Genomic DNA, 138,391 nt, shown 5'->3' on the forward strand with positions numbered 1-138,391 from the left:
CCGGCGATTTCCCCACACTGTCGCTCTCAGGGCTTAGAGCTGTGGCTGCTCCTCACCTTCCCTTGCGAGCGCTTTCACAGCCAAGCGCACACGGGGCTCCGGGCTTGCCCGGCTCCTAATACTGCCCACCCTCTGTCTCACGATCGGCAGAGCCCTGCTCCAGCACTGCAAACATCCGGCGCTTTCTCCCGCACCCAAGGGGCCAGCACTGAAAGCTCATGCTGCTCCTCGCCTTCCCGTGCCAGCGCTTTCGCAGCACCAAGGCCTTAGAATTACGGGCTGGGAGAAATTGCCGGACGTGTGCACTTTGGGAGCTGGTCTCTGCCGAGAGTGAGGGGGAGCTTGAGAAAGTGTATTGGCAAGTGCCGGGAGGCAAGACAAGGGCAGATCCTCGGTGCGTGTTTAGCTGTGAAAGCGCTGGCAAAGCGAAGGTGAGGGCCAGCAACAGCACTAAGCCCTTAGACCTATTGTGCGGAGAAATCGCTGGCCTCTTGCGCTTCGGCAGCTGCTCTCTGCCGAGAGTGAGAGGGAGCTCGAGAACGCGTATTCGAAGGGCCTGGAGGAAAGGCGAGTGCGGTTCACCACTGTGCGCTACGCTGCGAAAGCGCTGGCAAGGCAAGGTGGGGAGCGGCAGGAACTTTCAGTGCTGGCGCTGTTGCCGTGGGAGAAATCGCCGGACGTTCGCAGTGTCGGAGCAGGGCTCTGCCGATCGCGCACAGCGGCGCTCCGTCCTTGCTTGACTCTGAACCCTGCCGACACTCGCTCTCGCTCTCACCATCGGCAGAGCCCGCCTCCGACACTGCAAACGTCCGGCGATTTCTCCCACGGCAAAGGTACCAGCGCGGAAAGCTCTCGCTCCTCCTCACCTTCCCTTGCCAGCGCTTTCGCAGCGTAGCGCACAACGGTGACCTGCGCTTGCCTTCCCTCCGCGCACTCTGAATACACGCAGTCTCGGGCTCGCTCTGGGCACGGAGGAGCTCCCCAAGCGCAAACGTCAGGCGATTTCTCCCACACGGTAGCTCTCAGGGCTTAGAGCTGTGGCTGCTCCTCACCTTCCCTTGCGAGCGCTTTCACAGCCAAACGCACCCTGGGGATCTGCCCTTGCCTAGCCTCCCAGCGCTCCCGATACACACGCATTGTCAAGCTCTCGCTCACTCTCGGCAGAGAGACGTTCCCCAAGTGCAAACGTCCGGCGATTTCCCCACACTGTCGCTCTCAGGGCTTAGAGCTGTGGCTGCTCCTCACCTTCCCTTGCGAGCGCTTTCACAGCCAAGCGCACACGGGGCTCCGGGCTTGCCCGGCTCCTAATACTGCCCACCCTCTGTCTCACGATCGGCAGAGCCCTGCTCCAGCACTGCAAACATCCGGCGCTTTCTCCCGCACCCAAGGGGCCAGCACTGAAAGCTCATGCTGCTCCTCGCCTTCCCGTGCCAGCGCTTTCGCAGCACCAAGGCCTTAGAATTACGGGCTGGGAGAAATTGCCGGACGTGTGCACTTTGGGAGCTGGTCTCTGCCGAGAGTGAGGGGGAGCTTGAGAAAGTGTATTGGCAAGTGCCGGGAGGCAAGACAAGGGCAGATCCTCGGTGCGTGTTTAGCTGTGAAAGCGCTGGCAAAGCGAAGGTGAGGGCCAGCAACAGCACTAAGCCCTTAGACCTATTGTGCGGAGAAATCGCTGGCCTCTTGCGCTTCGGGAGCTGCTCTCTGCCGAGAGTGAGAGGGAGCTCGAGAACGCGTATTCGAAGGGCCTGGAGGAAAGGCGAGTGCGGTTCACCACTGTGCGCTACGCTGCGAAAGCGCTGGCAAGGCAAGGTGGGGAGCGGCAGGAACTTTCAGTGCTGGCGCTGTTGCCGTGGGAGAAATCGCCGGACGTTCGCAGTGTCGGAGCAGGGCTCTGCCGATCGCGCACAGCGGCGCTCCGTCCTTGCTTGACTCTGAACCCTGCCGACACTCGCTCTCGCTCTCACCATCGGCAGAGCCCGCCTCCGACACTGCAAACGTCCGGCGATTTCTCCCACGGCAAAGGTACCAGCGCGGAAAGCTCTCGCTCCTCCTCACCTTCCCTTGCCAGCGCTTTCGCAGCGTAGCGCACAACGGTGACCTGCGCTTGCCTTCCCTCCGCGCACTCTGAATACACGCAGTCTCGGGCTCGCTCTGGGCACGGAGGAGCTCCCCAAGCGCAAACGTCAGGCGATTTCTCCCACACGGTAGCTCTCAGGGCTTAGAGCTGTGGCTGCTCCTCACCTTCCCTTGCGAGCGCTTTCACAGCCAAACGCACCCTGGGGATCTGCCCTTGCCTAGCCTCCCAGCGCTCCCGATACACACGCATTGTCAAGCTCTCGCTCACTCTCGGCAGAGAGACGTTCCCCAAGTGCAAACGTCCGGCGATTTCCCCACACTGTCGCTCTCAGGGCTTAGAGCTGTGGCTGCTCCTCACCTTCCCTTGCGAGCGCTTTCACAGCCAAGCGCACACGGGGCTCCGGGCTTGCCCGGCTCCTAATACTGCCCACCCTCTGTCTCACGATCGGCAGAGCCCTGCTCCAGCACTGCAAACATCCGGCGCTTTCTCCCGCACCCAAGGGGCCAGCACTGAAAGCTCATGCTGCTCCTCGCCTTCCCGTGCCAGCGCTTTCGCAGCACCAAGGCCTTAGAATTACGGGCTGGGAGAAATTGCCGGACGTGTGCACTTTGGGAGCTGGTCTCTGCCGAGAGTGAGGGGGAGCTTGAGAAAGTGTATTGGCAAGTGCCGGGAGGCAAGACAAGGGCAGATCCTCGGTGCGTGTTTAGCTGTGAAAGCGCTGGCAAAGCGAAGGTGAGGGCCAGCAACAGCACTAAGCCCTTAGACCTATTGTGCGGAGAAATCGCTGGCCTCTTGCGCTTCGGGAGCTGCTCTCTGCCGAGAGTGAGAGGGAGCTCGAGAACGCGTATTCGAAGGGCCTGGAGGAAAGGCGAGTGCGGTTCACCACTGTGCGCTACGCTGCGAAAGCGCTGGCAAGGCAAGGTGGGGAGCGGCAGGAACTTTCAGTGCTGGCGCTGTTGCCGTGGGAGAAATCGCCGGACGTTCGCAGTGTCGGAGCAGGGCTCTGCCGATCGCGCACAGCGGCGCTCCGTCCTTGCTTGACTCTGAACCCTGCCGACACTCGCTCTCGCTCTCACCATCGGCAGAGCCCGCCTCCGACACTGCAAACGTCCGGCGATTTCTCCCACGGCAAAGGTACCAGCGCGGAAAGCTCTCGCTCCTCCTCACCTTCCCTTGCCAGCGCTTTCGCAGCGTAGCGCACAACGGTGACCTGCGCTTGCCTTCCCTCCGCGCACTCTGAATACACGCAGTCTCGGGCTCGCTCTGGGCACGGAGGAGCTCCCCAAGCGCAAACGTCAGGCGATTTCTCCCACACGGTAGCTCTCAGGGCTTAGAGCTGTGGCTGCTCCTCACCTTCCCTTGCGAGCGCTTTCACAGCCAAACGCACCCTGGGGATCTGCCCTTGCCTAGCCTCCCAGCGCTCCCGATACACACGCATTGTCAAGCTCTCGCTCACTCTCGGCAGAGAGACGTTCCCCAAGTGCAAACGTCCGGCGATTTCCCCACACTGTCGCTCTCAGGGCTTAGAGCTGTGGCTGCTCCTCACCTTCCCTTGCGAGCGCTTTCACAGCCAAGCGCACACGGGGCTCCGGGCTTGCCCGGCTCCTAATACTGCCCACCCTCTGTCTCACGATCGGCAGAGCCCTGCTCCAGCACTGCAAACATCCGGCGCTTTCTCCCGCACCCAAGGGGCCAGCACTGAAAGCTCATGCTGCTCCTCGCCTTCCCGTGCCAGCGCTTTCGCAGCACCAAGGCCTTAGAATTACGGGCTGGGAGAAATTGCCGGACGTGTGCACTTTGGGAGCTGGTCTCTGCCGAGAGTGAGGGGGAGCTTGAGAAAGTGTATTGGCAAGTGCCGGGAGGCAAGACAAGGGCAGATCCTCGGTGCGTGTTTAGCTGTGAAAGCGCTGGCAAAGCGAAGGTGAGGGCCAGCAACAGCACTAAGCCCTTAGACCTATTGTGCGGAGAAATCGCTGGCCTCTTGCGCTTCGGCAGCTGCTCTCTGCCGAGAGTGAGAGGGAGCTCGAGAACGCGTATTCGAAGGGCCTGGAGGAAAGGCGAGTGCGGTTCACCACTGTGCGCTACGCTGCGAAAGCGCTGGCAAGGCAAGGTGGGGAGCGGCAGGAACTTTCAGTGCTGGCGCTGTTGCCGTGGGAGAAATCGCCGGACGTTCGCAGTGTCGGAGCAGGGCTCTGCCGATCGCGCACAGCGGCGCTCCGTCCTTGCTTGACTCTGAACCCTGCCGACACTCGCTCTCGCTCTCACCATCGGCAGAGCCCGCCTCCGACACTGCAAACGTCCGGCGATTTCTCCCACGGCAAAGGTACCAGCGCGGAAAGCTCTCGCTCCTCCTCACCTTCCCTTGCCAGCGCTTTCGCAGCGTAGCGCACAACGGTGACCTGCGCTTGCCTTCCCTCCGCGCACTCTGAATACACGCAGTCTCGGGCTCGCTCTGGGCACGGAGGAGCTCCCCAAGCGCAAACGTCAGGCGATTTCTCCCACACGGTAGCTCTCAGGGCTTAGAGCTGTGGCTGCTCCTCACCTTCCCTTGCGAGCGCTTTCACAGCCAAACGCACCCTGGGGATCTGCCCTTGCCTAGCCTCCCAGCGCTCCCGATACACACGCATTGTCAAGCTCTCGCTCACTCTCGGCAGAGAGACGTTCCCCAAGTGCAAACGTCCGGCGATTTCCCCACACTGTCGCTCTCAGGGCTTAGAGCTGTGGCTGCTCCTCACCTTCCCTTGCGAGCGCTTTCACAGCCAAGCGCACACGGGGCTCCGGGCTTGCCCGGCTCCTAATACTGCCCACCCTCTGTCTCACGATCGGCAGAGCCCTGCTCCAGCACTGCAAACATCCGGCGCTTTCTCCCGCACCCAAGGGGCCAGCACTGAAAGCTCATGCTGCTCCTCGCCTTCCCGTGCCAGCGCTTTCGCAGCACCAAGGCCTTAGAATTACGGGCTGGGAGAAATTGCCGGACGTGTGCACTTTGGGAGCTGGTCTCTGCCGAGAGTGAGGGGGAGCTTGAGAAAGTGTATTGGCAAGTGCCGGGAGGCAAGACAAGGGCAGATCCTCGGTGCGTGTTTAGCTGTGAAAGCGCTGGCAAAGCGAAGGTGAGGGCCAGCAACAGCACTAAGCCCTTAGACCTATTGTGCGGAGAAATCGCTGGCCTCTTGCGCTTCGGGAGCTGCTCTCTGCCGAGAGTGAGAGGGAGCTCGAGAACGCGTATTCGAAGGGCCTGGAGGAAAGGCGAGTGCGGTTCACCACTGTGCGCTACGCTGCGAAAGCGCTGGCAAGGCAAGGTGGGGAGCGGCAGGAACTTTCAGTGCTGGCGCTGTTGCCGTGGGAGAAATCGCCGGACGTTCGCAGTGTCGGAGCAGGGCTCTGCCGATCGCGCACAGCGGCGCTCCGTCCTTGCTTGACTCTGAACCCTGCCGACACTCGCTCTCGCTCTCACCATCGGCAGAGCCCGCCTCCGACACTGCAAACGTCCGGCGATTTCTCCCACGGCAAAGGTACCAGCGCGGAAAGCTCTCGCTCCTCCTCACCTTCCCTTGCCAGCGCTTTCGCAGCGTAGCGCACAACGGTGACCTGCGCTTGCCTTCCCTCCGCGCACTCTGAATACACGCAGTCTCGGGCTCGCTCTGGGCACGGAGGAGCTCCCCAAGCGCAAACGTCAGGCGATTTCTCCCACACGGTAGCTCTCAGGGCTTAGAGCTGTGGCTGCTCCTCACCTTCCCTTGCGAGCGCTTTCACAGCCAAACGCACCCTGGGGATCTGCCCTTGCCTAGCCTCCCAGCGCTCCCGATACACACGCATTGTCAAGCTCTCGCTCACTCTCGGCAGAGAGACGTTCCCCAAGTGCAAACGTCCGGCGATTTCCCCACACTGTCGCTCTCAGGGCTTAGAGCTGTGGCTGCTCCTCACCTTCCCTTGCGAGCGCTTTCACAGCCAAGCGCACACGGGGCTCCGGGCTTGCCCGGCTCCTAATACTGCCCACCCTCTGTCTCACGATCGGCAGAGCCCTGCTCCAGCACTGCAAACATCCGGCGCTTTCTCCCGCACCCAAGGGGCCAGCACTGAAAGCTCATGCTGCTCCTCGCCTTCCCGTGCCAGCGCTTTCGCAGCACCAAGGCCTTAGAATTACGGGCTGGGAGAAATTGCCGGACGTGTGCACTTTGGGAGCTGGTCTCTGCCGAGAGTGAGGGGGAGCTTGAGAAAGTGTATTGGCAAGTGCCGGGAGGCAAGACAAGGGCAGATCCTCGGTGCGTGTTTAGCTGTGAAAGCGCTGGCAAAGCGAAGGTGAGGGCCAGCAACAGCACTAAGCCCTTAGACCTATTGTGCGGAGAAATCGCTGGCCTCTTGCGCTTCGGCAGCTGCTCTCTGCCGAGAGTGAGAGGGAGCTCGAGAACGCGTATTCGAAGGGCCTGGAGGAAAGGCGAGTGCGGTTCACCACTGTGCGCTACGCTGCGAAAGCGCTGGCAAGGCAAGGTGGGGAGCGGCAGGAACTTTCAGTGCTGGCGCTGTTGCCGTGGGAGAAATCGCCGGACGTTCGCAGTGTCGGAGCAGGGCTCTGCCGATCGCGCACAGCGGCGCTCCGTCCTTGCTTGACTCTGAACCCTGCCGACACTCGCTCTCGCTCTCACCATCGGCAGAGCCCGCCTCCGACACTGCAAACGTCCGGCGATTTCTCCCACGGCAAAGGTACCAGCGCGGAAAGCTCTCGCTCCTCCTCACCTTCCCTTGCCAGCGCTTTCGCAGCGTAGCGCACAACGGTGACCTGCGCTTGCCTTCCCTCCGCGCACTCTGAATACACGCAGTCTCGGGCTCGCTCTGGGCACGGAGGAGCTCCCCAAGCGCAAACGTCAGGCGATTTCTCCCACACGGTAGCTCTCAGGGCTTAGAGCTGTGGCTGCTCCTCACCTTCCCTTGCGAGCGCTTTCACAGCCAAACGCACCCTGGGGATCTGCCCTTGCCTAGCCTCCCAGCGCTCCCGATACACACGCATTGTCAAGCTCTCGCTCACTCTCGGCAGAGAGACGTTCCCCAAGTGCAAACGTCCGGCGATTTCCCCACACTGTCGCTCTCAGGGCTTAGAGCTGTGGCTGCTCCTCACCTTCCCTTGCGAGCGCTTTCACAGCCAAGCGCACACGGGGCTCCGGGCTTGCCCGGCTCCTAATACTGCCCACCCTCTGTCTCACGATCGGCAGAGCCCTGCTCCAGCACTGCAAACATCCGGCGCTTTCTCCCGCACCCAAGGGGCCAGCACTGAAAGCTCATGCTGCTCCTCGCCTTCCCGTGCCAGCGCTTTCGCAGCACCAAGGCCTTAGAATTACGGGCTGGGAGAAATTGCCGGACGTGTGCACTTTGGGAGCTGGTCTCTGCCGAGAGTGAGGGGGAGCTTGAGAAAGTGTATTGGCAAGTGCCGGGAGGCAAGACAAGGGCAGATCCTCGGTGCGTGTTTAGCTGTGAAAGCGCTGGCAAAGCGAAGGTGAGGGCCAGCAACAGCACTAAGCCCTTAGACCTATTGTGCGGAGAAATCGCTGGCCTCTTGCGCTTCGGGAGCTGCTCTCTGCCGAGAGTGAGAGGGAGCTCGAGAACGCGTATTCGAAGGGCCTGGAGGAAAGGCGAGTGCGGTTCACCACTGTGCGCTACGCTGCGAAAGCGCTGGCAAGGCAAGGTGGGGAGCGGCAGGAACTTTCAGTGCTGGCGCTGTTGCCGTGGGAGAAATCGCCGGACGTTCGCAGTGTCGGAGCAGGGCTCTGCCGATCGCGCACAGCGGCGCTCCGTCCTTGCTTGACTCTGAACCCTGCCGACACTCGCTCTCGCTCTCACCATCGGCAGAGCCCGCCTCCGACACTGCAAACGTCCGGCGATTTCTCCCACGGCAAAGGTACCAGCGCGGAAAGCTCTCGCTCCTCCTCACCTTCCCTTGCCAGCGCTTTCGCAGCGTAGCGCACAACGGTGACCTGCGCTTGCCTTCCCTCCGCGCACTCTGAATACACGCAGTCTCGGGCTCGCTCTGGGCACGGAGGAGCTCCCCAAGCGCAAACGTCAGGCGATTTCTCCCACACGGTAGCTCTCAGGGCTTAGAGCTGTGGCTGCTCCTCACCTTCCCTTGCGAGCGCTTTCACAGCCAAACGCACCCTGGGGATCTGCCCTTGCCTAGCCTCCCAGCGCTCCCGATACACACGCATTGTCAAGCTCTCGCTCACTCTCGGCAGAGAGACGTTCCCCAAGTGCAAACGTCCGGCGATTTCCCCACACTGTCGCTCTCAGGGCTTAGAGCTGTGGCTGCTCCTCACCTTCCCTTGCGAGCGCTTTCACAGCCAAGCGCACACGGGGCTCCGGGCTTGCCCGGCTCCTAATACTGCCCACCCTCTGTCTCACGATCGGCAGAGCCCTGCTCCAGCACTGCAAACATCCGGCGCTTTCTCCCGCACCCAAGGGGCCAGCACTGAAAGCTCATGCTGCTCCTCGCCTTCCCGTGCCAGCGCTTTCGCAGCACCAAGGCCTTAGAATTACGGGCTGGGAGAAATTGCCGGACGTGTGCACTTTGGGAGCTGGTCTCTGCCGAGAGTGAGGGGGAGCTTGAGAAAGTGTATTGGCAAGTGCCGGGAGGCAAGACAAGGGCAGATCCTCGGTGCGTGTTTAGCTGTGAAAGCGCTGGCAAAGCGAAGGTGAGGGCCAGCAACAGCACTAAGCCCTTAGACCTATTGTGCGGAGAAATCGCTGGCCTCTTGCGCTTCGGGAGCTGCTCTCTGCCGAGAGTGAGAGGGAGCTCGAGAACGCGTATTCGAAGGGCCTGGAGGAAAGGCGAGTGCGGTTCACCACTGTGCGCTACGCTGCGAAAGCGCTGGCAAGGCAAGGTGGGGAGCGGCAGGAACTTTCAGTGCTGGCGCTGTTGCCGTGGGAGAAATCGCCGGACGTTCGCAGTGTCGGAGCAGGGCTCTGCCGATCGCGCACAGCGGCGCTCCGTCCTTGCTTGACTCTGAACCCTGCCGACACTCGCTCTCGCTCTCACCATCGGCAGAGCCCGCCTCCGACACTGCAAACGTCCGGCGATTTCTCCCACGGCAAAGGTACCAGCGCGGAAAGCTCTCGCTCCTCCTCACCTTCCCTTGCCAGCGCTTTCGCAGCGTAGCGCACAACGGTGACCTGCGCTTGCCTTCCCTCCGCGCACTCTGAATACACGCAGTCTCGGGCTCGCTCTGGGCACGGAGGAGCTCCCCAAGCGCAAACGTCAGGCGATTTCTCCCACACGGTAGCTCTCAGGGCTTAGAGCTGTGGCTGCTCCTCACCTTCCCTTGCGAGCGCTTTCACAGCCAAACGCACCCTGGGGATCTGCCCTTGCCTAGCCTCCCAGCGCTCCCGATACACACGCATTGTCAAGCTCTCGCTCACTCTCGGCAGAGAGACGTTCCCCAAGTGCAAACGTCCGGCGATTTCCCCACACTGTCGCTCTCAGGGCTTAGAGCTGTGGCTGCTCCTCACCTTCCCTTGCGAGCGCTTTCACAGCCAAGCGCACACGGGGCTCCGGGCTTGCCCGGCTCCTAATACTGCCCACCCTCTGTCTCACGATCGGCAGAGCCCTGCTCCAGCACTGCAAACATCCGGCGCTTTCTCCCGCACCCAAGGGGCCAGCACTGAAAGCTCATGCTGCTCCTCGCCTTCCCGTGCCAGCGCTTTCGCAGCACCAAGGCCTTAGAATTACGGGCTGGGAGAAATTGCCGGACGTGTGCACTTTGGGAGCTGGTCTCTGCCGAGAGTGAGGGGGAGCTTGAGAAAGTGTATTGGCAAGTGCCGGGAGGCAAGACAAGGGCAGATCCTCGGTGCGTGTTTAGCTGTGAAAGCGCTGGCAAAGCGAAGGTGAGGGCCAGCAACAGCACTAAGCCCTTAGACCTATTGTGCGGAGAAATCGCTGGCCTCTTGCGCTTCGGGAGCTGCTCTCTGCCGAGAGTGAGAGGGAGCTCGAGAACGCGTATTCGAAGGGCCTGGAGGAAAGGCGAGTGCGGTTCACCACTGTGCGCTACGCTGCGAAAGCGCTGGCAAGGCAAGGTGGGGAGCGGCAGGAACTTTCAGTGCTGGCGCTGTTGCCGTGGGAGAAATCGCCGGACGTTCGCAGTGTCGGAGCAGGGCTCTGCCGATCGCGCACAGCGGCGCTCCGTCCTTGCTTGACTCTGAACCCTGCCGACACTCGCTCTCGCTCTCACCATCGGCAGAGCCCGCCTCCGACACTGCAAACGTCCGGCGATTTCTCCCACGGCAAAGGTACCAGCGCGGAAAGCTCTCGCTCCTCCTCACCTTCCCTTGCCAGCGCTTTCGCAGCGTAGCGCACAACGGTGACCTGCGCTTGCCTTCCCTCCGCGCACTCTGAATACACGCAGTCTCGGGCTCGCTCTGGGCACGGAGGAGCTCCCCAAGCGCAAACGTCAGGCGATTTCTCCCACACGGTAGCTCTCAGGGCTTAGAGCTGTGGCTGCTCCTCACCTTCCCTTGCGAGCGCTTTCACAGCCAAACGCACCCTGGGGATCTGCCCTTGCCTAGCCTCCCAGCGCTCCCGATACACACGCATTGTCAAGCTCTCGCTCACTCTCGGCAGAGAGACGTTCCCCAAGTGCAAACGTCAGGCGATTTCCCCACACTGTCGCTCTCAGGGCTTAGAGCTGTGGCTGCTCCTCACCTTCCCTTGCGAGCGCTTTCACAGCCAAGCGCACACGGGGCTCCGGGCTTGCCCGGCTCCTAATACTGCCCACCCTCTGTCTCACGATCGGCAGAGCCCTGCTCCAGCACTGCAAACATCCGGCGCTTTCTCCCGCACCCAAGGGGCCAGCACTGAAAGCTCATGCTGCTCCTCGCCTTCCCGTGCCAGCGCTTTCGCAGCACCAAGGCCTTAGAATTACGGGCTGGGAGAAATTGCCGGACGTGTGCACTTTGGGAGCTGGTCTCTGCCGAGAGTGAGGGGGAGCTTGAGAAAGTGTATTGGCAAGTGCCGGGAGGCAAGACAAGGGCAGATCCTCGGTGCGTGTTTAGCTGTGAAAGCGCTGGCAAAGCGAAGGTGAGGGCCAGCAACAGCACTAAGCCCTTAGACCTATTGTGCGGAGAAATCGCTGGCCTCTTGCGCTTCGGGAGCTGCTCTCTGCCGAGAGTGAGAGGGAGCTCGAGAACGCGTATTCGAAGGGCCTGGAGGAAAGGCGAGTGCGGTTCACCACTGTGCGCTACGCTGCGAAAGCGCTGGCAAGGCAAGGTGGGGAGCGGCAGGAACTTTCAGTGCTGGCGCTGTTGCCGTGGGAGAAATCGCCGGACGTTCGCAGTGTCGGAGCAGGGCTCTGCCGATCGCGCACAGCGGCGCTCCGTCCTTGCTTGACTCTGAACCCTGCCGACACTCGCTCTCGCTCTCACCATCGGCAGAGCCCGCCTCCGACACTGCAAACGTCCGGCGATTTCTCCCACGGCAAAGGTACCAGCGCGGAAAGCTCTCGCTCCTCCTCACCTTCCCTTGCCAGCGCTTTCGCAGCGTAGCGCACAACGGTGACCTGCGCTTGCCTTCCCTCCGCGCACTCTGAATACACGCAGTCTCGGGCTCGCTCTGGGCACGGAGGAGCTCCCCAAGCGCAAACGTCAGGCGATTTCTCCCACACGGTAGCTCTCAGGGCTTAGAGCTGTGGCTGCTCCTCACCTTCCCTTGCGAGCGCTTTCACAGCCAAACGCACCCTGGGGATCTGCCCTTGCCTAGCCTCCCAGCGCTCCCGATACACACGCATTGTCAAGCTCTCGCTCACTCTCGGCAGAGAGACGTTCCCCAAGTGCAAACGTCCGGCGATTTCCCCACACTGTCGCTCTCAGGGCTTAGAGCTGTGGCTGCTCCTCACCTTCCCTTGCGAGCGCTTTCACAGCCAAGCGCACACGGGGCTCCGGGCTTGCCCGGCTCCTAATACTGCCCACCCTCTGTCTCACGATCGGCAGAGCCCTGCTCCAGCACTGCAAACATCCGGCGCTTTCTCCCGCACCCAAGGGGCCAGCACTGAAAGCTCATGCTGCTCCTCGCCTTCCCGTGCCAGCGCTTTCGCAGCACCAAGGCCTTAGAATTACGGGCTGGGAGAAATTGCCGGACGTGTGCACTTTGGGAGCTGGTCTCTGCCGAGAGTGAGGGGGAGCTTGAGAAAGTGTATTGGCAAGTGCCGGGAGGCAAGACAAGGGCAGATCCTCGGTGCGTGTTTAGCTGTGAAAGCGCTGGCAAAGCGAAGGTGAGGGCCAGCAACAGCACTAAGCCCTTAGACCTATTGTGCGGAGAAATCGCTGGCCTCTTGCGCTTCGGGAGCTGCTCTCTGCCGAGAGTGAGAGGGAGCTCGAGAACGCGTATTCGAAGGGCCTGGAGGAAAGGCGAGTGCGGTTCACCACTGTGCGCTACGCTGCGAAAGCGCTGGCAAGGCAAGGTGGGGAGCGGCAGGAACTTTCAGTGCTGGCGCTGTTGCCGTGGGAGAAATCGCCGGACGTTCGCAGTGTCGGAGCAGGGCTCTGCCGATCGCGCACAGCGGCGCTCCGTCCTTGCTTGACTCTGAACCCTGCCGACACTCGCTCTCGCTCTCACCATCGGCAGAGCCCGCCTCCGACACTGCAAACGTCCGGCGATTTCTCCCACGGCAAAGGTACCAGCGCGGAAAGCTCTCGCTCCTCCTCACCTTCCCTTGCCAGCGCTTTCGCAGCGTAGCGCACAACGGTGACCTGCGCTTGCCTTCCCTCCGCGCACTCTGAATACACGCAGTCTCGGGCTCGCTCTGGGCACGGAGGAGCTCCCCAAGCGCAAACGTCAGGCGATTTCTCCCACACGGTAGCTCTCAGGGCTTAGAGCTGTGGCTGCTCCTCACCTTCCCTTGCGAGCGCTTTCACAGCCAAACGCACCCTGGGGATCTGCCCTTGCCTAGCCTCCCAGCGCTCCCGATACACACGCATTGTCAAGCTCTCGCTCACTCTCGGCAGAGAGACGTTCCCCAAGTGCAAACGTCCGGCGATTTCCCCACACTGTCGCTCTCAGGGCTTAGAGCTGTGGCTGCTCCTCACCTTCCCTTGCGAGCGCTTTCACAGCCAAGCGCACACGGGGCTCCGGGCTTGCCCGGCTCCTAATACTGCCCACCCTCTGTCTCACGATCGGCAGAGCCCTGCTCCAGCACTGCAAACATCCGGCGCTTTCTCCCGCACCCAAGGGGCCAGCACTGAAAGCTCATGCTGCTCCTCGCCTTCCCGTGCCAGCGCTTTCGCAGCACCAAGGCCTTAGAATTACGGGCTGGGAGAAATTGCCGGACGTGTGCACTTTGGGAGCTGGTCTCTGCCGAGAGTGAGGGGGAGCTTGAGAAAGTGTATTGGCAAGTGCCGGGAGGCAAGACAAGGGCAGATCCTCGGTGCGTGTTTAGCTGTGAAAGCGCTGGCAAAGCGAAGGTGAGGGCCAGCAACAGCACTAAGCCCTTAGACCTATTGTGCGGAGAAATCGCTGGCCTCTTGCGCTTCGGGAGCTGCTCTCTGCCGAGAGTGAGAGGGAGCTCGAGAACGCGTATTCGAAGGGCCTGGAGGAAAGGCGAGTGCGGTTCACCACTGTGCGCTACGCTGCGAAAGCGCTGGCAAGGCAAGGTGGGGAGCGGCAGGAACTTTCAGTGCTGGCGCTGTTGCCGTGGGAGAAATCGCCGGACGTTCGCAGTGTCGGAGCAGGGCTCTGCCGATCGCGCACAGCGGCGCTCCGTCCTTGCTTGACTCTGAACCCTGCCGACACTCGCTCTCGCTCTCACCATCGGCAGAGCCCGCCTCCGACACTGCAAACGTCCGGCGATTTCTCCCACGGCAAAGGTACCAGCGCGGAAAGCTCTCGCTCCTCCTCACCTTCCCTTGCCAGCGCTTTCGCAGCGTAGCGCACAACGGTGACCTGCGCTTGCCTTCCCTCCGCGCACTCTGAATACACGCAGTCTCGGGCTCGCTCTGGGCACGGAGGAGCTCCCCAAGCGCAAACGTCAGGCGATTTCTCCCACACGGTAGCTCTCAGGGCTTAGAGCTGTGGCTGCTCCTCACCTTCCCTTGCGAGCGCTTTCACAGCCAAACGCACCCTGGGGATCTGCCCTTGCCTAGCCTCCCAGCGCTCCCGATACACACGCATTGTCAAGCTCTCGCTCACTCTCGGCAGAGAGACGTTCCCCAAGTGCAAACGTCCGGCGATTTCCCCACACTGTCGCTCTCAGGGCTTAGAGCTGTGGCTGCTCCTCACCTTCCCTTGCGAGCGCTTTCACAGCCAAGCGCACACGGGGCTCCGGGCTTGCCCGGCTCCTAATACTGCCCACCCTCTGTCTCACGATCGGCAGAGCCCTGCTCCAGCACTGCAAACATCCGGCGCTTTCTCCCGCACCCAAGGGGCCAGCACTGAAAGCTCATGCTGCTCCTCGCCTTCCCGTGCCAGCGCTTTCGCAGCACCAAGGCCTTAGAATTACGGGCTGGGAGAAATTGCCGGACGTGTGCACTTTGGGAGCTGGTCTCTGCCGAGAGTGAGGGGGAGCTTGAGAAAGTGTATTGGCAAGTGCCGGGAGGCAAGACAAGGGCAGATCCTCGGTGCGTGTTTAGCTGTGAAAGCGCTGGCAAAGCGAAGGTGAGGGCCAGCAACAGCACTAAGCCCTTAGACCTATTGTGCGGAGAAATCGCTGGCCTCTTGCGCTTCGGGAGCTGCTCTCTGCCGAGAGTGAGAGGGAGCTCGAGAACGCGTATTCGAAGGGCCTGGAGGAAAGGCGAGTGCGGTTCACCACTGTGCGCTACGCTGCGAAAGCGCTGGCAAGGCAAGGTGGGGAGCGGCAGGAACTTTCAGTGCTGGCGCTGTTGCCGTGGGAGAAATCGCCGGACGTTCGCAGTGTCGGAGCAGGGCTCTGCCGATCGCGCACAGCGGCGCTCCGTCCTTGCTTGACTCTGAACCCTGCCGACACTCGCTCTCGCTCTCACCATCGGCAGAGCCCGCCTCCGACACTGCAAACGTCCGGCGATTTCTCCCACGGCAAAGGTACCAGCGCGGAAAGCTCTCGCTCCTCCTCACCTTCCCTTGCCAGCGCTTTCGCAGCGTAGCGCACAACGGTGACCTGCGCTTGCCTTCCCTCCGCGCACTCTGAATACACGCAGTCTCGGGCTCGCTCTGGGCACGGAGGAGCTCCCCAAGCGCAAACGTCAGGCGATTTCTCCCACACGGTAGCTCTCAGGGCTTAGAGCTGTGGCTGCTCCTCACCTTCCCTTGCGAGCGCTTTCACAGCCAAACGCACCCTGGGGATCTGCCCTTGCCTAGCCTCCCAGCGCTCCCGATACACACGCATTGTCAAGCTCTCGCTCACTCTCGGCAGAGAGACGTTCCCCAAGTGCAAACGTCAGGCGATTTCCCCACACTGTCGCTCTCAGGGCTTAGAGCTGTGGCTGCTCCTCACCTTCCCTTGCGAGCGCTTTCACAGCCAAGCGCACACGGGGCTCCGGGCTTGCCCGGCTCCTAATACTGCCCACCCTCTGTCTCACGATCGGCAGAGCCCTGCTCCAGCACTGCAAACATCCGGCGCTTTCTCCCGCACCCAAGGGGCCAGCACTGAAAGCTCATGCTGCTCCTCGCCTTCCCGTGCCAGCGCTTTCGCAGCACCAAGGCCTTAGAATTACGGGCTGGGAGAAATTGCCGGACGTGTGCACTTTGGGAGCTGGTCTCTGCCGAGAGTGAGGGGGAGCTTGAGAAAGTGTATTGGCAAGTGCCGGGAGGCAAGACAAGGGCAGATCCTCGGTGCGTGTTTAGCTGTGAAAGCGCTGGCAAAGCGAAGGTGAGGGCCAGCAACAGCACTAAGCCCTTAGACCTATTGTGCGGAGAAATCGCTGGCCTCTTGCGCTTCGGGAGCTGCTCTCTGCCGAGAGTGAGAGGGAGCTCGAGAACGCGTATTCGAAGGGCCTGGAGGAAAGGCGAGTGCGGTTCACCACTGTGCGCTACGCTGCGAAAGCGCTGGCAAGGCAAGGTGGGGAGCGGCAGGAACTTTCAGTGCTGGCGCTGTTGCCGTGGGAGAAATCGCCGGACGTTCGCAGTGTCGGAGCAGGGCTCTGCCGATCGCGCACAGCGGCGCTCCGTCCTTGCTTGACTCTGAACCCTGCCGACACTCGCTCTCGCTCTCACCATCGGCAGAGCCCGCCTCCGACACTGCAAACGTCCGGCGATTTCTCCCACGGCAAAGGTACCAGCGCGGAAAGCTCTCGCTCCTCCTCACCTTCCCTTGCCAGCGCTTTCGCAGCGTAGCGCACAACGGTGACCTGCGCTTGCCTTCCCTCCGCGCACTCTGAATACACGCAGTCTCGGGCTCGCTCTGGGCACGGAGGAGCTCCCCAAGCGCAAACGTCAGGCGATTTCTCCCACACGGTAGCTCTCAGGGCTTAGAGCTGTGGCTGCTCCTCACCTTCCCTTGCGAGCGCTTTCACAGCCAAACGCACCCTGGGGATCTGCCCTTGCCTAGCCTCCCAGCGCTCCCGATACACACGCATTGTCAAGCTCTCGCTCACTCTCGGCAGAGAGACGTTCCCCAAGTGCAAACGTCCGGCGATTTCCCCACACTGTCGCTCTCAGGGCTTAGAGCTGTGGCTGCTCCTCACCTTCCCTTGCGAGCGCTTTCACAGCCAAGCGCACACGGGGCTCCGGGCTTGCCCGGCTCCTAATACTGCCCACCCTCTGTCTCACGATCGGCAGAGCCCTGCTCCAGCACTGCAAACATCCGGCGCTTTCTCCCGCACCCAAGGGGCCAGCACTGAAAGCTCATGCTGCTCCTCGCCTTCCCGTGCCAGCGCTTTCGCAGCACCAAGGCCTTAGAATTACGGGCTGGGAGAAATTGCCGGACGTGTGCACTTTGGGAGCTGGTCTCTGCCGAGAGTGAGGGGGAGCTTGAGAAAGTGTATTGGCAAGTGCCGGGAGGCAAGACAAGGGCAGATCCTCGGTGCGTGTTTAGCTGTGAAAGCGCTGGCAAAGCGAAGGTGAGGGCCAGCAACAGCACTAAGCCCTTAGACCTATTGTGCGGAGAAATCGCTGGCCTCTTGCGCTTCGGCAGCTGCTCTCTGCCGAGAGTGAGAGGGAGCTCGAGAACGCGTATTCGAAGGGCCTGGAGGAAAGGCGAGTGCGGTTCACCACTGTGCGCTACGCTGCGAAAGCGCTGGCAAGGCAAGGTGGGGAGCGGCAGGAACTTTCAGTGCTGGCGCTGTTGCCGTGGGAGAAATCGCCGGACGTTCGCAGTGTCGGAGCAGGGCTCTGCCGATCGCGCACAGCGGCGCTCCGTCCTTGCTTGACTCTGAACCCTGCCGACACTCGCTCTCGCTCTCACCATCGGCAGAGCCCGCCTCCGACACTGCAAACGTCCGGCGATTTCTCCCACGGCAAAGGTACCAGCGCGGAAAGCTCTCGCTCCTCCTCACCTTCCCTTGCCAGCGCTTTCGCAGCGTAGCGCACAACGGTGACCTGCGCTTGCCTTCCCTCCGCGCACTCTGAATACACGCAGTCTCGGGCTCGCTCTGGGCACGGAGGAGCTCCCCAAGCGCAAACGTCAGGCGATTTCTCCCACACGGTAGCTCTCAGGGCTTAGAGCTGTGGCTGCTCCTCACCTTCCCTTGCGAGCGCTTTCACAGCCAAACGCACCCTGGGGATCTGCCCTTGCCTAGCCTCCCAGCGCTCCCGATACACACGCATTGTCAAGCTCTCGCTCACTCTCGGCAGAGAGACGTTCCCCAAGTGCAAACGTCCGGCGATTTCCCCACACTGTCGCTCTCAGGGCTTAGAGCTGTGGCTGCTCCTCACCTTCCCTTGCGAGCGCTTTCACAGCCAAGCGCACACGGGGCTCCGGGCTTGCCCGGCTCCTAATACTGCCCACCCTCTGTCTCACGATCGGCAGAGCCCTGCTCCAGCACTGCAAACATCCGGCGCTTTCTCCCGCACCCAAGGGGCCAGCACTGAAAGCTCATGCTGCTCCTCGCCTTCCCGTGCCAGCGCTTTCGCAGCACCAAGGCCTTAGAATTACGGGCTGGGAGAAATTGCCGGACGTGTGCACTTTGGGAGCTGGTCTCTGCCGAGAGTGAGGGGGAGCTTGAGAAAGTGTATTGGCAAGTGCCGGGAGGCAAGACAAGGGCAGATCCTCGGTGCGTGTTTAGCTGTGAAAGCGCTGGCAAAGCGAAGGTGAGGGCCAGCAACAGCACTAAGCCCTTAGACCTATTGTGCGGAGAAATCGCTGGCCTCTTGCGCTTCGGGAGCTGCTCTCTGCCGAGAGTGAGAGGGAGCTCGAGAACGCGTATTCGAAGGGCCTGGAGGAAAGGCGAGTGCGGTTCACCACTGTGCGCTACGCTGCGAAAGCGCTGGCAAGGCAAGGTGGGGAGCGGCAGGAACTTTCAGTGCTGGCGCTGTTGCCGTGGGAGAAATCGCCGGACGTTCGCAGTGTCGGAGCAGGGCTCTGCCGATCGCGCACAGCGGCGCTCCGTCCTTGCTTGACTCTGAACCCTGCCGACACTCGCTCTCGCTCTCACCATCGGCAGAGCCCGCCTCCGACACTGCAAACGTCCGGCGATTTCTCCCACGGCAAAGGTACCAGCGCGGAAAGCTCTCGCTCCTCCTCACCTTCCCTTGCCAGCGCTTTCGCAGCGTAGCGCACAACGGTGACCTGCGCTTGCCTTCCCTCCGCGCACTCTGAATACACGCAGTCTCGGGCTCGCTCTGGGCACGGAGGAGCTCCCCAAGCGCAAACGTCAGGCGATTTCTCCCACACGGTAGCTCTCAGGGCTTAGAGCTGTGGCTGCTCCTCACCTTCCCTTGCGAGCGCTTTCACAGCCAAACGCACCCTGGGGATCTGCCCTTGCCTAGCCTCCCAGCGCTCCCGATACACACGCATTGTCAAGCTCTCGCTCACTCTCGGCAGAGAGACGTTCCCCAAGTGCAAACGTCCGGCGATTTCCCCACACTGTCGCTCTCAGGGCTTAGAGCTGTGGCTGCTCCTCACCTTCCCTTGCGAGCGCTTTCACAGCCAAGCGCACACGGGGCTCCGGGCTTGCCCGGCTCCTAATACTGCCCACCCTCTGTCTCACGATCGGCAGAGCCCTGCTCCAGCACTGCAAACATCCGGCGCTTTCTCCCGCACCCAAGGGGCCAGCACTGAAAGCTCATGCTGCTCCTCGCCTTCCCGTGCCAGCGCTTTCGCAGCACCAAGGCCTTAGAATTACGGGCTGGGAGAAATTGCCGGACGTGTGCACTTTGGGAGCTGGTCTCTGCCGAGAGTGAGGGGGAGCTTGAGAAAGTGTATTGGCAAGTGCCGGGAGGCAAGACAAGGGCAGATCCTCGGTGCGTGTTTAGCTGTGAAAGCGCTGGCAAAGCGAAGGTGAGGGCCAGCAACAGCACTAAGCCCTTAGACCTATTGTGCGGAGAAATCGCTGGCCTCTTGCGCTTCGGGAGCTGCTCTCTGCCGAGAGTGAGAGGGAGCTCGAGAACGCGTATTCGAAGGGCCTGGAGGAAAGGCGAGTGCGGTTCACCACTGTGCGCTACGCTGCGAAAGCGCTGGCAAGGCAAGGTGGGGAGCGGCAGGAACTTTCAGTGCTGGCGCTGTTGCCGTGGGAGAAATCGCCGGACGTTCGCAGTGTCGGAGCAGGGCTCTGCCGATCGCGCACAGCGGCGCTCCGTCCTTGCTTGACTCTGAACCCTGCCGACACTCGCTCTCGCTCTCACCATCGGCAGAGCCCGCCTCCGACACTGCAAACGTCCGGCGATTTCTCCCACGGCAAAGGTACCAGCGCGGAAAGCTCTCGCTCCTCCTCACCTTCCCTTGCCAGCGCTTTCGCAGCGTAGCGCACAACGGTGACCTGCGCTTGCCTTCCCTCCGCGCACTCTGAATACACGCAGTCTCGGGCTCGCTCTGGGCACGGAGGAGCTCCCCAAGCGCAAACGTCAGGCGATTTCTCCCACACGGTAGCTCTCAGGGCTTAGAGCTGTGGCTGCTCCTCACCTTCCCTTGCGAGCGCTTTCACAGCCAAACGCACCCTGGGGATCTGCCCTTGCCTAGCCTCCCAGCGCTCCCGATACACACGCATTGTCAAGCTCTCGCTCACTCTCGGCAGAGAGACGTTCCCCAAGTGCAAACGTCCGGCGATTTCCCCACACTGTCGCTCTCAGGGCTTAGAGCTGTGGCTGCTCCTCACCTTCCCTTGCGAGCGCTTTCACAGCCAAGCGCACACGGGGCTCCGGGCTTGCCCGGCTCCTAATACTGCCCACCCTCTGTCTCACGATCGGCAGAGCCCTGCTCCAGCACTGCAAACATCCGGCGCTTTCTCCCGCACCCAAGGGGCCAGCACTGAAAGCTCATGCTGCTCCTCGCCTTCCCGTGCCAGCGCTTTCGCAGCACCAAGGCCTTAGAATTACGGGCTGGGAGAAATTGCCGGACGTGTGCACTTTGGGAGCTGGTCTCTGCCGAGAGTGAGGGGGAGCTTGAGAAAGTGTATTGGCAAGTGCCGGGAGGCAAGACAAGGGCAGATCCTCGGTGCGTGTTTAGCTGTGAAAGCGCTGGCAAAGCGAAGGTGAGGGCCAGCAACAGCACTAAGCCCTTAGACCTATTGTGCGGAGAAATCGCTGGCCTCTTGCGCTTCGGGAGCTGCTCTCTGCCGAGAGTGAGAGGGAGCTCGAGAACGCGTATTCGAAGGGCCTGGAGGAAAGGCGAGTGCGGTTCACCACTGTGCGCTACGCTGCGAAAGCGCTGGCAAGGCAAGGTGGGGAGCGGCAGGAACTTTCAGTGCTGGCGCTGTTGCCGTGGGAGAAATCGCCGGACGTTCGCAGTGTCGGAGCAGGGCTCTGCCGATCGCGCACAGCGGCGCTCCGTCCTTGCTTGACTCTGAACCCTGCCGACACTCGCTCTCGCTCTCACCATCGGCAGAGCCCGCCTCCGACACTGCAAACGTCCGGCGATTTCTCCCACGGCAAAGGTACCAGCGCGGAAAGCTCTCGCTCCTCCTCACCTTCCCTTGCCAGCGCTTTCGCAGCGTAGCGCACAACGGTGACCTGCGCTTGCCTTCCCTCCGCGCACTCTGAATACACGCAGTCTCGGGCTCGCTCTGGGCACGGAGGAGCTCCCCAAGCGCAAACGTCAGGCGATTTCTCCCACACGGTAGCTCTCAGGGCTTAGAGCTGTGGCTGCTCCTCACCTTCCCTTGCGAGCGCTTTCACAGCCAAACGCACCCTGGGGATCTGCCCTTGCCTAGCCTCCCAGCGCTCCCGATACACACGCATTGTCAAGCTCTCGCTCACTCTCGGCAGAGAGACGTTCCCCAAGTGCAAACGTCCGGCGATTTCCCCACACTGTCGCTCTCAGGGCTTAGAGCTGTGGCTGCTCCTCACCTTCCCTTGCGAGCGCTTTCACAGCCAAGCGCACACGGGGCTCCGGGCTTGCCCGGCTCCTAATACTGCCCACCCTCTGTCTCACGATCGGCAGAGCCCTGCTCCAGCACTGCAAACATCCGGCGCTTTCTCCCGCACCCAAGGGGCCAGCACTGAAAGCTCATGCTGCTCCTCGCCTTCCCGTGCCAGCGCTTTCGCAGCACCAAGGCCTTAGAATTACGGGCTGGGAGAAATTGCCGGACGTGTGCACTTTGGGAGCTGGTCTCTGCCGAGAGTGAGGGGGAGCTTGAGAAAGTGTATTGGCAAGTGCCGGGAGGCAAGACAAGGGCAGATCCTCGGTGCGTGTTTAGCTGTGAAAGCGCTGGCAAAGCGAAGGTGAGGCCCAGCAACAGCACTAAGCCCTTAGACCTATTGTGCGGAGAAATCGCTGGCCTCTTGCGCTTCGGCAGCTGCTCTCTGCCGAGAGTGAGAGGGAGCTCGAGAACGCGTATTCGAAGGGCCTGGAGGAAAGGCGAGTGCGGTTCACCACTGTGCGCTACGCTGCGAAAGCGCTGGCAAGGCAAGGTGGGGAGCGGCAGGAACTTTCAGTGCTGGCGCTGTTGCCGTGGGAGAAATCGCCGGACGTTCGCAGTGTCGGAGCAGGGCTCTGCCGATCGCGCACAGCGGCGCTCCGTCCTTGCTTGACTCTGAACCCTGCCGACACTCGCTCTCGCTCTCACCATCGGCAGAGCCCGCCTCCGACACTGCAAACGTCCGGCGATTTCTCCCACGGCAAAGGTACCAGCGCGGAAAGCTCTCGCTCCTCCTCACCTTCCCTTGCCAGCGCTTTCGCAGCGTAGCGCACAACGGTGACCTGCGCTTGCCTTCCCTCCGCGCACTCTGAATACACGCAGTCTCGGGCTCGCTCTGGGCACGGAGGAGCTCCCCAAGCGCAAACGTCAGGCGATTTCTCCCACACGGTAGCTCTCAGGGCTTAGAGCTGTGGCTGCTCCTCACCTTCCCTTGCGAGCGCTTTCACAGCCAAACGCACCCTGGGGATCTGCCCTTGCCTAGCCTCCCAGCGCTCCCGATACACACGCATTGTCAAGCTCTCGCTCACTCTCGGCAGAGAGACGTTCCCCAAGTGCAAACGTCCGGCGATTTCCCCACACTGTCGCTCTCAGGGCTTAGAGCTGTGGCTGCTCCTCACCTTCCCTTGCGAGCGCTTTCACAGCCAAGCGCACACGGGGCTCCGGGCTTGCCCGGCTCCTAATACTGCCCACCCTCTGTCTCACGATCGGCAGAGCCCTGCTCCAGCACTGCAAACATCCGGCGCTTTCTCCCGCACCCAAGGGGCCAGCACTGAAAGCTCATGCTGCTCCTCGCCTTCCCGTGCCAGCGCTTTCGCAGCACCAAGGCCTTAGAATTACGGGCTGGGAGAAATTGCCGGACGTGTGCACTTTGGGAGCTGGTCTCTGCCGAGAGTGAGGGGGAGCTTGAGAAAGTGTATTGGCAAGTGCCGGGAGGCAAGACAAGGGCAGATCCTCGGTGCGTGTTTAGCTGTGAAAGCGCTGGCAAAGCGAAGGTGAGGGCCAGCAACAGCACTAAGCCCTTAGACCTATTGTGCGGAGAAATCGCTGGCCTCTTGCGCTTCGGGAGCTGCTCTCTGCCGAGAGTGAGAGGGAGCTCGAGAACGCGTATTCGAAGGGCCTGGAGGAAAGGCGAGTGCGGTTCACCACTGTGCGCTACGCTGCGAAAGCGCTGGCAAGGCAAGGTGGGGAGCGGCAGGAACTTTCAGTGCTGGCGCTGTTGCCGTGGGAGAAATCGCCGGACGTTCGCAGTGTCGGAGCAGGGCTCTGCCGATCGCGCACAGCGGCGCTCCGTCCTTGCTTGACTCTGAACCCTGCCGACACTCGCTCTCGCTCTCACCATCGGCAGAGCCCGCCTCCGACACTGCAAACGTCCGGCGATTTCTCCCACGGCAAAGGTACCAGCGCGGAAAGCTCTCGCTCCTCCTCACCTTCCCTTGCCAGCGCTTTCGCAGCGTAGCGCACAACGGTGACCTGCGCTTGCCTTCCCTCCGCGCACTCTGAATACACGCAGTCTCGGGCTCGCTCTGGGCACGGAGGAGCTCCCCAAGCGCAAACGTCAGGCGATTTCTCCCACACGGTAGCTCTCAGGGCTTAGAGCTGTGGCTGCTCCTCACCTTCCCTTGCGAGCGCTTTCACAGCCAAACGCACCCTGGGGATCTGCCCTTGCCTAGCCTCCCAGCGCTCCCGATACACACGCATTGTCAAGCTCTCGCTCACTCTCGGCAGAGAGACGTTCCCCAAGTGCAAACGTCCGGCGATTTCCCCACACTGTCGCTCTCAGGGCTTAGAGCTGTGGCTGCTCCTCACCTTCCCTTGCGAGCGCTTTCACAGCCAAGCGCACACGGGGCTCCGGGCTTGCCCGGCTCCTAATACTGCCCACCCTCTGTCTCACGATCGGCAGAGCCCTGCTCCAGCACTGCAAACATCCGGCGCTTTCTCCCGCACCCAAGGGGCCAGCACTGAAAGCTCATGCTGCTCCTCGCCTTCCCGTGCCAGCGCTTTCGCAGCACCAAGGCCTTAGAATTACGGGCTGGGAGAAATTGCCGGACGTGTGCACTTTGGGAGCTGGTCTCTGCCGAGAGTGAGGGGGAGCTTGAGAAAGTGTATTGGCAAGTGCCGGGAGGCAAGACAAGGGCAGATCCTCGGTGCGTGTTTAGCTGTGAAAGCGCTGGCAAAGCGAAGGTGAGGGCCAGCAACAGCACTAAGCCCTTAGACCTATTGTGCGGAGAAATCGCTGGCCTCTTGCGCTTCGGGAGCTGCTCTCTGCCGAGAGTGAGAGGGAGCTCGAGAACGCGTATTCGAAGGGCCTGGAGGAAAGGCGAGTGCGGTTCACCACTGTGCGCTACGCTGCGAAAGCGCTGGCAAGGCAAGGTGGGGAGCGGCAGGAACTTTCAGTGCTGGCGCTGTTGCCGTGGGAGAAATCGCCGGACGTTCGCAGTGTCGGAGCAGGGCTCTGCCGATCGCGCACAGCGGCGCTCCGTCCTTGCTTGACTCTGAACCCTGCCGACACTCGCTCTCGCTCTCACCATCGGCAGAGCCCGCCTCCGACACTGCAAACGTCCGGCGATTTCTCCCACGGCAAAGGTACCAGCGCGGAAAGCTCTCGCTCCTCCTCACCTTCCCTTGCCAGCGCTTTCGCAGCGTAGCGCACAACGGTGACCTGCGCTTGCCTTCCCTCCGCGCACTCTGAATACACGCAGTCTCGGGCTCGCTCTGGGCACGGAGGAGCTCCCCAAGCGCAAACGTCAGGCGATTTCTCCCACACGGTAGCTCTCAGGGCTTAGAGCTGTGGCTGCTCCTCACCTTCCCTTGCGAGCGCTTTCACAGCCAAACGCACCCTGGGGATCTGCCCTTGCCTAGCCTCCCAGCGCTCCCGATACACACGCATTGTCAAGCTCTCGCTCACTCTCGGCAGAGAGACGTTCCCCAAGTGCAAACGTCCGGCGATTTCCCCACACTGTCGCTCTCAGGGCTTAGAGCTGTGGCTGCTCCTCACCTTCCCTTGCGAGCGCTTTCACAGCCAAGCGCACACGGGGCTCCGGGCTTGCCCGGCTCCTAATACTGCCCGCCCTCTGTCTCACGATCGGCAGAGCCCTGCTCCAGCACTGCAAACATCCGGCGCTTTCTCCCGCACCCAAGGGGCCAGCACTGAAAGCTCATGCTGCTCCTCGCCTTCCCGTGCCAGCGCTTTCGCAGCACCAAGGCCTTAGAATTACGGGCTGGGAGAAATTGCCGGACGTGTGCACTTTGGGAGCTGGTCTCTGCCGAGAGTGAGGGGGAGCTTGAGAAAGTGTATTGGCAAGTGCCGGGAGGCAAGACAAGGGCAGATCCTCGGTGCGTGTTTAGCTGTGAAAGCGCTGGCAAAGCGAAGGTGAGGGCCAGCAACAGCACTAAGCCCTTAGACCTATTGTGCGGAGAAATCGCTGGCCTCTTGCGCTTCGGGAGCTGCTCTCTGCCGAGAGTGAGAGGGAGCTCGAGAACGCGTATTCGAAGGGCCTGGAGGAAAGGCGAGTGCGGTTCACCACTGTGCGCTACGCTGCGAAAGCGCTGGCAAGGCAAGGTGGGGAGCGGCAGGAACTTTCAGTGCTGGCGCTGTTGCTGTGGGAGAAATCGCTGGACGTTCGCAGTGTCGGAGCAGGGCTCTGCCGATCGCGCACAGCGGCGCTCCGTCCTTGCTTGACTCTGAACCCTGCCGACACTCGCTCTCGCTCTCACCATCGGCAGAGCCCGCCTCCGACACTGCAAACGTCCGGCGATTTCTCCCACGGCAAAGGTACCAGCGCGGAAAGCTCTCGCTCCTCCTCACCTTCCCTTGCCAGCGCTTTCGCAGCGTAGCGCACAACGGTGACCTGCGCTTGCCTTCCCTCCGCGCACTCTGAATACACACAGTCTCGGGCTCGCTCTGGGCACGGAGGAGCTCCCCAAGCGCAAACGTCAGGCGATTTCTCCCACACGGTAGCTCTCAGGGCTTAGAGCTGTGGCTGCTCCTCACCTTCCCTTGCGAGCGCTTTCACAGCCAAACGCACCCTGGGGATCTGCCCTTGCCTAGCCTCCCAGCGCTCCCGATACACACGCATTGTCAAGCTCTCGCTCACTCTCGGCAGAGAGACGTTCCCCAAGTGCAAACGTCCGGCGATTTCCCCACACTGTCGCTCTCAGGGCTTAGAGCTGTGGCTGCTCCTCACCTTCCCTTGCGAGCGCTTTCACAGCCAAGCGCACACGGGGCTCCGGGCTTGCCCGGCTCCTAATACTGCCCACCCTCTGTCTCACGATCGGCAGAGCCCTGCTCCAGCACTGCAAACATCCGGCGCTTTCTCCCGCACCCAAGGGGCCAGCACTGAAAGCTCATGCTGCTCCTCGCCTTCCCGTGCCAGCGCTTTCGCAGCACCAAGGCCTTAGAATTACGGGCTGGGAGAAATTGCCGGACGTGTGCACTTTGGGAGCTGGTCTCTGCCGAGAGTGAGGGGGAGCTTGAGAAAGTGTATTGGCAAGTGCCGGGAGGCAAGACAAGGGCAGATCCTCGGTGCGTGTTTAGCTGTGAAAGCGCTGGCAAAGCGAAGGTGAGGGCCAGCAACAGCACTAAGCCCTTAGACCTATTGTGCGGAGAAATCGCTGGCCTCTTGCGCTTCGGGAGCTGCTCTCTGCCGAGAGTGAGAGGGAGCTCGAGAACGCGTATTCGAAGGGCCTGGAGGAAAGGCGAGTGCGGTTCACCACTGTGCGCTACGCTGCGAAAGCGCTGGCAAGGCAAGGTGGGGAGCGGCAGGAACTTTCAGTGCTGGCGCTGTTGCCGTGGGAGAAATCGCCGGACGTTCGCAGTGTCGGAGCAGGGCTCTGCCGATCGCGCACAGCGGCGCTCCGTCCTTGCTTGACTCTGAACCCTGCCGACACTCGCTCTCGCTCTCACCATCGGCAGAGCCCGCCTCCGACACTGCAAACGTCCGGCGATTTCTCCCACGGCAAAGGTACCAGCGCGGAAAGCTCTCGCTCCTCCTCACCTTCCCTTGCCAGCGCTTTCGCAGCGTAGCGCACAACGGTGACCTGCGCTTGCCTTCCCTCCGCGCACTCTGAATACACGCAGTCTCGGGCTCGCTCTGGGCACGGAGGAGCTCCCCAAGCGCAAACGTCAGGCGATTTCTCCCACACGGTAGCTCTCAGGGCTTAGAGCTGTGGCTGCTCCTCACCTTCCCTTGCGAGCGCTTTCACAGCCAAACGCACCCTGGGGATCTGCCCTTGCCTAGCCTCCCAGCGCTCCCGATACACACGCATTGTCAAGCTCTCGCTCACTCTCGGCAGAGAGACGTTCCCCAAGTGCAAACGTCCGGCGATTTCCCCACACTGTCGCTCTCAGGGCTTAGAGCTGTGGCTGCTCCTCACCTTCCCTTGCGAGCGCTTTCACAGCCAAGCGCACACGGGGCTCCGGGCTTGCCCGGCTCCTAATACTGCCCACCCTCTGTCTCACGATCGGCAGAGCCCTGCTCCAGCACTGCAAACATCCGGCGCTTTCTCCCGCACCCAAGGGGCCAGCACTGAAAGCTCATGCTGCTCCTCGCCTTCCCGTGCCAGCGCTTTCGCAGCACCAAGGCCTTAGAATTACGGGCTGGGAGAAATTGCCGGACGTGTGCACTTTGGGAGCTGGTCTCTGCCGAGAGTGAGGGGGAGCTTGAGAAAGTGTATTGGCAAGTGCCGGGAGGCAAGACAAGGGCAGATCCTCGGTGCGTGTTTAGCTGTGAAAGCGCTGGCAAAGCGAAGGTGAGGCCCAGCAACAGCACTAAGCCCTTAGACCTATTGTGCGGAGAAATCGCTGGCCTCTTGCGCTTCGGGAGCTGCTCTCTGCCGAGAGTGAGAGGGAGCTCGAGAACGCGTATTCGAAGGGCCTGGAGGAAAGGCGAGTGCGGTTCACCACTGTGCGCTACGCTGCGAAAGCGCTGGCAAGGCAAGGTGGGGAGCGGCAGGAACTTTCAGTGCTGGCGCTGTTGCCGTGGGAGAAATCGCCGGACGTTCGCAGTGTCGGAGCAGGGCTCTGCCGATCGCGCACAGCGGCGCTCCGTCCTTGCTTGACTCTGAACCCTGCCGACACTCGCTCTCGCTCTCACCATCGGCAGAGCCCGCCTCCGACACTGCAAACGTCCGGCGATTTCTCCCACGGCAAAGGTACCAGCGCGGAAAGCTCTCGCTCCTCCTCACCTTCCCTTGCCAGCGCTTTCGCAGCGTAGCGCACAACGGTGACCTGCGCTTGCCTTCCCTCCGCGCACTCTGAATACACGCAGTCTCGGGCTCGCTCTGGGCACGGAGGAGCTCCCCAAGCGCAAACGTCAGGCGATTTCTCCCACACGGTAGCTCTCAGGGCTTAGAGCTGTGGCTGCTCCTCACCTTCCCTTGCGAGCGCTTTCACAGCCAAACGCACCCTGGGGATCTGCCCTTGCCTAGCCTCCCAGCGCTCCCGATACACACGCATTGTCAAGCTCTCGCTCACTCTCGGCAGAGAGACGTTCCCCAAGTGCAAACGTCCGGCGATTTCCCCACACTGTCGCTCTCAGGGCTTAGAGCTGTGGCTGCTCCTCACCTTCCCTTGCGAGCGCTTTCACAGCCAAGCGCACACGGGGCTCCGGGCTTGCCCGGCTCCTAATACTGCCCGCCCTCTGTCTCACGATCGGCAGAGCCCTGCTCCAGCACTGCAAACATCCGGCGCTTTCTCCCGCACCCAAGGGGCCAGCACTGAAAGCTCATGCTGCTCCTCGCCTTCCCGTGCCAGCGCTTTCGCAGCACCAAGGCCTTAGAATTACGGGCTGGGAGAAATTGCCGGACGTGTGCACTTTGGGAGCTGGTCTCTGCCGAGAGTGAGGGGGAGCTTGAGAAAGTGTATTGGCAAGTGCCGGGAGGCAAGACAAGGGCAGATCCTCGGTGCGTGTTTAGCTGTGAAAGCGCTGGCAAAGCGAAGGTGAGGGCCAGCAACAGCACTAAGCCCTTAGACCTATTGTGCGGAGAAATCGCTGGCCTCTTGCGCTTCGGGAGCTGCTCTCTGCCGAGAGTGAGAGGGAGCTCGAGAACGCGTATTCGAAGGGCCTGGAGGAAAGGCGAGTGCGGTTCACCACTGTGCGCTACGCTGCGAAAGCGCTGGCAAGGCAAGGTGGGGAGCGGCAGGAACTTTCAGTGCTGGCGCTGTTGCCGTGGGAGAAATCGCCGGACGTTCGCAGTGTCGGAGCAGGGCTCTGCCGATCGCGCACAGCGGCGCTCCGTCCTTGCTTGACTCTGAACCCTGCCGACACTCGCTCTCGCTCTCACCATCGGCAGAGCCCGCCTCTGACACTGCAAACGTCCGGCGATTTCTCCCACGGCAAAGGTACCAGCGCGGAAAGCTCTCGCTCCTCCTCACCTTCCCTTGCCAGCGCTTTCGCAGCGTAGCGCACAACGGTGACCTGCGCTTGCCTTCCCTCCGCGCACTCTGAATACACGCAGTCTCGGGCTCGCTCTGGGCACGGAGGAGCTCCCCAAGCGCAAACGTCAGGCGATTTCTCCCACACGGTAGCTCTCAGGGCTTAGAGCTGTGGCTGCTCCTCACCTTCCCTTGCGAGCGCTTTCACAGCCAAACGCACCCTGGGGATCTGCCCTTGCCTAGCCTCCCAGCGCTCCCGATACACACGCATTGTCAAGCTCTCGCTCACTCTCGGCAGAGAGACGTTCCCCAAGTGCAAACGTCCGGCGATTTCCCCACACTGTCGCTCTCAGGGCTTAGAGCTGTGGCTGCTCCTCACCTTCCCTTGCGAGCGCTTTCACAGCCAAGCGCACACGGGGCTCCGGGCTTGCCCGGCTCCTAATACTGCCCGCCCTCTGTCTCACGATCGGCAGAGCCCTGCTCCAGCACTGCAAACATCCGGCGCTTTCTCCCGCACCCAAGGGGCCAGCACTGAAAGCTCATGCTGCTCCTCGCCTTCCCGTGCCAGCGCTTTCGCAGCACCAAGGCCTTAGAATTACGGGCTGGGAGAAATTGCCGGACGTGTGCACTTTGGGAGCTGGTCTCTGCCGAGAGTGAGGGGGAGCTTGAGAAAGTGTATTGGCAAGTGCCGGGAGGCAAGACAAGGGCAGATCCTCGGTGCGTGTTTAGCTGTGAAAGCGCTGGCAAAGCGAAGGTGAGGGCCAGCAACAGCACTAAGCCCTTAGACCTATTGTGCGGAGAAATCGCTGGCCTCTTGCGCTTCGGCAGCTGCTCTCTGCCGAGAGTGAGAGGGAGCTCGAGAACGCGTATTCGAAGGGCCTGGAGGAAAGGCGAGTGCGGTTCACCACTGTGCGCTACGCTGCGAAAGTGCTGGCAAGGCAAGGTGGGGAGCGGCAGGAACTTTCAGTGCTGGCGCTGTTGCCGTGGGAGAAATCGCCGGACGTTCGCAGTGTCGGAGCAGGGCTCTGCCGATCGCGCACAGCGGCGCTCCGTCCTTGCTTGACTCTGAACCCTGCCGACACTCGCTCTCGCTCTCACCATCGGCAGAGCCCGCCTCCGACACTGCAAACGTCCGGCGATTTCTCCCACGGCAAAGGTACCAGCGCGGAAAGCTCTCGCTCCTCCTCACCTTCCCTTGCCAGCGCTTTCGCAGCGTAGCGCACAACGGTGACCTGCGCTTGCCTTCCCTCCGCGCACTCTGAATACACGCAGTCTCGGGCTCGCTCTGGGCACGGAGGAGCTCCCCAAGCGCAAACGTCAGGCGATTTCTCCCACACGGTAGCTCTCAGGGCTTAGAGCTGTGGCTGCTCCTCACCTTCCCTTGCGAGCGCTTTCACAGCCAAACGCACCCTGGGGATCTGCCCTTGCCTAGCCTCCCAGCGCTCCCGATACACACGCATTGTCAAGCTCTCGCTCACTCTCGGCAGAGAGACGTTCCTCAAGTGCAAACGTCCGGCGATTTCCCCACACTGTCGCTCTCAGGGCTTAGAGCTGTGGCTGCTCCTCACCTTCCCTTGCGAGCGCTTTCACAGCCAAGCGCACACGGGGCTCCGGGCTTGCCCGGCTCCTAATACTGCCCGCCCTCTGTCTCACGATCGGCAGAGCCCTGCTCCAGCACTGCAAACATCCGGCGCTTTCTCCCGCACCCAAGGGGCCAGCACTGAAAGCTCATGCTGCTCCTCGCCTTCCCGTGCCAGCGCTTTCGCAGCACCAAGGCCTTAGAATTACGGGCTGGGAGAAATTGCCGGACGTGTGCACTTTGGGAGCTGGTCTCTGCCGAGAGTGAGGGGGAGCTTGAGAAAGTGTATTGGCAAGTGCCGGGAGGCAAGACAAGGGCAGATCCTCGGTGCGTGTTTAGCTGTGAAAGCGCTGGCAAAGCGAAGGTGAGGGCCAGCAACAGCACTAAGCCCTTAGACCTATTGTGCGGAGAAATCGCTGGCCTCTTGCGCTTCGGGAGCTGCTCTCTGCCGAGAGTGAGAGGGAGCTCGAGAACGCGTATTCGAAGGGCCTGGAGGAAAGGCGAGTGCGGTTCACCACTGTGCGCTACGCTGCGAAAGCGCTGGCAAGGCAAGGTGGGGAGCGGCAGGAACTTTCAGTGCTGGCGCTGTTGCCGTGGGAGAAATCGCCGGACGTTCGCAGTGTCGGAGCAGGGCTCTGCCGATCGCGCACAGCGGCGCTCCGTCCTTGCTTGACTCTGAACCCTGCCGACACTCGCTCTCGCTCTCACCATCGGCAGAGCCCGCCTCCGACACTGCAAACGTCCGGCGATTTCTCCCACGGCAAAGGTACCAGCGCGGAAAGCTCTCGCTCCTCCTCACCTTCCCTTGCCAGCGCTTTCGCAGCGTAGCGCACAACGGTGACCTGCGCTTGCCTTCCCTCCGCGCACTCTGAATACACGCAGTCTCGGGCTCGCTCTGGGCACGGAGGAGCTCCCCAAGCGCAAACGTCAGGCGATTTCTCCCACACGGTAGCTCTCAGGGCTTAGAGCTGTGGCTGCTCCTCACCTTCCCTTGCGAGCGCTTTCACAGCCAAACGCACCCTGGGGATCTGCCCTTGCCTAGCCTCCCAGCGCTCCCGATACACACGCATTGTCAAGCTCTCGCTCACTCTCGGCAGAGAGACGTTCCCCAAGTGCAAACGTCCGGCGATTTCCCCACACTGTCGCTCTCAGGGCTTAGAGCTGTGGCTGCTCCTCACCTTCCCTTGCGAGCGCTTTCACAGCCAAGCGCACACGGGGCTCCGGGCTTGCCCGGCTCCTAATACTGCCCGCCCTCTGTCTCACGATCGGCAGAGCCCTGCTCCAGCACTGCAAACATCCGGCGCTTTCTCCCGCACCCAAGGGGCCAGCACTGAAAGCTCATGCTGCTCCTCGCCTTCCCGTGCCAGCGCTTTCGCAGCACCAAGGCCTTAGAATTACGGGCTGGGAGAAATTGCCGGACGTGTGCACTTTGGGAGCTGGTCTCTGCCGAGAGTGAGGGGGAGCTTGAGAAAGTGTATTGGCAAGTGCCGGGAGGCAAGACAAGGGCAGATCCTCGGTGCGTGTTTAGCTGTGAAAGCGCTGGCAAAGCGAAGGTGAGGCCCAGCAACAGCACTAAGCCCTTAGACCTATTGTGCGGAGAAATCGCTGGCCTCTTGCGCTTCGGGAGCTGCTCTCTGCCGAGAGTGAGAGGGAGCTCGAGAACGCGTATTCGAAGGGCCTGGAGGAAAGGCGAGTGCGGTTCACCACTGTGCGCTACGCTGCGAAAGCGCTGGCAAGGCAAGGTGGGGAGCGGCAGGAACTTTCAGTGCTGGCGCTGTTGCCGTGGGAGAAATCGCCGGACGTTCGCAGTGTCGGAGCAGGGCTCTGCCGATCGCGCACAGCGGCGCTCCGTCCTTGCTTGACTCTGAACCCTGCCGACACTCGCTCTCGCTCTCACCATCGGCAGAGCCCGCCTCCGACACTGCAAACGTCCGGCGATTTCTCCCACGGCAAAGGTACCAGCGCGGAAAGCTCTCGCTCCTCCTCACCTTCCCTTGCCAGCGCTTTCGCAGCGTAGCGCACAACGGTGACCTGCGCTTGCCTTCCCTCCGCGCACTCTGAATACACACAGTCTCGGGCTCGCTCTGGGCACGGAGGAGCTCCCCAAGCGCAAACGTCAGGCGATTTCTCCCACACGGTAGCTCTCAGGGCTTAGAGCTGTGGCTGCTCCTCACCTTCCCTTGCGAGCGCTTTCACAGCCAAACGCACCCTGGGGATCTGCCCTTGCCTAGCCTCCCAGCGCTCCCGATACACACGCATTGTCAAGCTCTCGCTCACTCTCGGCAGAGAGACGTTCCCCAAGTGCAAACGTCCGGCGATTTCCCCACACTGTCGCTCTCAGGGCTTAGAGCTGTGGCTGCTCCTCACCTTCCCTTGCGAGCGCTTTCACAGCCAAGCGCACACGGGGCTCCGGGCTTGCCCGGCTCCTAATACTGCCCGCCCTCTGTCTCACGATCGGCAGAGCCCTGCTCCAGCACTGCAAACATCCGGCGCTTTCTCCCGCACCCAAGGGGCCAGCACTGAAAGCTCATGCTGCTCCTCGCCTTCCCGTGCCAGCGCTTTCGCAGCACCAAGGCCTTAGAATTACGGGCTGGGAGAAATTGCCGGACGTGTGCACTTTGGGAGCTGGTCTCTGCCGAGAGTGAGGGGGAGCTTGAGAAAGTGTATTGGCAAGTGCCGGGAGGCAAGACAAGGGCAGATCCTCGGTGCGTGTTTAGCTGTGAAAGCGCTGGCAAAGCGAAGGTGAGGCCCAGCAACAGCACTAAGCCCTTAGACCTATTGTGCGGAGAAATCGCTGGCCTCTTGCGCTTCGGGAGCTGCTCTCTGCCGAGAGTGAGAGGGAGCTCGAGAACGCGTATTCGAAGGGCCTGGAGGAAAGGCGAGTGCGGTTCACCACTGTGCGCTACGCTGCGAAAGCGCTGGCAAGGCAAGGTGGGGAGCGGCAGGAACTTTCAGTGCTGGCGCTGTTGCCGTGGGAGAAATCGCCGGACGTTCGCAGTGTCGGAGCAGGGCTCTGCCGATCGCGCACAGCGGCGCTCCGTCCTTGCTTGACTCTGAACCCTGCCGACACTCGCTCTCGCTCTCACCATCGGCAGAGCCCGCCTCCGACACTGCAAACGTCCAGCGATTTCTCCCACGGCAAAGGTACCAGCGCGGAAAGCTCTCGCTCCTCCTCACCTTCCCTTGCCAGCGCTTTCGCAGCGTAGCGCACAACGGTGACCTGCGCTTGCCTTCCCTCCGCGCACTCTGAATACACGCAGTCTCGGGCTCGCTCTGGGCACGGAGGAGCTCCCCAAGCGCAAACGTCAGGCGATTTCTCCCACACGGTAGCTCTCAGGGCTTAGAGCTGTGGCTGCTCCTCACCTTCCCTTGCGAGCGCTTTCACAGCCAAGCGCACACGGGGCTCCGGGCTTGCCCGGCTCCTAATACTGCCCACCCTCTGTCTCACGATCGGCAGAGCCCTGCTCCAGCACTGCAAACATCCGGCGCTTTCTCCCGCACCCAAGGGGCCAGCACTGAAAGCTCATGCTGCTCCTCGCCTTCCCGTGCCAGCGCTTTCGCAGCACCAAGGCCTTAGAATTACGGGCTGGGAGAAATTGCCGGACGTGTGCACTTTGGGAGCTGGTCTCTGCCGAGAGTGAGGGGGAGCTTGAGAAAGTGTATTGGCAAGTGCCGGGAGGCAAGACAAGGGCAGATCCTCGGTGCGTGTTTAGCTGTGAAAGCGCTGGCAAAGCGAAGGTGAGGGCCAGCAACAGCACTAAGCCCTTAGACCTATTGTGCGGAGAAATCGCTGGCCTCTTGCGCTTCGGGAGCTGCTCTCTGCCGAGAGTGAGAGGGAGCTCGAGAACGCGTATTCGAAGGGCCTGGAGGAAAGGCGAGTGCGGTTCACCACTGTGCGCTACGCTGCGAAAGCGCTGGCAAGGCAAGGTGGGGAGCGGCAGGAACTTTCAGTGCTGGCGCTGTTGCCGTGGGAGAAATCGCCGGACATTCGCAGTGTCGGAGCAGGGCTCTGCCGATCGCGCACAGCGGCGCTCCGTCCTTGCTTGACTCTGAACCCTGCCGACACTCGCTCTCGCTCTCACCATCGGCAGAGCCCGCCTCCGACACTGCAAACGTCCGGCGATTTCTCCCACGGCAAAGGTACCAGCGCGGAAAGCTCTCGCTCCTCCTCACCTTCCCTTGCCAGCGCTTTCGCAGCGTAGCGCACAACGGTGACCTGCGCTTGCCTTCCCTCCGCGCACTCTGAATACACGCAGTCTCGGGCTCGCTCTGGGCACGGAGGAGCTCCCCAAGCGCAAACGTCAGGCGATTTCTCCCACACGGTAGCTCTCAGGGCTTAGAGCTGTGGCTGCTCCTCACCTTCCCTTGCGAGCGCTTTCACAGCCAAACGCACCCTGGGGATCTGCCCTTGCCTAGCCTCCCAGCGCTCCCGATACACACGCATTGTCAAGCTCTCGCTCACTCTCGGCAGAGAGACGTTCCCCAAGTGCAAACGTCCGGCGATTTCCCCACACTGTCGCTCTCAGGGCTTAGAGCTGTGGCTGCTCCTCACCTTCCCTTGCGAGCGCTTTCACAGCCAAGCGCACACGGGGCTCCGGGCTTGCCCGGCTCCTAATACTGCCCGCCCTCTGTCTCACGATCGGCAGAGCCCTGCTCCAGCACTGCAAACATCCGGCGCTTTCTCCCGCACCCAAGGGGCCAGCACTGAAAGCTCATGCTGCTCCTCGCCTTCCCGTGCCAGCGCTTTCGCAGCACCAAGGCCTTAGAATTACGGGCTGGGAGAAATTGCCGGACGTGTGCACTTTGGGAGCTGGTCTCTGCCGAGAGTGAGGGGGAGCTTGAGAAAGTGTATTGGCAAGTGCCGGGAGGCAAGACAAGGGCAGATCCTCGGTGCGTGTTTAGCTGTGAAAGCGCTGGCAAAGCGAAGGTGAGGGCCAGCAACAGCACTAAGCCCTTAGACCTATTGTGCGGAGAAATCGCTGGCCTCTTGCGCTTCGGGAGCTGCTCTCTGCCGAGAGTGAGAGGGAGCTCGAGAACGCGTATTCGAAGGGCCTGGAGGAAAGGCGAGTGCGGTTCACCACTGTGCGCTACGCTGCGAAAGCGCTGGCAAGGCAAGGTGGGGAGCGGCAGGAACTTTCAGTGCTGGCGCTGTTGCCGTGGGAGAAATCGCCGGACGTTCGCAGTGTCGGAGCAGGGCTCTGCCGATCGCGCACAGCGGCGCTCCGTCCTTGCTTGACTCTGAACCCTGCCGACACTCGCTCTCGCTCTCACCATCGGCAGAGCCTGCCTCCGACACTGCAAACGTCCGGCGATTTCTCCCACGGCAAAGGTACCAGCGCGGAAAGCTCTCGCTCCTCCTCACCTTCCCTTGCCAGCGCTTTCGCAGCGTAGCGCACAACGGTGACCTGCGCTTGCCTTCCCTCCGCGCACTCTGAATACACGCAGTCTCGGGCTCGCTCTGGGCACGGAGGAGCTCCCAAAGCGCAAACGTCAGGCGATTTCTCCCACACGGTAGCTCTCAGGGCTTAGAGCTGTGGCTGCTCCTCACCTTCCCTTGCGAGCGCTTTCACAGCCAAGCGCACACGGGGCTCCGGGCTTGCCCGGCTCCTAATACTGCCCACCCTCTGTCTCACGATCGGCAGAGCCCTGCTCCAGCACTGCAAACATCCGGCGCTTTCTCCCGCACCCAAGGGGCCAGCACTGAAAGCTCATGCTGCTCCTCGCCTTCCCGTGCCAGCGCTTTCGCAGCACCAAGGCCTTAGAATTACGGGCTGGGAGAAATTGCCGGACGTGTGCACTTTGGGAGCTGGTCTCTGCCGAGAGTGAGGGGGAGCTTGAGAAAGTGTATTGGCAAGTGCCGGGAGGCAAGACAAGGGCAGATCCTCGGTGCGTGTTTAGCTGTGAAAGCGCTGGCAAAGCGAAGGTGAGGGCCAGCAACAGCACTAAGCCCTTAGACCTATTGTGCGGAGAAATCGCTGGCCTCTTGCGCTTCGGGAGCTGCTCTCTGCCGAGAGTGAGAGGGAGCTCGAGAACGCGTATTCGAAGGGCCTGGAGGAAAGGCGAGTGCGGTTCACCACTGTGCGCTACGCTGCGAAAGCGCTGGCAAGGCAAGGTGGGGAGCGGCAGGAACTTTCAGTGCTGGCGCTGTTGCCGTGGGAGAAATCGCCGGACATTCGCAGTGTCGGAGCAGGGCTCTGCCGATCGCGCACAGCGGCGCTCCGTCCTTGCTTGACTCTGAACCCTGCCGACACTCGCTCTCGCTCTCACCATCGGCAGAGCCCGCCTCCGACACTGCAAACGTCCGGCGATTTCTCCCACGGCAAAGGTACCAGCGCGGAAAGCTCTCGCTCCTCCTCACCTTCCCTTGCCAGCGCTTTCGCAGCGTAGCGCACAACGGTGACCTGCGCTTGCCTTCCCTCCGCGCACTCTGAATACACGCAGTCTCGGGCTCGCTCTGGGCACGGAGGAGCTCCCCAAGCGCAAACGTCAGGCGATTTCTCCCACACGGTAGCTCTCAGGGCTTAGAGCTGTGGCTGCTCCTCACCTTCCCTTGCGAGCGCTTTCACAGCCAAACGCACCCTGGGGATCTGCCCTTGCCTAGCCTCCCAGCGCTCCCGATACACACGCATTGTCAAGCTCTCGCTCACTCTCGGCAGAGAGACGTTCCCCAAGTGCAAACGTCCGGCGATTTCCCCACACTGTCGCTCTCAGGGCTTAGAGCTGTGGCTGCTCCTCACCTTCCCTTGCGAGCGCTTTCACAGCCAAGCGCACACGGGGCTCCGGGCTTGCCCGGCTCCTAATACTGCCCACCCTCTGTCTCACGATCGGCAGAGCCCTGCTCCAGCACTGCAAACATCCGGCGCTTTCTCCCGCACCCAAGGGGCCAGCACTGAAAGCTCATGCTGCTCCTCGCCTTCCCGTGCCAGCGCTTTCGCAGCACCAAGGCCTTAGAATTACGGGCTGGGAGAAATTGCCGGACGTGTGCACTTTGGGAGCTGGTCTCTGCCGAGAGTGAGGGGGAGCTTGAGAAAGTGTATTGGCAAGTGCCGGGAGGCAAGACAAGGGCAGATCCTCGGTGCGTGTTTAGCTGTGAAAGCGCTGGCAAAGCGAAGGTGAGGGCCAGCAACAGCACTAAGCCCTTAGACCTATTGTGCGGAGAAATCGCTGGCCTCTTGCGCTTCGGGAGCTGCTCTCTGCCGAGAGTGAGAGGGAGCTCGAGAACGCGTATTCGAAGGGCCTGGAGGAAAGGCGAGTGCGGTTCACCACTGTGCGCTACGCTGCGAAAGCGCTGGCAAGGCAAGGTGGGGAGCGGCAGGAACTTTCAGTGCTGGCGCTGTTGCCGTGGGAGAAATCGCCGGACGTTCGCAGTGTCGGAGCAGGGCTCTGCCGATCGCGCACAGCGGCGCTCCGTCCTTGCTTGACTCTGAACCCTGCCGACACTCGCTCTCGCTCTCACCATCGGCAGAGCCCGCCTCCGACACTGCAAACGTCCGGCGATTTCTCCCACGGCAAAGGTACCAGCGCGGAAAGCTCTCGCTCCTCCTCACCTTCCCTTGCCAGCGCTTTCGCAGCGTAGCGCACAACGGTGACCTGCGCTTGCCTTCCCTCCGCGCACTCTGAATACACGCAGTCTCGGGCTCGCTCTGGGCACGGAGGAGCTCCCCAAGCGCAAACGTCAGGCGATTTCTCCCACACGGTAGCTCTCAGGGCTTAGAGCTGTGGCTGCTCCTCACCTTCCCTTGCGAGCGCTTTCACAGCCAAACGCACCCTGGGGATCTGCCCTTGCCTAGCCTCCCAGCGCTCCCGATACACACGCATTGTCAAGCTCTCGCTCACTCTCGGCAGAGAGACGTTCCCCAAGTGCAAACGTCCGGCGATTTCCCCACACTGTCGCTCTCAGGGCTTAGAGCTGTGGCTGCTCCTCACCTTCCCTTGCGAGCGCTTTCACAGCCAAGCGCACACGGGGCTCCGGGCTTGCCCGGCTCCTAATACTGCCCACCCTCTGTCTCACGATCGGCAGAGCCCTGCTCCAGCACTGCAAACATCCGGCGCTTTCTCCCGCACCCAAGGGGCCAGCACTGAAAGCTCATGCTGCTCCTCGCCTTCCCGTGCCAGCGCTTTCGCAGCACCAAGGCCTTAGAATTACGGGCTGGGAGAAATTGCCGGACGTGTGCACTTTGGGAGCTGGTCTCTGCCGAGAGTGAGGGGGAGCTTGAGAAAGTGTATTGGCAAGTGCCGGGAGGCAAGACAAGGGCAGATCCTCGGTGCGTGTTTAGCTGTGAAAGCGCTGGCAAAGCGAAGGTGAGGGCCAGCAACAGCACTAAGCCCTTAGACCTATTGTGCGGAGAAATCGCTGGCCTCTTGCGCTTCGGGAGCTGCTCTCTGCCGAGAGTGAGAGGGAGCTCGAGAACGCGTATTCGAAGGGCCTGGAGGAAAGGCGAGTGCGGTTCACCACTGTGCGCTACGCTGCGAAAGCGCTGGCAAGGCAAGGTGGGGAGCGGCAGGAACTTTCAGTGCTGGCGCTGTTGCCGTGGGAGAAATCGCCGGACGTTCGCAGTGTCGGAGCAGGGCTCTGCCGATCGCGCACAGCGGCGCTCCGTCCTTGCTTGACTCTGAACCCTGCCGACACTCGCTCTCGCTCTCACCATCGGCAGAGCCCGCCTCCGACACTGCAAACGTCCGGCGATTTCTCCCACGGCAAAGGTACCAGCGCGGAAAGCTCTCGCTCCTCCTCACCTTCCCTTGCCAGCGCTTTCGCAGCGTAGCGCACAACGGTGACCTGCGCTTGCCTTCCCTCCGCGCACTCTGAATACACGCAGTCTCGGGCTCGCTCTGGGCACGGAGGAGCTCCCCAAGCGCAAACGTCAGGCGATTTCTCCCACACGGTAGCTCTCAGGGCTTAGAGCTGTGGCTGCTCCTCACCTTCCCTTGCGAGCGCTTTCACAGCCAAACGCACCCTGGGGATCTGCCCTTGCCTAGCCTCCCAGCGCTCCCGATACACACGCATTGTCAAGCTCTCGCTCACTCTCGGCAGAGAGACGTTCCCCAAGTGCAAACGTCCGGCGATTTCCCCACACTGTCGCTCTCAGGGCTTAGAGCTGTGGCTGCTCCTCACCTTCCCTTGCGAGCGCTTTCACAGCCAAGCGCACACGGGGCTCCGGGCTTGCCCGGCTCCTAATACTGCCCACCCTCTGTCTCACGATCGGCAGAGCCCTGCTCCAGCACTGCAAACATCCGGCGCTTTCTCCCGCACCCAAGGGGCCAGCACTGAAAGCTCATGCTGCTCCTCGCCTTCCCGTGCCAGCGCTTTCGCAGCACCAAGGCCTTAGAATTACGGGCTGGGAGAAATTGCCGGACGTGTGCACTTTGGGAGCTGGTCTCTGCCGAGAGTGAGGGGGAGCTTGAGAAAGTGTATTGGCAAGTGCCGGGAGGCAAGACAAGGGCAGATCCTCGGTGCGTGTTTAGCTGTGAAAGCGCTGGCAAAGCGAAGGTGAGGGCCAGCAACAGCACTAAGCCCTTAGACCTATTGTGCGGAGAAATCGCTGGCCTCTTGCGCTTCGGCAGCTGCTCTCTGCCGAGAGTGAGAGGGAGCTCGAGAACGCGTATTCGAAGGGCCTGGAGGAAAGGCGAGTGCGGTTCACCACTGTGCGCTACGCTGCGAAAGCGCTGGCAAGGCAAGGTGGGGAGCGGCAGGAACTTTCAGTGCTGGCGCTGTTGCCGTGGGAGAAATTGCCGGACGTTCGCAGTGTCGGAGCAGGGCTCTGCCGATCGCGCACAGCGGCGCTCCGTCCTTGCTTGACTCTGAACCCTGCCGACACTCGCTCTCGCTCTCACCATCGGCAGAGCCCGCCTCCGACACTGCAAACGTCCGGCGATTTCTCCCACGGCAAAGGTACCAGCGCGGAAAGCTCTCGCTCCTCCTCACCTTCCCTTGCCAGCGCTTTCGCAGCGTAGCGCACAACGGTGACCTGCGCTTGCCTTCCCTCCGCGCACTCTGAATACACGCAGTCTCGGGCTCGCTCTGGGCACGGAGGAGCTCCCCAAGCGCAAACGTCAGGCGATTTCTCCCACACGGTAGCTCTCAGGGCTTAGAGCTGTGGCTGCTCCTCACCTTCCCTTGCGAGCGCTTTCACAGCCAAACGCACCCTGGGGATCTGCCCTTGCCTAGCCTCCCAGCGCTCCCGATACACACGCATTGTCAAGCTCTCGCTCACTCTCGGCAGAGAGACGTTCCCCAAGTGCAAACGTCCGGCGATTTCCCCACACTGTCGCTCTCAGGGCTTAGAGCTGTGGCTGCTCCTCACCTTCCCTTGCGAGCGCTTTCACAGCCAAGCGCACACGGGGCTCCGGGCTTGCCCGGCTCCTAATACTGCCCGCCCTCTGTCTCACGATCGGCAGAGCCCTGCTCCAGCACTGCAAACATCCGGCGCTTTCTCCCGCACCCAAGGGGCCAGCACTGAAAGCTCATGCTGCTCCTCGCCTTCCCGTGCCAGCGCTTTCGCAGCACCAAGGCCTTAGAATTACGGGCTGGGAGAAATTGCCGGACGTGTGCACTTTGGGAGCTGGTCTCTGCCGAGAGTGAGGGGGAGCTTGAGAAAGTGTATTGGCAAGTGCCGGGAGGCAAGACAAGGGCAGATCCTCGGTGCGTGTTTAGCTGTGAAAGCGCTGGCAAAGCGAAGGTGAGGGCCAGCAACAGCACTAAGCCCTTAGACCTATTGTGCGGAGAAATCGCTGGCCTCTTGCGCTTCGGCAGCTGCTCTCTGCCGAGAGTGAGAGGGAGCTCGAGAACGCGTATTCGAAGGGCCTGGAGGAAAGGCGAGTGCGGTTCACCACTGTGCGCTACGCTGCGAAAGCGCTGGCAAGGCAAGGTGGGGAGCGGCAGGAACTTTCAGTGCTGGCGCTGTTGCCGTGGGAGAAATCGCCGGACGTTCGCAGTGTCGGAGCAGGGCTCTGCCGATCGCGCACAGCGGCGCTCCGTCCTTGCTTGACTCTGAACCCTGCCGACACTCGCTCTCGCTCTCACCATCGGCAGAGCCCGCCTCCGACACTGCAAACGTCCGGCGATTTCTCCCACGGCAAAGGTACCAGCGCGGAAAGCTCTCGCTCCTCCTCACCTTCCCTTGCCAGCGCTTTCGCAGCGTAGCGCACAACGGTGACCTGCGCTTGCCTTCCCTCCGCGCACTCTGAATACACGCAGTCTCGGGCTCGCTCTGGGCACGGAGGAGCTCCCCAAGCGCAAACGTCAGGCGATTTCTCCCACACGGTAGCTCTCAGGGCTTAGAGCTGTGGCTGCTCCTCACCTTCCCTTGCGAGCGCTTTCACAGCCAAACGCACCCTGGGGATCTGCCCTTGCCTAGCCTCCCAGCGCTCCCGATACACACGCATTGTCAAGCTCTCGCTCACTCTCGGCAGAGAGACGTTCCCCAAGTGCAAACGTCCGGCGATTTCCCCACACTGTCGCTCTCAGGGCTTAGAGCTGTGGCTGCTCCTCACCTTCCCTTGCGAGCGCTTTCACAGCCAAGCGCACACGGGGCTCCGGGCTTGCCCGGCTCCTAATACTGCCCGCCCTCTGTCTCACGATCGGCAGAGCCCTGCTCCAGCACTGCAAACATCCGGCGCTTTCTCCCGCACCCAAGGGGCCAGCACTGAAAGCTCATGCTGCTCCTCGCCTTCCCGTGCCAGCGCTTTCGCAGCACCAAGGCCTTAGAATTACGGGCTGGGAGAAATTGCCGGACGTGTGCACTTTGGGAGCTGGTCTCTGCCGAGAGTGAGGGGGAGCTTGAGAAAGTGTATTGGCAAGTGCCGGGAGGCAAGACAAGGGCAGATCCTCGGTGCGTGTTTAGCTGTGAAAGCGCTGGCAAAGCGAAGGTGAGGGCCAGCAACAGCACTAAGCCCTTAGACCTATTGTGCGGAGAAATCGCTGGCCTCTTGCGCTTCGGCAGCTGCTCTCTGCCGAGAGTGAGAGGGAGCTCGAGAACGCGTATTCGAAGGGCCTGGAGGAAAGGCGAGTGCGGTTCACCACTGTGCGCTACGCTGCGAAAGCGCTGGCAAGGCAAGGTGGGGAGCGGCAGGAACTTTCAGTGCTGGCGCTGTTGCCGTGGGAGAAATTGCCGGACGTTCGCAGTGTCGGAGCAGGGCTCTGCCGATCGCGCACAGCGGCGCTCCGTCCTTGCTTGACTCTGAACCCTGCCGACACTCGCTCTCGCTCTCACCATCGGCAGAGCCCGCCTCCGACACTGCAAACGTCCGGCGATTTCTCCCACGGCAAAGGTACCAGCGCGGAAAGCTCTCGCTCCTCCTCACCTTCCCTTGCCAGCGCTTTCGCAGCGTAGCGCACAACGGTGACCTGCGCTTGCCTTCCCTCCGCGCACTCTGAATACACGCAGTCTCGGGCTCGCTCTGGGCACGGAGGAGCTCCCCAAGCGCAAACGTCAGGCGATTTCTCCCACACGGTAGCTCTCAGGGCTTAGAGCTGTGGCTGCTCCTCACCTTCCCTTGCGAGCGCTTTCACAGCCAAACGCACCCTGGGGATCTGCCCTTGCCTAGCCTCCCAGCGCTCCCGATACACACGCATTGTCAAGCTCTCGCTCACTCTCGGCAGAGAGACGTTCCCCAAGTGCAAACGTCCGGCGATTTCCCCACACTGTCGCTCTCAGGGCTTAGAGCTGTGGCTGCTCCTCACCTTCCCTTGCGAGCGCTTTCACAGCCAAGCGCACACGGGGCTCCGGGCTTGCCCGGCTCCTAATACTGCCCGCCCTCTGTCTCACGATCGGCAGAGCCCTGCTCCAGCACTGCAAACATCCGGCGCTTTCTCCCGCACCCAAGGGGCCAGCACTGAAAGCTCATGCTGCTCCTCGCCTTCCCGTGCCAGCGCTTTCGCAGCACCAAGGCCTTAGAATTACGGGCTGGGAGAAATTGCCGGACGTGTGCACTTTGGGAGCTGGTCTCTGCCGAGAGTGAGGGGGAGCTTGAGAAAGTGTATTGGCAAGTGCCGGGAGGCAAGACAAGGGCAGATCCTCGGTGCGTGTTTAGCTGTGAAAGCGCTGGCAAAGCGAAGGTGAGGGCCAGCAACAGCACTAAGCCCTTAGACCTATTGTGCGGAGAAATCGCTGGCCTCTTGCGCTTCGGCAGCTGCTCTCTGCCGAGAGTGAGAGGGAGCTCGAGAACGCGTATTCGAAGGGCCTGGAGGAAAGGCGAGTGCGGTTCACCACTGTGCGCTACGCTGCGAAAGCGCTGGCAAGGCAAGGTGGGGAGCGGCAGGAACTTTCAGTGCTGGCGCTGTTGCCGTGGGAGAAATCGCCGGACGTTCGCAGTGTCGGAGCAGGGCTCTGCCGATCGCGCACAGCGGCGCTCCGTCCTTGCTTGACTCTGAACCCTGCCGACACTCGCTCTCGCTCTCACCATCGGCAGAGCCCGCCTCCGACACTGCAAACGTCCGGCGATTTCTCCCACGGCAAAGGTACCAGCGCGGAAAGCTCTCGCTCCTCCTCACCTTCCCTTGCCAGCGCTTTCGCAGCGTAGCGCACAACGGTGACCTGCGCTTGCCTTCCCTCCGCGCACTCTGAATACACGCAGTCTCGGGCTCGCTCTGGGCACGGAGGAGCTCCCCAAGCGCAAACGTCAGGCGATTTCTCCCACACGGTAGCTCTCAGGGCTTAGAGCTGTGGCTGCTCCTCACCTTCCCTTGCGAGCGCTTTCACAGCCAAACGCACCCTGGGGATCTGCCCTTGCCTAGCCTCCCAGCGCTCCCGATACACACGCATTGTCAAGCTCTCGCTCACTCTCGGCAGAGAGACGTTCCCCAAGTGCAAACGTCCGGCGATTTCCCCACACTGTCGCTCTCAGGGCTTAGAGCTGTGGCTGCTCCTCACCTTCCCTTGCGAGCGCTTTCACAGCCAAGCGCACACGGGGCTCCGGGCTTGCCCGGCTCCTAATACTGCCCGCCCTCTGTCTCACGATCGGCAGAGCCCTGCTCCAGCACTGCAAACATCCGGCGCTTTCTCCCGCACCCAAGGGGCCAGCACTGAAAGCTCATGCTGCTCCTCGCCTTCCCGTGCCAGCGCTTTCGCAGCACCAAGGCCTTAGAATTACGGGCTGGGAGAAATTGCCGGACGTGTGCACTTTGGGAGCTGGTCTCTGCCGAGAGTGAGGGGGAGCTTGAGAAAGTGTATTGGCAAGTGCCGGGAGGCAAGACAAGGGCAGATCCTCGGTGCGTGTTTAGCTGTGAAAGCGCTGGCAAAGCGAAGGTGAGGCCCAGCAACAGCACTAAGCCCTTAGACCTATTGTGCGGAGAAATCGCTGGCCTCTTGCGCTTCGGGAGCTGCTCTCTGCCGAGAGTGAGAGGGAGCTCGAGAACGCGTATTCGAAGGGCCTGGAGGAAAGGCGAGTGCGGTTCACCACTGTGCGCTACGCTGCGAAAGCGCTGGCAAGGCAAGGTGGGGAGCGGCAGGAACTTTCAGTGCTGGCGCTGTTGCCGTGGGAGAAATTGCCGGACGTTCGCAGTGTCGGAGCAGGGCTCTGCCGATCGCGCACAGCGGCGCTCCGTCCTTGCTTGACTCTGAACCCTGCCGACACTCGCTCTCGCTCTCACCATCGGCAGAGCCCGCCTCCGACACTGCAAACGTCCGGCGATTTCTCCCACGGCAAAGGTACCAGCGCGGAAAGCTCTCGCTCCTCCTCACCTTCCCTTGCCAGCGCTTTCGCAGCGTAGCGCACAACGGTGACCTGCGCTTGCCTTCCCTCCGCGCACTCTGAATACACGCAGTCTCGGGCTCGCTCTGGGCACGGAGGAGCTCCCCAAGCGCAAACGTCAGGCGATTTCTCCCACACGGTAGCTCTCAGGGCTTAGAGCTGTGGCTGCTCCTCACCTTCCCTTGCGAGCGCTTTCACAGCCAAACGCACCCTGGGGATCTGCCCTTGCCTAGCCTCCCAGCGCTCCCGATACACACGCATTGTCAAGCTCTCGCTCACTCTCGGCAGAGAGACGTTCCCCAAGTGCAAACGTCCGGCGATTTCCCCACACTGTCGCTCTCAGGGCTTAGAGCTGTGGCTGCTCCTCACCTTCCCTTGCGAGCGCTTTCACAGCCAAGCGCACACGGGGCTCCGGGCTTGCCCGGCTCCTAATACTGCCCGCCCTCTGTCTCACGATCGGCAGAGCCCTGCTCCAGCACTGCAAACATCCGGCGCTTTCTCCCGCACCCAAGGGGCCAGCACTGAAAGCTCATGCTGCTCCTCGCCTTCCCGTGCCAGCGCTTTCGCAGCACCAAGGCCTTAGAATTACGGGCTGGGAGAAATTGCCGGACGTGTGCACTTTGGGAGCTGGTCTCTGCCGAGAGTGAGGGGGAGCTTGAGAAAGTGTATTGGCAAGTGCCGGGAGGCAAGACAAGGGCAGATCCTCGGTGCGTGTTTAGCTGTGAAAGCGCTGGCAAAGCGAAGGTGAGGGCCAGCAACAGCACTAAGCCCTTAGACCTATTGTGCGGAGAAATCGCTGGCCTCTTGCGCTTCGGCAGCTGCTCTCTGCCGAGAGTGAGAGGGAGCTCGAGAACGCGTATTCGAAGGGCCTGGAGGAAAGGCGAGTGCGGTTCACCACTGTGCGCTACGCTGCGAAAGCGCTGGCAAGGCAAGGTGGGGAGCGGCAGGAACTTTCAGTGCTGGCGCTGTTGCCGTGGGAGAAATCGCCGGACGTTCGCAGTGTCGGAGCAGGGCTCTGCCGATCGCGCACAGCGGCGCTCCGTCCTTGCTTGACTCTGAACCCTGCCGACACTCGCTCTCGCTCTCACCATCGGCAGAGCCCGCCTCCGACACTGCAAACGTCCGGCGATTTCTCCCACGGCAAAGGTACCAGCGCGGAAAGCTCTCGCTCCTCCTCACCTTCCCTTGCCAGCGCTTTCGCAGCGTAGCGCACAACGGTGACCTGCGCTTGCCTTCCCTCCGCGCACTCTGAATACACGCAGTCTCGGGCTCGCTCTGGGCACGGAGGAGCTCCCCAAGCGCAAACGCCAGGCGATTTCTCCCACACGGTAGCTCTCAGGGCTTAGAGCTGTGGCTGCTCCTCACCTTCCCTTGCGAGCGCTTTCACAGCCAAACGCACCCTGGGGATCTGCCCTTGCCTAGCCTCCCAGCGCTCCCGATACACACGCATTGTCAAGCTCTCGCTCACTCTCGGCAGAGAGACGTTCCCCAAGTGCAAACGTCCGGCGATTTCCCCACACTGTCGCTCTCAGGGCTTAGAGCTGTGGCTGCTCCTCACCTTCCCTTGCGAGCGCTTTCACAGCCAAGCGCACACGGGGCTCCGGGCTTGCCCGGCTCCTAATACTGCCCACCCTCTGTCTCACGATCGGCAGAGCCCTGCTCCAGCACTGCAAACATCCGGCGCTTTCTCCCGCACCCAAGGGGCCAGCACTGAAAGCTCATGCTGCTCCTCGCCTTCCCGTGCCAGCGCTTTCGCAGCACCAAGGCCTTAGAATTACGGGCTGGGAGAAATTGCCGGACGTGTGCACTTTGGGAGCTGGTCTCTGCCGAGAGTGAGGGGGAGCTTGAGAAAGTGTATTGGCAAGTGCCGGGAGGCAAGACAAGGGCAGATCCTCGGTGCGTGTTTAGCTGTGAAAGCGCTGGCAAAGCGAAGGTGAGGGCCAGCAACAGCACTAAGCCCTTAGACCTATTGTGCGGAGAAATCGCTGGCCTCTTGCGCTTCGGGAGCTGCTCTCTGCCGAGAGTGAGAGGGAGCTCGAGAACGCGTATTCGAAGGGCCTGGAGGAAAGGCGAGTGCGGTTCACCACTGTGCGCTACGCTGCGAAAGCGCTGGCAAGGCAAGGTGGGGAGCGGCAGGAACTTTCAGTGCTGGCGCTGTTGCCGTGGGAGAAATCGCCGGACGTTCGCAGTGTCGGAGCAGGGCTCTGCCGATCGCGCACAGCGGCGCTCCGTCCTTGCTTGACTCTGAACCCTGCCGACACTCGCTCTCGCTCTCACCATCGGCAGAGCCCGCCTCCGACACTGCAAACGTCCGGCGATTTCTCCCACGGCAAAGGTACCAGCGCGGAAAGCTCTCGCTCCTCCTCACCTTCCCTTGCCAGCGCTTTCGCAGCGTAGCGCACAACGGTGACCTGCGCTTGCCTTCCCTCCGCGCACTCTGAATACACGCAGTCTCGGGCTCGCTCTGGGCACGGAGGAGCTCCCCAAGCGCAAACGTCAGGCGATTTCTCCCACACGGTAGCTCTCAGGGCTTAGAGCTGTGGCTGCTCCTCACCTTCCCTTGCGAGCGCTTTCACAGCCAAACGCACCCTGGGGATCTGCCCTTGCCTAGCCTCCCAGCGCTCCCGATACACACGCATTGTCAAGCTCTCGCTCACTCTCGGCAGAGAGACGTTCCCCAAGTGCAAACGTCCGGCGATTTCCCCACACTGTCGCTCTCAGGGCTTAGAGCTGTGGCTGCTCCTCACCTTCCCTTGCGAGCGCTTTCACAGCCAAGCGCACACGGGGCTCCGGGCTTGCCCGGCTCCTAATACTGCCCGCCCTCTGTCTCACGATCGGCAGAGCCCTGCTCCAGCACTGCAAACATCCGGCGCTTTCTCCCGCACCCAAGGGGCCAGCACTGAAAGCTCATGCTGCTCCTCGCCTTCCCGTGCCAGCGCTTTCGCAGCACCAAGGCCTTAGAATTACGGGCTGGGAGAAATTGCCGGACGTGTGCACTTTGGGAGCTGGTCTCTGCCGAGAGTGAGGGGGAGCTTGAGAAAGTGTATTGGCAAGTGCCGGGAGGCAAGACAAGGGCAGATCCTCGGTGCGTGTTTAGCTGTGAAAGCGCTGGCAAAGCGAAGGTGAGGCCCAGCAACAGCACTAAGCCCTTAGACCTATTGTGCGGAGAAATCGCTGGCCTCTTGCGCTTCGGGAGCTGCTCTCTGCCGAGAGTGAGAGGGAGCTCGAGAACGCGTATTCGAAGGGCCTGGAGGAAAGGCGAGTGCGGTTCACCACTGTGCGCTACGCTGCGAAAGCGCTGGCAAGGCAAGGTGGGGAGCGGCAGGAACTTTCAGTGCTGGCGCTGTTGCCGTGGGAGAAATCGCCGGACGTTCGCAGTGTCGGAGCAGGGCTCTGCCGATCGCGCACAGCGGCGCTCCGTCCTTGCTTGACTCTGAACCCTGCCGACACTCGCTCTCGCTCTCACCATCGGCAGAGCCCGCCTCCGACACTGCAAACGTCCGGCGATTTCTCCCACGGCAAAGGTACCAGCGCGGAAAGCTCTCGCTCCTCCTCACCTTCCCTTGCCAGCGCTTTCGCAGCGTAGCGCACAACGGTGACCTGCGCTTGCCTTCCCTCCGCGCACTCTGAATACACGCAGTCTCGGGCTCGCTCTGGGCACGGAGGAGCTCCCCAAGCGCAAACGTCAGGCGATTTCTCCCACACGGTAGCTCTCAGGGCTTAGAGCTGTGGCTGCTCCTCACCTTCCCTTGCGAGCGCTTTCACAGCCAAACGCACCCTGGGGATCTGCCCTTGCCTAGCCTCCCAGCGCTCCCGATACACACGCATTGTCAAGCTCTCGCTCACTCTCGGCAGAGAGACGTTCCCCAAGTGCAAACGTCAGGCGATTTCCCCACACTGTCGCTCTCAGGGCTTAGAGCTGTGGCTGCTCCTCACCTTCCCTTGCGAGCGCTTTCACAGCCAAGCGCACACGGGGCTCCGGGCTTGCCCGGCTCCTAATACTGCCCACCCTCTGTCTCACGATCGGCAGAGCCCTGCTCCAGCACTGCAAACATCCGGCGCTTTCTCCCGCACCCAAGGGGCCAGCACTGAAAGCTCATGCTGCTCCTCGCCTTCCCGTGCCAGCGCTTTCGCAGCACCAAGGCCTTAGAATTACGGGCTGGGAGAAATTGCCGGACGTGTGCACTTTGGGAGCTGGTCTCTGCCGAGAGTGAGGGGGAGCTTGAGAAAGTGTATTGGCAAGTGCCGGGAGGCAAGACAAGGGCAGATCCTCGGTGCGTGTTTAGCTGTGAAAGCGCTGGCAAAGCGAAGGTGAGGGCCAGCAACAGCACTAAGCCCTTAGACCTATTGTGCGGAGAAATCGCTGGCCTCTTGCGCTTCGGGAGCTGCTCTCTGCCGAGAGTGAGAGGGAGCTCGAGAACGCGTATTCGAAGGGCCTGGAGGAAAGGCGAGTGCGGTTCACCACTGTGCGCTACGCTGCGAAAGCGCTGGCAAGGCAAGGTGGGGAGCGGCAGGAACTTTCAGTGCTGGCGCTGTTGCCGTGGGAGAAATCGCCGGACGTTCGCAGTGTCGGAGCAGGGCTCTGCCGATCGCGCACAGCGGCGCTCCGTCCTTGCTTGACTCTGAACCCTGCCGACACTCGCTCTCGCTCTCACCATCGGCAGAGCCCGCCTCCGACACTGCAAACGTCCGGCGATTTCTCCCACGGCAAAGGTACCAGCGCGGAAAGCTCTCGCTCCTCCTCACCTTCCCTTGCCAGCGCTTTCGCAGCGTAGCGCACAACGGTGACCTGCGCTTGCCTTCCCTCCGCGCACTCTGAATACACGCAGTCTCGGGCTCGCTCTGGGCACGGAGGAGCTCCCCAAGCGCAAACGTCAGGCGATTTCTCCCACACGGTAGCTCTCAGGGCTTAGAGCTGTGGCTGCTCCTCACCTTCCCTTGCGAGCGCTTTCACAGCCAAACGCACCCTGGGGATCTGCCCTTGCCTAGCCTCCCAGCGCTCCCGATACACACGCATTGTCAAGCTCTCGCTCACTCTCGGCAGAGAGACGTTCCCCAAGTGCAAACGTCCGGCGATTTCCCCACACTGTCGCTCTCAGGGCTTAGAGCTGTGGCTGCTCCTCACCTTCCCTTGCGAGCGCTTTCACAGCCAAGCGCACACGGGGCTCCGGGCTTGCCCGGCTCCTAATACTGCCCGCCCTCTGTCTCACGATCGGCAGAGCCCTGCTCCAGCACTGCAAACATCCGGCGCTTTCTCCCGCACCCAAGGGGCCAGCACTGAAAGCTCATGCTGCTCCTCGCCTTCCCGTGCCAGCGCTTTCGCAGCACCAAGGCCTTAGAATTACGGGCTGGGAGAAATTGCCGGACGTGTGCACTTTGGGAGCTGGTCTCTGCCGAGAGTGAGGGGGAGCTTGAGAAAGTGTATTGGCAAGTGCCGGGAGGCAAGACAAGGGCAGATCCTCGGTGCGTGTTTAGCTGTGAAAGCGCTGGCAAAGCGAAGGTGAGGCCCAGCAACAGCACTAAGCCCTTAGACCTATTGTGCGGAGAAATCGCTGGCCTCTTGCGCTTCGGCAGCTGCTCTCTGCCGAGAGTGAGAGGGAGCTCGAGAACGCGTATTCGAAGGGCCTGGAGGAAAGGCGAGTGCGGTTCACCACTGTGCGCTACGCTGCGAAAGCGCTGGCAAGGCAAGGTGGGGAGCGGCAGGAACTTTCAGTGCTGGCGCTGTTGCCGTGGGAGAAATCGCCGGACGTTCGCAGTGTCGGAGCAGGGCTCTGCCGATCGCGCACAGCGGCGCTCCGTCCTTGCTTGACTCTGAACCCTGCCGACACTCGCTCTCGCTCTCACCATCGGCAGAGCCCGCCTCCGACACTGCAAACGTCCGGCGATTTCTCCCACGGCAAAGGTACCAGCGCGGAAAGCTCTCGCTCCTCCTCACCTTCCCTTGCCAGCGCTTTCGCAGCGTAGCGCACAACGGTGACCTGCGCTTGCCTTCCCTCCGCGCACTCTGAATACACGCAGTCTCGGGCTCGCTCTGGGCACGGAGGAGCTCCCCAAGCGCAAACGCCAGGCGATTTCTCCCACACGGTAGCTCTCAGGGCTTAGAGCTGTGGCTGCTCCTCACCTTCCCTTGCGAGCGCTTTCACAGCCAAACGCACCCTGGGGATCTGCCCTTGCCTAGCCTCCCAGCGCTCCCGATACACACGCATTGTCAAGCTCTCGCTCACTCTCGGCAGAGAGACGTTCCCCAAGTGCAAACGTCCGGCGATTTCCCCACACTGTCGCTCTCAGGGCTTAGAGCTGTGGCTGCTCCTCACCTTCCCTTGCGAGCGCTTTCACAGCCAAGCGCACACGGGGCTCCGGGCTTGCCCGGCTCCTAATACTGCCCGCCCTCTGTCTCACGATCGGCAGAGCCCTGCTCCAGCACTGCAAACATCCGGCGCTTTCTCCCGCACCCAAGGGGCCAGCACTGAAAGCTCATGCTGCTCCTCGCCTTCCCGTGCCAGCGCTTTCGCAGCACCAAGGCCTTAGAATTACGGGCTGGGAGAAATTGCCGGACGTGTGCACTTTGGGAGCTGGTCTCTGCCGAGAGTGAGGGGGAGCTTGAGAAAGTGTATTGGCAAGTGCCGGGAGGCAAGACAAGGGCAGATCCTCGGTGCGTGTTTAGCTGTGAAAGCGCTGGCAAAGCGAAGGTGAGGGCCAGCAACAGCACTAAGCCCTTAGACCTATTGTGCGGAGAAATCGCTGGCCTCTTGCGCTTCGGGAGCTGCTCTCTGCCGAGAGTGAGAGGGAGCTCGAGAACGCGTATTCGAAGGGCCTGGAGGAAAGGCGAGTGCGGTTCACCACTGTGCGCTACGCTGCGAAAGCGCTGGCAAGGCAAGGTGGGGAGCGGCAGGAACTTTCAGTGCTGGCGCTGTTGCCGTGGGAGAAATCGCCGGACGTTCGCAGTGTCGGAGCAGGGCTCTGCCGATCGCGCACAGCGGCGCTCCGTCCTTGCTTGACTCTGAACCCTGCCGACACTCGCTCTCGCTCTCACCATCGGCAGAGCCCGCCTCCGACACTGCAAACGTCCGGCGATTTCTCCCACGGCAAAGGTACCAGCGCGGAAAGCTCTCGCTCCTCCTCACCTTCCCTTGCCAGCGCTTTCGCAGCGTAGCGCACAACGGTGACCTGCGCTTGCCTTCCCTCCGCGCACTCTGAATACACGCAGTCTCGGGCTCGCTCTGGGCACGGAGGAGCTCCCCAAGCGCAAACGTCAGGCGATTTCTCCCACACGGTAGCTCTCAGGGCTTAGAGCTGTGGCTGCTCCTCACCTTCCCTTGCGAGCGCTTTCACAGCCAAACGCACCCTGGGGATCTGCCCTTGCCTAGCCTCCCAGCGCTCCCGATACACACGCATTGTCAAGCTCTCGCTCACTCTCGGCAGAGAGACGTTCCCCAAGTGCAAACGTCCGGCGATTTCCCCACACTGTCGCTCTCAGGGCTTAGAGCTGTGGCTGCTCCTCACCTTCCCTTGCGAGCGCTTTCACAGCCAAGCGCACACGGGGCTCCGGGCTTGCCCGGCTCCTAATACTGCCCGCCCTCTGTCTCACGATCGGCAGAGCCCTGCTCCAGCACTGCAAACATCCGGCGCTTTCTCCCGCACCCAAGGGGCCAGCACTGAAAGCTCATGCTGCTCCTCGCCTTCCCGTGCCAGCGCTTTCGCAGCACCAAGGCCTTAGAATTACGGGCTGGGAGAAATTGCCGGACGTGTGCACTTTGGGAGCTGGTCTCTGCCGAGAGTGAGGGGGAGCTTGAGAAAGTGTATTGGCAAGTGCCGGGAGGCAAGACAAGGGCAGATCCTCGGTGCGTGTTTAGCTGTGAAAGCGCTGGCAAAGCGAAGGTGAGGCCCAGCAACAGCACTAAGCCCTTAGACCTATTGTGCGGAGAAATCGCTGGCCTCTTGCGCTTCGGCAGCTGCTCTCTGCCGAGAGTGAGAGGGAGCTCGAGAACGCGTATTCGAAGGGCCTGGAGGAAAGGCGAGTGCGGTTCACCACTGTGCGCTACGCTGCGAAAGCGCTGGCAAGGCAAGGTGGGGAGCGGCAGGAACTTTCAGTGCTGGCGCTGTTGCCGTGGGAGAAATCGCCGGACGTTCGCAGTGTCGGAGCAGGGCTCTGCCGATCGCGCACAGCGGCGCTCCGTCCTTGCTTGACTCTGAACCCTGCCGACACTCGCTCTCGCTCTCACCATCGGCAGAGCCCGCCTCCGACACTGCAAACGTCCGGCGATTTCTCCCACGGCAAAGGTACCAGCGCGGAAAGCTCTCGCTCCTCCTCACCTTCCCTTGCCAGCGCTTTCGCAGCGTAGCGCACAACGGTGACCTGCGCTTGCCTTCCCTCCGCGCACTCTGAATACACGCAGTCTCGGGCTCGCTCTGGGCACGGAGGAGCTCCCCAAGCGCAAACGTCAGGCGATTTCTCCCACACGGTAGCTCTCAGGGCTTAGAGCTGTGGCTGCTCCTCACCTTCCCTTGCGAGCGCTTTCACAGCCAAACGCACCCTGGGGATCTGCCCTTGCCTAGCCTCCCAGCGCTCCCGATACACACGCATTGTCAAGCTCTCGCTCACTCTCGGCAGAGAGACGTTCCCCAAGTGCAAACGTCAGGCGATTTCCCCACACTGTCGCTCTCAGGGCTTAGAGCTGTGGCTGCTCCTCACCTTCCCTTGCGAGCGCTTTCACAGCCAAGCGCACACGGGGCTCCGGGCTTGCCCGGCTCCTAATACTGCCCACCCTCTGTCTCACGATCGGCAGAGCCCTGCTCCAGCACTGCAAACATCCGGCGCTTTCTCCCGCACCCAAGGGGCCAGCACTGAAAGCTCATGCTGCTCCTCGCCTTCCCGTGCCAGCGCTTTCGCAGCACCAAGGCCTTAGAATTACGGGCTGGGAGAAATTGCCGGACGTGTGCACTTTGGGAGCTGGTCTCTGCCGAGAGTGAGGGGGAGCTTGAGAAAGTGTATTGGCAAGTGCCGGGAGGCAAGACAAGGGCAGATCCTCGGTGCGTGTTTAGCTGTGAAAGCGCTGGCAAAGCGAAGGTGAGGGCCAGCAACAGCACTAAGCCCTTAGACCTATTGTGCGGAGAAATCGCTGGCCTCTTGCGCTTCGGGAGCTGCTCTCTGCCGAGAGTGAGAGGGAGCTCGAGAACGCGTATTCGAAGGGCCTGGAGGAAAGGCGAGTGCGGTTCACCACTGTGCGCTACGCTGCGAAAGCGCTGGCAAGGCAAGGTGGGGAGCGGCAGGAACTTTCAGTGCTGGCGCTGTTGCCGTGGGAGAAATCGCCGGACGTTCGCAGTGTCGGAGCAGGGCTCTGCCGATCGCGCACAGCGGCGCTCCGTCCTTGCTTGACTCTGAACCCTGCCGACACTCGCTCTCGCTCTCACCATCGGCAGAGCCCGCCTCCGACACTGCAAACGTCCGGCGATTTCTCCCACGGCAAAGGTACCAGCGCGGAAAGCTCTCGCTCCTCCTCACCTTCCCTTGCCAGCGCTTTCGCAGCGTAGCGCACAACGGTGACCTGCGCTTGCCTTCCCTCCGCGCACTCTGAATACACGCAGTCTCGGGCTCGCTCTGGGCACGGAGGAGCTCCCCAAGCGCAAACGTCAGGCGATTTCTCCCACACGGTAGCTCTCAGGGCTTAGAGCTGTGGCTGCTCCTCACCTTCCCTTGCGAGCGCTTTCACAGCCAAACGCACCCTGGGGATCTGCCCTTGCCTAGCCTCCCAGCGCTCCCGATACACACGCATTGTCAAGCTCTCGCTCACTCTCGGCAGAGAGACGTTCCCCAAGTGCAAACGTCCGGCGATTTCCCCACACTGTCGCTCTCAGGGCTTAGAGCTGTGGCTGCTCCTCACCTTCCCTTGCGAGCGCTTTCACAGCCAAGCGCACACGGGGCTCCGGGCTTGCCCGGCTCCTAATACTGCCCGCCCTCTGTCTCACGATCGGCAGAGCCCTGCTCCAGCACTGCAAACATCCGGCGCTTTCTCCCGCACCCAAGGGGCCAGCACTGAAAGCTCATGCTGCTCCTCGCCTTCCCGTGCCAGCGCTTTCGCAGCACCAAGGCCTTAGAATTACGGGCTGGGAGAAATTGCCGGACGTGTGCACTTTGGGAGCTGGTCTCTGCCGAGAGTGAGGGGGAGCTTGAGAAAGTGTATTGGCAAGTGCCGGGAGGCAAGACAAGGGCAGATCCTCGGTGCGTGTTTAGCTGTGAAAGCGCTGGCAAAGCGAAGGTGAGGGCCAGCAACAGCACTAAGCCCTTAGACCTATTGTGCGGAGAAATCGCTGGCCTCTTGCGCTTCGGGAGCTGCTCTCTGCCGAGAGTGAGAGGGAGCTCGAGAACGCGTATTCGAAGGGCCTGGAGGAAAGGCGAGTGCGGTTCACCACTGTGCGCTACGCTGCGAAAGCGCTGGCAAGGCAAGGTGGGGAGCGGCAGGAACTTTCAGTGCTGGCGCTGTTGCCGTGGGAGAAATCGCCGGACGTTCGCAGTGTCGGAGCAGGGCTCTGCCGATCGCGCACAGCGGCGCTCCGTCCTTGCTTGACTCTGAACCCTGCCGACACTCGCTCTCGCTCTCACCATCGGCAGAGCCCGCCTCCGACACTGCAAACGTCCGGCGATTTCTCCCACGGCAAAGGTACCAGCGCGGAAAGCTCTCGCTCCTCCTCACCTTCCCTTGCCAGCGCTTTCGCAGCGTAGCGCACAACGGTGACCTGCGCTTGCCTTCCCTCCGCGCACTCTGAATACACGCAGTCTCGGGCTCGCTCTGGGCACGGAGGAGCTCCCCAAGCGCAAACGTCAGGCGATTTCTCCCACACGGTAGCTCTCAGGGCTTAGAGCTGTGGCTGCTCCTCACCTTCCCTTGCGAGCGCTTTCACAGCCAAACGCACCCTGGGGATCTGCCCTTGCCTAGCCTCCCAGCGCTCCCGATACACACGCATTGTCAAGCTCTCGCTCACTCTCGGCAGAGAGACGTTCCCCAAGTGCAAACGTCCGGCGATTTCCCCACACTGTCGCTCTCAGGGCTTAGAGCTGTGGCTGCTCCTCACCTTCCCTTGCGAGCGCTTTCACAGCCAAGCGCACACGGGGCTCCGGGCTTGCCCGGCTCCTAATACTGCCCACCCTCTGTCTCACGATCGGCAGAGCCCTGCTCCAGCACTGCAAACATCCGGCGCTTTCTCCCGCACCCAAGGGGCCAGCACTGAAAGCTCATGCTGCTCCTCGCCTTCCCGTGCCAGCGCTTTCGCAGCACCAAGGCCTTAGAATTACGGGCTGGGAGAAATTGCCGGACGTGTGCACTTTGGGAGCTGGTCTCTGCCGAGAGTGAGGGGGAGCTTGAGAAAGTGTATTGGCAAGTGCCGGGAGGCAAGACAAGGGCAGATCCTCGGTGCGTGTTTAGCTGTGAAAGCGCTGGCAAAGCGAAGGTGAGGGCCAGCAACAGCACTAAGCCCTTAGACCTATTGTGCGGAGAAATCGCTGGCCTCTTGCGCTTCGGGAGCTGCTCTCTGCCGAGAGTGAGAGGGAGCTCGAGAACGCGTATTCGAAGGGCCTGGAGGAAAGGCGAGTGCGGTTCACCACTGTGCGCTACGCTGCGAAAGCGCTGGCAAGGCAAGGTGGGGAGCGGCAGGAACTTTCAGTGCTGGCGCTGTTGCCGTGGGAGAAATCGCCGGACGTTCGCAGTGTCGGAGCAGGGCTCTGCCGATCGCGCACAGCGGCGCTCCGTCCTTGCTTGACTCTGAACCCTGCCGACACTCGCTCTCGCTCTCACCATCGGCAGAGCCCGCCTCCGACACTGCAAACGTCCGGCGATTTCTCCCACGGCAAAGGTACCAGCGCGGAAAGCTCTCGCTCCTCCTCACCTTCCCTTGCCAGCGCTTTCGCAGCGTAGCGCACAACGGTGACCTGCGCTTGCCTTCCCTCCGCGCACTCTGAATACACGCAGTCTCGGGCTCGCTCTGGGCACGGAGGAGCTCCCCAAGCGCAAACGTCAGGCGATTTCTCCCACACGGTAGCTCTCAGGGCTTAGAGCTGTGGCTGCTCCTCACCTTCCCTTGCGAGCGCTTTCACAGCCAAACGCACCCTGGGGATCTGCCCTTGCCTAGCCTCCCAGCGCTCCCGATACACACGCATTGTCAAGCTCTCGCTCACTCTCGGCAGAGAGACGTTCCCCAAGTGCAAACGTCCGGCGATTTCCCCACACTGTCGCTCTCAGGGCTTAGAGCTGTGGCTGCTCCTCACCTTCCCTTGCGAGCGCTTTCACAGCCAAGCGCACACGGGGCTCCGGGCTTGCCCGGCTCCTAATACTGCCCACCCTCTGTCTCACGATCGGCAGAGCCCTGCTCCAGCACTGCAAACATCCGGCGCTTTCTCCCGCACCCAAGGGGCCAGCACTGAAAGCTCATGCTGCTCCTCGCCTTCCCGTGCCAGCGCTTTCGCAGCACCAAGGCCTTAGAATTACGGGCTGGGAGAAATTGCCGGACGTGTGCACTTTGGGAGCTGGTCTCTGCCGAGAGTGAGGGGGAGCTTGAGAAAGTGTATTGGCAAGTGCCGGGAGGCAAGACAAGGGCAGATCCTCGGTGCGTGTTTAGCTGTGAAAGCGCTGGCAAAGCGAAGGTGAGGGCCAGCAACAGCACTAAGCCCTTAGACCTATTGTGCGGAGAAATCGCTGGCCTCTTGCGCTTCGGGAGCTGCTCTCTGCCGAGAGTGAGAGGGAGCTCGAGAACGCGTATTCGAAGGGCCTGGAGGAAAGGCGAGTGCGGTTCACCACTGTGCGCTACGCTGCGAAAGCGCTGGCAAGGCAAGGTGGGGAGCGGCAGGAACTTTCAGTGCTGGCGCTGTTGCCGTGGGAGAAATCGCCGGACGTTCGCAGTGTCAGAGCAGGGCTCTGCCGATCGCGCACAGCGGCGCTCCGTCCTTGCTTGACTCTGAACCCTGCCGACACTCGCTCTCGCTCTCACCATCGGCAGAGCCCGCCTCCGACACTGCAAACGTCCGGCGATTTCTCCCACGGCAAAGGTACCAGCGCGGAAAGCTCTCGCTCCTCCTCACCTTCCCTTGCCAGCGCTTTCGCAGCGTAGCGCACAACGGTGACCTGCGCTTGCCTTCCCTCCGCGCACTCTGAATACACGCAGTCTCGGGCTCGCTCTGGGCACGGAGGAGCTCCCCAAGCGCAAACGTCAGGCGATTTCTCCCACACGGTAGCTCTCAGGGCTTAGAGCTGTGGCTGCTCCTCACCTTCCCTTGCGAGCGCTTTCACAGTCAAACGCACCCTGGGGATCTGCCCTTGCCTAGCCTCCCAGCGCTCCCGATACACACGCATTGTCAAGCTCTCGCTCACTCTCGGCAGAGAGACGTTCCCCAAGTGCAAACGTCCGGCGATTTCCCCACACTGTCGCTCTCAGGGCTTAGAGCTGTGGCTGCTCCTCACCTTCCCTTGCGAGCGCTTTCACAGCCAAGCGCACACGGGGCTCCGGGCTTGCCCGGCTCCTAATACTGCCCGCCCTCTGTCTCACGATCGGCAGAGCCCTGCTCCAGCACTGCAAACATCCGGCGCTTTCTCCCGCACCCAAGGGGCCAGCACTGAAAGCTCATGCTGCTCCTCGCCTTCCCGTGCCAGCGCTTTCGCAGCACCAAGGCCTTAGAATTACGGGCTGGGAGAAATTGCCGGACGTGTGCACTTTGGGAGCTGGTCTCTGCCGAGAGTGAGGGGGAGCTTGAGAAAGTGTATTGGCAAGTGCCGGGAGGCAAGACAAGGGCAGATCCTCGGTGCGTGTTTAGCTGTGAAAGCGCTGGCAAAGCGAAGGTGAGGGCCAGCAACAGCACTAAGCCCTTAGACCTATTGTGCGGAGAAATCGCTGGCCTCTTGCGCTTCGGCAGCTGCTCTCTGCCGAGAGTGAGAGGGAGCTCGAGAACGCGTATTCGAAGGGCCTGGAGGAAAGGCGAGTGCGGTTCACCACTGTGCGCTACGCTGCGAAAGCGCTGGCAAGGCAAGGTGGGGAGCGGCAGGAACTTTCAGTGCTGGCGCTGTTGCCGTGGGAGAAATCGCTGGACGTTCGCAGTGTCGGAGCAGGGCTCTGCCGATCGCGCACAGCGGCGCTCCGTCCTTGCTTGACTCTGAACCCTGCCGACGCTCGCTCTCGCTCTCACCATCGGCAGAGCCCGCCTCCGACACTGCAAACGTCCAGCGATTTCTCCCACGGCAAAGGTACCAGCGCGGAAAGCTCTCGCTCCTCCTCACCTTCCCTTGCCAGCGCTTTCGCAGCGTAGCGCACAACGGTGACCTGCGCTTGCCTTCCCTCCGCGCACTCTGAATACACGCAGTCTCGGGCTCGCTCTGGGCACGGAGGAGCTCCCCAAGCGCAAACGTCAGGCGATTTCTCCCACACGGTAGCTCTCAGGGCTTAGAGCTGTGGCTGCTCCTCACCTTCCCTTGCGAGCGCTTTCACAGCCAAGCGCACACGGGGCTCCGGGCTTGCCCGGCTCCTAATACTGCCCACCCTCTGTCTCACGATCGGCAGAGCCCTGCTCCAGCACTGCAAACATCCGGCGCTTTCTCCCGCACCCAAGGGGCCAGCACTGAAAGCTCATGCTGCTCCTCGCCTTCCCGTGCCAGCGCTTTCGCAGCACCAAGGCCTTAGAATTACGGGCTGGGAGAAATTGCCGGACGTGTGCACTTTGGGAGCTGGTCTCTGCCGAGAGTGAGGGGGAGCTTGAGAAAGTGTATTGGCAAGTGCCGGGAGGCAAGACAAGGGCAGATCCTCGGTGCGTGTTTAGCTGTGAAAGCGCTGGCAAAGCGAAGGTGAGGGCCAGCAACAGCACTAAGCCCTTAGACCTATTGTGCGGAGAAATCGCTGGCCTCTTGCGCTTCGGGAGCTGCTCTCTGCCGAGAGTGAGAGGGAGCTCGAGAACGCGTATTCGAAGGGCCTGGAGGAAAGGCGAGTGCGGTTCACCACTGTGCGCTACGCTGCGAAAGCGCTGGCAAGGCAAGGTGGGGAGCGGCAGGAACTTTCAGTGCTGGCGCTGTTGCCGTGGGAGAAATCGCCGGACGTTCGCAGTGTCGGAGCAGGGCTCTGCCGATCGCGCACAGCGGCGCTCCGTCCTTGCTTGACTCTGAACCCTGCCGACACTCGCTCTCGCTCTCACCATCGGCAGAGCCCGCCTCCGACACTGCAAACGTCCGGCGATTTCTCCCACGGCAAAGGTACCAGCGCGGAAAGCTCTCGCTCCTCCTCACCTTCCCTTGCCAGCGCTTTCGCAGCGTAGCGCACAACGGTGACCTGCGCTTGCCTTCCCTCCGCGCACTCTGAATACACGCAGTCTCGGGCTCGCTCTGGGCACGGAGGAGCTCCCCAAGCGCAAACGTCAGGCGATTTCTCCCACACGGTAGCTCTCAGGGCTTAGAGCTGTGGCTGCTCCTCACCTTCCCTTGCGAGCGCTTTCACAGCCAAACGCACCCTGGGGATCTGCCCTTGCCTAGCCTCCCAGCGCTCCCGATACACACGCATTGTCAAGCTCTCGCTCACTCTCGGCAGAGAGACGTTCCCCAAGTGCAAACGTCCGGCGATTTCCCCACACTGTCGCTCTCAGGGCTTAGAGCTGTGGCTGCTCCTCACCTTCCCTTGCGAGCGCTTTCACAGCCAAGCGCACACGGGGCTCCGGGCTTGCCCGGCTCCTAATACTGCCCACCCTCTGTCTCACGATCGGCAGAGCCCTGCTCCAGCACTGCAAACATCCGGCGCTTTCTCCCGCACCCAAGGGGCCAGCACTGAAAGCTCATGCTGCTCCTCGCCTTCCCGTGCCAGCGCTTTCGCAGCACCAAGGCCTTAGAATTACGGGCTGGGAGAAATTGCCGGACGTGTGCACTTTGGGAGCTGGTCTCTGCCGAGAGTGAGGGGGAGCTTGAGAAAGTGTATTGGCAAGTGCCGGGAGGCAAGACAAGGGCAGATCCTCGGTGCGTGTTTAGCTGTGAAAGCGCTGGCAAAGCGAAGGTGAGGGCCAGCAACAGCACTAAGCCCTTAGACCTATTGTGCGGAGAAATCGCTGGCCTCTTGCGCTTCGGGAGCTGCTCTCTGCCGAGAGTGAGAGGGAGCTCGAGAACGCGTATTCGAAGGGCCTGGAGGAAAGGCGAGTGCGGTTCACCACTGTGCGCTACGCTGCGAAAGCGCTGGCAAGGCAAGGTGGGGAGCGGCAGGAACTTTCAGTGCTGGCGCTGTTGCCGTGGGAGAAATCGCCGGACGTTCGCAGTGTCGGAGCAGGGCTCTGCCGATCGCGCACAGCGGCGCTCCGTCCTTGCTTGACTCTGAACCCTGCCGACACTCGCTCTCGCTCTCACCATCGGCAGAGCCCGCCTCCGACACTGCAAACGTCCGGCGATTTCTCCCACGGCAAAGGTACCAGCGCGGAAAGCTCTCGCTCCTCCTCACCTTCCCTTGCCAGCGCTTTCGCAGCGTAGCGCACAACGGTGACCTGCGCTTGCCTTCCCTCCGCGCACTCTGAATACACGCAGTCTCGGGCTCGCTCTGGGCACGGAGGAGCTCCCCAAGCGCAAACGTCAGGCGATTTCTCCCACACGGTAGCTCTCAGGGCTTAGAGCTGTGGCTGCTCCTCACCTTCCCTTGCGAGCGCTTTCACAGCCAAACGCACCCTGGGGATCTGCCCTTGCCTAGCCTCCCAGCGCTCCCGATACACACGCATTGTCAAGCTCTCGCTCACTCTCGGCAGAGAGACGTTCCCCAAGTGCAAACGTCCGGCGATTTCCCCACACTGTCGCTCTCAGGGCTTAGAGCTGTGGCTGCTCCTCACCTTCCCTTGCGAGCGCTTTCACAGCCAAGCGCACACGGGGCTCCGGGCTTGCCCGGCTCCTAATACTGCCCACCCTCTGTCTCACGATCGGCAGAGCCCTGCTCCAGCACTGCAAACATCCGGCGCTTTCTCCCGCACCCAAGGGGCCAGCACTGAAAGCTCATGCTGCTCCTCGCCTTCCCGTGCCAGCGCTTTCGCAGCACCAAGGCCTTAGAATTACGGGCTGGGAGAAATTGCCGGACGTGTGCACTTTGGGAGCTGGTCTCTGCCGAGAGTGAGGGGGAGCTTGAGAAAGTGTATTGGCAAGTGCCGGGAGGCAAGACAAGGGCAGATCCTCGGTGCGTGTTTAGCTGTGAAAGCGCTGGCAAAGCGAAGGTGAGGGCCAGCAACAGCACTAAGCCCTTAGACCTATTGTGCGGAGAAATCGCTGGCCTCTTGCGCTTCGGCAGCTGCTCTCTGCCGAGAGTGAGAGGGAGCTCGAGAACGCGTATTCGAAGGGCCTGGAGGAAAGGCGAGTGCGGTTCACCACTGTGCGCTACGCTGCGAAAGCGCTGGCAAGGCAAGGTGGGGAGCGGCAGGAACTTTCAGTGCTGGCGCTGTTGCCGTGGGAGAAATCGCCGGACGTTCGCAGTGTCGGAGCAGGGCTCTGCCGATCGCGCACAGCGGCGCTCCGTCCTTGCTTGACTCTGAACCCTGCCGACACTCGCTCTCGCTCTCACCATCGGCAGAGCCCGCCTCCGACACTGCAAACGTCCGGCGATTTCTCCCACGGCAAAGGTACCAGCGCGGAAAGCTCTCGCTCCTCCTCACCTTCCCTTGCCAGCGCTTTCGCAGCGTAGCGCACAACGGTGACCTGCGCTTGCCTTCCCTCCGCGCACTCTGAATACACGCAGTCTCGGGCTCGCTCTGGGCACGGAGGAGCTCCCCAAGCGCAAACGTCAGGCGATTTCTCCCACACGGTAGCTCTCAGGGCTTAGAGCTGTGGCTGCTCCTCACCTTCCCTTGCGAGCGCTTTCACAGCCAAACGCACCCTGGGGATCTGCCCTTGCCTAGCCTCCCAGCGCTCCCGATACACACGCATTGTCAAGCTCTCGCTCACTCTCGGCAGAGAGACGTTCCCCAAGTGCAAACGTCAGGCGATTTCCCCACACTGTCGCTCTCAGGGCTTAGAGCTGTGGCTGCTCCTCACCTTCCCTTGCGAGCGCTTTCACAGCCAAGCGCACACGGGGCTCCGGGCTTGCCCGGCTCCTAATACTGCCCACCCTCTGTCTCACGATCGGCAGAGCCCTGCTCCAGCACTGCAAACATCCGGCGCTTTCTCCCGCACCCAAGGGGCCAGCACTGAAAGCTCATGCTGCTCCTCGCCTTCCCGTGCCAGCGCTTTCGCAGCACCAAGGCCTTAGAATTACGGGCTGGGAGAAATTGCCGGACGTGTGCACTTTGGGAGCTGGTCTCTGCCGAGAGTGAGGGGGAGCTTGAGAAAGTGTATTGGCAAGTGCCGGGAGGCAAGACAAGGGCAGATCCTCGGTGCGTGTTTAGCTGTGAAAGCGCTGGCAAAGCGAAGGTGAGGCCCAGCAACAGCACTAAGCCCTTAGACCTATTGTGCGGAGAAATCGCTGGCCTCTTGCGCTTCGGGAGCTGCTCTCTGCCGAGAGTGAGAGGGAGCTCGAGAACGCGTATTCGAAGGGCCTGGAGGAAAGGCGAGTGCGGTTCACCACTGTGCGCTACGCTGCGAAAGCGCTGGCAAGGCAAGGTGGGGAGCGGCAGGAACTTTCAGTGCTGGCGCTGTTGCCGTGGGAGAAATTGCCGGACGTTCGCAGTGTCGGAGCAGGGCTCTGCCGATCGCGCACAGCGGCGCTCCGTCCTTGCTTGACTCTGAACCCTGCCGACACTCGCTCTCGCTCTCACCATCGGCAGAGCCCGCCTCCGACACTGCAAACGTCCGGCGATTTCTCCCACGGCAAAGGTACCAGCGCGGAAAGCTCTCGCTCCTCCTCACCTTCCCTTGCCAGCGCTTTCGCAGCGTAGCGCACAACGGTGACCTGCGCTTGCCTTCCCTCCGCGCACTCTGAATACACGCAGTCTCGGGCTCGCTCTGGGCACGGAGGAGCTCCCCAAGCGCAAACGTCAGGCGATTTCTCCCACACGGTAGCTCTCAGGGCTTAGAGCTGTGGCTGCTCCTCACCTTCCCTTGCGAGCGCTTTCACAGCCAAACGCACCCTGGGGATCTGCCCTTGCCTAGCCTCCCAGCGCTCCCGATACACACGCATTGTCAAGCTCTCGCTCACTCTCGGCAGAGAGACGTTCCCCAAGTGCAAACGTCCGGCGATTTCCCCACACTGTCGCTCTCAGGGCTTAGAGCTGTGGCTGCTCCTCACCTTCCCTTGCGAGCGCTTTCACAGCCAAGCGCACACGGGGCTCCGGGCTTGCCCGGCTCCTAATACTGCCCGCCCTCTGTCTCACGATCGGCAGAGCCCTGCTCCAGCACTGCAAACATCCGGCGCTTTCTCCCGCACCCAAGGGGCCAGCACTGAAAGCTCATGCTGCTCCTCGCCTTCCCGTGCCAGCGCTTTCGCAGCACCAAGGCCTTAGAATTACGGGCTGGGAGAAATTGCCGGACGTGTGCACTTTGGGAGCTGGTCTCTGCCGAGAGTGAGGGGGAGCTTGAGAAAGTGTATTGGCAAGTGCCGGGAGGCAAGACAAGGGCAGATCCTCGGTGCGTGTTTAGCTGTGAAAGCGCTGGCAAAGCGAAGGTGAGGGCCAGCAACAGCACTAAGCCCTTAGACCTATTGTGCGGAGAAATCGCTGGCCTCTTGCGCTTCGGGAGCTGCTCTCTGCCGAGAGTGAGAGGGAGCTCGAGAACGCGTATTCGAAGGGCCTGGAGGAAAGGCGAGTGCGGTTCACCACTGTGCGCTACGCTGCGAAAGCGCTGGCAAGGCAAGGTGGGGAGCGGCAGGAACTTTCAGTGCTGGCGCTGTTGCCGTGGGAGAAATCGCCGGACGTTCGCAGTGTCGGAGCAGGGCTCTGCCGATCGCGCACAGCGGCGCTCCGTCCTTGCTTGACTCTGAACCCTGCCGACACTCGCTCTCGCTCTCACCATCGGCAGAGCCCGCCTCCGACACTGCAAACGTCCGGCGATTTCTCCCACGGCAAAGGTACCAGCGCGGAAAGCTCTCGCTCCTCCTCACCTTCCCTTGCCAGCGCTTTCGCAGCGTAGCGCACAACGGTGACCTGCGCTTGCCTTCCCTCCGCGCACTCTGAATACACGCAGTCTCGGGCTCGCTCTGGGCACGGAGGAGCTCCCCAAGCGCAAACGTCAGGCGATTTCTCCCACACGGTAGCTCTCAGGGCTTAGAGCTGTGGCTGCTCCTCACCTTCCCTTGCGAGCGCTTTCACAGCCAAACGCACCCTGGGGATCTGCCCTTGCCTAGCCTCCCAGCGCTCCCGATACACACGCATTGTCAAGCTCTCGCTCACTCTCGGCAGAGAGACGTTCCCCAAGTGCAAACGTCCGGCGATTTCCCCACACTGTCGCTCTCAGGGCTTAGAGCTGTGGCTGCTCCTCACCTTCCCTTGCGAGCGCTTTCACAGCCAAGCGCACACGGGGCTCCGGGCTTGCCCGGCTCCTAATACTGCCCGCCCTCTGTCTCACGATCGGCAGAGCCCTGCTCCAGCACTGCAAACATCCGGCGCTTTCTCCCGCACCCAAGGGGCCAGCACTGAAAGCTCATGCTGCTCCTCGCCTTCCCGTGCCAGCGCTTTCGCAGCACCAAGGCCTTAGAATTACGGGCTGGGAGAAATTGCCGGACGTGTGCACTTTGGGAGCTGGTCTCTGCCGAGAGTGAGGGGGAGCTTGAGAAAGTGTATTGGCAAGTGCCGGGAGGCAAGACAAGGGCAGATCCTCGGTGCGTGTTTAGCTGTGAAAGCGCTGGCAAAGCGAAGGTGAGGGCCAGCAACAGCACTAAGCCCTTAGACCTATTGTGCGGAGAAATCGCTGGCCTCTTGCGCTTCGGCAGCTGCTCTCTGCCGAGAGTGAGAGGGAGCTCGAGAACGCGTATTCGAAGGGCCTGGAGGAAAGGCGAGTGCGGTTCACCACTGTGCGCTACGCTGCGAAAGCGCTGGCAAGGCAAGGTGGGGAGCGGCAGGAACTTTCAGTGCTGGCGCTGTTGCCGTGGGAGAAATCGCCGGACGTTCGCAGTGTCGGAGCAGGGCTCTGCCGATCGCGCACAGCGGCGCTCCGTCCTTGCTTGACTCTGAACCCTGCCGACACTCGCTCTCGCTCTCACCATCGGCAGAGCCCGCCTCCGACACTGCAAACGTCCGGCGATTTCTCCCACGGCAAAGGTACCAGCGCGGAAAGCTCTCGCTCCTCCTCACCTTCCCTTGCCAGCGCTTTCGCAGCGTAGCGCACAACGGTGACCTGCGCTTGCCTTCCCTCCGCGCACTCTGAATACACGCAGTCTCGGGCTCGCTCTGGGCACGGAGGAGCTCCCCAAGCGCAAACGTCAGGCGATTTCTCCCACACGGTAGCTCTCAGGGCTTAGAGCTGTGGCTGCTCCTCACCTTCCCTTGCGAGCGCTTTCACAGCCAAACGCACCCTGGGGATCTGCCCTTGCCTAGCCTCCCAGCGCTCCCGATACACACGCATTGTCAAGCTCTCGCTCACTCTCGGCAGAGAGACGTTCCCCAAGTGCAAACGTCCGGCGATTTCCCCACACTGTCGCTCTCAGGGCTTAGAGCTGTGGCTGCTCCTCACCTTCCCTTGCGAGCGCTTTCACAGCCAAGCGCACACGGGGCTCCGGGCTTGCCCGGCTCCTAATACTGCCCGCCCTCTGTCTCACGATCGGCAGAGCCCTGCTCCAGCACTGCAAACATCCGGCGCTTTCTCCCGCACCCAAGGGGCCAGCACTGAAAGCTCATGCTGCTCCTCGCCTTCCCGTGCCAGCGCTTTCGCAGCACCAAGGCCTTAGAATTACGGGCTGGGAGAAATTGCCGGACGTGTGCACTTTGGGAGCTGGTCTCTGCCGAGAGTGAGGGGGAGCTTGAGAAAGTGTATTGGCAAGTGCCGGGAGGCAAGACAAGGGCAGATCCTCGGTGCGTGTTTAGCTGTGAAAGCGCTGGCAAAGCGAAGGTGAGGCCCAGCAACAGCACTAAGCCCTTAGACCTATTGTGCGGAGAAATCGCTGGCCTCTTGCGCTTCGGGAGCTGCTCTCTGCCGAGAGTGAGAGGGAGCTCGAGAACGCGTATTCGAAGGGCCTGGAGGAAAGGCGAGTGCGGTTCACCACTGTGCGCTACGCTGCGAAAGCGCTGGCAAGGCAAGGTGGGGAGCGGCAGGAACTTTCAGTGCTGGCGCTGTTGCCGTGGGAGAAATCGCCGGACGTTCGCAGTGTCGGAGCAGGGCTCTGCCGATCGCGCACAGCGGCGCTCCGTCCTTGCTTGACTCTGAACCCTGCCGACACTCGCTCTCGCTCTCACCATCGGCAGAGCCCGCCTCCGACACTGCAAACGTCCGGCGATTTCTCCCACGGCAAAGGTACCAGCGCGGAAAGCTCTCGCTCCTCCTCACCTTCCCTTGCCAGCGCTTTCGCAGCGTAGCGCACAACGGTGACCTGCGCTTGCCTTCCCTCCGCGCACTCTGAATACACGCAGTCTCGGGCTCGCTCTGGGCACGGAGGAGCTCCCCAAGCGCAAACGTCAGGCGATTTCTCCCACACGGTAGCTCTCAGGGCTTAGAGCTGTGGCTGCTCCTCACCTTCCCTTGCGAGCGCTTTCACAGCCAAACGCACCCTGGGGATCTGCCCTTGCCTAGCCTCCCAGCGCTCCCGATACACACGCATTGTCAAGCTCTCGCTCACTCTCGGCAGAGAGACGTTCCCCAAGTGCAAACGTCCGGCGATTTCCCCACACTGTCGCTCTCAGGGCTTAGAGCTGTGGCTGCTCCTCACCTTCCCTTGCGAGCGCTTTCACAGCCAAGCGCACACGGGGCTCCGGGCTTGCCCGGCTCCTAATACTGCCCACCCTCTGTCTCACGATCGGCAGAGCCCTGCTCCAGCACTGCAAACATCCGGCGCTTTCTCCCGCACCCAAGGGGCCAGCACTGAAAGCTCATGCTGCTCCTCGCCTTCCCGTGCCAGCGCTTTCGCAGCACCAAGGCCTTAGAATTACGGGCTGGGAGAAATTGCCGGACGTGTGCACTTTGGGAGCTGGTCTCTGCCGAGAGTGAGGGGGAGCTTGAGAAAGTGTATTGGCAAGTGCCGGGAGGCAAGACAAGGGCAGATCCTCGGTGCGTGTTTAGCTGTGAAAGCGCTGGCAAAGCGAAGGTGAGGGCCAGCAACAGCACTAAGCCCTTAGACCTATTGTGCGGAGAAATCGCTGGCCTCTTGCGCTTCGGGAGCTGCTCTCTGCCGAGAGTGAGAGGGAGCTCGAGAACGCGTATTCGAAGGGCCTGGAGGAAAGGCGAGTGCGGTTCACCACTGTGCGCTACGCTGCGAAAGCGCTGGCAAGGCAAGGTGGGGAGCGGCAGGAACTTTCAGTGCTGGCGCTGTTGCCGTGGGAGAAATCGCCGGACGTTCGCAGTGTCGGAGCAGGGCTCTGCCGATCGCGCACAGCGGCGCTCCGTCCTTGCTTGACTCTGAACCCTGCCGACACTCGCTCTCGCTCTCACCATCGGCAGAGCCCGCCTCCGACACTGCAAACGTCCGGCGATTTCTCCCACGGCAAAGGTACCAGCGCGGAAAGCTCTCGCTCCTCCTCACCTTCCCTTGCCAGCGCTTTCGCAGCGTAGCGCACAACGGTGACCTGCGCTTGCCTTCCCTCCGCGCACTCTGAATACACGCAGTCTCGGGCTCGCTCTGGGCACGGAGGAGCTCCCCAAGCGCAAACGTCAGGCGATTTCTCCCACACGGTAGCTCTCAGGGCTTAGAGCTGTGGCTGCTCCTCACCTTCCCTTGCGAGCGCTTTCACAGCCAAACGCACCCTGGGGATCTGCCCTTGCCTAGCCTCCCAGCGCTCCCGATACACACGCATTGTCAAGCTCTCGCTCACTCTCGGCAGAGAGACGTTCCCCAAGTGCAAACGTCCGGCGATTTCCCCACACTGTCGCTCTCAGGGCTTAGAGCTGTGGCTGCTCCTCACCTTCCCTTGCGAGCGCTTTCACAGCCAAGCGCACACGGGGCTCCGGGCTTGCCCGGCTCCTAATACTGCCCGCCCTCTGTCTCACGATCGGCAGAGCCCTGCTCCAGCACTGCAAACATCCGGCGCTTTCTCCCGCACCCAAGGGGCCAGCACTGAAAGCTCATGCTGCTCCTCGCCTTCCCGTGCCAGCGCTTTCGCAGCACCAAGGCCTTAGAATTACGGGCTGGGAGAAATTGCCGGACGTGTGCACTTTGGGAGCTGGTCTCTGCCGAGAGTGAGGGGGAGCTTGAGAAAGTGTATTGGCAAGTGCCGGGAGGCAAGACAAGGGCAGATCCTCGGTGCGTGTTTAGCTGTGAAAGCGCTGGCAAAGCGAAGGTGAGGCCCAGCAACAGCACTAAGCCCTTAGACCTATTGTGCGGAGAAATCGCTGGCCTCTTGCGCTTCGGGAGCTGCTCTCTGCCGAGAGTGAGAGGGAGCTCGAGAACGCGTATTCGAAGGGCCTGGAGGAAAGGCGAGTGCGGTTCACCACTGTGCGCTACGCTGCGAAAGCGCTGGCAAGGCAAGGTGGGGAGCGGCAGGAACTTTCAGTGCTGGCGCTGTTGCCGTGGGAGAAATCGCCGGACGTTCGCAGTGTCGGAGCAGGGCTCTGCCGATCGCGCACAGCGGCGCTCCGTCCTTGCTTGACTCTGAACCCTGCCGACACTCGCTCTCGCTCTCACCATCGGCAGAGCCCGCCTCCGACACTGCAAACGTCCGGCGATTTCTCCCACGGCAAAGGTACCAGCGCGGAAAGCTCTCGCTCCTCCTCACCTTCCCTTGCCAGCGCTTTCGCAGCGTAGCGCACAACGGTGACCTGCGCTTGCCTTCCCTCCGCGCACTCTGAATACACGCAGTCTCGGGCTCGCTCTGGGCACGGAGGAGCTCCCCAAGCGCAAACGTCAGGCGATTTCTCCCACACGGTAGCTCTCAGGGCTTAGAGCTGTGGCTGCTCCTCACCTTCCCTTGCGAGCGCTTTCACAGCCAAACGCACCCTGGGGATCTGCCCTTGCCTAGCCTCCCAGCGCTCCCGATACACACGCATTGTCAAGCTCTCGCTCACTCTCGGCAGAGAGACGTTCCCCAAGTGCAAACGTCCGGCGATTTCCCCACACTGTCGCTCTCAGGGCTTAGAGCTGTGGCTGCTCCTCACCTTCCCTTGCGAGCGCTTTCACAGCCAAGCGCACACGGGGCTCCGGGCTTGCCCGGCTCCTAATACTGCCCGCCCTCTGTCTCACGATCGGCAGAGCCCTGCTCCAGCACTGCAAACATCCGGCGCTTTCTCCCGCACCCAAGGGGCCAGCACTGAAAGCTCATGCTGCTCCTCGCCTTCCCGTGCCAGCGCTTTCGCAGCACCAAGGCCTTAGAATTACGGGCTGGGAGAAATTGCCGGACGTGTGCACTTTGGGAGCTGGTCTCTGCCGAGAGTGAGGGGGAGCTTGAGAAAGTGTATTGGCAAGTGCCGGGAGGCAAGACAAGGGCAGATCCTCGGTGCGTGTTTAGCTGTGAAAGCGCTGGCAAAGCGAAGGTGAGGGCCAGCAACAGCACTAAGCCCTTAGACCTATTGTGCGGAGAAATCGCTGGCCTCTTGCGCTTCGGGAGCTGCTCTCTGCCGAGAGTGAGAGGGAGCTCGAGAACGCGTATTCGAAGGGCCTGGAGGAAAGGCGAGTGCGGTTCACCACTGTGCGCTACGCTGCGAAAGCGCTGGCAAGGCAAGGTGGGGAGCGGCAGGAACTTTCAGTGCTGGCGCTGTTGCCGTGGGAGAAATCGCCGGACGTTCGCAGTGTCGGAGCAGGGCTCTGCCGATCGCGCACAGCGGCGCTCCGTCCTTGCTTGACTCTGAACCCTGCCGACACTCGCTCTCGCTCTCACCATCGGCAGAGCCCGCCTCCGACACTGCAAACGTCCGGCGATTTCTCCCACGGCAAAGGTACCAGCGCGGAAAGCTCTCGCTCCTCCTCACCTTCCCTTGCCAGCGCTTTCGCAGCGTAGCGCACAACGGTGACCTGCGCTTGCCTTCCCTCCGCGCACTCTGAATACACGCAGTCTCGGGCTCGCTCTGGGCACGGAGGAGCTCCCCAAGCGCAAACGTCAGGCGATTTCTCCCACACGGTAGCTCTCAGGGCTTAGAGCTGTGGCTGCTCCTCACCTTCCCTTGCGAGCGCTTTCACAGCCAAACGCACCCTGGGGATCTGCCCTTGCCTAGCCTCCCAGCGCTCCCGATACACACGCATTGTCAAGCTCTCGCTCACTCTCGGCAGAGAGACGTTCCCCAAGTGCAAACGTCCGGCGATTTCCCCACACTGTCGCTCTCAGGGCTTAGAGCTGTGGCTGCTCCTCACCTTCCCTTGCGAGCGCTTTCACAGCCAAGCGCACACGGGGCTCCGGGCTTGCCCGGCTCCTAATACTGCCCACCCTCTGTCTCACGATCGGCAGAGCCCTGCTCCAGCACTGCAAACATCCGGCGCTTTCTCCCGCACCCAAGGGGCCAGCACTGAAAGCTCATGCTGCTCCTCGCCTTCCCGTGCCAGCGCTTTCGCAGCACCAAGGCCTTAGAATTACGGGCTGGGAGAAATTGCCGGACGTGTGCACTTTGGGAGCTGGTCTCTGCCGAGAGTGAGGGGGAGCTTGAGAAAGTGTATTGGCAAGTGCCGGGAGGCAAGACAAGGGCAGATCCTCGGTGCGTGTTTAGCTGTGAAAGCGCTGGCAAAGCGAAGGTGAGGGCCAGCAACAGCACTAAGCCCTTAGACCTATTGTGCGGAGAAATCGCTGGCCTCTTGCGCTTCGGGAGCTGCTCTCTGCCGAGAGTGAGAGGGAGCTCGAGAACGCGTATTCGAAGGGCCTGGAGGAAAGGCGAGTGCGGTTCACCACTGTGCGCTACGCTGCGAAAGCGCTGGCAAGGCAAGGTGGGGAGCGGCAGGAACTTTCAGTGCTGGCGCTGTTGCCGTGGGAGAAATCGCCGGACGTTCGCAGTGTCGGAGCAGGGCTCTGCCGATCGCGCACAGCGGCGCTCCGTCCTTGCTTGACTCTGAACCCTGCCGACACTCGCTCTCGCTCTCACCATCGGCAGAGCCCGCCTCCGACACTGCAAACGTCCGGCGATTTCTCCCACGGCAAAGGTACCAGCGCGGAAAGCTCTCGCTCCTCCTCACCTTCCCTTGCCAGCGCTTTCGCAGCGTAGCGCACAACGGTGACCTGCGCTTGCCTTCCCTCCGCGCACTCTGAATACACGCAGTCTCGGGCTCGCTCTGGGCACGGAGGAGCTCCCCAAGCGCAAACGTCAGGCGATTTCTCCCACACGGTAGCTCTCAGGGCTTAGAGCTGTGGCTGCTCCTCACCTTCCCTTGCGAGCGCTTTCACAGCCAAACGCACCCTGGGGATCTGCCCTTGCCTAGCCTCCCAGCGCTCCCGATACACACGCATTGTCAAGCTCTCGCTCACTCTCGGCAGAGAGACGTTCCCCAAGTGCAAACGTCCGGCGATTTCCCCACACTGTCGCTCTCAGGGCTTAGAGCTGTGGCTGCTCCTCACCTTCCCTTGCGAGCGCTTTCACAGCCAAGCGCACACGGGGCTCCGGGCTTGCCCGGCTCCTAATACTGCCCGCCCTCTGTCTCACGATCGGCAGAGCCCTGCTCCAGCACTGCAAACATCCGGCGCTTTCTCCCGCACCCAAGGGGCCAGCACTGAAAGCTCATGCTGCTCCTCGCCTTCCCGTGCCAGCGCTTTCGCAGCACCAAGGCCTTAGAATTACGGGCTGGGAGAAATTGCCGGACGTGTGCACTTTGGGAGCTGGTCTCTGCCGAGAGTGAGGGGGAGCTTGAGAAAGTGTATTGGCAAGTGCCGGGAGGCAAGACAAGGGCAGATCCTCGGTGCGTGTTTAGCTGTGAAAGCGCTGGCAAAGCGAAGGTGAGGGCCAGCAACAGCACTAAGCCCTTAGACCTATTGTGCGGAGAAATCGCTGGCCTCTTGCGCTTCGGGAGCTGCTCTCTGCCGAGAGTGAGAGGGAGCTCGAGAACGCGTATTCGAAGGGCCTGGAGGAAAGGCGAGTGCGGTTCACCACTGTGCGCTACGCTGCGAAAGCGCTGGCAAGGCAAGGTGGGGAGCGGCAGGAATTTTCAGTGCTGGCGCTGTTGCCGTGGGAGAAATCGCCGGACGTTCGCAGTGTCGGAGCAGGGCTCTGCCGATCGCGCACAGCGGCGCTCCGTCCTTGCTTGACTCTGAACCCTGCCGACACTCGCTCTCGCTCTCACCATCGGCAGAGCCCGCCTCCGACACTGCAAACGTCCGGCGATTTCTCCCACGGCAAAGGTACCAGCGCGGAAAGCTCTCGCTCCTCCTCACCTTCCCTTGCCAGCGCTTTCGCAGCGTAGCGCACAACGGTGACCTGCGCTTGCCTTCCCTCCGCGCACTCTGAATACACGCAGTCTCGGGCTCGCTCTGGGCACGGAGGAGCTCCCCAAGCGCAAACGTCAGGCGATTTCTCCCACACGGTAGCTCTCAGGGCTTAGAGCTGTGGCTGCTCCTCACCTTCCCTTGCGAGCGCTTTCACAGCCAAACGCACCCTGGGGATCTGCCCTTGCCTAGCCTCCCAGCGCTCCCGATACACACGCATTGTCAAGCTCTCGCTCACTCTCGGCAGAGAGACGTTCCCCAAGTGCAAACGTCCGGCGATTTCCCCACACTGTCGCTCTCAGGGCTTAGAGCTGTGGCTGCTCCTCACCTTCCCTTGCGAGCGCTTTCACAGCCAAGCGCACACGGGGCTCCGGGCTTGCCCGGCTCCTAATACTGCCCGCCCTCTGTCTCACGATCGGCAGAGCCCTGCTCCAGCACTGCAAACATCCGGCGCTTTCTCCCGCACCCAAGGGGCCAGCACTGAAAGCTCATGCTGCTCCTCGCCTTCCCGTGCCAGCGCTTTCGCAGCACCAAGGCCTTAGAATTACGGGCTGGGAGAAATTGCCGGACGTGTGCACTTTGGGAGCTGGTCTCTGCCGAGAGTGAGGGGGAGCTTGAGAAAGTGTATTGGCAAGTGCCGGGAGGCAAGACAAGGGCAGATCCTCGGTGCGTGTTTAGCTGTGAAAGCGCTGGCAAAGCGAAGGTGAGGGCCAGCAACAGCACTAAGCCCTTAGACCTATTGTGCGGAGAAATCGCTGGCCTCTTGCGCTTCGGGAGCTGCTCTCTGCCGAGAGTGAGAGGGAGCTCGAGAACGCGTATTCGAAGGGCCTGGAGGAAAGGCGAGTGCGGTTCACCACTGTGCGCTACGCTGCGAAAGCGCTGGCAAGGCAAGGTGGGGAGCGGCAGGAACTTTCAGTGCTGGCGCTGTTGCCGTGGGAGAAATCGCCGGACGTTCGCAGTGTCGGAGCAGGGCTCTGCCGATCGCGCACAGCGGCGCTCCGTCCTTGCTTGACTCTGAACCCTGCCGACACTCGCTCTCGCTCTCACCATCGGCAGAGCCCGCCTCCGACACTGCAAACGTCCGGCGATTTCTCCCACGGCAAAGGTACCAGCGCGGAAAGCTCTCGCTCCTCCTCACCTTCCCTTGCCAGCGCTTTCGCAGCGTAGCGCACAACGGTGACCTGCGCTTGCCTTCCCTCCGCGCACTCTGAATACACGCAGTCTCGGGCTCGCTCTGGGCACGGAGGAGCTCCCCAAGCGCAAACGTCAGGCGATTTCTCCCACACGGTAGCTCTCAGGGCTTAGAGCTGTGGCTGCTCCTCACCTTCCCTTGCGAGCGCTTTCACAGCCAAACGCACCCTGGGGATCTGCCCTTGCCTAGCCTCCCAGCGCTCCCGATACACACGCATTGTCAAGCTCTCGCTCACTCTCGGCAGAGAGACGTTCCCCAAGTGCAAACGTCCGGCGATTTCCCCACACTGTCGCTCTCAGGGCTTAGAGCTGTGGCTGCTCCTCACCTTCCCTTGCGAGCGCTTTCACAGCCAAGCGCACACGGGGCTCCGGGCTTGCCCGGCTCCTAATACTGCCCACCCTCTGTCTCACGATCGGCAGAGCCCTGCTCCAGCACTGCAAACATCCGGCGCTTTCTCCCGCACCCAAGGGGCCAGCACTGAAAGCTCATGCTGCTCCTCGCCTTCCCGTGCCAGCGCTTTCGCAGCACCAAGGCCTTAGAATTACGGGCTGGGAGAAATTGCCGGACGTGTGCACTTTGGGAGCTGGTCTCTGCCGAGAGTGAGGGGGAGCTTGAGAAAGTGTATTGGCAAGTGCCGGGAGGCAAGACAAGGGCAGATCCTCGGTGCGTGTTTAGCTGTGAAAGCGCTGGCAAAGCGAAGGTGAGGGCCAGCAACAGCACTAAGCCCTTAGACCTATTGTGCGGAGAAATCGCTGGCCTCTTGCGCTTCGGGAGCTGCTCTCTGCCGAGAGTGAGAGGGAGCTCGAGAACGCGTATTCGAAGGGCCTGGAGGAAAGGCGAGTGCGGTTCACCACTGTGCGCTACGCTGCGAAAGCGCTGGCAAGGCAAGGTGGGGAGCGGCAGGAACTTTCAGTGCTGGCGCTGTTGCCGTGGGAGAAATCGCCGGACGTTCGCAGTGTCGGAGCAGGGCTCTGCCGATCGCGCACAGCGGCGCTCCGTCCTTGCTTGACTCTGAACCCTGCCGACACTCGCTCTCGCTCTCACCATCGGCAGAGCCCGCCTCCGACACTGCAAACGTCCGGCGATTTCTCCCACGGCAAAGGTACCAGCGCGGAAAGCTCTCGCTCCTCCTCACCTTCCCTTGCCAGCGCTTTCGCAGCGTAGCGCACAACGGTGACCTGCGCTTGCCTTCCCTCCGCGCACTCTGAATACACGCAGTCTCGGGCTCGCTCTGGGCACGGAGGAGCTCCCCAAGCGCAAACGTCAGGCGATTTCTCCCACACGGTAGCTCTCAGGGCTTAGAGCTGTGGCTGCTCCTCACCTTCCCTTGCGAGCGCTTTCACAGCCAAACGCACCCTGGGGATCTGCCCTTGCCTAGCCTCCCAGCGCTCCCGATACACACGCATTGTCAAGCTCTCGCTCACTCTCGGCAGAGAGACGTTCCCCAAGTGCAAACGTCCGGCGATTTCCCCACACTGTCGCTCTCAGGGCTTAGAGCTGTGGCTGCTCCTCACCTTCCCTTGCGAGCGCTTTCACAGCCAAGCGCACACGGGGCTCCGGGCTTGCCCGGCTCCTAATACTGCCCGCCCTCTGTCTCACGATCGGCAGAGCCCTGCTCCAGCACTGCAAACATCCGGCGCTTTCTCCCGCACCCAAGGGGCCAGCACTGAAAGCTCATGCTGCTCCTCGCCTTCCCGTGCCAGCGCTTTCGCAGCACCAAGGCCTTAGAATTACGGGCTGGGAGAAATTGCCGGACGTGTGCACTTTGGGAGCTGGTCTCTGCCGAGAGTGAGGGGGAGCTTGAGAAAGTGTATTGGCAAGTGCCGGGAGGCAAGACAAGGGCAGATCCTCGGTGCGTGTTTAGCTGTGAAAGCGCTGGCAAAGCGAAGGTGAGGGCCAGCAACAGCACTAAGCCCTTAGACCTATTGTGCGGAGAAATCGCTGGCCTCTTGCGCTTCGGGAGCTGCTCTCTGCCGAGAGTGAGAGGGAGCTCGAGAACGCGTATTCGAAGGGCCTGGAGGAAAGGCGAGTGCGGTTCACCACTGTGCGCTACGCTGCGAAAGCGCTGGCAAGGCAAGGTGGGGAGCGGCAGGAACTTTCAGTGCTGGCGCTGTTGCCGTGGGAGAAATCGCCGGACGTTCGCAGTGTCGGAGCAGGGCTCTGCCGATCGCGCACAGCGGCGCTCCGTCCTTGCTTGACTCTGAACCCTGCCGACACTCGCTCTCGCTCTCACCATCGGCAGAGCCCGCCTCCGACACTGCAAACGTCCGGCGATTTCTCCCACGGCAAAGGTACCAGCGCGGAAAGCTCTCGCTCCTCCTCACCTTCCCTTGCCAGCGCTTTCGCAGCGTAGCGCACAACGGTGACCTGCGCTTGCCTTCCCTCCGCGCACTCTGAATACACGCAGTCTCGGGCTCGCTCTGGGCACGGAGGAGCTCCCCAAGCGCAAACGTCAGGCGATTTCTCCCACACGGTAGCTCTCAGGGCTTAGAGCTGTGGCTGCTCCTCACCTTCCCTTGCGAGCGCTTTCACAGCCAAACGCACCCTGGGGATCTGCCCTTGCCTAGCCTCCCAGCGCTCCCGATACACACGCATTGTCAAGCTCTCGCTCACTCTCGGCAGAGAGACGTTCCCCAAGTGCAAACGTCCGGCGATTTCCCCACACTGTCGCTCTCAGGGCTTAGAGCTGTGGCTGCTCCTCACCTTCCCTTGCGAGCGCTTTCACAGCCAAGCGCACACGGGGCTCCGGGCTTGCCCGGCTCCTAATACTGCCCACCCTCTGTCTCACGATCGGCAGAGCCCTGCTCCAGCACTGCAAACATCCGGCGCTTTCTCCCGCACCCAAGGGGCCAGCACTGAAAGCTCATGCTGCTCCTCGCCTTCCCGTGCCAGCGCTTTCGCAGCACCAAGGCCTTAGAATTACGGGCTGGGAGAAATTGCCGGACGTGTGCACTTTGGGAGCTGGTCTCTGCCGAGAGTGAGGGGGAGCTTGAGAAAGTGTATTGGCAAGTGCCGGGAGGCAAGACAAGGGCAGATCCTCGGTGCGTGTTTAGCTGTGAAAGCGCTGGCAAAGCGAAGGTGAGGGCCAGCAACAGCACTAAGCCCTTAGACCTATTGTGCGGAGAAATCGCTGGCCTCTTGCGCTTCGGGAGCTGCTCTCTGCCGAGAGTGAGAGGGAGCTCGAGAACGCGTATTCGAAGGGCCTGGAGGAAAGGCGAGTGCGGTTCACCACTGTGCGCTACGCTGCGAAAGCGCTGGCAAGGCAAGGTGGGGAGCGGCAGGAACTTTCAGTGCTGGCGCTGTTGCCGTGGGAGAAATCGCCGGACGTTCGCAGTGTCGGAGCAGGGCTCTGCCGATCGCGCACAGCGGCGCTCCGTCCTTGCTTGACTCTGAACCCTGCCGACACTCGCTCTCGCTCTCACCATCGGCAGAGCCCGCCTCCGACACTGCAAACGTCCGGCGATTTCTCCCACGGCAAAGGTACCAGCGCGGAAAGCTCTCGCTCCTCCTCACCTTCCCTTGCCAGCGCTTTCGCAGCGTAGCGCACAACGGTGACCTGCGCTTGCCTTCCCTCCGCGCACTCTGAATACACGCAGTCTCGGGCTCGCTCTGGGCACGGAGGAGCTCCCCAAGCGCAAACGTCAGGCGATTTCTCCCACACGGTAGCTCTCAGGGCTTAGAGCTGTGGCTGCTCCTCACCTTCCCTTGCGAGCGCTTTCACAGCCAAACGCACCCTGGGGATCTGCCCTTGCCTAGCCTCCCAGCGCTCCCGATACACACGCATTGTCAAGCTCTCGCTCACTCTCGGCAGAGAGACGTTCCCCAAGTGCAAACGTCCGGCGATTTCCCCACACTGTCGCTCTCAGGGCTTAGAGCTGTGGCTGCTCCTCACCTTCCCTTGCGAGCGCTTTCACAGCCAAGCGCACACGGGGCTCCGGGCTTGCCCGGCTCCTAATACTGCCCACCCTCTGTCTCACGATCGGCAGAGCCCTGCTCCAGCACTGCAAACATCCGGCGCTTTCTCCCGCACCCAAGGGGCCAGCACTGAAAGCTCATGCTGCTCCTCGCCTTCCCGTGCCAGCGCTTTCGCAGCACCAAGGCCTTAGAATTACGGGCTGGGAGAAATTGCCGGACGTGTGCACTTTGGGAGCTGGTCTCTGCCGAGAGTGAGGGGGAGCTTGAGAAAGTGTATTGGCAAGTGCCGGGAGGCAAGACAAGGGCAGATCCTCGGTGCATGTTTAGCTGTGAAAGCGCTGGCAAAGCGAAGGTGAGGGCCAGCAACAGCACTAAGCCCTTAGACCTATTGTGCGGAGAAATCGCTGGCCTCTTGCGCTTCGGGAGCTGCTCTCTGCCGAGAGTGAGAGGGAGCTCGAGAACGCGTATTCGAAGGGCCTGGAGGAAAGGCGAGTGCGGTTCACCACTGTGCGCTACGCTGCGAAAGCGCTGGCAAGGCAAGGTGGGGAGCGGCAGGAACTTTCAGTGCTGGCGCTGTTGCCGTGGGAGAAATCGCCGGACGTTCGCAGTGTCGGAGCAGGGCTCTGCCGATCGCGCACAGCGGCGCTCCGTCCTTGCTTGACTCTGAACCCTGCCGACACTCGCTCTCGCTCTCACCATCGGCAGAGCCCGCCTCCGACACTGCAAACGTCCGGCGATTTCTCCCACGGCAAAGGTACCAGCGCGGAAAGCTCTCGCTCCTCCTCACCTTCCCTTGCCAGCGCTTTCGCAGCGTAGCGCACAACGGTGACCTGCGCTTGCCTTCCCTCCGCGCACTCTGAATACACGCAGTCTCGGGCTCGCTCTGGGCACGGAGGAGCTCCCCAAGCGCAAACGTCAGGCGATTTCTCCCACACGGTAGCTCTCAGGGCTTAGAGCTGTGGCTGCTCCTCACCTTCCCTTGCGAGCGCTTTCACAGCCAAACGCACCCTGGGGATCTGCCCTTGCCTAGCCTCCCAGCGCTCCCGATACACACGCATTGTCAAGCTCTCGCTCACTCTCGGCAGAGAGACGTTCCCCAAGTGCAAACGTCCGGCGATTTCCCCACACTGTCGCTCTCAGGGCTTAGAGCTGTGGCTGCTCCTCACCTTCCCTTGCGAGCGCTTTCACAGCCAAGCGCACACGGGGCTCCGGGCTTGCCCGGCTCCTAATACTGCCCGCCCTCTGTCTCACGATCGGCAGAGCCCTGCTCCAGCACTGCAAACATCCGGCGCTTTCTCCCGCACCCAAGGGGCCAGCACTGAAAGCTCATGCTGCTCCTCGCCTTCCCGTGCCAGCGCTTTCGCAGCACCAAGGCCTTAGAATTACGGGCTGGGAGAAATTGCCGGACGTGTGCACTTTGGGAGCTGGTCTCTGCCGAGAGTGAGGGGGAGCTTGAGAAAGTGTATTGGCAAGTGCCGGGAGGCAAGACAAGGGCAGATCCTCGGTGCGTGTTTAGCTGTGAAAGCGCTGGCAAAGCGAAGGTGAGGGCCAGCAACAGCACTAAGCCCTTAGACCTATTGTGCGGAGAAATCGCTGGCCTCTTGCGCTTCGGGAGCTGCTCTCTGCCGAGAGTGAGAGGGAGCTCGAGAACGCGTATTCGAAGGGCCTGGAGGAAAGGCGAGTGCGGTTCACCACTGTGCGCTACGCTGCGAAAGCGCTGGCAAGGCAAGGTGGGGAGCGGCAGGAACTTTCAGTGCTGGCGCTGTTGCCGTGGGAGAAATCGCCGGACGTTCGCAGTGTCGGAGCAGGGCTCTGCCGATCGCGCACAGCGGCGCTCCGTCCTTGCTTGACTCTGAACCCTGCCGACACTCGCTCTCGCTCTCACCATCGGCAGAGCCCGCCTCCGACACTGCAAACGTCCGGCGATTTCTCCCACGGCAAAGGTACCAGCGCGGAAAGCTCTCGCTCCTCCTCACCTTCCCTTGCCAGCGCTTTCGCAGCGTAGCGCACAACGGTGACCTGCGCTTGCCTTCCCTCCGCGCACTCTGAATACACGCAGTCTCGGGCTCGCTCTGGGCACGGAGGAGCTCCCCAAGCGCAAACGTCAGGCGATTTCTCCCACACGGTAGCTCTCAGGGCTTAGAGCTGTGGCTGCTCCTCACCTTCCCTTGCGAGCGCTTTCACAGCCAAACGCACCCTGGGGATCTGCCCTTGCCTAGCCTCCCAGCGCTCCCGATACACACGCATTGTCAAGCTCTCGCTCACTCTCGGCAGAGAGACGTTCCCCAAGTGCAAACGTCCGGCGATTTCCCCACACTGTCGCTCTCAGGGCTTAGAGCTGTGGCTGCTCCTCACCTTCCCTTGCGAGCGCTTTCACAGCCAAGCGCACACGGGGCTCCGGGCTTGCCCGGCTCCTAATACTGCCCGCCCTCTGTCTCACGATCGGCAGAGCCCTGCTCCAGCACTGCAAACATCCGGCGCTTTCTCCCGCACCCAAGGGGCCAGCACTGAAAGCTCATGCTGCTCCTCGCCTTCCCGTGCCAGCGCTTTCGCAGCACCAAGGCCTTAGAATTACGGGCTGGGAGAAATTGCCGGACGTGTGCACTTTGGGAGCTGGTCTCTGCCGAGAGTGAGGGGGAGCTTGAGAAAGTGTATTGGCAAGTGCCGGGAGGCAAGACAAGGGCAGATCCTCGGTGCGTGTTTAGCTGTGAAAGCGCTGGCAAAGCGAAGGTGAGGGCCAGCAACAGCACTAAGCCCTTAGACCTATTGTGCGGAGAAATCGCTGGCCTCTTGCGCTTCGGGAGCTGCTCTCTGCCGAGAGTGAGAGGGAGCTCGAGAACGCGTATTCGAAGGGCCTGGAGGAAAGGCGAGTGCGGTTCACCACTGTGCGCTACGCTGCGAAAGCGCTGGCAAGGCAAGGTGGGGAGCGGCAGGAACTTTCAGTGCTGGCGCTGTTGCCGTGGGAGAAATCGCCGGACGTTCGCAGTGTCGGAGCAGGGCTCTGCCGATCGCGCACAGCGGCGCTCCGTCCTTGCTTGACTCTGAACCCTGCCGACACTCGCTCTCGCTCTCACCATCGGCAGAGCCCGCCTCCGACACTGCAAACGTCCGGCGATTTCTCCCACGGCAAAGGTACCAGCGCGGAAAGCTCTCGCTCCTCCTCACCTTCCCTTGCCAGCGCTTTCGCAGCGTAGCGCACAACGGTGACCTGCGCTTGCCTTCCCTCCGCGCACTCTGAATACACGCAGTCTCGGGCTCGCTCTGGGCACGGAGGAGCTCCCCAAGCGCAAACGTCAGGCGATTTCTCCCACACGGTAGCTCTCAGGGCTTAGAGCTGTGGCTGCTCCTCACCTTCCCTTGCGAGCGCTTTCACAGCCAAACGCACCCTGGGGATCTGCCCTTGCCTAGCCTCCCAGCGCTCCCGATACACACGCATTGTCAAGCTCTCGCTCACTCTCGGCAGAGAGACGTTCCCCAAGTGCAAACGTCCGGCGATTTCCCCACACTGTCGCTCTCAGGGCTTAGAGCTGTGGCTGCTCCTCACCTTCCCTTGCGAGCGCTTTCACAGCCAAGCGCACACGGGGCTCCGGGCTTGCCCGGCTCCTAATACTGCCCACCCTCTGTCTCACGATCGGCAGAGCCCTGCTCCAGCACTGCAAACATCCGGCGCTTTCTCCCGCACCCAAGGGGCCAGCACTGAAAGCTCATGCTGCTCCTCGCCTTCCCGTGCCAGCGCTTTCGCAGCACCAAGGCCTTAGAATTACGGGCTGGGAGAAATTGCCGGACGTGTGCACTTTGGGAGCTGGTCTCTGCCGAGAGTGAGGGGGAGCTTGAGAAAGTGTATTGGCAAGTGCCGGGAGGCAAGACAAGGGCAGATCCTCGGTGCGTGTTTAGCTGTGAAAGCGCTGGCAAAGCGAAGGTGAGGCCCAGCAACAGCACTAAGCCCTTAGACCTATTGTGCGGAGAAATCGCTGGCCTCTTGCGCTTCGGGAGCTGCTCTCTGCCGAGAGTGAGAGGGAGCTCGAGAACGCGTATTCGAAGGGCCTGGAGGAAAGGCGAGTGCGGTTCACCACTGTGCGCTACGCTGCGAAAGCGCTGGCAAGGCAAGGTGGGGAGCGGCAGGAACTTTCAGTGCTGGCGCTGTTGCCGTGGGAGAAATCGCCGGACGTTCGCAGTGTCGGAGCAGGGCTCTGCCGATCGCGCACAGCGGCGCTCCGTCCTTGCTTGACTCTGAACCCTGCCGACACTCGCTCTCGCTCTCACCATCGGCAGAGCCCGCCTCCGACACTGCAAACGTCCGGCGATTTCTCCCACGGCAAAGGTACCAGCGCGGAAAGCTCTCGCTCCTCCTCACCTTCCCTTGCCAGCGCTTTCGCAGCGTAGCGCACAACGGTGACCTGCGCTTGCCTTCCCTCCGCGCACTCTGAATACACGCAGTCTCGGGCTCGCTCTGGGCACGGAGGAGCTCCCCAAGCGCAAACGTCAGGCGATTTCTCCCACACGGTAGCTCTCAGGGCTTAGAGCTGTGGCTGCTCCTCACCTTCCCTTGCGAGCGCTTTCACAGCCAAACGCACCCTGGGGATCTGCCCTTGCCTAGCCTCCCAGCGCTCCCGATACACACGCATTGTCAAGCTCTCGCTCACTCTCGGCAGAGAGACGTTCCCCAAGTGCAAACGTCCGGCGATTTCCCCACACTGTCGCTCTCAGGGCTTAGAGCTGTGGCTGCTCCTCACCTTCCCTTGCGAGCGCTTTCACAGCCAAGCGCACACGGGGCTCCGGGCTTGCCCGGCTCCTAATACTGCCCACCCTCTGTCTCACGATCGGCAGAGCCCTGCTCCAGCACTGCAAACATCCGGCGCTTTCTCCCGCACCCAAGGGGCCAGCACTGAAAGCTCATGCTGCTCCTCGCCTTCCCGTGCCAGCGCTTTCGCAGCACCAAGGCCTTAGAATTACGGGCTGGGAGAAATTGCCGGACGTGTGCACTTTGGGAGCTGGTCTCTGCCGAGAGTGAGGGGGAGCTTGAGAAAGTGTATTGGCAAGTGCCGGGAGGCAAGACAAGGGCAGATCCTCGGTGCGTGTTTAGCTGTGAAAGCGCTGGCAAAGCGAAGGTGAGGGCCAGCAACAGCACTAAGCCCTTAGACCTATTGTGCGGAGAAATCGCTGGCCTCTTGCGCTTCGGGAGCTGCTCTCTGCCGAGAGTGAGAGGGAGCTCGAGAACGCGTATTCGAAGGGCCTGGAGGAAAGGCGAGTGCGGTTCACCACTGTGCGCTACGCTGCGAAAGCGCTGGCAAGGCAAGGTGGGGAGCGGCAGGAACTTTCAGTGCTGGCGCTGTTGCCGTGGGAGAAATCGCCGGACGTTCGCAGTGTCGGAGCAGGGCTCTGCCGATCGCGCACAGCGGCGCTCCGTCCTTGCTTGACTCTGAACCCTGCCGACACTCGCTCTCGCTCTCACCATCGGCAGAGCCCGCCTCCGACACTGCAAACGTCCGGCGATTTCTCCCACGGCAAAGGTACCAGCGCGGAAAGCTCTCGCTCCTCCTCACCTTCCCTTGCCAGCGCTTTCGCAGCGTAGCGCACAACGGTGACCTGCGCTTGCCTTCCCTCCGCGCACTCTGAATACACGCAGTCTCGGGCTCGCTCTGGGCACGGAGGAGCTCCCCAAGCGCAAACGTCAGGCGATTTCTCCCACACGGTAGCTCTCAGGGCTTAGAGCTGTGGCTGCTCCTCACCTTCCCTTGCGAGCGCTTTCACAGCCAAGCGCACACGGGGCTCCGGGCTTGCCCGGCTCCTAATACTGCCCACCCTCTGTCTCACGATCGGCAGAGCCCTGCTCCAGCACTGCAAACATCCGGCGCTTTCTCCCGCACCCAAGGGGCCAGCACTGAAAGCTCATGCTGCTCCTCGCCTTCCCGTGCCAGCGCTTTCGCAGCACCAAGGCCTTAGAATTACGGGCTGGGAGAAATTGCCGGACGTGTGCACTTTGGGAGCTGGTCTCTGCCGAGAGTGAGGGGGAGCTTGAGAAAGTGTATTGGCAAGTGCCGGGAGGCAAGACAAGGGCAGATCCTCGGTGCGTGTTTAGCTGTGAAAGCGCTGGCAAAGCGAAGGTGAGGGCCAGCAACAGCACTAAGCCCTTAGACCTATTGTGCGGAGAAATCGCTGGCCTCTTGCGCTTCGGCAGCTGCTCTCTGCCGAGAGTGAGAGGGAGCTCGAGAACGCGTATTCGAAGGGCCTGGAGGAAAGGCGAGTGCGGTTCACCACTGTGCGCTACGCTGCGAAAGCGCTGGCAAGGCAAGGTGGGGAGCGGCAGGAACTTTCAGTGCTGGCGCTGTTGCCGTGGGAGAAATCGCCGGACGTTCGCAGTGTCGGAGCAGGGCTCTGCCGATCGCGCACAGCGGCGCTCCGTCCTTGCTTGACTCTGAACCCTGCCGACACTCGCTCTCGCTCTCACCATCGGCAGAGCCCGCCTCCGACACTGCAAACGTCCGGCGATTTCTCCCACGGCAAAGGTACCAGCGCGGAAAGCTCTCGCTCCTCCTCACCTTCCCTTGCCAGCGCTTTCGCAGCGTAGCGCACAACGGTGACCTGCGCTTGCCTTCCCTCCGCGCACTCTGAATACACGCAGTCTCGGGCTCGCTCTGGGCACGGAGGAGCTCCCCAAGCGCAAACGTCAGGCGATTTCTCCCACACGGTAGCTCTCAGGGCTTAGAGCTGTGGCTGCTCCTCACCTTCCCTTGCGAGCGCTTTCACAGCCAAACGCACCCTGGGGATCTGCCCTTGCCTAGCCTCCCAGCGCTCCCGATACACACGCATTGTCAAGCTCTCGCTCACTCTCGGCAGAGAGACGTTCCCCAAGTGCAAACGTCCGGCGATTTCCCCACACTGTCGCTCTCAGGGCTTAGAGCTGTGGCTGCTCCTCACCTTCCCTTGCGAGCGCTTTCACAGCCAAGCGCACACGGGGCTCCGGGCTTGCCCGGCTCCTAATACTGCCCACCCTCTGTCTCACGATCGGCAGAGCCCTGCTCCAGCACTGCAAACATCCGGCGCTTTCTCCCGCACCCAAGGGGCCAGCACTGAAAGCTCATGCTGCTCCTCGCCTTCCCGTGCCAGCGCTTTCGCAGCACCAAGGCCTTAGAATTACGGGCTGGGAGAAATTGCCGGACGTGTGCACTTTGGGAGCTGGTCTCTGCCGAGAGTGAGGGGGAGCTTGAGAAAGTGTATTGGCAAGTGCCGGGAGGCAAGACAAGGGCAGATCCTCGGTGCGTGTTTAGCTGTGAAAGCGCTGGCAAAGCGAAGGTGAGGGCCAGCAACAGCACTAAGCCCTTAGACCTATTGTGCGGAGAAATCGCTGGCCTCTTGCGCTTCGGGAGCTGCTCTCTGCCGAGAGTGAGAGGGAGCTCGAGAACGCGTATTCGAAGGGCCTGGAGGAAAGGCGAGTGCGGTTCACCACTGTGCGCTACGCTGCGAAAGCGCTGGCAAGGCAAGGTGGGGAGCGGCAGGAACTTTCAGTGCTGGCGCTGTTGCCGTGGGAGAAATCGCCGGACGTTCGCAGTGTCGGAGCAGGGCTCTGCCGATCGCGCACAGCGGCGCTCCGTCCTTGCTTGACTCTGAACCCTGCCGACACTCGCTCTCGCTCTCACCATCGGCAGAGCCCGCCTCCGACACTGCAAACGTCCGGCGATTTCTCCCACGGCAAAGGTACCAGCGCGGAAAGCTCTCGCTCCTCCTCACCTTCCCTTGCCAGCGCTTTCGCAGCGTAGCGCACAACGGTGACCTGCGCTTGCCTTCCCTCCGCGCACTCTGAATACACGCAGTCTCGGGCTCGCTCTGGGCACGGAGGAGCTCCCCAAGCGCAAACGTCAGGCGATTTCTCCCACACGGTAGCTCTCAGGGCTTAGAGCTGTGGCTGCTCCTCACCTTCCCTTGCGAGCGCTTTCACAGCCAAACGCACCCTGGGGATCTGCCCTTGCCTAGCCTCCCAGCGCTCCCGATACACACGCATTGTCAAGCTCTCGCTCACTCTCGGCAGAGAGACGTTCCCCAAGTGCAAACGTCCGGCGATTTCCCCACACTGTCGCTCTCAGGGCTTAGAGCTGTGGCTGCTCCTCACCTTCCCTTGCGAGCGCTTTCACAGCCAAGCGCACACGGGGCTCCGGGCTTGCCCGGCTCCTAATACTGCCCGCCCTCTGTCTCACGATCGGCAGAGCCCTGCTCCAGCACTGCAAACATCCGGCGCTTTCTCCCGCACCCAAGGGGCCAGCACTGAAAGCTCATGCTGCTCCTCGCCTTCCCGTGCCAGCGCTTTCGCAGCACCAAGGCCTTAGAATTACGGGCTGGGAGAAATTGCCGGACGTGTGCACTTTGGGAGCTGGTCTCTGCCGAGAGTGAGGGGGAGCTTGAGAAAGTGTATTGGCAAGTGCCGGGAGGCAAGACAAGGGCAGATCCTCGGTGCGTGTTTAGCTGTGAAAGCGCTGGCAAAGCGAAGGTGAGGGCCAGCAACAGCACTAAGCCCTTAGACCTATTGTGCGGAGAAATCGCTGGCCTCTTGCGCTTCGGGAGCTGCTCTCTGCCGAGAGTGAGAGGGAGCTCGAGAACGCGTATTCGAAGGGCCTGGAGGAAAGGCGAGTGCGGTTCACCACTGTGCGCTACGCTGCGAAAGCGCTGGCAAGGCAAGGTGGGGAGCGGCAGGAACTTTCAGTGCTGGCGCTGTTGCCGTGGGAGAAATCGCCGGACGTTCGCAGTGTCGGAGCAGGGCTCTGCCGATCGCGCACAGCGGCGCTCCGTCCTTGCTTGACTCTGAACCCTGCCGACACTCGCTCTCGCTCTCACCATCGGCAGAGCCCGCCTCCGACACTGCAAACGTCCGGCGATTTCTCCCACGGCAAAGGTACCAGCGCGGAAAGCTCTCGCTCCTCCTCACCTTCCCTTGCCAGCGCTTTCGCAGCGTAGCGCACAACGGTGACCTGCGCTTGCCTTCCCTCCGCGCACTCTGAATACACGCAGTCTCGGGCTCGCTCTGGGCACGGAGGAGCTCCCCAAGCGCAAACGTCAGGCGATTTCTCCCACACGGTAGCTCTCAGGGCTTAGAGCTGTGGCTGCTCCTCACCTTCCCTTGCGAGCGCTTTCACAGCCAAACGCACCCTGGGGATCTGCCCTTGCCTAGCCTCCCAGCGCTCCCGATACACACGCATTGTCAAGCTCTCGCTCACTCTCGGCAGAGAGACGTTCCCCAAGTGCAAACGTCCGGCGATTTCCCCACACTGTCGCTCTCAGGGCTTAGAGCTGTGGCTGCTCCTCACCTTCCCTTGCGAGCGCTTTCACAGCCAAGCGCACACGGGGCTCCGGGCTTGCCCGGCTCCTAATACTGCCCACCCTCTGTCTCACGATCGGCAGAGCCCTGCTCCAGCACTGCAAACATCCGGCGCTTTCTCCCGCACCCAAGGGGCCAGCACTGAAAGCTCATGCTGCTCCTCGCCTTCCCGTGCCAGCGCTTTCGCAGCACCAAGGCCTTAGAATTACGGGCTGGGAGAAATTGCCGGACGTGTGCACTTTGGGAGCTGGTCTCTGCCGAGAGTGAGGGGGAGCTTGAGAAAGTGTATTGGCAAGTGCCGGGAGGCAAGACAAGGGCAGATCCTCGGTGCGTGTTTAGCTGTGAAAGCGCTGGCAAAGCGAAGGTGAGGCCCAGCAACAGCACTAAGCCCTTAGACCTATTGTGCGGAGAAATCGCTGGCCTCTTGCGCTTCGGGAGCTGCTCTCTGCCGAGAGTGAGAGGGAGCTCGAGAACGCGTATTCGAAGGGCCTGGAGGAAAGGCGAGTGCGGTTCACCACTGTGCGCTACGCTGCGAAAGCGCTGGCAAGGCAAGGTGGGGAGCGGCAGGAACTTTCAGTGCTGGCGCTGTTGCCGTGGGAGAAATCGCCGGACGTTCGCAGTGTCGGAGCAGGGCTCTGCCGATCGCGCACAGCGGCGCTCCGTCCTTGCTTGACTCTGAACCCTGCCGACACTCGCTCTCGCTCTCACCATCGGCAGAGCCCGCCTCCGACACTGCAAACGTCCGGCGATTTCTCCCACGGCAAAGGTACCAGCGCGGAAAGCTCTCGCTCCTCCTCACCTTCCCTTGCCAGCGCTTTCGCAGCGTAGCGCACAACGGTGACCTGCGCTTGCCTTCCCTCCGCGCACTCTGAATACACGCAGTCTCGGGCTCGCTCTGGGCACGGAGGAGCTCCCCAAGCGCAAACGTCAGGCGATTTCTCCCACACGGTAGCTCTCAGGGCTTAGAGCTGTGGCTGCTCCTCACCTTCCCTTGCGAGCGCTTTCACAGCCAAACGCACCCTGGGGATCTGCCCTTGCCTAGCCTCCCAGCGCTCCCGATACACACGCATTGTCAAGCTCTCGCTCACTCTCGGCAGAGAGACGTTCCCCAAGTGCAAACGTCCGGCGATTTCCCCACACTGTCGCTCTCAGGGCTTAGAGCTGTGGCTGCTCCTCACCTTCCCTTGCGAGCGCTTTCACAGCCAAGCGCACACGGGGCTCCGGGCTTGCCCGGCTCCTAATACTGCCCACCCTCTGTCTCACGATCGGCAGAGCCCTGCTCCAGCACTGCAAACATCCGGCGCTTTCTCCCGCACCCAAGGGGCCAGCACTGAAAGCTCATGCTGCTCCTCGCCTTCCCGTGCCAGCGCTTTCGCAGCACCAAGGCCTTAGAATTACGGGCTGGGAGAAATTGCCGGACGTGTGCACTTTGGGAGCTGGTCTCTGCCGAGAGTGAGGGGGAGCTTGAGAAAGTGTATTGGCAAGTGCCGGGAGGCAAGACAAGGGCAGATCCTCGGTGCGTGTTTAGCTGTGAAAGCGCTGGCAAAGCGAAGGTGAGGGCCAGCAACAGCACTAAGCCCTTAGACCTATTGTGCGGAGAAATCGCTGGCCTCTTGCGCTTCGGGAGCTGCTCTCTGCCGAGAGTGAGAGGGAGCTCGAGAACGCGTATTCGAAGGGCCTGGAGGAAAGGCGAGTGCGGTTCACCACTGTGCGCTACGCTGCGAAAGCGCTGGCAAGGCAAGGTGGGGAGCGGCAGGAACTTTCAGTGCTGGCGCTGTTGCCGTGGGAGAAATCGCCGGACGTTCGCAGTGTCGGAGCAGGGCTCTGCCGATCGCGCACAGCGGCGCTCCGTCCTTGCTTGACTCTGAACCCTGCCGACACTCGCTCTCGCTCTCACCATCGGCAGAGCCCGCCTCCGACACTGCAAACGTCCGGCGATTTCTCCCACGGCAAAGGTACCAGCGCGGAAAGCTCTCGCTCCTCCTCACCTTCCCTTGCCAGCGCTTTCGCAGCGTAGCGCACAACGGTGACCTGCGCTTGCCTTCCCTCCGCGCACTCTGAATACACGCAGTCTCGGGCTCGCTCTGGGCACGGAGGAGCTCCCCAAGCGCAAACGTCAGGCGATTTCTCCCACACGGTAGCTCTCAGGGCTTAGAGCTGTGGCTGCTCCTCACCTTCCCTTGCGAGCGCTTTCACAGCCAAGCGCACACGGGGCTCCGGGCTTGCCCGGCTCCTAATACTGCCCACCCTCTGTCTCACGATCGGCAGAGCCCTGCTCCAGCACTGCAAACATCCGGCGCTTTCTCCCGCACCCAAGGGGCCAGCACTGAAAGCTCATGCTGCTCCTCGCCTTCCCGTGCCAGCGCTTTCGCAGCACCAAGGCCTTAGAATTACGGGCTGGGAGAAATTGCCGGACGTGTGCACTTTGGGAGCTGGTCTCTGCCGAGAGTGAGGGGGAGCTTGAGAAAGTGTATTGGCAAGTGCCGGGAGGCAAGACAAGGGCAGATCCTCGGTGCGTGTTTAGCTGTGAAAGCGCTGGCAAAGCGAAGGTGAGGGCCAGCAACAGCACTAAGCCCTTAGACCTATTGTGCGGAGAAATCGCTGGCCTCTTGCGCTTCGGCAGCTGCTCTCTGCCGAGAGTGAGAGGGAGCTCGAGAACGCGTATTCGAAGGGCCTGGAGGAAAGGCGAGTGCGGTTCACCACTGTGCGCTACGCTGCGAAAGCGCTGGCAAGGCAAGGTGGGGAGCGGCAGGAACTTTCAGTGCTGGCGCTGTTGCCGTGGGAGAAATCGCCGGACGTTCGCAGTGTCGGAGCAGGGCTCTGCCGATCGCGCACAGCGGCGCTCCGTCCTTGCTTGACTCTGAACCCTGCCGACACTCGCTCTCGCTCTCACCATCGGCAGAGCCCGCCTCCGACACTGCAAACGTCCGGCGATTTCTCCCACGGCAAAGGTACCAGCGCGGAAAGCTCTCGCTCCTCCTCACCTTCCCTTGCCAGCGCTTTCGCAGCGTAGCGCACAACGGTGACCTGCGCTTGCCTTCCCTCCGCGCACTCTGAATACACGCAGTCTCGGGCTCGCTCTGGGCACGGAGGAGCTCCCCAAGCGCAAACGTCAGGCGATTTCTCCCACACGGTAGCTCTCAGGGCTTAGAGCTGTGGCTGCTCCTCACCTTCCCTTGCGAGCGCTTTCACAGCCAAACGCACCCTGGGGATCTGCCCTTGCCTAGCCTCCCAGCGCTCCCGATACACACGCATTGTCAAGCTCTCGCTCACTCTCGGCAGAGAGACGTTCCCCAAGTGCAAACGTCCGGCGATTTCCCCACACTGTCGCTCTCAGGGCTTAGAGCTGTGGCTGCTCCTCACCTTCCCTTGCGAGCGCTTTCACAGCCAAGCGCACACGGGGCTCCGGGCTTGCCCGGCTCCTAATACTGCCCACCCTCTGTCTCACGATCGGCAGAGCCCTGCTCCAGCACTGCAAACATCCGGCGCTTTCTCCCGCACCCAAGGGGCCAGCACTGAAAGCTCATGCTGCTCCTCGCCTTCCCGTGCCAGCGCTTTCGCAGCACCAAGGCCTTAGAATTACGGGCTGGGAGAAATTGCCGGACGTGTGCACTTTGGGAGCTGGTCTCTGCCGAGAGTGAGGGGGAGCTTGAGAAAGTGTATTGGCAAGTGCCGGGAGGCAAGACAAGGGCAGATCCTCGGTGCGTGTTTAGCTGTGAAAGCGCTGGCAAAGCGAAGGTGAGGGCCAGCAACAGCACTAAGCCCTTAGACCTATTGTGCGGAGAAATCGCTGGCCTCTTGCGCTTCGGGAGCTGCTCTCTGCCGAGAGTGAGAGGGAGCTCGAGAACGCGTATTCGAAGGGCCTGGAGGAAAGGCGAGTGCGGTTCACCACTGTGCGCTACGCTGCGAAAGCGCTGGCAAGGCAAGGTGGGGAGCGGCAGGAACTTTCAGTGCTGGCGCTGTTGCCGTGGGAGAAATCGCCGGACGTTCGCAGTGTCGGAGCAGGGCTCTGCCGATCGCGCACAGCGGCGCTCCGTCCTTGCTTGACTCTGAACCCTGCCGACACTCGCTCTCGCTCTCACCATCGGCAGAGCCCGCCTCCGACACTGCAAACGTCCGGCGATTTCTCCCACGGCAAAGGTACCAGCGCGGAAAGCTCTCGCTCCTCCTCACCTTCCCTTGCCAGCGCTTTCGCAGCGTAGCGCACAACGGTGACCTGCGCTTGCCTTCCCTCCGCGCACTCTGAATACACGCAGTCTCGGGCTCGCTCTGGGCACGGAGGAGCTCCCCAAGCGCAAACGTCAGGCGATTTCTCCCACACGGTAGCTCTCAGGGCTTAGAGCTGTGGCTGCTCCTCACCTTCCCTTGCGAGCGCTTTCACAGCCAAACGCACCCTGGGGATCTGCCCTTGCCTAGCCTCCCAGCGCTCCCGATACACACGCATTGTCAAGCTCTCGCTCACTCTCGGCAGAGAGACGTTCCCCAAGTGCAAACGTCCGGCGATTTCCCCACACTGTCGCTCTCAGGGCTTAGAGCTGTGGCTGCTCCTCACCTTCCCTTGCGAGCGCTTTCACAGCCAAGCGCACACGGGGCTCCGGGCTTGCCCGGCTCCTAATACTGCCCGCCCTCTGTCTCACGATCGGCAGAGCCCTGCTCCAGCACTGCAAACATCCGGCGCTTTCTCCCGCACCCAAGGGGCCAGCACTGAAAGCTCATGCTGCTCCTCGCCTTCCCGTGCCAGCGCTTTCGCAGCACCAAGGCCTTAGAATTACGGGCTGGGAGAAATTGCCGGACGTGTGCACTTTGGGAGCTGGTCTCTGCCGAGAGTGAGGGGGAGCTTGAGAAAGTGTATTGGCAAGTGCCGGGAGGCAAGACAAGGGCAGATCCTCGGTGCGTGTTTAGCTGTGAAAGCGCTGGCAAAGCGAAGGTGAGGGCCAGCAACAGCACTAAGCCCTTAGACCTATTGTGCGGAGAAATCGCTGGCCTCTTGCGCTTCGGCAGCTGCTCTCTGCCGAGAGTGAGAGGGAGCTCGAGAACGCGTATTCGAAGGGCCTGGAGGAAAGGCGAGTGCGGTTCACCACTGTGCGCTACGCTGCGAAAGCGCTGGCAAGGCAAGGTGGGGAGCGGCAGGAATTTTCAGTGCTGGCGCTGTTGCCGTGGGAGAAATCGCCGGACGTTCGCAGTGTCGGAGCAGGGCTCTGCCGATCGCGCACAGCGGCGCTCCGTCCTTGCTTGACTCTGAACCCTGCCGACACTCGCTCTCGCTCTCACCATCGGCAGAGCCCGCCTCCGACACTGCAAACGTCCGGCGATTTCTCCCACGGCAAAGGTACCAGCGCGGAAAGCTCTCGCTCCTCCTCACCTTCCCTTGCCAGCGCTTTCGCAGCGTAGCGCACAACGGTGACCTGCGCTTGCCTTCCCTCCGCGCACTCTGAATACACGCAGTCTCGGGCTCGCTCTGGGCACGGAGGAGCTCCCCAAGCGCAAACGTCAGGCGATTTCTCCCACACGGTAGCTCTCAGGGCTTAGAGCTGTGGCTGCCCCTCACCTTCCCTTGCGAGCGCTTTCACAGCCAAACGCACCCTGGGGATCTGCCCTTGCCTAGCCTCCCAGCGCTCCCGATACACACGCATTGTCAAGCTCTCGCTCACTCTCGGCAGAGAGACGTTCCCCAAGTGCAAACGTCCGGCGATTTCCCCACACTGTCGCTCTCAGGGCTTAGAGCTGTGGCTGCTCCTCACCTTCCCTTGCGAGCGCTTTCACAGCCAAGCGCACACGGGGCTCCGGGCTTGCCCGGCTCCTAATACTGCCCGCCCTCTGTCTCACGATCGGCAGAGCCCTGCTCCAGCACTGCAAACATCCGGCGCTTTCTCCCGCACCCAAGGGGCCAGCACTGAAAGCTCATGCTGCTCCTCGCCTTCCCGTGCCAGCGCTTTCGCAGCACCAAGGCCTTAGAATTACGGGCTGGGAGAAATTGCCGGACGTGTGCACTTTGGGAGCTGGTCTCTGCCGAGAGTGAGGGGGAGCTTGAGAAAGTGTATTGGCAAGTGCCGGGAGGCAAGACAAGGGCAGATCCTCGGTGCGTGTTTAGCTGTGAAAGCGCTGGCAAAGCGAAGGTGAGGGCCAGCAACAGCACTAAGCCCTTAGACCTATTGTGCGGAGAAATCGCTGGCCTCTTGCGCTTCGGGAGCTGCTCTCTGCCGAGAGTGAGAGGGAGCTCGAGAACGCGTATTCGAAGGGCCTGGAGGAAAGGCGAGTGCGGTTCACCACTGTGCGCTACGCTGCGAAAGCGCTGGCAAGGCAAGGTGGGGAGCGGCAGGAACTTTCAGTGCTGGCGCTGTTGCCGTGGGAGAAATCGCCGGACGTTCGCAGTGTCGGAGCAGGGCTCTGCCGATCGCGCACAGCGGCGCTCCGTCCTTGCTTGACTCTGAACCCTGCCGACACTCGCTCTCGCTCTCACCATCGGCAGAGCCCGCCTCCGACACTGCAAACGTCCGGCGATTTCTCCCACGGCAAAGGTACCAGCGCGGAAAGCTCTCGCTCCTCCTCACCTTCCCTTGCCAGCGCTTTCGCAGCGTAGCGCACAACGGTGACCTGCGCTTGCCTTCCCTCCGCGCACTCTGAATACACGCAGTCTCGGGCTCGCTCTGGGCACGGAGGAGCTCCCCAAGCGCAAACGTCAGGCGATTTCTCCCACACGGTAGCTCTCAGGGCTTAGAGCTGTGGCTGCTCCTCACCTTCCCTTGCGAGCGCTTTCACAGCCAAACGCACCCTGGGGATCTGCCCTTGCCTAGCCTCCCAGCGCTCCCGATACACACGCATTGTCAAGCTCTCGCTCACTCTCGGCAGAGAGACGTTCCCCAAGTGCAAACGTCCGGCGATTTCCCCACACTGTCGCTCTCAGGGCTTAGAGCTGTGGCTGCTCCTCACCTTCCCTTGCGAGCGCTTTCACAGCCAAGCGCACACGGGGCTCCGGGCTTGCCCGGCTCCTAATACTGCCCGCCCTCTGTCTCACGATCGGCAGAGCCCTGCTCCAGCACTGCAAACATCCGGCGCTTTCTCCCGCACCCAAGGGGCCAGCACTGAAAGCTCATGCTGCTCCTCGCCTTCCCGTGCCAGCGCTTTCGCAGCACCAAGGCCTTAGAATTACGGGCTGGGAGAAATTGCCGGACGTGTGCACTTTGGGAGCTGGTCTCTGCCGAGAGTGAGGGGGAGCTTGAGAAAGTGTATTGGCAAGTGCCGGGAGGCAAGACAAGGGCAGATCCTCGGTGCGTGTTTAGCTGTGAAAGCGCTGGCAAAGCGAAGGTGAGGGCCAGCAACAGCACTAAGCCCTTAGACCTATTGTGCGGAGAAATCGCTGGCCTCTTGCGCTTCGGGAGCTGCTCTCTGCCGAGAGTGAGAGGGAGCTCGAGAACGCGTATTCGAAGGGCCTGGAGGAAAGGCGAGTGCGGTTCACCACTGTGCGCTACGCTGCGAAAGCGCTGGCAAGGCAAGGTGGGGAGCGGCAGGAACTTTCAGTGCTGGCGCTGTTGCCGTGGGAGAAATCGCCGGACGTTCGCAGTGTCGGAGCAGGGCTCTGCCGATCGCGCACAGCGGCGCTCCGTCCTTGCTTGACTCTGAACCCTGCCGACACTCGCTCTCGCTCTCACCATCGGCAGAGCCCGCCTCCGACACTGCAAACGTCCGGCGATTTCTCCCACGGCAAAGGTACCAGCGCGGAAAGCTCTCGCTCCTCCTCACCTTCCCTTGCCAGCGCTTTCGCAGCGTAGCGCACAACGGTGACCTGCGCTTGCCTTCCCTCCGCGCACTCTGAATACACGCAGTCTCGGGCTCGCTCTGGGCACGGAGGAGCTCCCCAAGCGCAAACGTCAGGCGATTTCTCCCACACGGTAGCTCTCAGGGCTTAGAGCTGTGGCTGCTCCTCACCTTCCCTTGCGAGCGCTTTCACAGCCAAACGCACCCTGGGGATCTGCCCTTGCCTAGCCTCCCAGCGCTCCCGATACACACGCATTGTCAAGCTCTCGCTCACTCTCGGCAGAGAGACGTTCCCCAAGTGCAAACGTCCGGCGATTTCCCCACACTGTCGCTCTCAGGGCTTAGAGCTGTGGCTGCTCCTCACCTTCCCTTGCGAGCGCTTTCACAGCCAAGCGCACACGGGGCTCCGGGCTTGCCCGGCTCCTAATACTGCCCACCCTCTGTCTCACGATCGGCAGAGCCCTGCTCCAGCACTGCAAACATCCGGCGCTTTCTCCCGCACCCAAGGGGCCAGCACTGAAAGCTCATGCTGCTCCTCGCCTTCCCGTGCCAGCGCTTTCGCAGCACCAAGGCCTTAGAATTACGGGCTGGGAGAAATTGCCGGACGTGTGCACTTTGGGAGCTGGTCTCTGCCGAGAGTGAGGGGGAGCTTGAGAAAGTGTATTGGCAAGTGCCGGGAGGCAAGACAAGGGCAGATCCTCGGTGCGTGTTTAGCTGTGAAAGCGCTGGCAAAGCGAAGGTGAGGGCCAGCAACAGCACTAAGCCCTTAGACCTATTGTGCGGAGAAATCGCTGGCCTCTTGCGCTTCGGGAGCTGCTCTCTGCCGAGAGTGAGAGGGAGCTCGAGAACGCGTATTCGAAGGGCCTGGAGGAAAGGCGAGTGCGGTTCACCACTGTGCGCTACGCTGCGAAAGCGCTGGCAAGGCAAGGTGGGGAGCGGCAGGAACTTTCAGTGCTGGCGCTGTTGCCGTGGGAGAAATCGCCGGACGTTCGCAGTGTCGGAGCAGGGCTCTGCCGATCGCGCACAGCGGCGCTCCGTCCTTGCTTGACTCTGAACCCTGCCGACACTCGCTCTCGCTCTCACCATCGGCAGAGCCCGCCTCCGACACTGCAAACGTCCGGCGATTTCTCCCACGGCAAAGGTACCAGCGCGGAAAGCTCTCGCTCCTCCTCACCTTCCCTTGCCAGCGCTTTCGCAGCGTAGCGCACAACGGTGACCTGCGCTTGCCTTCCCTCCGCGCACTCTGAATACACGCAGTCTCGGGCTCGCTCTGGGCACGGAGGAGCTCCCCAAGCGCAAACGTCAGGCGATTTCTCCCACACGGTAGCTCTCAGGGCTTAGAGCTGTGGCTGCTCCTCACCTTCCCTTGCGAGCGCTTTCACAGCCAAACGCACCCTGGGGATCTGCCCTTGCCTAGCCTCCCAGCGCTCCCGATACACACGCATTGTCAAGCTCTCGCTCACTCTCGGCAGAGAGACGTTCCCCAAGTGCAAACGTCCGGCGATTTCCCCACACTGTCGCTCTCAGGGCTTAGAGCTGTGGCTGCTCCTCACCTTCCCTTGCGAGCGCTTTCACAGCCAAGCGCACACGGGGCTCCGGGCTTGCCCGGCTCCTAATACTGCCCACCCTCTGTCTCACGATCGGCAGAGCCCTGCTCCAGCACTGCAAACATCCGGCGCTTTCTCCCGCACCCAAGGGGCCAGCACTGAAAGCTCATGCTGCTCCTCGCCTTCCCGTGCCAGCGCTTTCGCAGCACCAAGGCCTTAGAATTACGGGCTGGGAGAAATTGCCGGACGTGTGCACTTTGGGAGCTGGTCTCTGCCGAGAGTGAGGGGGAGCTTGAGAAAGTGTATTGGCAAGTGCCGGGAGGCAAGACAAGGGCAGATCCTCGGTGCGTGTTTAGCTGTGAAAGCGCTGGCAAAGCGAAGGTGAGGGCCAGCAACAGCACTAAGCCCTTAGACCTATTGTGCGGAGAAATCGCTGGCCTCTTGCGCTTCGGGAGCTGCTCTCTGCCGAGAGTGAGAGGGAGCTCGAGAACGCGTATTCGAAGGGCCTGGAGGAAAGGCGAGTGCGGTTCACCACTGTGCGCTACGCTGCGAAAGCGCTGGCAAGGCAAGGTGGGGAGCGGCAGGAACTTTCAGTGCTGGCGCTGTTGCCGTGGGAGAAATCGCCGGACGTTCGCAGTGTCGGAGCAGGGCTCTGCCGATCGCGCACAGCGGCGCTCCGTCCTTGCTTGACTCTGAACCCTGCCGACACTCGCTCTCGCTCTCACCATCGGCAGAGCCCGCCTCCGACACTGCAAACGTCCGGCGATTTCTCCCACGGCAAAGGTACCAGCGCGGAAAGCTCTCGCTCCTCCTCACCTTCCCTTGCCAGCGCTTTCGCAGCGTAGCGCACAACGGTGACCTGCGCTTGCCTTCCCTCCGCGCACTCTGAATACACGCAGTCTCGGGCTCGCTCTGGGCACGGAGGAGCTCCCCAAGCGCAAACGTCAGGCGATTTCTCCCACACGGTAGCTCTCAGGGCTTAGAGCTGTGGCTGCTCCTCACCTTCCCTTGCGAGCGCTTTCACAGCCAAACGCACCCTGGGGATCTGCCCTTGCCTAGCCTCCCAGCGCTCCCGATACACACGCATTGTCAAGCTCTCGCTCACTCTCGGCAGAGAGACGTTCCCCAAGTGCAAACGTCCGGCGATTTCCCCACACTGTCGCTCTCAGGGCTTAGAGCTGTGGCTGCTCCTCACCTTCCCTTGCGAGCGCTTTCACAGCCAAGCGCACACGGGGCTCCGGGCTTGCCCGGCTCCTAATACTGCCCGCCCTCTGTCTCACGATCGGCAGAGCCCTGCTCCAGCACTGCAAACATCCGGCGCTTTCTCCCGCACCCAAGGGGCCAGCACTGAAAGCTCATGCTGCTCCTCGCCTTCCCGTGCCAGCGCTTTCGCAGCACCAAGGCCTTAGAATTACGGGCTGGGAGAAATTGCCGGACGTGTGCACTTTGGGAGCTGGTCTCTGCCGAGAGTGAGGGGGAGCTTGAGAAAGTGTATTGGCAAGTGCCGGGAGGCAAGACAAGGGCAGATCCTCGGTGCGTGTTTAGCTGTGAAAGCGCTGGCAAAGCGAAGGTGAGGGCCAGCAACAGCACTAAGCCCTTAGACCTATTGTGCGGAGAAATCGCTGGCCTCTTGCGCTTCGGGAGCTGCTCTCTGCCGAGAGTGAGAGGGAGCTCGAGAACGCGTATTCGAAGGGCCTGGAGGAAAGGCGAGTGCGGTTCACCACTGTGCGCTACGCTGCGAAAGCGCTGGCAAGGCAAGGTGGGGAGCGGCAGGAACTTTCAGTGCTGGCGCTGTTGCCGTGGGAGAAATCGCCGGACGTTCGCAGTGTCGGAGCAGGGCTCTGCCGATCGCGCACAGCGGCGCTCCGTCCTTGCTTGACTCTGAACCCTGCCGACACTCGCTCTCGCTCTCACCATCGGCAGAGCCCGCCTCCGACACTGCAAACGTCCGGCGATTTCTCCCACGGCAAAGGTACCAGCGCGGAAAGCTCTCGCTCCTCCTCACCTTCCCTTGCCAGCGCTTTCGCAGCGTAGCGCACAACGGTGACCTGCGCTTGCCTTCCCTCCGCGCACTCTGAATACACGCAGTCTCGGGCTCGCTCTGGGCACGGAGGAGCTCCCCAAGCGCAAACGTCAGGCGATTTCTCCCACACGGTAGCTCTCAGGGCTTAGAGCTGTGGCTGCTCCTCACCTTCCCTTGCGAGCGCTTTCACAGCCAAACGCACCCTGGGGATCTGCCCTTGCCTAGCCTCCCAGCGCTCCCGATACACACGCATTGTCAAGCTCTCGCTCACTCTCGGCAGAGAGACGTTCCCCAAGTGCAAACGTCCGGCGATTTCCCCACACTGTCGCTCTCAGGGCTTAGAGCTGTGGCTGCTCCTCACCTTCCCTTGCGAGCGCTTTCACAGCCAAGCGCACACGGGGCTCCGGGCTTGCCCGGCTCCTAATACTGCCCACCCTCTGTCTCACGATCGGCAGAGCCCTGCTCCAGCACTGCAAACATCCGGCGCTTTCTCCCGCACCCAAGGGGCCAGCACTGAAAGCTCATGCTGCTCCTCGCCTTCCCGTGCCAGCGCTTTCGCAGCACCAAGGCCTTAGAATTACGGGCTGGGAGAAATTGCCGGACGTGTGCACTTTGGGAGCTGGTCTCTGCCGAGAGTGAGGGGGAGCTTGAGAAAGTGTATTGGCAAGTGCCGGGAGGCAAGACAAGGGCAGATCCTCGGTGCGTGTTTAGCTGTGAAAGCGCTGGCAAAGCGAAGGTGAGGCCCAGCAACAGCACTAAGCCCTTAGACCTATTGTGCGGAGAAATCGCTGGCCTCTTGCGCTTCGGGAGCTGCTCTCTGCCGAGAGTGAGAGGGAGCTCGAGAACGCGTATTCGAAGGGCCTGGAGGAAAGGCGAGTGCGGTTCACCACTGTGCGCTACGCTGCGAAAGCGCTGGCAAGGCAAGGTGGGGAGCGGCAGGAACTTTCAGTGCTGGCGCTGTTGCCGTGGGAGAAATCGCCGGACGTTCGCAGTGTCGGAGCAGGGCTCTGCCGATCGCGCACAGCGGCGCTCCGTCCTTGCTTGACTCTGAACCCTGCCGACACTCGCTCTCGCTCTCACCATCGGCAGAGCCCGCCTCCGACACTGCAAACGTCCGGCGATTTCTCCCACGGCAAAGGTACCAGCGCGGAAAGCTCTCGCTCCTCCTCACCTTCCCTTGCCAGCGCTTTCGCAGCGTAGCGCACAACGGTGACCTGCGCTTGCCTTCCCTCCGCGCACTCTGAATACACGCAGTCTCGGGCTCGCTCTGGGCACGGAGGAGCTCCCCAAGCGCAAACGTCAGGCGATTTCTCCCACACGGTAGCTCTCAGGGCTTAGAGCTGTGGCTGCTCCTCACCTTCCCTTGCGAGCGCTTTCACAGCCAAACGCACCCTGGGGATCTGCCCTTGCCTAGCCTCCCAGCGCTCCCGATACACACGCATTGTCAAGCTCTCGCTCACTCTCGGCAGAGAGACGTTCCCCAAGTGCAAACGTCCGGCGATTTCCCCACACTGTCGCTCTCAGGGCTTAGAGCTGTGGCTGCTCCTCACCTTCCCTTGCGAGCGCTTTCACAGCCAAGCGCACACGGGGCTCCGGGCTTGCCCGGCTCCTAATACTGCCCACCCTCTGTCTCACGATCGGCAGAGCCCTGCTCCAGCACTGCAAACATCCGGCGCTTTCTCCCGCACCCAAGGGGCCAGCACTGAAAGCTCATGCTGCTCCTCGCCTTCCCGTGCCAGCGCTTTCGCAGCACCAAGGCCTTAGAATTACGGGCTGGGAGAAATTGCCGGACGTGTGCACTTTGGGAGCTGGTCTCTGCCGAGAGTGAGGGGGAGCTTGAGAAAGTGTATTGGCAAGTGCCGGGAGGCAAGACAAGGGCAGATCCTCGGTGCGTGTTTAGCTGTGAAAGCGCTGGCAAAGCGAAGGTGAGGGCCAGCAACAGCACTAAGCCCTTAGACCTATTGTGCGGAGAAATCGCTGGCCTCTTGCGCTTCGGGAGCTGCTCTCTGCCGAGAGTGAGAGGGAGCTCGAGAACGCGTATTCGAAGGGCCTGGAGGAAAGGCGAGTGCGGTTCACCACTGTGCGCTACGCTGCGAAAGCGCTGGCAAGGCAAGGTGGGGAGCGGCAGGAACTTTCAGTGCTGGCGCTGTTGCCGTGGGAGAAATCGCCGGACGTTCGCAGTGTCGGAGCAGGGCTCTGCCGATCGCGCACAGCGGCGCTCCGTCCTTGCTTGACTCTGAACCCTGCCGACACTCGCTCTCGCTCTCACCATCGGCAGAGCCCGCCTCCGACACTGCAAACGTCCGGCGATTTCTCCCACGGCAAAGGTACCAGCGCGGAAAGCTCTCGCTCCTCCTCACCTTCCCTTGCCAGCGCTTTCGCAGCGTAGCGCACAACGGTGACCTGCGCTTGCCTTCCCTCCGCGCACTCTGAATACACGCAGTCTCGGGCTCGCTCTGGGCACGGAGGAGCTCCCCAAGCGCAAACGTCAGGCGATTTCTCCCACACGGTAGCTCTCAGGGCTTAGAGCTGTGGCTGCTCCTCACCTTCCCTTGCGAGCGCTTTCACAGCCAAACGCACCCTGGGGATCTGCCCTTGCCTAGCCTCCCAGCGCTCCCGATACACACGCATTGTCAAGCTCTCGCTCACTCTCGGCAGAGAGACGTTCCCCAAGTGCAAACGTCCGGCGATTTCCCCACACTGTCGCTCTCAGGGCTTAGAGCTGTGGCTGCTCCTCACCTTCCCTTGCGAGCGCTTTCACAGCCAAGCGCACACGGGGCTCCGGGCTTGCCCGGCTCCTAATACTGCCCACCCTCTGTCTCACGATCGGCAGAGCCCTGCTCCAGCACTGCAAACATCCGGCGCTTTCTCCCGCACCCAAGGGGCCAGCACTGAAAGCTCATGCTGCTCCTCGCCTTCCCGTGCCAGCGCTTTCGCAGCACCAAGGCCTTAGAATTACGGGCTGGGAGAAATTGCCGGACGTGTGCACTTTGGGAGCTGGTCTCTGCCGAGAGTGAGGGGGAGCTTGAGAAAGTGTATTGGCAAGTGCCGGGAGGCAAGACAAGGGCAGATCCTCGGTGCGTGTTTAGCTGTGAAAGCGCTGGCAAAGCGAAGGTGAGGGCCAGCAACAGCACTAAGCCCTTAGACCTATTGTGCGGAGAAATCGCTGGCCTCTTGCGCTTCGGGAGCTGCTCTCTGCCGAGAGTGAGAGGGAGCTCGAGAACGCGTATTCGAAGGGCCTGGAGGAAAGGCGAGTGCGGTTCACCACTGTGCGCTACGCTGCGAAAGCGCTGGCAAGGCAAGGTGGGGAGCGGCAGGAACTTTCAGTGCTGGCGCTGTTGCCGTGGGAGAAATCGCCGGACGTTCGCAGTGTCGGAGCAGGGCTCTGCCGATCGCGCACAGCGGCGCTCCGTCCTTGCTTGACTCTGAACCCTGCCGACACTCGCTCTCGCTCTCACCATCGGCAGAGCCCGCCTCCGACACTGCAAACGTCCGGCGATTTCTCCCACGGCAAAGGTACCAGCGCGGAAAGCTCTCGCTCCTCCTCACCTTCCCTTGCCAGCGCTTTCGCAGCGTAGCGCACAACGGTGACCTGCGCTTGCCTTCCCTCCGCGCACTCTGAATACACGCAGTCTCGGGCTCGCTCTGGGCACGGAGGAGCTCCCCAAGCGCAAACGTCAGGCGATTTCTCCCACACGGTAGCTCTCAGGGCTTAGAGCTGTGGCTGCTCCTCACCTTCCCTTGCGAGCGCTTTCACAGCCAAACGCACCCTGGGGATCTGCCCTTGCCTAGCCTCCCAGCGCTCCCGATACACACGCATTGTCAAGCTCTCGCTCACTCTCGGCAGAGAGACGTTCCCCAAGTGCAAACGTCCGGCGATTTCCCCACACTGTCGCTCTCAGGGCTTAGAGCTGTGGCTGCTCCTCACCTTCCCTTGCGAGCGCTTTCACAGCCAAGCGCACACGGGGCTCCGGGCTTGCCCGGCTCCTAATACTGCCCGCCCTCTGTCTCACGATCGGCAGAGCCCTGCTCCAGCACTGCAAACATCCGGCGCTTTCTCCCGCACCCAAGGGGCCAGCACTGAAAGCTCATGCTGCTCCTCGCCTTCCCGTGCCAGCGCTTTCGCAGCACCAAGGCCTTAGAATTACGGGCTGGGAGAAATTGCCGGACGTGTGCACTTTGGGAGCTGGTCTCTGCCGAGAGTGAGGGGGAGCTTGAGAAAGTGTATTGGCAAGTGCCGGGAGGCAAGACAAGGGCAGATCCTCGGTGCGTGTTTAGCTGTGAAAGCGCTGGCAAAGCGAAGGTGAGGGCCAGCAACAGCACTAAGCCCTTAGACCTATTGTGCGGAGAAATCGCTGGCCTCTTGCGCTTCGGGAGCTGCTCTCTGCCGAGAGTGAGAGGGAGCTCGAGAACGCGTATTCGAAGGGCCTGGAGGAAAGGCGAGTGCGGTTCACCACTGTGCGCTACGCTGCGAAAGCGCTGGCAAGGCAAGGTGGGGAGCGGCAGGAACTTTCAGTGCTGGCGCTGTTGCCGTGGGAGAAATCGCCGGACGTTCGCAGTGTCGGAGCAGGGCTCTGCCGATCGCGCACAGCGGCGCTCCGTCCTTGCTTGACTCTGAACCCTGCCGACACTCGCTCTCGCTCTCACCATCGGCAGAGCCCGCCTCCGACACTGCAAACGTCCGGCGATTTCTCCCACGGCAAAGGTACCAGCGCGGAAAGCTCTCGCTCCTCCTCACCTTCCCTTGCCAGCGCTTTCGCAGCGTAGCGCACAACGGTGACCTGCGCTTGCCTTCCCTCCGCGCACTCTGAATACACGCAGTCTCGGGCTCGCTCTGGGCACGGAGGAGCTCCCCAAGCGCAAACGTCAGGCGATTTCTCCCACACGGTAGCTCTCAGGGCTTAGAGCTGTGGCTGCTCCTCACCTTCCCTTGCGAGCGCTTTCACAGCCAAACGCACCCTGGGGATCTGCCCTTGCCTAGCCTCCCAGCGCTCCCGATACACACGCATTGTCAAGCTCTCGCTCACTCTCGGCAGAGAGACGTTCCCCAAGTGCAAACGTCCGGCGATTTCCCCACACTGTCGCTCTCAGGGCTTAGAGCTGTGGCTGCTCCTCACCTTCCCTTGCGAGCGCTTTCACAGCCAAGCGCACACGGGGCTCCGGGCTTGCCCAGCTCCTAATACTGCCCACCCTCTGTCTCACGATCGGCAGAGCCCTGCTCCAGCACTGCAAACATCCGGCGCTTTCTCCCGCACCCAAGGGGCCAGCACTGAAAGCTCATGCTGCTCCTCGCCTTCCCGTGCCAGCGCTTTCGCAGCACCAAGGCCTTAGAATTACGGGCTGGGAGAAATTGCCGGACGTGTGCACTTTGGGAGCTGGTCTCTGCCGAGAGTGAGGGGGAGCTTGAGAAAGTGTATTGGCAAGTGCCGGGAGGCAAGACAAGGGCAGATCCTCGGTGCGTGTTTAGCTGTGAAAGCGCTGGCAAAGCGAAGGTGAGGGCCAGCAACAGCACTAAGCCCTTAGACCTATTGTGCGGAGAAATCGCTGGCCTCTTGCGCTTCGGGAGCTGCTCTCTGCCGAGAGTGAGAGGGAGCTCGAGAACGCGTATTCGAAGGGCCTGGAGGAAAGGCGAGTGCGGTTCACCACTGTGCGCTACGCTGCGAAAGCGCTGGCAAGGCAAGGTGGGGAGCGGCAGGAACTTTCAGTGCTGGCGCTGTTGCCGTGGGAGAAATCGCCGGACGTTCGCAGTGTCGGAGCAGGGCTCTGCCGATCGCGCACAGCGGCGCTCCGTCCTTGCTTGACTCTGAACCCTGCCGACGCTCGCTCTCGCTCTCACCATCGGCAGAGCCCGCCTCCGACACTGCAAACGTCCAGCGATTTCTCCCACGGCAAAGGTACCAGCGCGGAAAGCTCTCGCTCCTCCTCACCTTCCCTTGCCAGCGCTTTCGCAGCGTAGCGCACAACGGTGACCTGCGCTTGCCTTCCCTCCGCGCACTCTGAATACACGCAGTCTCGGGCTCGCTCTGGGCACGGAGGAGCTCCCCAAGCGCAAACGTCAGGCGATTTCTCCCACACGGTAGCTCTCAGGGCTTAGAGCTGTGGCTGCTCCTCACCTTCCCTTGCGAGCGCTTTCACAGCCAAACGCACCCTGGGGATCTGCCCTTGCCTAGCCTCCCAGCGCTCCCGATACACACGCATTGTCAAGCTCTCGCTCACTCTCGGCAGAGAGACGTTCCCCAAGTGCAAACGTCCGGCGATTTCCCCACACTGTCGCTCTCAGGGCTTAGAGCTGTGGCTGCTCCTCACCTTCCCTTGCGAGCGCTTTCACAGCCAAGCGCACACGGGGCTCCGGGCTTGCCCGGCTCCTAATACTGCCCGCCCTCTGTCTCACGATCGGCAGAGCCCTGCTCCAGCACTGCAAACATCCGGCGCTTTCTCCCGCACCCAAGGGGCCAGCACTGAAAGCTCATGCTGCTCCTCGCCTTCCCGTGCCAGCGCTTTCGCAGCACCAAGGCCTTAGAATTACGGGCTGGGAGAAATTGCCGGACGTGTGCACTTTGGGAGCTGGTCTCTGCCGAGAGTGAGGGGGAGCTTGAGAAAGTGTATTGGCAAGTGCCGGGAGGCAAGACAAGGGCAGATCCTCGGTGCGTGTTTAGCTGTGAAAGCGCTGGCAAAGCGAAGGTGAGGGCCAGCAACAGCACTAAGCCCTTAGACCTATTGTGCGGAGAAATCGCTGGCCTCTTGCGCTTCGGCAGCTGCTCTCTGCCGAGAGTGAGAGGGAGCTCGAGAACGCGTATTCGAAGGGCCTGGAGGAAAGGCGAGTGCGGTTCACCACTGTGCGCTACGCTGCGAAAGCGCTGGCAAGGCAAGGTGGGGAGCGGCAGGAACTTTCAGTGCTGGCGCTGTTGCCGTGGGAGAAATCGCCGGACGTTCGCAGTGTCGGAGCAGGGCTCTGCCGATCGCGCACAGCGGCGCTCCGTCCTTGCTTGACTCTGAACCCTGCCGACACTCGCTCTCGCTCTCACCATCGGCAGAGCCCGCCTCCGACACTGCAAACGTCCGGCGATTTCTCCCACGGCAAAGGTACCAGCGCGGAAAGCTCTCGCTCCTCCTCACCTTCCCTTGCCAGCGCTTTCGCAGCGTAGCGCACAACGGTGACCTGCGCTTGCCTTCCCTCCGCGCACTCTGAATACACGCAGTCTCGGGCTCGCTCTGGGCACGGAGGAGCTCCCCAAGCGCAAACGTCAGGCGATTTCTCCCACACGGTAGCTCTCAGGGCTTAGAGCTGTGGCTGCTCCTCACCTTCCCTTGCGAGCGCTTTCACAGCCAAACGCACCCTGGGGATCTGCCCTTGCCTAGCCTCCCAGCGCTCCCGATACACACGCATTGTCAAGCTCTCGCTCACTCTCGGCAGAGAGACGTTCCCCAAGTGCAAACGTCCGGCGATTTCCCCACACTGTCGCTCTCAGGGCTTAGAGCTGTGGCTGCTCCTCACCTTCCCTTGCGAGCGCTTTCACAGCCAAGCGCACACGGGGCTCCGGGCTTGCCCGGCTCCTAATACTGCCCACCCTCTGTCTCACGATCGGCAGAGCCCTGCTCCAGCACTGCAAACATCCGGCGCTTTCTCCCGCACCCAAGGGGCCAGCACTGAAAGCTCATGCTGCTCCTCGCCTTCCCGTGCCAGCGCTTTCGCAGCACCAAGGCCTTAGAATTACGGGCTGGGAGAAATTGCCGGACGTGTGCACTTTGGGAGCTGGTCTCTGCCGAGAGTGAGGGGGAGCTTGAGAAAGTGTATTGGCAAGTGCCGGGAGGCAAGACAAGGGCAGATCCTCGGTGCGTGTTTAGCTGTGAAAGCGCTGGCAAAGCGAAGGTGAGGCCCAGCAACAGCACTAAGCCCTTAGACCTATTGTGCGGAGAAATCGCTGGCCTCTTGCGCTTCGGGAGCTGCTCTCTGCCGAGAGTGAGAGGGAGCTCGAGAACGCGTATTCGAAGGGCCTGGAGGAAAGGCGAGTGCGGTTCACCACTGTGCGCTACGCTGCGAAAGCGCTGGCAAGGCAAGGTGGGGAGCGGCAGGAACTTTCAGTGCTGGCGCTGTTGCCGTGGGAGAAATCGCCGGACGTTCGCAGTGTCGGAGCAGGGCTCTGCCGATCGCGCACAGCGGCGCTCCGTCCTTGCTTGACTCTGAACCCTGCCGACACTCGCTCTCGCTCTCACCATCGGCAGAGCCCGCCTCCGACACTGCAAACGTCCGGCGATTTCTCCCACGGCAAAGGTACCAGCGCGGAAAGCTCTCGCTCCTCCTCACCTTCCCTTGCCAGCGCTTTCGCAGCGTAGCGCACAACGGTGACCTGCGCTTGCCTTCCCTCCGCGCACTCTGAATACACGCAGTCTCGGGCTCGCTCTGGGCACGGAGGAGCTCCCCAAGCGCAAACGTCAGGCGATTTCTCCCACACGGTAGCTCTCAGGGCTTAGAGCTGTGGCTGCTCCTCACCTTCCCTTGCGAGCGCTTTCACAGCCAAACGCACCCTGGGGATCTGCCCTTGCCTAGCCTCCCAGCGCTCCCGATACACACGCATTGTCAAGCTCTCGCTCACTCTCGGCAGAGAGACGTTCCCCAAGTGCAAACGTCCGGCGATTTCCCCACACTGTCGCTCTCAGGGCTTAGAGCTGTGGCTGCTCCTCACCTTCCCTTGCGAGCGCTTTCACAGCCAAGCGCACACGGGGCTCCGGGCTTGCCCGGCTCCTAATACTGCCCGCCCTCTGTCTCACGATCGGCAGAGCCCTGCTCCAGCACTGCAAACATCCGGCGCTTTCTCCCGCACCCAAGGGGCCAGCACTGAAAGCTCATGCTGCTCCTCGCCTTCCCGTGCCAGCGCTTTCGCAGCACCAAGGCCTTAGAATTACGGGCTGGGAGAAATTGCCGGACGTGTGCACTTTGGGAGCTGGTCTCTGCCGAGAGTGAGGGGGAGCTTGAGAAAGTGTATTGGCAAGTGCCGGGAGGCAAGACAAGGGCAGATCCTCGGTGCGTGTTTAGCTGTGAAAGCGCTGGCAAAGCGAAGGTGAGGGCCAGCAACAGCACTAAGCCCTTAGACCTATTGTGCGGAGAAATCGCTGGCCTCTTGCGCTTCGGCAGCTGCTCTCTGCCGAGAGTGAGAGGGAGCTCGAGAACGCGTATTCGAAGGGCCTGGAGGAAAGGCGAGTGCGGTTCACCACTGTGCGCTACGCTGCGAAAGCGCTGGCAAGGCAAGGTGGGGAGCGGCAGGAACTTTCAGTGCTGGCGCTGTTGCCGTGGGAGAAATCGCCGGACGTTCGCAGTGTCGGAGCAGGGCTCTGCCGATCGCGCACAGCGGCGCTCCGTCCTTGCTTGACTCTGAACCCTGCCGACACTCGCTCTCGCTCTCACCATCGGCAGAGCCCGCCTCCGACACTGCAAACGTCCGGCGATTTCTCCCACGGCAAAGGTACCAGCGCGGAAAGCTCTCGCTCCTCCTCACCTTCCCTTGCCAGCGCTTTCGCAGCGTAGCGCACAACGGTGACCTGCGCTTGCCTTCCCTCCGCGCACTCTGAATACACGCAGTCTCGGGCTCGCTCTGGGCACGGAGGAGCTCCCCAAGCGCAAACGTCAGGCGATTTCTCCCACACGGTAGCTCTCAGGGCTTAGAGCTGTGGCTGCTCCTCACCTTCCCTTGCGAGCGCTTTCACAGCCAAACGCACCCTGGGGATCTGCCCTTGCCTAGCCTCCCAGCGCTCCCGATACACACGCATTGTCAAGCTCTCGCTCACTCTCGGCAGAGAGACGTTCCCCAAGTGCAAACGTCCGGCGATTTCCCCACACTGTCGCTCTCAGGGCTTAGAGCTGTGGCTGCTCCTCACCTTCCCTTGCGAGCGCTTTCACAGCCAAGCGCACACGGGGCTCCGGGCTTGCCCGGCTCCTAATACTGCCCACCCTCTGTCTCACGATCGGCAGAGCCCTGCTCCAGCACTGCAAACATCCGGCGCTTTCTCCCGCACCCAAGGGGCCAGCACTGAAAGCTCATGCTGCTCCTCGCCTTCCCGTGCCAGCGCTTTCGCAGCACCAAGGCCTTAGAATTACGGGCTGGGAGAAATTGCCGGACGTGTGCACTTTGGGAGCTGGTCTCTGCCGAGAGTGAGGGGGAGCTTGAGAAAGTGTATTGGCAAGTGCCGGGAGGCAAGACAAGGGCAGATCCTCGGTGCGTGTTTAGCTGTGAAAGCGCTGGCAAAGCGAAGGTGAGGCCCAGCAACAGCACTAAGCCCTTAGACCTATTGTGCGGAGAAATCGCTGGCCTCTTGCGCTTCGGGAGCTGCTCTCTGCCGAGAGTGAGAGGGAGCTCGAGAACGCGTATTCGAAGGGCCTGGAGGAAAGGCGAGTGCGGTTCACCACTGTGCGCTACGCTGCGAAAGCGCTGGCAAGGCAAGGTGGGGAGCGGCAGGAACTTTCAGTGCTGGCGCTGTTGCCGTGGGAGAAATCGCCGGACGTTCGCAGTGTCGGAGCAGGGCTCTGCCGATCGCGCACAGCGGCGCTCCGTCCTTGCTTGACTCTGAACCCTGCCGACACTCGCTCTCGCTCTCACCATCGGCAGAGCCCGCCTCCGACACTGCAAACGTCCGGCGATTTCTCCCACGGCAAAGGTACCAGCGCGGAAAGCTCTCGCTCCTCCTCACCTTCCCTTGCCAGCGCTTTCGCAGCGTAGCGCACAACGGTGACCTGCGCTTGCCTTCCCTCCGCGCACTCTGAATACACGCAGTCTCGGGCTCGCTCTGGGCACGGAGGAGCTCCCCAAGCGCAAACGTCAGGCGATTTCTCCCACACGGTAGCTCTCAGGGCTTAGAGCTGTGGCTGCTCCTCACCTTCCCTTGCGAGCGCTTTCACAGCCAAACGCACCCTGGGGATCTGCCCTTGCCTAGCCTCCCAGCGCTCCCGATACACACGCATTGTCAAGCTCTCGCTCACTCTCGGCAGAGAGACGTTCCCCAAGTGCAAACGTCAGGCGATTTCCCCACACTGTCGCTCTCAGGGCTTAGAGCTGTGGCTGCTCCTCACCTTCCCTTGCGAGCGCTTTCACAGCCAAGCGCACACGGGGCTCCGGGCTTGCCCGGCTCCTAATACTGCCCACCCTCTGTCTCACGATCGGCAGAGCCCTGCTCCAGCACTGCAAACATCCGGCGCTTTCTCCCGCACCCAAGGGGCCAGCACTGAAAGCTCATGCTGCTCCTCGCCTTCCCGTGCCAGCGCTTTCGCAGCACCAAGGCCTTAGAATTACGGGCTGGGAGAAATTGCCGGACGTGTGCACTTTGGGAGCTGGTCTCTGCCGAGAGTGAGGGGGAGCTTGAGAAAGTGTATTGGCAAGTGCCGGGAGGCAAGACAAGGGCAGATCCTCGGTGCGTGTTTAGCTGTGAAAGCGCTGGCAAAGCGAAGGTGAGGGCCAGCAACAGCACTAAGCCCTTAGACCTATTGTGCGGAGAAATCGCTGGCCTCTTGCGCTTCGGCAGCTGCTCTCTGCCGAGAGTGAGAGGGAGCTCGAGAACGCGTATTCGAAGGGCCTGGAGGAAAGGCGAGTGCGGTTCACCACTGTGCGCTACGCTGCGAAAGCGCTGGCAAGGCAAGGTGGGGAGCGGCAGGAACTTTCAGTGCTGGCGCTGTTGCCGTGGGAGAAATCGCCGGACGTTCGCAGTGTCGGAGCAGGGCTCTGCCGATCGCGCACAGCGGCGCTCCGTCCTTGCTTGACTCTGAACCCTGCCGACACTCGCTCTCGCTCTCACCATCGGCAGAGCCCGCCTCCGACACTGCAAACGTCCGGCGATTTCTCCCACGGCAAAGGTACCAGCGCGGAAAGCTCTCGCTCCTCCTCACCTTCCCTTGCCAGCGCTTTCGCAGCGTAGCGCACAACGGTGACCTGCGCTTGCCTTCCCTCCGCGCACTCTGAATACACGCAGTCTCGGGCTCGCTCTGGGCACGGAGGAGCTCCCCAAGCGCAAACGTCAGGCGATTTCTCCCACACGGTAGCTCTCAGGGCTTAGAGCTGTGGCTGCTCCTCACCTTCCCTTGCGAGCGCTTTCACAGCCAAACGCACCCTGGGGATCTGCCCTTGCCTAGCCTCCCAGCGCTCCCGATACACACGCATTGTCAAGCTCTCGCTCACTCTCGGCAGAGAGACGTTCCCCAAGTGCAAACGTCCGGCGATTTCCCCACACTGTCGCTCTCAGGGCTTAGAGCTGTGGCTGCTCCTCACCTTCCCTTGCGAGCGCTTTCACAGCCAAGCGCACACGGGGCTCCGGGCTTGCCCGGCTCCTAATACTGCCCACCCTCTGTCTCACGATCGGCAGAGCCCTGCTCCAGCACTGCAAACATCCGGCGCTTTCTCCCGCACCCAAGGGGCCAGCACTGAAAGCTCATGCTGCTCCTCGCCTTCCCGTGCCAGCGCTTTCGCAGCACCAAGGCCTTAGAATTACGGGCTGGGAGAAATTGCCGGACGTGTGCACTTTGGGAGCTGGTCTCTGCCGAGAGTGAGGGGGAGCTTGAGAAAGTGTATTGGCAAGTGCCGGGAGGCAAGACAAGGGCAGATCCTCGGTGCGTGTTTAGCTGTGAAAGCGCTGGCAAAGCGAAGGTGAGGGCCAGCAACAGCACTAAGCCCTTAGACCTATTGTGCGGAGAAATCGCTGGCCTCTTGCGCTTCGGGAGCTGCTCTCTGCCGAGAGTGAGAGGGAGCTCGAGAACGCGTATTCGAAGGGCCTGGAGGAAAGGCGAGTGCGGTTCACCACTGTGCGCTACGCTGCGAAAGCGCTGGCAAGGCAAGGTGGGGAGCGGCAGGAACTTTCAGTGCTGGCGCTGTTGCCGTGGGAGAAATCGCCGGACGTTCGCAGTGTCGGAGCAGGGCTCTGCCGATCGCGCACAGCGGCGCTCCGTCCTTGCTTGACTCTGAACCCTGCCGACGCTCGCTCTCGCTCTCACCATCGGCAGAGCCCGCCTCCGACACTGCAAACGTCCGGCGATTTCTCCCACGGCAAAGGTACCAGCGCGGAAAGCTCTCGCTCCTCCTCACCTTCCCTTGCCAGCGCTTTCGCAGCGTAGCGCACAACGGTGACCTGCGCTTGCCTTCCCTCCGCGCACTCTGAATACACGCAGTCTCGGGCTCGCTCTGGGCACGGAGGAGCTCCCCAAGCGCAAACGTCAGGCGATTTCTCCCACACGGTAGCTCTCAGGGCTTAGAGCTGTGGCTGCTCCTCACCTTCCCTTGCGAGCGCTTTCACAGCCAAGCGCACACGGGGCTCCGGGCTTGCCCGGCTCCTAATACTGCCCACCCTCTGTCTCACGATCGGCAGAGCCCTGCTCCAGCACTGCAAACATCCGGCGCTTTCTCCCGCACCCAAGGGGCCAGCACTGAAAGCTCATGCTGCTCCTCGCCTTCCCGTGCCAGCGCTTTCGCAGCACCAAGGCCTTAGAATTACGGGCTGGGAGAAATTGCCGGACGTGTGCACTTTGGGAGCTGGTCTCTGCCGAGAGTGAGGGGGAGCTTGAGAAAGTGTATTGGCAAGTGCCGGGAGGCAAGACAAGGGCAGATCCTCGGTGCGTGTTTAGCTGTGAAAGCGCTGGCAAAGCGAAGGTGAGGGCCAGCAACAGCACTAAGCCCTTAGACCTATTGTGCGGAGAAATCGCTGGCCTCTTGCGCTTCGGCAGCTGCTCTCTGCCGAGAGTGAGAGGGAGCTCGAGAACGCGTATTCGAAGGGCCTGGAGGAAAGGCGAGTGCGGTTCACCACTGTGCGCTACGCTGCGAAAGCGCTGGCAAGGCAAGGTGGGGAGCGGCAGGAACTTTCAGTGCTGGCGCTGTTGCCGTGGGAGAAATCGCCGGACGTTCGCAGTGTCGGAGCAGGGCTCTGCCGATCGCGCACAGCGGCGCTCCGTCCTTGCTTGACTCTGAACCCTGCCGACACTCGCTCTCGCTCTCACCATCGGCAGAGCCCGCCTCCGACACTGCAAACGTCCGGCGATTTCTCCCACGGCAAAGGTACCAGCGCGGAAAGCTCTCGCTCCTCCTCACCTTCCCTTGCCAGCGCTTTCGCAGCGTAGCGCACAACGGTGACCTGCGCTTGCCTTCCCTCCGCGCACTCTGAATACACGCAGTCTCGGGCTCGCTCTGGGCACGGAGGAGCTCCCCAAGCGCAAACGTCAGGCGATTTCTCCCACACGGTAGCTCTCAGGGCTTAGAGCTGTGGCTGCTCCTCACCTTCCCTTGCGAGCGCTTTCACAGCCAAACGCACCCTGGGGATCTGCCCTTGCCTAGCCTCCCAGCGCTCCCGATACACACGCATTGTCAAGCTCTCGCTCACTCTCGGCAGAGAGACGTTCCCCAAGTGCAAACGTCCGGCGATTTCCCCACACTGTCGCTCTCAGGGCTTAGAGCTGTGGCTGCTCCTCACCTTCCCTTGCGAGCGCTTTCACAGCCAAGCGCACACGGGGCTCCGGGCTTGCCCGGCTCCTAATACTGCCCGCCCTCTGTCTCACGATCGGCAGAGCCCTGCTCCAGCACTGCAAACATCCGGCGCTTTCTCCCGCACCCAAGGGGCCAGCACTGAAAGCTCATGCTGCTCCTCGCCTTCCCGTGCCAGCGCTTTCGCAGCACCAAGGCCTTAGAATTACGGGCTGGGAGAAATTGCCGGACGTGTGCACTTTGGGAGCTGGTCTCTGCCGAGAGTGAGGGGGAGCTTGAGAAAGTGTATTGGCAAGTGCCGGGAGGCAAGACAAGGGCAGATCCTCGGTGCGTGTTTAGCTGTGAAAGCGCTGGCAAAGCGAAGGTGAGGGCCAGCAACAGCACTAAGCCCTTAGACCTATTGTGCGGAGAAATCGCTGGCCTCTTGCGCTTCGGGAGCTGCTCTCTGCCGAGAGTGAGAGGGAGCTCGAGAACGCGTATTCGAAGGGCCTGGAGGAAAGGCGAGTGCGGTTCACCACTGTGCGCTACGCTGCGAAAGCGCTGGCAAGGCAAGGTGGGGAGCGGCAGGAACTTTCAGTGCTGGCGCTGTTGCCGTGGGAGAAATCGCCGGACGTTCGCAGTGTCGGAGCAGGGCTCTGCCGATCGCGCACAGCGGCGCTCCGTCCTTGCTTGACTCTGAACCCTGCCGACACTCGCTCTCGCTCTCACCATCGGCAGAGCCCGCCTCCGACACTGCAAACGTCCGGCGATTTCTCCCACGGCAAAGGTACCAGCGCGGAAAGCTCTCGCTCCTCCTCACCTTCCCTTGCCAGCGCTTTCGCAGCGTAGCGCACAACGGTGACCTGCGCTTGCCTTCCCTCCGCGCACTCTGAATACACGCAGTCTCGGGCTCGCTCTGGGCACGGAGGAGCTCCCCAAGCGCAAACGTCAGGCGATTTCTCCCACACGGTAGCTCTCAGGGCTTAGAGCTGTGGCTGCTCCTCACCTTCCCTTGCGAGCGCTTTCACAGCCAAACGCACCCTGGGGATCTGCCCTTGCCTAGCCTCCCAGCGCTCCCGATACACACGCATTGTCAAGCTCTCGCTCACTCTCGGCAGAGAGACGTTCCCCAAGTGCAAACGTCCGGCGATTTCCCCACACTGTCGCTCTCAGGGCTTAGAGCTGTGGCTGCTCCTCACCTTCCCTTGCGAGCGCTTTCACAGCCAAGCGCACACGGGGCTCCGGGCTTGCCCGGCTCCTAATACTGCCCACCCTCTGTCTCACGATCGGCAGAGCCCTGCTCCAGCACTGCAAACATCCGGCGCTTTCTCCCGCACCCAAGGGGCCAGCACTGAAAGCTCATGCTGCTCCTCGCCTTCCCGTGCCAGCGCTTTCGCAGCACCAAGGCCTTAGAATTACGGGCTGGGAGAAATTGCCGGACGTGTGCACTTTGGGAGCTGGTCTCTGCCGAGAGTGAGGGGGAGCTTGAGAAAGTGTATTGGCAAGTGCCGGGAGGCAAGACAAGGGCAGATCCTCGGTGCGTGTTTAGCTGTGAAAGCGCTGGCAAAGCGAAGGTGAGGGCCAGCAACAGCACTAAGCCCTTAGACCTATTGTGCGGAGAAATCGCTGGCCTCTTGCGCTTCGGGAGCTGCTCTCTGCCGAGAGTGAGAGGGAGCTCGAGAACGCGTATTCGAAGGGCCTGGAGGAAAGGCGAGTGCGGTTCACCACTGTGCGCTACGCTGCGAAAGCGCTGGCAAGGCAAGGTGGGGAGCGGCAGGAACTTTCAGTGCTGGCGCTGTTGCCGTGGGAGAAATCGCCGGACGTTCGCAGTGTCGGAGCAGGGCTCTGCCGATCGCGCACAGCGGCGCTCCGTCCTTGCTTGACTCTGAACCCTGCCGACACTCGCTCTCGCTCTCACCATCGGCAGAGCCCGCCTCCGACACTGCAAACGTCCGGCGATTTCTCCCACGGCAAAGGTACCAGCGCGGAAAGCTCTCGCTCCTCCTCACCTTCCCTTGCCAGCGCTTTCGCAGCGTAGCGCACAACGGTGACCTGCGCTTGCCTTCCCTCCGCGCACTCTGAATACACGCAGTCTCGGGCTCGCTCTGGGCACGGAGGAGCTCCCCAAGCGCAAACGTCAGGCGATTTCTCCCACACGGTAGCTCTCAGGGCTTAGAGCTGTGGCTGCTCCTCACCTTCCCTTGCGAGCGCTTTCACAGCCAAACGCACCCTGGGGATCTGCCCTTGCCTAGCCTCCCAGCGCTCCCGATACACACGCATTGTCAAGCTCTCGCTCACTCTCGGCAGAGAGACGTTCCCCAAGTGCAAACGTCCGGCGATTTCCCCACACTGTCGCTCTCAGGGCTTAGAGCTGTGGCTGCTCCTCACCTTCCCTTGCGAGCGCTTTCACAGCCAAGCGCACACGGGGCTCCGGGCTTGCCCGGCTCCTAATACTGCCCACCCTCTGTCTCACGATCGGCAGAGCCCTGCTCCAGCACTGCAAACATCCGGCGCTTTCTCCCGCACCCAAGGGGCCAGCACTGAAAGCTCATGCTGCTCCTCGCCTTCCCGTGCCAGCGCTTTCGCAGCACCAAGGCCTTAGAATTACGGGCTGGGAGAAATTGCCGGACGTGTGCACTTTGGGAGCTGGTCTCTGCCGAGAGTGAGGGGGAGCTTGAGAAAGTGTATTGGCAAGTGCCGGGAGGCAAGACAAGGGCAGATCCTCGGTGCGTGTTTAGCTGTGAAAGCGCTGGCAAAGCGAAGGTGAGGGCCAGCAACAGCACTAAGCCCTTAGACCTATTGTGCGGAGAAATCGCTGGCCTCTTGCGCTTCGGGAGCTGCTCTCTGCCGAGAGTGAGAGGGAGCTCGAGAACGCGTATTCGAAGGGCCTGGAGGAAAGGCGAGTGCGGTTCACCACTGTGCGCTACGCTGCGAAAGCGCTGGCAAGGCAAGGTGGGGAGCGGCAGGAACTTTCAGTGCTGGCGCTGTTGCCGTGGGAGAAATCGCCGGACGTTCGCAGTGTCGGAGCAGGGCTCTGCCGATCGCGCACAGCGGCGCTCCGTCCTTGCTTGACTCTGAACCCTGCCGACACTCGCTCTCGCTCTCACCATCGGCAGAGCCCGCCTCCGACACTGCAAACGTCCGGCGATTTCTCCCACGGCAAAGGTACCAGCGCGGAAAGCTCTCGCTCCTCCTCACCTTCCCTTGCCAGCGCTTTCGCAGCGTAGCGCACAACGGTGACCTGCGCTTGCCTTCCCTCCGCGCACTCTGAATACACGCAGTCTCGGGCTCGCTCTGGGCACGGAGGAGCTCCCCAAGCGCAAACGTCAGGCGATTTCTCCCACACGGTAGCTCTCAGGGCTTAGAGCTGTGGCTGCTCCTCACCTTCCCTTGCGAGCGCTTTCACAGCCAAACGCACCCTGGGGATCTGCCCTTGCCTAGCCTCCCAGCGCTCCCGATACACACGCATTGTCAAGCTCTCGCTCACTCTCGGCAGAGAGACGTTCCCCAAGTGCAAACGTCCGGCGATTTCCCCACACTGTCGCTCTCAGGGCTTAGAGCTGTGGCTGCTCCTCACCTTCCCTTGCGAGCGCTTTCACAGCCAAGCGCACACGGGGCTCCGGGCTTGCCCGGCTCCTAATACTGCCCACCCTCTGTCTCACGATCGGCAGAGCCCTGCTCCAGCACTGCAAACATCCGGCGCTTTCTCCCGCACCCAAGGGGCCAGCACTGAAAGCTCATGCTGCTCCTCGCCTTCCCGTGCCAGCGCTTTCGCAGCACCAAGGCCTTAGAATTACGGGCTGGGAGAAATTGCCGGACGTGTGCACTTTGGGAGCTGGTCTCTGCCGAGAGTGAGGGGGAGCTTGAGAAAGTGTATTGGCAAGTGCCGGGAGGCAAGACAAGGGCAGATCCTCGGTGCGTGTTTAGCTGTGAAAGCGCTGGCAAAGCGAAGGTGAGGGCCAGCAACAGCACTAAGCCCTTAGACCTATTGTGCGGAGAAATCGCTGGCCTCTTGCGCTTCGGCAGCTGCTCTCTGCCGAGAGTGAGAGGGAGCTCGAGAACGCGTATTCGAAGGGCCTGGAGGAAAGGCGAGTGCGGTTCACCACTGTGCGCTACGCTGCGAAAGCGCTGGCAAGGCAAGGTGGGGAGCGGCAGGAACTTTCAGTGCTGGCGCTGTTGCCGTGGGAGAAATCGCCGGACGTTCGCAGTGTCGGAGCAGGGCTCTGCCGATCGCGCACAGCGGCGCTCCGTCCTTGCTTGACTCTGAACCCTGCCGACACTCGCTCTCGCTCTCACCATCGGCAGAGCCCGCCTCCGACACTGCAAACGTCCGGCGATTTCTCCCACGGCAAAGGTACCAGCGCGGAAAGCTCTCGCTCCTCCTCACCTTCCCTTGCCAGCGCTTTCGCAGCGTAGCGCACAACGGTGACCTGCGCTTGCCTTCCCTCCGCGCACTCTGAATACACGCAGTCTCGGGCTCGCTCTGGGCACGGAGGAGCTCCCCAAGCGCAAACGTCAGGCGATTTCTCCCACACGGTAGCTCTCAGGGCTTAGAGCTGTGGCTGCTCCTCACCTTCCCTTGCGAGCGCTTTCACAGCCAAACGCACCCTGGGGATCTGCCCTTGCCTAGCCTCCCAGCGCTCCCGATACACACGCATTGTCAAGCTCTCGCTCACTCTCGGCAGAGAGACGTTCCCCAAGTGCAAACGTCCGGCGATTTCCCCACACTGTCGCTCTCAGGGCTTAGAGCTGTGGCTGCTCCTCACCTTCCCTTGCGAGCGCTTTCACAGCCAAGCGCACACGGGGCTCCGGGCTTGCCCGGCTCCTAATACTGCCCACCCTCTGTCTCACGATCGGCAGAGCCCTGCTCCAGCACTGCAAACATCCGGCGCTTTCTCCCGCACCCAAGGGGCCAGCACTGAAAGCTCATGCTGCTCCTCGCCTTCCCGTGCCAGCGCTTTCGCAGCACCAAGGCCTTAGAATTACGGGCTGGGAGAAATTGCCGGACGTGTGCACTTTGGGAGCTGGTCTCTGCCGAGAGTGAGGGGGAGCTTGAGAAAGTGTATTGGCAAGTGCCGGGAGGCAAGACAAGGGCAGATCCTCGGTGCGTGTTTAGCTGTGAAAGCGCTGGCAAAGCGAAGGTGAGGCCCAGCAACAGCACTAAGCCCTTAGACCTATTGTGCGGAGAAATCGCTGGCCTCTTGCGCTTCGGGAGCTGCTCTCTGCCGAGAGTGAGAGGGAGCTCGAGAACGCGTATTCGAAGGGCCTGGAGGAAAGGCGAGTGCGGTTCACCACTGTGCGCTACGCTGCGAAAGCGCTGGCAAGGCAAGGTGGGGAGCGGCAGGAACTTTCAGTGCTGGCGCTGTTGCCGTGGGAGAAATCGCCGGACGTTCGCAGTGTCGGAGCAGGGCTCTGCCGATCGCGCACAGCGGCGCTCCGTCCTTGCTTGACTCTGAACCCTGCCGACACTCGCTCTCGCTCTCACCATCGGCAGAGCCCGCCTCCGACACTGCAAACGTCCGGCGATTTCTCCCACGGCAAAGGTACCAGCGCGGAAAGCTCTCGCTCCTCCTCACCTTCCCTTGCCAGCGCTTTCGCAGCGTAGCGCACAACGGTGACCTGCGCTTGCCTTCCCTCCGCGCACTCTGAATACACGCAGTCTCGGGCTCGCTCTGGGCACGGAGGAGCTCCCCAAGCGCAAACGTCAGGCGATTTCTCCCACACGGTAGCTCTCAGGGCTTAGAGCTGTGGCTGCTCCTCACCTTCCCTTGCGAGCGCTTTCACAGCCAAACGCACCCTGGGGATCTGCCCTTGCCTAGCCTCCCAGCGCTCCCGATACACACGCATTGTCAAGCTCTCGCTCACTCTCGGCAGAGAGACGTTCCCCAAGTGCAAACGTCCGGCGATTTCCCCACACTGTCGCTCTCAGGGCTTAGAGCTGTGGCTGCTCCTCACCTTCCCTTGCGAGCGCTTTCACAGCCAAGCGCACACGGGGCTCCGGGCTTGCCCGGCTCCTAATACTGCCCACCCTCTGTCTCACGATCGGCAGAGCCCTGCTCCAGCACTGCAAACATCCGGCGCTTTCTCCCGCACCCAAGGGGCCAGCACTGAAAGCTCATGCTGCTCCTCGCCTTCCCGTGCCAGCGCTTTCGCAGCACCAAGGCCTTAGAATTACGGGCTGGGAGAAATTGCCGGACGTGTGCACTTTGGGAGCTGGTCTCTGCCGAGAGTGAGGGGGAGCTTGAGAAAGTGTATTGGCAAGTGCCGGGAGGCAAGACAAGGGCAGATCCTCGGTGCGTGTTTAGCTGTGAAAGCGCTGGCAAAGCGAAGGTGAGGGCCAGCAACAGCACTAAGCCCTTAGACCTATTGTGCGGAGAAATCGCTGGCCTCTTGCGCTTCGGGAGCTGCTCTCTGCCGAGAGTGAGAGGGAGCTCGAGAACGCGTATTCGAAGGGCCTGGAGGAAAGGCGAGTGCGGTTCACCACTGTGCGCTACGCTGCGAAAGCGCTGGCAAGGCAAGGTGGGGAGCGGCAGGAACTTTCAGTGCTGGCGCTGTTGCCGTGGGAGAAATCGCCGGACGTTCGCAGTGTCGGAGCAGGGCTCTGCCGATCGCGCACAGCGGCGCTCCGTCCTTGCTTGACTCTGAACCCTGCCGACACTCGCTCTCGCTCTCACCATCGGCAGAGCCCGCCTCCGACACTGCAAACGTCCGGCGATTTCTCCCACGGCAAAGGTACCAGCGCGGAAAGCTCTCGCTCCTCCTCACCTTCCCTTGCCAGCGCTTTCGCAGCGTAGCGCACAACGGTGACCTGCGCTTGCCTTCCCTCCGCGCACTCTGAATACACGCAGTCTCGGGCTCGCTCTGGGCACGGAGGAGCTCCCCAAGCGCAAACGTCAGGTGATTTCTCCCACACGGTAGCTCTCAGGGCTTAGAGCTGTGGCTGCTCCTCACCTTCCCTTGCGAGCGCTTTCACAGCCAAACGCACCCTGGGGATCTGCCCTTGCCTAGCCTCCCAGCGCTCCCGATACACACGCATTGTCAAGCTCTCGCTCACTCTCGGCAGAGAGACGTTCCCCAAGTGCAAACGTCCGGCGATTTCCCCACACTGTCGCTCTCAGGGCTTAGAGCTGTGGCTGCTCCTCACCTTCCCTTGCGAGCGCTTTCACAGCCAAGCGCACACGGGGCTCCGGGCTTGCCCGGCTCCTAATACTGCCCACCCTCTGTCTCACGATCGGCAGAGCCCTGCTCCAGCACTGCAAACATCCGGCGCTTTCTCCCGCACCCAAGGGGCCAGCACTGAAAGCTCATGCTGCTCCTCGCCTTCCCGTGCCAGCGCTTTCGCAGCACCAAGGCCTTAGAATTACGGGCTGGGAGAAATTGCCGGACGTGTGCACTTTGGGAGCTGGTCTCTGCCGAGAGTGAGGGGGAGCTTGAGAAAGTGTATTGGCAAGTGCCGGGAGGCAAGACAAGGGCAGATCCTCGGTGCGTGTTTAGCTGTGAAAGCGCTGGCAAAGCGAAGGTGAGGGCCAGCAACAGCACTAAGCCCTTAGACCTATTGTGCGGAGAAATCGCTGGCCTCTTGCGCTTCGGGAGCTGCTCTCTGCCGAGAGTGAGAGGGAGCTCGAGAACGCGTATTCGAAGGGCCTGGAGGAAAGGCGAGTGCGGTTCACCACTGTGCGCTACGCTGCGAAAGCGCTGGCAAGGCAAGGTGGGGAGCGGCAGGAACTTTCAGTGCTGGCGCTGTTGCCGTGGGAGAAATCGCCGGACGTTCGCAGTGTCGGAGCAGGGCTCTGCCGATCGCGCACAGCGGCGCTCCGTCCTTGCTTGACTCTGAACCCTGCCGACACTCGCTCTCGCTCTCACCATCGGCAGAGCCCGCCTCCGACACTGCAAACGTCCGGCGATTTCTCCCACGGCAAAGGTACCAGCGCGGAAAGCTCTCGCTCCTCCTCACCTTCCCTTGCCAGCGCTTTCGCAGCGTAGCGCACAACGGTGACCTGCGCTTGCCTTCCCTCCGCGCACTCTGAATACACGCAGTCTCGGGCTCGCTCTGGGCACGGAGGAGCTCCCCAAGCGCAAACGTCAGGCGATTTCTCCCACACGGTAGCTCTCAGGGCTTAGAGCTGTGGCTGCTCCTCACCTTCCCTTGCGAGCGCTTTCACAGCCAAACGCACCCTGGGGATCTGCCCTTGCCTAGCCTCCCAGCGCTCCCGATACACACGCATTGTCAAGCTCTCGCTCACTCTCGGCAGAGAGACGTTCCCCAAGTGCAAACGTCCGGCGATTTCCCCACACTGTCGCTCTCAGGGCTTAGAGCTGTGGCTGCTCCTCACCTTCCCTTGCGAGCGCTTTCACAGCCAAGCGCACACGGGGCTCCGGGCTTGCCCGGCTCCTAATACTGCCCACCCTCTGTCTCACGATCGGCAGAGCCCTGCTCCAGCACTGCAAACATCCGGCGCTTTCTCCCGCACCCAAGGGGCCAGCACTGAAAGCTCATGCTGCTCCTCGCCTTCCCGTGCCAGCGCTTTCGCAGCACCAAGGCCTTAGAATTACGGGCTGGGAGAAATTGCCGGACGTGTGCACTTTGGGAGCTGGTCTCTGCCGAGAGTGAGGGGGAGCTTGAGAAAGTGTATTGGCAAGTGCCGGGAGGCAAGACAAGGGCAGATCCTCGGTGCGTGTTTAGCTGTGAAAGCGCTGGCAAAGCGAAGGTGAGGGCCAGCAACAGCACTAAGCCCTTAGACCTATTGTGCGGAGAAATCGCTGGCCTCTTGCGCTTCGGGAGCTGCTCTCTGCCGAGAGTGAGAGGGAGCTCGAGAACGCGTATTCGAAGGGCCTGGAGGAAAGGCGAGTGCGGTTCACCACTGTGCGCTACGCTGCGAAAGCGCTGGCAAGGCAAGGTGGGGAGCGGCAGGAACTTTCAGTGCTGGCGCTGTTGCCGTGGGAGAAATCGCCGGACGTTCGCAGTGTCGGAGCAGGGCTCTGCCGATCGCGCACAGCGGCGCTCCGTCCTTGCTTGACTCTGAACCCTGCCGACACTCGCTCTCGCTCTCACCATCGGCAGAGCCCGCCTCCGACACTGCAAACGTCCGGCGATTTCTCCCACGGCAAAGGTACCAGCGCGGAAAGCTCTCGCTCCTCCTCACCTTCCCTTGCCAGCGCTTTCGCAGCGTAGCGCACAACGGTGACCTGCGCTTGCCTTCCCTCCGCGCACTCTGAATACACGCAGTCTCGGGCTCGCTCTGGGCACGGAGGAGCTCCCCAAGCGCAAACGTCAGGCGATTTCTCCCACACGGTAGCTCTCAGGGCTTAGAGCTGTGGCTGCTCCTCACCTTCCCTTGCGAGCGCTTTCACAGCCAAACGCACCCTGGGGATCTGCCCTTGCCTAGCCTCCCAGCACTCCCGATACACACGCATTGTCAAGCTCTCGCTCACTCTCGGCAGAGAGACGTTCCCCAAGTGCAAACGTCCGGCGATTTCCCCACACTGTCGCTCTCAGGGCTTAGAGCTGTGGCTGCTCCTCACCTTCCCTTGCGAGCGCTTTCACAGCCAAGCGCACACGGGGCTCCGGGCTTGCCCGGCTCCTAATACTGCCCACCCTCTGTCTCACGATCGGCAGAGCCCTGCTCCAGCACTGCAAACATCCGGCGCTTTCTCCCGCACCCAAGGGGCCAGCACTGAAAGCTCATGCTGCTCCTCGCCTTCCCGTGCCAGCGCTTTCGCAGCACCAAGGCCTTAGAATTACGGGCTGGGAGAAATTGCCGGACGTGTGCACTTTGGGAGCTGGTCTCTGCCGAGAGTGAGGGGGAGCTTGAGAAAGTGTATTGGCAAGTGCCGGGAGGCAAGACAAGGGCAGATCCTCGGTGCGTGTTTAGCTGTGAAAGCGCTGGCAAAGCGAAGGTGAGGGCCAGCAACAGCACTAAGCCCTTAGACCTATTGTGCGGAGAAATCGCTGGCCTCTTGCGCTTCGGGAGCTGCTCTCTGCCGAGAGTGAGAGGGAGCTCGAGAACGCGTATTCGAAGGGCCTGGAGGAAAGGCGAGTGCGGTTCACCACTGTGCGCTACGCTGCGAAAGCGCTGGCAAGGCAAGGTGGGGAGCGGCAGGAACTTTCAGTGCTGGCGCTGTTGCCGTGGGAGAAATCGCCGGACGTTCGCAGTGTCGGAGCAGGGCTCTGCCGATCGCGCACAGCGGCGCTCCGTCCTTGCTTGACTCTGAACCCTGCCGACACTCGCTCTCGCTCTCACCATCGGCAGAGCCCGCCTCCGACACTGCAAACGTCCGGCGATTTCTCCCACGGCAAAGGTACCAGCGCGGAAAGCTCTCGCTCCTCCTCACCTTCCCTTGCCAGCGCTTTCGCAGCGTAGCGGACAACGGTGACCTGCGCTTGCCTTCCCTCCGCGCACTCTGAATACACGCAGTCTCGGGCTCGCTCTGGGCACGGAGGAGCTCCCCAAGCGCAAACGTCAGGCGATTTCTCCCACACGGTAGCTCTCAGGGCTTAGAGCTGTGGCTGCTCCTCACCTTCCCTTGCGAGCGCTTTCACAGCCAAACGCACCCTGGGGATCTGCCCTTGCCTAGCCTCCCAGCGCTCCCGATACACACGCATTGTCAAGCTCTCGCTCACTCTCGGCAGAGAGACGTTCCCCAAGTGCAAACGTCCGGCGATTTCCCCACACTGTCGCTCTCAGGGCTTAGAGCTGTGGCTGCTCCTCACCTTCCCTTGCGAGCGCTTTCACAGCCAAGCGCACACGGGGCTCCGGGCTTGCCCGGCTCCTAATACTGCCCACCCTCTGTCTCACGATCGGCAGAGCCCTGCTCCAGCACTGCAAACATCCGGCGCTTTCTCCCGCACCCAAGGGGCCAGCACTGAAAGCTCATGCTGCTCCTCGCCTTCCCGTGCCAGCGCTTTCGCAGCACCAAGGCCTTAGAATTACGGGCTGGGAGAAATTGCCGGACGTGTGCACTTTGGGAGCTGGTCTCTGCCGAGAGTGAGGGGGAGCTTGAGAAAGTGTATTGGCAAGTGCCGGGAGGCAAGACAAGGGCAGATCCTCGGTGCGTGTTTAGCTGTGAAAGCGCTGGCAAAGCGAAGGTGAGGGCCAGCAACAGCACTAAGCCCTTAGACCTATTGTGCGGAGAAATCGCTGGCCTCTTGCGCTTCGGGAGCTGCTCTCTGCCGAGAGTGAGAGGGAGCTCGAGAACGCGTATTCGAAGGGCCTGGAGGAAAGGCGAGTGCGGTTCACCACTGTGCGCTACGCTGCGAAAGCGCTGGCAAGGCAAGGTGGGGAGCGGCAGGAACTTTCAGTGCTGGCGCTGTTGCCGTGGGAGAAATCGCCGGACGTTCGCAGTGTCGGAGCAGGGCTCTGCCGATCGCGCACAGCGGCGCTCCGTCCTTGCTTGACTCTGAACCCTGCCGACACTCGCTCTCGCTCTCACCATCGGCAGAGCCCGCCTCCGACACTGCAAACGTCCGGCGATTTCTCCCACGGCAAAGGTACCAGCGCGGAAAGCTCTCGCTCCTCCTCACCTTCCCTTGCCAGCGCTTTCGCAGCGTAGCGCACAACGGTGACCTGCGCTTGCCTTCCCTCCGCGCACTCTGAATACACGCAGTCTCGGGCTCGCTCTGGGCACGGAGGAGCTCCCCAAGCGCAAACGTCAGGCGATTTCTCCCACACGGTAGCTCTCAGGGCTTAGAGCTGTGGCTGCTCCTCACCTTCCCTTGCGAGCGCTTTCACAGCCAAACGCACCCTGGGGATCTGCCCTTGCCTAGCCTCCCAGCGCTCCCGATACACACGCATTGTCAAGCTCTCGCTCACTCTCGGCAGAGAGACGTTCCCCAAGTGCAAACGTCCGGCGATTTCCCCACACTGTCGCTCTCAGGGCTTAGAGCTGTGGCTGCTCCTCACCTTCCCTTGCGAGCGCTTTCACAGCCAAGCGCACACGGGGCTCCGGGCTTGCCCGGCTCCTAATACTGCCCACCCTCTGTCTCACGATCGGCAGAGCCCTGCTCCAGCACTGCAAACATCCGGCGCTTTCTCCCGCACCCAAGGGGCCAGCACTGAAAGCTCATGCTGCTCCTCGCCTTCCCGTGCCAGCGCTTTCGCAGCACCAAGGCCTTAGAATTACGGGCTGGGAGAAATTGCCGGACGTGTGCACTTTGGGAGCTGGTCTCTGCCGAGAGTGAGGGGGAGCTTGAGAAAGTGTATTGGCAAGTGCCGGGAGGCAAGACAAGGGCAGATCCTCGGTGCGTGTTTAGCTGTGAAAGCGCTGGCAAAGCGAAGGTGAGGGCCAGCAACAGCACTAAGCCCTTAGACCTATTGTGCGGAGAAATCGCTGGCCTCTTGCGCTTCGGGAGCTGCTCTCTGCCGAGAGTGAGAGGGAGCTCGAGAACGCGTATTCGAAGGGCCTGGAGGAAAGGCGAGTGCGGTTCACCACTGTGCGCTACGCTGCGAAAGCGCTGGCAAGGCAAGGTGGGGAGCGGCAGGAACTTTCAGTGCTGGCGCTGTTGCCGTGGGAGAAATCGCCGGACGTTCGCAGTGTCGGAGCAGGGCTCTGCCGATCGCGCACAGCGGCGCTCCGTCCTTGCTTGACTCTGAACCCTGCCGACACTCGCTCTCGCTCTCACCATCGGCAGAGCCCGCCTCCGACACTGCAAACGTCCGGCGATTTCTCCCACGGCAAAGGTACCAGCGCGGAAAGCTCTCGCTCCTCCTCACCTTCCCTTGCCAGCGCTTTCGCAGCGTAGCGCACAACGGTGACCTGCGCTTGCCTTCCCTCCGCGCACTCTGAATACACGCAGTCTCGGGCTCGCTCTGGGCACGGAGGAGCTCCCCAAGCGCAAACGTCAGGCGATTTCTCCCACACGGTAGCTCTCAGGGCTTAGAGCTGTGGCTGCTCCTCACCTTCCCTTGCGAGCGCTTTCACAGCCAAGCGCACACGGGGCTCCGGGCTTGCCCGGCTCCTAATACTGCCCACCCTCTGTCTCACGATCGGCAGAGCCCTGCTCCAGCACTGCAAACATCCGGCGCTTTCTCCCGCACCCAAGGGGCCAGCACTGAAAGCTCATGCTGCTCCTCGCCTTCCCGTGCCAGCGCTTTCGCAGCACCAAGGCCTTAGAATTACGGGCTGGGAGAAATTGCCGGACGTGTGCACTTTGGGAGCTGGTCTCTGCCGAGAGTGAGGGGGAGCTTGAGAAAGTGTATTGGCAAGTGCCGGGAGGCAAGACAAGGGCAGATCCTCGGTGCGTGTTTAGCTGTGAAAGCGCTGGCAAAGCGAAGGTGAGGGCCAGCAACAGCACTAAGCCCTTAGACCTATTGTGCGGAGAAATCGCTGGCCTCTTGCGCTTCGGGAGCTGCTCTCTGCCGAGAGTGAGAGGGAGCTCGAGAACGCGTATTCGAAGGGCCTGGAGGAAAGGCGAGTGCGGTTCACCACTGTGCGCTACGCTGCGAAAGCGCTGGCAAGGCAAGGTGGGGAGCGGCAGGAACTTTCAGTGCTGGCGCTGTTGCCGTGGGAGAAATCGCCGGACGTTCGCAGTGTCGGAGCAGGGCTCTGCCGATCGCGCACAGCGGCGCTCCGTCCTTGCTTGACTCTGAACCCTGCCGACACTCGCTCTCGCTCTCACCATCGGCAGAGCCCGCCTCCGACACTGCAAACGTCCGGCGATTTCTCCCACGGCAAAGGTACCAGCGCGGAAAGCTCTCGCTCCTCCTCACCTTCCCTTGCCAGCGCTTTCGCAGCGTAGCGCACAACGGTGACCTGCGCTTGCCTTCCCTCCGCGCACTCTGAATACACGCAGTCTCGGGCTCGCTCTGGGCACGGAGGAGCTCCCCAAGCGCAAACGTCAGGCGATTTCTCCCACACGGTAGCTCTCAGGGCTTAGAGCTGTGGCTGCTCCTCACCTTCCCTTGCGAGCGCTTTCACAGCCAAACGCACCCTGGGGATCTGCCCTTGCCTAGCCTCCCAGCGCTCCCGATACACACGCATTGTCAAGCTCTCGCTCACTCTCGGCAGAGAGACGTTCCCCAAGTGCAAACGTCCGGCGATTTCCCCACACTGTCGCTCTCAGGGCTTAGAGCTGTGGCTGCTCCTCACCTTCCCTTGCGAGCGCTTTCACAGCCAAGCGCACACGGGGCTCCGGGCTTGCCCGGCTCCTAATACTGCCCGCCCTCTGTCTCACGATCGGCAGAGCCCTGCTCCAGCACTGCAAACATCCGGCGCTTTCTCCCGCACCCAAGGGGCCAGCACTGAAAGCTCATGCTGCTCCTCGCCTTCCCGTGCCAGCGCTTTCGCAGCACCAAGGCCTTAGAATTACGGGCTGGGAGAAATTGCCGGACGTGTGCACTTTGGGAGCTGGTCTCTGCCGAGAGTGAGGGGGAGCTTGAGAAAGTGTATTGGCAAGTGCCGGGAGGCAAGACAAGGGCAGATCCTCGGTGCGTGTTTAGCTGTGAAAGCGCTGGCAAAGCGAAGGTGAGGGCCAGCAACAGCACTAAGCCCTTAGACCTATTGTGCGGAGAAATCGCTGGCCTCTTGCGCTTCGGGAGCTGCTCTCTGCCGAGAGTGAGAGGGAGCTCGAGAACGCGTATTCGAAGGGCCTGGAGGAAAGGCGAGTGCGGTTCACCACTGTGCGCTACGCTGCGAAAGCGCTGGCAAGGCAAGGTGGGGAGCGGCAGGAACTTTCAGTGCTGGCGCTGTTGCCGTGGGAGAAATCGCCGGACGTTCGCAGTGTCGGAGCAGGGCTCTGCCGATCGCGCACAGCGGCGCTCCGTCCTTGCTTGACTCTGAACCCTGCCGACACTCGCTCTCGCTCTCACCATCGGCAGAGCCCGCCTCCGACACTGCAAACGTCCGGCGATTTCTCCCACGGCAAAGGTACCAGCGCGGAAAGCTCTCGCTCCTCCTCACCTTCCCTTGCCAGCGCTTTCGCAGCGTAGCGCACAACGGTGACCTGCGCTTGCCTTCCCTCCGCGCACTCTGAATACACGCAGTCTCGGGCTCGCTCTGGGCACGGAGGAGCTCCCCAAGCGCAAACGTCAGGCGATTTCTCCCACACGGTAGCTCTCAGGGCTTAGAGCTGTGGCTGCTCCTCACCTTCCCTTGCGAGCGCTTTCACAGCCAAACGCACCCTGGGGATCTGCCCTTGCCTAGCCTCCCAGCGCTCCCGATACACACGCATTGTCAAGCTCTCGCTCACTCTCGGCAGAGAGACGTTCCCCAAGTGCAAACGTCCGGCGATTTCCCCACACTGTCGCTCTCAGGGCTTAGAGCTGTGGCTGCTCCTCACCTTCCCTTGCGAGCGCTTTCACAGCCAAGCGCACACGGGGCTCCGGGCTTGCCCGGCTCCTAATACTGCCCACCCTCTGTCTCACGATCGGCAGAGCCCTGCTCCAGCACTGCAAACATCCGGCGCTTTCTCCCGCACCCAAGGGGCCAGCACTGAAAGCTCATGCTGCTCCTCGCCTTCCCGTGCCAGCGCTTTCGCAGCACCAAGGCCTTAGAATTACGGGCTGGGAGAAATTGCCGGACGTGTGCACTTTGGGAGCTGGTCTCTGCCGAGAGTGAGGGGGAGCTTGAGAAAGTGTATTGGCAAGTGCCGGGAGGCAAGACAAGGGCAGATCCTCGGTGCGTGTTTAGCTGTGAAAGCGCTGGCAAAGCGAAGGTGAGGCCCAGCAACAGCACTAAGCCCTTAGACCTATTGTGCGGAGAAATCGCTGGCCTCTTGCGCTTCGGGAGCTGCTCTCTGCCGAGAGTGAGAGGGAGCTCGAGAACGCGTATTCGAAGGGCCTGGAGGAAAGGCGAGTGCGGTTCACCACTGTGCGCTACGCTGCGAAAGCGCTGGCAAGGCAAGGTGGGGAGCGGCAGGAACTTTCAGTGCTGGCGCTGTTGCCGTGGGAGAAATCGCCGGACGTTCGCAGTGTCGGAGCAGGGCTCTGCCGATCGCGCACAGCGGCGCTCCGTCCTTGCTTGACTCTGAACCCTGCCGACACTCGCTCTCGCTCTCACCATCGGCAGAGCCCGCCTCCGACACTGCAAACGTCCGGCGATTTCTCCCACGGCAAAGGTACCAGCGCGGAAAGCTCTCGCTCCTCCTCACCTTCCCTTGCCAGCGCTTTCGCAGCGTAGCGCACAACGGTGACCTGCGCTTGCCTTCCCTCCGCGCACTCTGAATACACGCAGTCTCGGGCTCGCTCTGGGCACGGAGGAGCTCCCCAAGCGCAAACGTCAGGCGATTTCTCCCACACGGTAGCTCTCAGGGCTTAGAGCTGTGGCTGCTCCTCACCTTCCCTTGCGAGCGCTTTCACAGCCAAACGCACCCTGGGGATCTGCCCTTGCCTAGCCTCCCAGCGCTCCCGATACACACGCATTGTCAAGCTCTCGCTCACTCTCGGCAGAGAGACGTTCCCCAAGTGCAAACGTCCGGCGATTTCCCCACACTGTCGCTCTCAGGGCTTAGAGCTGTGGCTGCTCCTCACCTTCCCTTGCGAGCGCTTTCACAGCCAAGCGCACACGGGGCTCCGGGCTTGCCCGGCTCCTAATACTGCCCGCCCTCTGTCTCACGATCGGCAGAGCCCTGCTCCAGCACTGCAAACATCCGGCGCTTTCTCCCGCACCCAAGGGGCCAGCACTGAAAGCTCATGCTGCTCCTCGCCTTCCCGTGCCAGCGCTTTCGCAGCACCAAGGCCTTAGAATTACGGGCTGGGAGAAATTGCCGGACGTGTGCACTTTGGGAGCTGGTCTCTGCCGAGAGTGAGGGGGAGCTTGAGAAAGTGTATTGGCAAGTGCCGGGAGGCAAGACAAGGGCAGATCCTCGGTGCGTGTTTAGCTGTGAAAGCGCTGGCAAAGCGAAGGTGAGGGCCAGCAACAGCACTAAGCCCTTAGACCTATTGTGCGGAGAAATCGCTGGCCTCTTGCGCTTCGGGAGCTGCTCTCTGCCGAGAGTGAGAGGGAGCTCGAGAACGCGTATTCGAAGGGCCTGGAGGAAAGGCGAGTGCGGTTCACCACTGTGCGCTACGCTGCGAAAGCGCTGGCAAGGCAAGGTGGGGAGCGGCAGGAACTTTCAGTGCTGGCGCTGTTGCCGTGGGAGAAATCGCCGGACGTTCGCAGTGTCGGAGCAGGGCTCTGCCGATCGCGCACAGCGGCGCTCCGTCCTTGCTTGACTCTGAACCCTGCCGACACTCGCTCTCGCTCTCACCATCGGCAGAGCCCGCCTCCGACACTGCAAACGTCCGGCGATTTCTCCCACGGCAAAGGTACCAGCGCGGAAAGCTCTCGCTCCTCCTCACCTTCCCTTGCCAGCGCTTTCGCAGCGTAGCGCACAACGGTGACCTGCGCTTGCCTTCCCTCCGCGCACTCTGAATACACGCAGTCTCGGGCTCGCTCTGGGCACGGAGGAGCTCCCCAAGCGCAAACGTCAGGCGATTTCTCCCACACGGTAGCTCTCAGGGCTTAGAGCTGTGGCTGCTCCTCACCTTCCCTTGCGAGCGCTTTCACAGCCAAACGCACCCTGGGGATCTGCCCTTGCCTAGCCTCCCAGCGCTCCCGATACACACGCATTGTCAAGCTCTCGCTCACTCTCGGCAGAGAGACGTTCCCCAAGTGCAAACGTCCGGCGATTTCCCCACACTGTCGCTCTCAGGGCTTAGAGCTGTGGCTGCTCCTCACCTTCCCTTGCGAGCGCTTTCACAGCCAAGCGCACACGGGGCTCCGGGCTTGCCCAGCTCCTAATACTGCCCGCCCTCTGTCTCACGATCGGCAGAGCCCTGCTCCAGCACTGCAAACATCCGGCGCTTTCTCCCGCACCCAAGGGGCCAGCACTGAAAGCTCATGCTGCTCCTCGCCTTCCCGTGCCAGCGCTTTCGCAGCACCAAGGCCTTAGAATTACGGGCTGGGAGAAATTGCCGGACGTGTGCACTTTGGGAGCTGGTCTCTGCCGAGAGTGAGGGGGAGCTTGAGAAAGTGTATTGGCAAGTGCCGGGAGGCAAGACAAGGGCAGATCCTCGGTGCGTGTTTAGCTGTGAAAGCGCTGGCAAAGCGAAGGTGAGGGCCAGCAACAGCACTAAGCCCTTAGACCTATTGTGCGGAGAAATCGCTGGCCTCTTGCGCTTCGGGAGCTGCTCTCTGCCGAGAGTGAGAGGGAGCTCGAGAACGCGTATTCGAAGGGCCTGGAGGAAAGGCGAGTGCGGTTCACCACTGTGCGCTACGCTGCGAAAGCGCTGGCAAGGCAAGGTGGGGAGCGGCAGGAACTTTCAGTGCTGGCGCTGTTGCCGTGGGAGAAATCGCCGGACGTTCGCAGTGTCGGAGCAGGGCTCTGCCGATCGCGCACAGCGGCGCTCCGTCCTTGCTTGACTCTGAACCCTGCCGACGCTCGCTCTCGCTCTCACCATCGGCAGAGCCCGCCTCCGACACTGCAAACGTCCAGCGATTTCTCCCACGGCAAAGGTACCAGCGCGGAAAGCTCTCGCTCCTCCTCACCTTCCCTTGCCAGCGCTTTCGCAGCGTAGCGCACAACGGTGACCTGCGCTTGCCTTCCCTCCGCGCACTCTGAATACACGCAGTCTCGGGCTCGCTCTGGGCACGGAGGAGCTCCCCAAGCGCAAACGTCAGGCGATTTCTCCCACACGGTAGCTCTCAGGGCTTAGAGCTGTGGCTGCTCCTCACCTTCCCTTGCGAGCGCTTTCACAGCCAAGCGCACACGGGGCTCCGGGCTTGCCCGGCTCCTAATACTGCCCACCCTCTGTCTCACGATCGGCAGAGCCCTGCTCCAGCACTGCAAACATCCGGCGCTTTCTCCCGCACCCAAGGGGCCAGCACTGAAAGCTCATGCTGCTCCTCGCCTTCCCGTGCCAGCGCTTTCGCAGCACCAAGGCCTTAGAATTACGGGCTGGGAGAAATTGCCGGACGTGTGCACTTTGGGAGCTGGTCTCTGCCGAGAGTGAGGGGGAGCTTGAGAAAGTGTATTGGCAAGTGCCGGGAGGCAAGACAAGGGCAGATCCTCGGTGCGTGTTTAGCTGTGAAAGCGCTGGCAAAGCGAAGGTGAGGGCCAGCAACAGCACTAAGCCCTTAGACCTATTGTGCGGAGAAATCGCTGGCCTCTTGCGCTTCGGGAGCTGCTCTCTGCCGAGAGTGAGAGGGAGCTCGAGAACGCGTATTCGAAGGGCCTGGAGGAAAGGCGAGTGCGGTTCACCACTGTGCGCTACGCTGCGAAAGCGCTGGCAAGGCAAGGTGGGGAGCGGCAGGAACTTTCAGTGCTGGCGCTGTTGCCGTGGGAGAAATCGCCGGACGTTCGCAGTGTCGGAGCAGGGCTCTGCCGATCGCGCACAGCGGCGCTCCGTCCTTGCTTGACTCTGAACCCTGCCGACACTCGCTCTCGCTCTCACCATCGGCAGAGCCCGCCTCCGACACTGCAAACGTCCGGCGATTTCTCCCACGGCAAAGGTACCAGCGCGGAAAGCTCTCGCTCCTCCTCACCTTCCCTTGCCAGCGCTTTCGCAGCGTAGCGCACAACGGTGACCTGCGCTTGCCTTCCCTCCGCGCACTCTGAATACACGCAGTCTCGGGCTCGCTCTGGGCACGGAGGAGCTCCCCAAGCGCAAACGTCAGGCGATTTCTCCCACACGGTAGCTCTCAGGGCTTAGAGCTGTGGCTGCTCCTCACCTTCCCTTGCGAGCGCTTTCACAGCCAAACGCACCCTGGGGATCTGCCCTTGCCTAGCCTCCCAGCGCTCCCGATACACACGCATTGTCAAGCTCTCGCTCACTCTCGGCAGAGAGACGTTCCCCAAGTGCAAACGTCCGGCGATTTCCCCACACTGTCGCTCTCAGGGCTTAGAGCTGTGGCTGCTCCTCACCTTCCCTTGCGAGCGCTTTCACAGCCAAGCGCACACGGGGCTCCGGGCTTGCCCGGCTCCTAATACTGCCCGCCCTCTGTCTCACGATCGGCAGAGCCCTGCTCCAGCACTGCAAACATCCGGCGCTTTCTCCCGCACCCAAGGGGCCAGCACTGAAAGCTCATGCTGCTCCTCGCCTTCCCGTGCCAGCGCTTTCGCAGCACCAAGGCCTTAGAATTACGGGCTGGGAGAAATTGCCGGACGTGTGCACTTTGGGAGCTGGTCTCTGCCGAGAGTGAGGGGGAGCTTGAGAAAGTGTATTGGCAAGTGCCGGGAGGCAAGACAAGGGCAGATCCTCGGTGCGTGTTTAGCTGTGAAAGCGCTGGCAAAGCGAAGGTGAGGGCCAGCAACAGCACTAAGCCCTTAGACCTATTGTGCGGAGAAATCGCTGGCCTCTTGCGCTTCGGCAGCTGCTCTCTGCCGAGAGTGAGAGGGAGCTCGAGAACGCGTATTCGAAGGGCCTGGAGGAAAGGCGAGTGCGGTTCACCACTGTGCGCTACGCTGCGAAAGCGCTGGCAAGGCAAGGTGGGGAGCGGCAGGAACTTTCAGTGCTGGCGCTGTTGCCGTGGGAGAAATCGCCGGACGTTCGCAGTGTCGGAGCAGGGCTCTGCCGATCGCGCACAGCGGCGCTCCGTCCTTGCTTGACTCTGAACCCTGCCGACACTCGCTCTCGCTCTCACCATCGGCAGAGCCCGCCTCCGACACTGCAAACGTCCGGCGATTTCTCCCACGGCAAAGGTACCAGCGCGGAAAGCTCTCGCTCCTCCTCACCTTCCCTTGCCAGCGCTTTCGCAGCGTAGCGCACAACGGTGACCTGCGCTTGCCTTCCCTCCGCGCACTCTGAATACACGCAGTCTCGGGCTCGCTCTGGGCACGGAGGAGCTCCCCAAGCGCAAACGTCAGGCGATTTCTCCCACACGGTAGCTCTCAGGGCTTAGAGCTGTGGCTGCTCCTCACCTTCCCTTGCGAGCGCTTTCACAGCCAAACGCACCCTGGGGATCTGCCCTTGCCTAGCCTCCCAGCGCTCCCGATACACACGCATTGTCAAGCTCTCGCTCACTCTCGGCAGAGAGACGTTCCCCAAGTGCAAACGTCCGGCGATTTCCCCACACTGTCGCTCTCAGGGCTTAGAGCTGTGGCTGCTCCTCACCTTCCCTTGCGAGCGCTTTCACAGCCAAGCGCACACGGGGCTCCGGGCTTGCCCGGCTCCTAATACTGCCCACCCTCTGTCTCACGATCGGCAGAGCCCTGCTCCAGCACTGCAAACATCCGGCGCTTTCTCCCGCACCCAAGGGGCCAGCACTGAAAGCTCATGCTGCTCCTCGCCTTCCCGTGCCAGCGCTTTCGCAGCACCAAGGCCTTAGAATTACGGGCTGGGAGAAATTGCCGGACGTGTGCACTTTGGGAGCTGGTCTCTGCCGAGAGTGAGGGGGAGCTTGAGAAAGTGTATTGGCAAGTGCCGGGAGGCAAGACAAGGGCAGATCCTCGGTGCGTGTTTAGCTGTGAAAGCGCTGGCAAAGCGAAGGTGAGGGCCAGCAACAGCACTAAGCCCTTAGACCTATTGTGCGGAGAAATCGCTGGCCTCTTGCGCTTCGGGAGCTGCTCTCTGCCGAGAGTGAGAGGGAGCTCGAGAACGCGTATTCGAAGGGCCTGGAGGAAAGGCGAGTGCGGTTCACCACTGTGCGCTACGCTGCGAAAGCGCTGGCAAGGCAAGGTGGGGAGCGGCAGGAACTTTCAGTGCTGGCGCTGTTGCCGTGGGAGAAATCGCCGGACGTTCGCAGTGTCGGAGCAGGGCTCTGCCGATCGCGCACAGCGGCGCTCCGTCCTTGCTTGACTCTGAACCCTGCCGACACTCGCTCTCGCTCTCACCATCGGCAGAGCCCGCCTCCGACACTGCAAACGTCCGGCGATTTCTCCCACGGCAAAGGTACCAGCGCGGAAAGCTCTCGCTCCTCCTCACCTTCCCTTGCCAGCGCTTTCGCAGCGTAGCGCACAACGGTGACCTGCGCTTGCCTTCCCTCCGCGCACTCTGAATACACGCAGTCTCGGGCTCGCTCTGGGCACGGAGGAGCTCCCCAAGCGCAAACGTCAGGCGATTTCTCCCACACGGTAGCTCTCAGGGCTTAGAGCTGTGGCTGCTCCTCACCTTCCCTTGCGAGCGCTTTCACAGCCAAACGCACCCTGGGGATCTGCCCTTGCCTAGCCTCCCAGCGCTCCCGATACACACGCATTGTCAAGCTCTCGCTCACTCTCGGCAGAGAGACGTTCCCCAAGTGCAAACGTCCGGCGATTTCCCCACACTGTCGCTCTCAGGGCTTAGAGCTGTGGCTGCTCCTCACCTTCCCTTGCGAGCGCTTTCACAGCCAAGCGCACACGGGGCTCCGGGCTTGCCCGGCTCCTAATACTGCCCACCCTCTGTCTCACGATCGGCAGAGCCCTGCTCCAGCACTGCAAACATCCGGCGCTTTCTCCCGCACCCAAGGGGCCAGCACTGAAAGCTCATGCTGCTCCTCGCCTTCCCGTGCCAGCGCTTTCGCAGCACCAAGGCCTTAGAATTACGGGCTGGGAGAAATTGCCGGACGTGTGCACTTTGGGAGCTGGTCTCTGCCGAGAGTGAGGGGGAGCTTGAGAAAGTGTATTGGCAAGTGCCGGGAGGCAAGACAAGGGCAGATCCTCGGTGCGTGTTTAGCTGTGAAAGCGCTGGCAAAGCGAAGGTGAGGCCCAGCAACAGCACTAAGCCCTTAGACCTATTGTGCGGAGAAATCGCTGGCCTCTTGCGCTTCGGGAGCTGCTCTCTGCCGAGAGTGAGAGGGAGCTCGAGAACGCGTATTCGAAGGGCCTGGAGGAAAGGCGAGTGCGGTTCACCACTGTGCGCTACGCTGCGAAAGCGCTGGCAAGGCAAGGTGGGGAGCGGCAGGAACTTTCAGTGCTGGCGCTGTTGCCGTGGGAGAAATCGCCGGACGTTCGCAGTGTCGGAGCAGGGCTCTGCCGATCGCGCACAGCGGCGCTCCGTCCTTGCTTGACTCTGAACCCTGCCGACACTCGCTCTCGCTCTCACCATCGGCAGAGCCCGCCTCCGACACTGCAAACGTCCGGCGATTTCTCCCACGGCAAAGGTACCAGCGCGGAAAGCTCTCGCTCCTCCTCACCTTCCCTTGCCAGCGCTTTCGCAGCGTAGCGCACAACGGTGACCTGCGCTTGCCTTCCCTCCGCGCACTCTGAATACACGCAGTCTCGGGCTCGCTCTGGGCACGGAGGAGCTCCCCAAGCGCAAACGTCAGGCGATTTCTCCCACACGGTAGCTCTCAGGGCTTAGAGCTGTGGCTGCTCCTCACCTTCCCTTGCGAGCGCTTTCACAGCCAAACGCACCCTGGGGATCTGCCCTTGCCTAGCCTCCCAGCGCTCCCGATACACACGCATTGTCAAGCTCTCGCTCACTCTCGGCAGAGAGACGTTCCCCAAGTGCAAACGTCCGGCGATTTCCCCACACTGTCGCTCTCAGGGCTTAGAGCTGTGGCTGCTCCTCACCTTCCCTTGCGAGCGCTTTCACAGCCAAGCGCACACGGGGCTCCGGGCTTGCCCGGCTCCTAATACTGCCCGCCCTCTGTCTCACGATCGGCAGAGCCCTGCTCCAGCACTGCAAACATCCGGCGCTTTCTCCCGCACCCAAGGGGCCAGCACTGAAAGCTCATGCTGCTCCTCGCCTTCCCGTGCCAGCGCTTTCGCAGCACCAAGGCCTTAGAATTACGGGCTGGGAGAAATTGCCGGACGTGTGCACTTTGGGAGCTGGTCTCTGCCGAGAGTGAGGGGGAGCTTGAGAAAGTGTATTGGCAAGTGCCGGGAGGCAAGACAAGGGCAGATCCTCGGTGCGTGTTTAGCTGTGAAAGCGCTGGCAAAGCGAAGGTGAGGGCCAGCAACAGCACTAAGCCCTTAGACCTATTGTGCGGAGAAATCGCTGGCCTCTTGCGCTTCGGGAGCTGCTCTCTGCCGAGAGTGAGAGGGAGCTCGAGAACGCGTATTCGAAGGGCCTGGAGGAAAGGCGAGTGCGGTTCACCACTGTGCGCTACGCTGCGAAAGCGCTGGCAAGGCAAGGTGGGGAGCGGCAGGAACTTTCAGTGCTGGCGCTGTTGCCGTGGGAGAAATCGCCGGACGTTCGCAGTGTCGGAGCAGGGCTCTGCCGATCGCGCACAGCGGCGCTCCGTCCTTGCTTGACTCTGAACCCTGCCGACACTCGCTCTCGCTCTCACCATCGGCAGAGCCCGCCTCCGACACTGCAAACGTCCGGCGATTTCTC

This window comes from Pelecanus crispus, chromosome 14, assembly GCF_030463565.1.
Source record: "Pelecanus crispus isolate bPelCri1 chromosome 14, bPelCri1.pri, whole genome shotgun sequence".
Classification (NCBI taxonomy): domain Eukaryota; kingdom Metazoa; phylum Chordata; class Aves; order Pelecaniformes; family Pelecanidae; genus Pelecanus; species Pelecanus crispus.